At 38.3% G+C, this 144,179-nt stretch overlaps 2 protein-coding genes across 5 annotated transcripts; one reads left to right on the top strand and one right to left on the bottom strand.

Moving 5' to 3' along the window:
• Positions 1-23,726: 23,726 nt before the first annotated feature.
• Positions 23,727-69,198, top strand: LONP2 (lon peptidase 2, peroxisomal). 2 transcript variants are annotated; one of them, XM_082320445.1, is made up of 15 exons: positions 23,727-23,998; positions 25,053-25,287; positions 26,079-26,210; positions 27,537-27,659; positions 28,558-28,721; positions 29,366-29,460; positions 31,470-31,728; positions 39,736-39,877; positions 45,892-46,042; positions 46,516-46,642; positions 47,735-47,868; positions 56,131-56,273; positions 63,981-64,188; positions 65,528-65,718; positions 67,600-69,198. In XM_082320445.1, the coding sequence occupies exons 1-15, from the start codon at positions 23,766-23,768 to the stop codon at positions 67,819-67,821; spliced, it is 2,559 nt and encodes an 852-aa protein (XP_082176571.1). In that variant the 5' UTR covers positions 23,727-23,765; the 3' UTR covers positions 67,822-69,198. The 2 variants fall into 2 exon arrangements, with proteins under 2 accessions (XP_082176571.1, XP_082176572.1); XM_082320446.1 differs by having other exon boundaries at positions 23,916-23,998; positions 25,130-25,287.
• Positions 69,199-69,969: 771 nt separating this feature from the next.
• SIAH1 (siah E3 ubiquitin protein ligase 1) lies at positions 69,970-92,767 on the bottom strand. Of its 3 annotated transcripts, none has more exons than XM_082320233.1 (2): positions 92,576-92,767; positions 69,970-74,020 (listed from the first exon to the last, which is right to left on the bottom strand). In XM_082320233.1, the coding sequence occupies exon 2, from the start codon at positions 74,016-74,018 to the stop codon at positions 73,170-73,172; it is 849 nt and encodes a 282-aa protein (XP_082176359.1). In that variant the 5' UTR covers positions 74,019-74,020; positions 92,576-92,767; the 3' UTR covers positions 69,970-73,169. The 3 variants fall into 3 exon arrangements, with proteins under 3 accessions (XP_082176359.1, XP_082176360.1, XP_082176358.1); XM_082320234.1 differs by lacking the exon at positions 92,576-92,767 and adding an exon at positions 91,841-91,975; XM_082320232.1 differs by lacking the exon at positions 92,576-92,767 and adding an exon at positions 77,238-77,416.
• Between the last annotated feature and the right edge of the window lie 51,412 nt (positions 92,768-144,179).

Below are 144,179 nucleotides of genomic sequence, written 5' to 3'. Positions count from 1 at the left end.
AGAATACCATCATTCTCCTGAGTCTGCTAACAAGAGTTTCTTGTTGTAAAGACACTCAGTGAACCTCTCCATATTTCATTGTTTTACCATCTTGATTTCTTAATCTAATAGGATGTGATGTAACTTTGTTGACAAGAGTATAAGAAAAATATTAAAAACTGGTAAAACTTGTAGCTTTTTATATGCAGTATTACCCCCAAAAGGCATAGATACTGAATAGTTTATTTGAGGTTCTTAGAGGCAAACCCACCAATATATGGAAAATATATCACAAAGATGATGTGCTCTTAGGAGAAGACATGCACACACACAAGGCGTGTTGAATCCTAAGGCCTACTAACATGGCAAGACGTCTGACAAGCTAGAGTCAGTTACGTCTGAAATAGACTTTGGTGCAATTGAACATGTGCTGCTGTGCAGAAGTTTTGAGAAACTTAAGTGTATAAAAGAAATTCTGGGATACAAAGTGAGTGACTATGTTTAAAGCCTTTTCTTCTGGGTAACAGTTCTTAGGGTTAATTGTATTAATAAACTTGGTATAGCAAGATTGCTCCCACAATACAGTTTTGGGTTTTCTTTACTTAAAAAATAATAAGCATTTAAAAACCTAATTTTCTCCTTTATTCTTTCTCCTTTTTTCTTAAATGGCAGTATAATTGCTTACATTTTAGTATGAATTGTAATACTTACTTCAGTCATATCTCCATGAGGAAGAATTTCCATACCTGACTCCAGGCTGCATACATTGACTGCATAATTGTATCTGAAAGTAAGAGTTCAGCATTTCTTATTTTTCACCATCTGAATAAAATCTCATGCATTTTTATTAATTGTGGCACCTGTGCTCCAAAACAGTGCTTTGAACAGTACAGATATATGACTAAAATCCGGTCCGTCATCTAGCTCTCATGTTTTCTCTCTGTAAAATTGCAGGTGTTTCATGCTGTGAGACCTGTGGCATACTCTTTAATTCTTATATGGTTTTTTTTTTAATGAGAAGAAATAAATTGTTGCACTTTCTAGCTTACATTTTAGACAAGCACTGGATTTATTTGAAATCTTGAGCACTTACATACCAACAAGTTATGGACTTGACATAAGATTTTATTGAGGATATACAAAGCACAGGATTTTCTCCTGTAATAGGCCAGTTTGCCTTAACAGTCAGGGTACAAATTTACCAGGTTGATTATTTGCCTGTTCCATTGCATTTTCACAGGGACTGTTACCTTTGCTAGTTATCTTAAGCCAATATGGGTACGGTAGCCCATTCTACAAATTCCCCTTTATTTTGTTGTGTATGGCATGCTCAATTTTTATTCCAAGGTGAATCCTTCTGCACTACTTTCTGTCATATTTTTAACTTTCTAAGTAGATGTATATGAATAGTCTGTTCTCTCTGTGTATATACTAGTTCTGCTTTATGACCGAGTAACTTAAAAATGAGAAAAGTGTTAATACCATCCTTTCCTGCATATTCCCCATTATATACCGTTCTTTATCATTCCACTGAGTGTTTGGCATTCCGTCTCATTTCAGTGTAAGTGTTCACATTCAAAAGTGAATACAAATTAATACAGACTATCTTGTGACCAAAATTTTGAGGCATTGTATTTACTCCTTAAGAACCATACATTCAGTACTTGCTATCTTCCTATCATTTATGAGAAGTCATTTCCAACAAGACTGAGTTGCTCCTTCTCTATCAGCATTTCAAGATTAATGCTTATTAGGGAAATTGGAGTGAGTTTAGAAAACTGCATGAAAAGTTATTTGGAGAGTAAGGGAATAATTTATGAGAAAAGATTAAGTGAGTTAAATATGCATGCCTTAGTTAAAGAAACACCCATGTTGTTCATAAAGGTCTACAGATATTCAACTGATATAAACAGCAAGGAGAGTGTGAGTGGAATTATTAAGGGACTGTCAGTCATCTGGCTAGAATAAGGAAATGAAGTAATTTTTTTCCAAATGTCATCTGAAAATCAGAGGAAAATTAATGATATAAAAAACTTAAATCTTTGGGCCAGCATATGTAACCTTTAGCATGCTCTGAGATCAGGGTCACAAAATGAAAATAAGTCTCTGAAGAATCATGGCAGTTTGAGGCTGTTATCACATTCCATTGTCTGTCATGGTTTTTGAGACAGAGTTTTGATTTCAAAATGGTTGGAATTACGAGTATAATTAGTTTAAGTGCTTGGAACATTTGAATTGGATGTGAATCAAGTACTAGATAACATGTTAGGAAAAAGCATGGATTGGGAAATCATTAGCATAAATGAGTTTTGTGTTTTGGGGGATTTTTTGGGGTTTGGGGGGGTGGGAGGTTTTTGTTGGTTTTTTTGTTTGCTGTGTTTTTTTGTTTTTTGTTTGTTTTTTACTATAGGAGTAAAATTGTAAAAAGTCTGCAGTGATTTAGAAAACTAAATTCAGAGGAATGGAACTGTGAAGAGAAATCTGTAGTATCTGAATCTCCAGATCTGTTACTATTGGCTTTTCACATAGTAGGAGATTCTTTCCTACTGATGCAGAGGACTTCTGTTCCTTTGGGACAGAGCAAAAAACCACTACCCTCTTGAGATAATTTTTGATATTTTGTTCTCTTTGCCTCTAATTAGGAGAGAGAACTCAGAAGAGGAACATATAAAGATCCTTCCAGATAAAATGTTTCAGAAACTACAATAATGCATATTGTTTCTGTGAACTCCTGATGTTGGAAAGAAAACCACAATTACAGTTGTGTCTGCTACTTTGAAATCGCAATTTTCTATACCTTAGGTGGTTGTTGCAAAAGCTATTTCCCGATAATACACTATAGTCAATTTAGTGCATGTTGAAATCTCTTTCTTTATTTGCATACACTTACCAGTTACTGAAATTGCTGCTTGTTGAAATTCAGTTGTGAATTTAGCCATCTTCATGTGTAATCAAGCTGTAAAAATCTTGTTAAAACATTTCCTTAATACTAAGATATCTGACAAAAAATTAACATAAGCAGAGATAATTCAACATGAGTGTTATAAAGTAGAAATGTTACAAACCATGTGCCACACTTTTTAAAGTCATATTTGTTATCTCTTCTTATGTTTGTTTTTTGAAGCATATATGCTTTCATATTCCTACTGAATATTCATTTATTCCTGTGACTTCTATTACATTTTATTTCTTACTATACTATTCTGTTGCTCACTAAGAACATTAGTCAGGGGTCCCTTTTTATACTCATTTCTGTATGCTAGCAAATGAACATAGAAAAAAAGCTTTAAAAAAAAAAGCTTCTTTAATGAAAGAGCTCCATGTTAATAACTGCTTGATTAGGAATATATATACGATATATTAGATATATATAGAGAGATATGATATATTAGAGAGATATATATGCTTTACAAACATATATATGCTTTACAACTTCTGAAATATGAAGTGATTCTTTGCACATGAAGTTCTTCTGTTCCAGAAATTTCTTAGGATTTTACCCTGCATCTTAGTTTTAACTGACAGAACTGTCTAGATAATTGTTGTAACTGGCTACAATGGCTTTTATGACCCAGATGACTTTGTTGTCCAGAACCTCATTGACATCATCTTTGTTGTTGCCCTAAGAACAGCTGACATGGGATTAATTGGTTAGACAGACATGTGGGCATTTTATAATTAGTCTGGCAAATAACTGTATTCAAATCATACGAGACAGCCTGTCTTCTAATACTGTGCAAAGTTTTGAGTCATGGAATAGGATTCGAGCAAAAGAATGTTTGATTAACAAAACATGTTGATGCCTCATTTCTTAGAAAAAAAAAAAATAAAGGAGATATATTAAATAACAGAGAAGTTCCATTCTACTGCAAGAAGCTTTATAAACTATTAATAAATAAAATGTGTTCTTTAAATGAAAATATGTAAGCATTGAAGTATACCTTAATATCTTAAGAATTTTTTTTGCTCCTACATAAAACTTTTGCCGTGATGCGAAGCTGAAGAATTATTTTCCTCTGAGCATTGTACCCGAGATCTGGCCTGCATCTTTTCTTCAAATGATCCACTCTGAAGTGGATGTGAATAAGTGGATTTAAGTGGAAATCTGTTGGTTTACTCCTTACAGAACTGTCCTTAGTTGCAGTAACTGAGTATTAAACATTGTTCACTTTAGTATGGAAAGGCCATTTATTTCTTGGAAAGGCATTTTTATTTAGATTCTTTCAGATGTTATAGGGAGGAATAGGTCCATGAAAGGACTGGGAAGGAGAGCAATCATTGAACTCTGGGAAATGCAGATACTGAAATTTTGTTCCTGGTGATGCAGAGGAGACATGCCATGACTTTGCCTTTTCTTGCTCATTAATCGGTGACACTGGCTGATGGTATCAAGGAACAAAGTCATGTTTGATGCACACTTTCTCTTGCCAAGACAACACCAGGCAGTTATCCCTATGGACGATACATATATTTTTCTGTGGTGTTTTTACCTGCTTGTAAGCTGGTGCTAAGCACAGTCATTCTTCTAAAACCTGTAATGTCCACTCATTAGGATCAAATTTACTATTCTTGTTGAAATAGGTGTAGACTAAAGCATTAATTTTTGAGTAGAAATACTGGAGTAAAGTTTAGAGAAGTGTTCCTGTGGCACCATGAGCAAATAGTTGCATAGGAATTATTCCTGGTTTAATTATTATTACTATGCATACAGAATGTTTGAGAGTAGCTTGAATAAAAATATTAAATGTCTTTTATAAAAGAATCACAGGAAAACATATAATACAATAAATATTCAATAAGTTTTATTTTTAATATATTCAGAAAAAAGTTTTTAGAAGTTATATGTAGTAGAATGTTTTACTGATCTTTTATTTTCTAGCTTTTTGAGTTATATTTCCTTGAACTTGAGCACTTTTCAAATCAGTATTAACTCATCAAAGAAATAGAATGTAAACCCTGTGCTTAGTTGCCTACTGCTACTGATTTCTATAGCACATAATGCTTGAGTGCCTTTGAAGAGCTGAACATCAGATACTGTAGCAATATGAGAAGAACTCAGACCCTTTTTAGAATAACGAAAAAGTACTGCTAGAGTCTTTGTGAAAACTGTGCTTTAACATTAAAAATTACTTTTAATTCCCACTGTTTGGTCACACATAGAATACAGAGATTCTGGATGACTGAAGTTCTTGCTGGTCTTCAATCACACTATTAAAAACTCATATTCTGTGTTGTAAGCAATCTTCCTTAGATTTGGACTAAAACACCAGCTTCCATTCCTGGCTTCCATATCATAAGATAAAAAATGACTTCTGTAATTTACAGTGAGATGTCACTTTATGGAAAATGTGGAGAAATAGATTTGTTTTGCTAAGGGCAACCCCAGGCTGCTCTCTTTATGTACAATAAAGATGAGGGAGAATAGCCTTTAAGCCTTTTTAAATTTTTTAAAAGTTCTTCAGTTAGTATGGAGCAAAAGTAATCTGGGGTTTTTTACTTTTTTTTATTCAAAAGATATAGTTAATTTCATCATACTGAAATTATTCCATTGTGGCAGCAAAACCTGCTCTTCTCTTGATCATGGCAGCTTTCAGTGGAACCGGCTGTGGGCAAAGAAGAGAGAATGCGGGAACAGCATATCCCTGCTTTTGAAGATCAGATCTGTGTACTAACGTACCTGCAAACTATAAGATGCAAATGGGGAATGATGCTTTTAAAAATGAAAGATGAGGAAAAAAGGTCTGCTAATGGTACTCTTTGCCATCTTCTCCCATTACAGAAGCAGAGTGTCAAAACAGAGATGATGTAGAGACAAAGATACTCTCAGCATCCATTTTCCACCATTTGATGTAGGTTAAGGAAACGCTGAGGTTAAGTGAGTTAGAGAATCAACAGTAGGGCATTTGCATCAATTTAAATACATCGGGGTTTTTTTATATCTCTTCAGTTACGGTGGTATGATGTGGTGTAAAGCAGGCAGGCTGAGAGATGCACCGTTTCTTTGTGGAGCACAAGTATTTTGTGTTCATATAGTTGAGGAAATTGTGTATACTCCAATCTTCTGTTCACGCGTGAGAGGAGATGGACATATGGATAAGAGAAACTTCCGTAGAGCAGGTAGTGTTGTATTTAGTGATTTGAGGTTATGTTAATTGGTCAGATTCTAAGAGCATGAAAATACAGAAAATTAACTCAGTTTTCATGTGAGGTTCATGGATTCCTATAACAATTATGCAAGTACATCTGTAGAAAAATGAGGGCAAATGATTAAAAAATGAACAGACACTGGAGAACATTTTGGGACATTTCCCATTGTGCTGTTTCTTATTCATCACAGGTGTGATATATTCATCTCCTGTGTTGTTCGTCTCACTATTGCATAAGCAAACCCTGAATTGTAGCTGAGGATAACATTCATCTACACACAAAAAAGGATTGATAATATATTAATATTCATTCCTAGACCATATGGTTTACCTTTCCAAAAACAGACTGTATTTTAAATGTTTAAAATATTTTCATTTTAAGTATTTATGTGGTAATAAAGTATAATAAGAATATTAGTAAAATCATTCACAAATATGAAGTAGAACATACAGATATTAAAGCAGCAAATATAATGCTAACTAAATGTGCTATGATATCCACCAAAAGTGTTGTTCTTTGGAATTTCCATACTGCTTTGCCCAAGGAAGCCTTTTTCAGGCCCAACACTTGCAAGCTGTACTATGCAAAGGTGTTGAAATCTGTAAATAAATAAGTAATTTTCCCTCATTTAAAAAGTGAAATATTTGATGAAATTTTTTCTAATCCCAAACATTTGTAAGACAGTTGTGTAGGAAACTGCTTCAGTAATAAAATTAATCTTCTTGCTCTGTCAATCAGTTTATTTGAAGACATCTTTAGAAGTAACATACAGAGCACATTTCCACAGAGCAACATCTCATGAAACAAATTTATTATGTAAAATGACTCCTCTAGGAAATTATTAAAATGAAGCATTAATTGAGAATTTGTTTCATGAGGACAGACAGTTAATTTTTGAGCTAAATGTGGACCACAGGGGAACAGGATGAAATCATTGGGTTTTTCCAACCCTGGGAGTGAAGTCAGAGTGCAAATGTTAAGTTGAAGTGAATGTCAGCTTCTAGCACTAGAAACTGAAGTTTCATGGGGTTGTTAATACCAAGTGTAAAACTCACTCCTTTCTTTTCACAATGCTTTGGACTTGATACTCTAAAATTCTGAGCGTTCTGACCCCACCCCATGGTGCTATGAACATGAATTTAAGGTTATAAATAAATATTCTTAAGTATTCGTGCCAATCGTGAGCAGGACATTTGGATCAGATTCAACTTACACAAAAACCATTCGCAGCTTCTGCTGGTTTTTGGCTAGGACCATATGCTAATTTGGCTGGAGAGACATGCAGCTTGATGAGTTTTGAGAATTATTCTTCACAGCCTTTTTCATTTTATGGGTAGAGACTAGGTCTTCTTGCATAATGTTTAAGGAGGGACGCAGCAAACCTTTTTTATTTTTGTTTTTATGTTTGTTTCTCTGTTTTTTTTCTGTATACTACACACAACTCCTACTTGTCCTTTTCTTTCATATGTTAAATATGTTATGTTCCTTCTTCCTCCCACCTTTTTTATTTTATTATTTTCTGAGAATTGTGTACTAAGTTAAACAATGGGAACAGCACAGAACTTTTTGCAGCTAAGACCTATGTCTGTATCCTTTCATCATTAAGGGCGAAAGCCAAGAATATGTAGCAGATGAGAACAGTCTTGCATCATCCATTGGATTAACAGCCAACCCAAGGGAAAACAGAAGATATTATTAGGTATTCACCAAATTCATTTTATAGTTGTTGGATTGACCGTACAAATGTTAACTGTAGAAAATTATGTGTTCTGAAGCATATAAAGATCTTTTGACACTTCTAGACAGAGATTACCATGCATTTTTTAGGAGCATGAAAGACAACCTGAATACACCACTTACTAATTAATGAAAAGGTAAGAGCACGTTCATGGGCTAAGAACAAAGCCCTTCTTTCCAATGCCTGCTGTCTGCTCGGTTTCTGAGCCAAAGGAGACACCCTTTCTTGAAGAAAACTGGCATTTGCTACACGTAACCAGTATCCTCCTCATGCTGCTACAGGGCATGCACAGAGTATTAGGGCATATGTTCACGTCACCTTTCAACAATGCTGAAATGCCATATTCTGTGAGTTTAACTCAGCTCAGGTTGGGGCTAAAGATTATCTTGACAACATATTGACCCAGTTAAGAAAACAAGCTAAGACACTATTTCATAATAATGCAGCTAATGAAATTTCAACTGTCCTGTATGTTTCTAGATTTCATTTTTCAGTTACAAACAGATGTGACTTATTTTGCTTTGATGTGGGTAGGAATCATTGTTTTTAAACTGGATTCATATTTCTGAAGAATAGAGCTTTTATTTACTTGTCCATCTGCCTCATGTGGTGCTGATTAGTCATTATGCCAGTATTCCACTTCTAGAGTTTCTTACTCGTGTTCAGATTTTTCTTTGGAGCAAAAATTTGAAAAGTTTATAATTAACGTTGACAATTTTTAAGTAACTATTTAAATCTGGTGGCAAACTCCCTGGGGTTTTTCCAGTCATGACAGAGTGTTATCCTTGGAGATAAACATGGAAAGTGTTCCCACTGAATATATGCATGTGTGTGTATGTATGTTATATCTGTGTATGTTTGTGTGTATTGGGGAACTAGAAATCGCAGTGATGGGAACATTTTTAGAGGACCAATAAATAAGGCCAGCTTCAAAGCAACATTTTATTAGATTGATATTCAGTAACAATACACATTGCCAATGGTTAGTTCTTAATCACTGTCAATCATTATTGACAGAAGGGTTGGAAGGAGAATCCGGGGAACTACAGGCCTGTCAGCCTGACCTCGGTGCTGGGAAAGGTCATGGAGCAGATCATCTTGAGTGCCATTACGCGGCACGTGTGGGACAACTGGGGGATCAGGCTCAGCCAGCATGGGTTTATGAAAGGGAGGTCCTGCTTCACTAACCTGGTCTCCTTCTATGGCAAGGTGACCTGCTTAGTGGATGAGGGGAAGGCTGTGGATGTTGTCTACTTGGACTTCAGTAAGGCCTTTGAGACTGTCTCCCGCAGCATTCTCCTGGAGAAGCTGGCTGCTCATGGCTTGGATAAGTGCACGCTGCGCTGCGCTGCTACACCCACATCGTGCCCAAAAACATCACCTCAGTGTCTGAATTGTGTAGACTTTAATTGGAATCAGTGGGATTTTCTTCCAGTAGTGCTTTAGAATTAAGCCCCCAGTCTTTTTATTTGGGTTACATTATCTCATTTATTTATGCAGATTTCTTCATGCGATTTTTCTGCTCAAGTCTTCAAACTGTAACTAGAGTCATCTTGTGCCAAAGATGTATTTTAACAGCTAAAGTGTGTATGCATATAGGTATTTGGGTGTGTACATATGTGTATATATATGCACACAGAGAGTTCATATTTTTATAATATATATCTGCATGTACACACACATATATTTACAAACACTGCAGAAATCCTACTGTTTCCTGCTTGGTTCCTAGTGTTTCTCTGTCACTATAGTTCTGTTGTATCAAGTGCCGTATCTTTTTCCTCTACAGAGTTTTAGATCACCTGCATATTTGATCAAGGCACAATACAGCTCTTTCCAATTGCCATAAATATTAATTACGTTAATTAAATATTAAATCAAATAGTAAATCATAATTAAAATTAGAATATTAAGTATTTATTGAGAGAGATCTAGTGTTGGTGACTCTGAGAGCAGATATCCAGAAATTATCTCCTAGTTAATGTTGTGCCATTTATAATTGTTATGATAATGGTCCAGCAGCCAATGACGTATTTCAGACTGCTATGTTCGTGTTCAAGTCACATCATTCTTTCTCCTTGAAGTGGATTTGTTGAGCTATATTGAAACCACTGATCAAATTTTAGCAGTAAATTTCCAGTCTAGGGAAGATGATTATAGTACAAGACCTGAGAAGTATGCTGGTCAAAGTTGACACTTGCTCCCCAGTTCGAAGGCTGCTGGCCTTGGAACTTGACCTTTGAGTAGTTTAGAACATAGTGAAGGAATGCTATACTTTAAACCTAATCATCACTGGGAGGAAATAAAAAAGTATTACGTCTCTACACTTCTTCCTGATTGTGCTTTCTACTCTTGGAATTCTCACAATAGAAAAGCCAATTTGTGCTGAACATCTGTCATTTCATTTGACTAGTGAATATTATGTTTTTAGCATATCTGAGCTTACAACTCTTACTCTAACCTGTATTTAGTGCTGTAAAAAGAACTACTGGTCTTTCTCTGTTTTCTACTGAAAAATTCCTGAAGGTGTACCACCTAGTCTTGTATATTCCATTAAATTGCCAGTATCTTGACAGTTCTGTTATCTTACTAAATCATCATTAAAGCTAAACTTGTAGAATGTATTAACATGAATTTAAAATACAACTTCACAGGTTAAAAAAAAAAAAAAAATAGTGATATGCTACAGCTAGGTTCCTTGTGTTTGCTGCATGTTTTCTGTAACAGTATTTTCTGTATCTTTTCTGTGAAAGGTTGATTACTGGGGGAATTTGAGCTGTAAAGCAATGGGCGCAGAAGAAATCTCTGTTTCCAAGTTGTTTCCAGGTTCCAGCCTCCCACCCTGTCATAACTGTCAATCTGTTTTTTCTGTGGGGATCTCTCCTTCGTCATTTCAGTAAGGAAAAATAGCTGCTAACTGGGAGAAGGGAGAGCATTCAATACTCCAAAGATTTTAATGTTCCTCACCTCAATTTCATACTATAGCAAGGTTGCGTGAGGAAGACTGGCCTCCAACAGGAAGAGAGTTGCTATCGGATCAAGGGAGGTGATCCTTCCCCTCTAGTCAGCACTGGTGAGAGCACATCTGGAGTTCTGTGTCCTAGTTCCGGGATCATCAGTGCAAGACAGACATGGACATACTGGATTGAGTTTAGCAAATGGACACAAAGGTTATTAAGAGTTTGGAGCATCTGACATACAAGGAGAGGTGCTGACATTGTTCAGCCTGGAGGAGAGAAGGCTTAGGGGGGATGTTAGCAATATGTATAAATACTTCATGGGAGGATGGAAAGATGGGGCCAGACTCTTCATGGTGATACCATGTGAAAGAAGAGACAGTGAGCAAAACTGAAATAACAGAGATTCTATTTAAGCAGAAGGAAAACAGGAAAAAAAAAAAATACTGTAATGTTGACCAAGCACTGGAACAGGTTGCATAGAGAGGTTGCAGAGTCTCCATCCTTGGAGGTATTCAAAACCCAAATGGACATTGGAACCTGCTCTAGCTGACCCTGCTTTGAGCTGGAGGTTTGGACTAGATGGTCTCCAGGGAGCCCTTCCAACCTCAACTATTCTGTGATTATATGTTTCGTACCACGTATGTCACAGGATTTTTAGTATTTTTAATGCAAAATTGACACTAATTAACTAGAACATGTAAATGATGATAGCATGGAAAAAGTCAGGTTACTAATGCCTATCCTATTCACTTTCTCCTCTGTTTATGCTGCTTAATGTCATTTGAACTGTTTATAATTTTCACATATTTAACCGATTTTCAAATATTTAAGAAACCTGTCTTAGATTATTTTCACTAAACCAGCACTCGGAGGAAAAGTATAAAGAACTGGCATAGCTCCTGGAAGCATTAGAAGCATAGCGTCTGATACAAAATTCTGCCTCTTACCATTTTCTTCCAAGTTTAAAGTGATAAAGTGTACCTGAAGCCTAGAAATCCAGCATGTCTGAAACCATTTATTTTTCATGGAACAGACTAGATGTCACAGACAAATTTGAACAAAGCACTTGATGAAACAGGCTGAATACTAAATATGCAATAAATAAATGTGAGCTCTTTTTTGGTGAACCAGGTCTGAGACTTTCAAATATCAAAGGAGATTTGAGTATCCTATCCTGAGTCCTCAATATCCAGAATAAAGCATATCTTAAAAGAAATAGGGAAAATCTGCTTTTTTTTTTTTTTTTTTTTCTATATTAGTGTTCATAGGGCCTGGTTTTATTAGCTTTCATTTCTGTTCCTGTTTCTGTTATTTTGTTCCCATATGAAAATTCTATTCCACTTGAAATTGTGGAGGCTGAGATGATAATTATCAGCCTAGCACAGCTACCTATTTGAAATAGCTGCTCTAACAAAAAATGAGGCTAAAAGGAATGGGAACATGTAAGTTTCTGTTAATTTTTAAATGGTGCTTTTGTAATTTATCTGCTGTCACCATGTTTTGTCAGTTAATCTCCTATAGCCTAATATTTCCTGAAAAGCTAGCTTGCTGTTTCTTCCCTTCTTTTTTAATGTAGCAATTAAGAATTAAAAATAATTATCCCTTTAAATTATGTCACGATATTTGCTTTTCAACAATTGTACTGTGAATGGTTTTAAATCTACTATGGAATTAAATCAGAAAGAAAGATGGTGAAATGCTTACACTGCAAATAATACATGCGCCACCTACTGTTGGACATTTTGATTGACATTAAAACTTTATTAAATGACATTGTAGAGACTCAACCTTTATTAATTTAGTGTAGGTATTATTTATAAATATTTATGTTGAAACAGATGAGGCTAAAGGAGAATACTCCCTGCATATGGAATAAAGCAGTTAGGCTTTCCATCTGTTTCTACATGGAAACTAATTTTAAAAAATTCAAATATAAATTGTACACGATTTGTGAAAAAACAACAGGCAGTAAAAAGAGATCTTAACTAGTGTCTAAATTAAAAGAAAGATAAGCAGAAGTCTGTTATTATACATTTTGTTTAGCAACAGACTCCTGGCCAATTAGTTTGCATACAGGTGCAGACCGAGCAAAGCGCTCAGTGAGACTGTTCCCCTCCCTGGGCTACCTCTTAGACCTATGCTCACAGATTACTCCAGAATGTGCAAGTGCACAGCAATTTAATATTCCCTAGATTTAATTGATGGATAAGGCCAAAAACATCACCGTCATTAATACTTGCATGCCAGAATCGAACCTAATGAGCTTTCCCTAATGCAGTTGACAGGAAAATATGGTCCTCCCTTCCTAAACAGCATATAAATTAACACTGAAAAAAACCAGCTTCTTTCTTCTCCTGTTATACACTTCCATAATTTAGGAGAAAATAGCTTATGTAAAAGGGATCTACATTACCTGTTTTTACTATATCAACTCTAATGTTTTCCAGAGATGACTAGATACATCAATAGAGATTGTTTGCCTCTCTGGTAAAAGAGGGCATAGAAGTAAAGGAATGTGAGGAGAATGAAGTGGAGTAAAATTTCAAGATTTATGCAGAGGTGCATGGGAAATCAAGCTTGCTTTTGCTTCTATTAATTTGTAGTCCATTTTGGCATTGGTTCAGGATTGTGTTATTTCTTCCTAGCCTGAAGAATTAATCCCAAAATGGGTGATTGAATTATAGATAGAAGTCATTTTGGTAACATGACTTGCTGTCTTGGATGTCATTAGAGAAGCTGCTAACTAAATGGAAGACTCTTTACTCAGCACAGTTCTGGTAAGCATACTGTACCTTTCATGTTTAATCATGAAGCTGAATAGCATGCAATGTATGTCCAACTTAAATCACAGTGCCTTGGTTAATTTCACATTTGTAAATCACAGAAAATTCTCAGCTATTTAATGTATACTTTATGATGTCTAATGGTACTCTCTTTTCTACATGTCCTTATTTATGGCAGTTTTTTGCAAGACTCCCAGGAATTTTTGAACACTGATAAACATTTTCAATTTTTATAATAGATACTGAAAAAAAAGTTTGTGCACACAGAAGTTTTACAAAGAGGCAATAGGTAAAAATAAATGTACCTCTATCTGCCATGTTTTGTATATTCTTTATCATAATATTCTACCAGAGGGCCAACTGGATAAAAATGTTAAAATGTAGATGCTGTTGTGCTTAGCTAATACAACCATTTCAATGAAAAACAAGGTGGTTTTAACTTAATTTATGTACATTAGAGAAGTCAGCATGAAGTAGCAGTGTTGTTGCCGTGTACATGTGATATGTTTCTGCTATGGACATTTCAGAATTTCAGACAACGAGGTCAGTGGCTACCTGACCTGAATTTAGACAACCATATTAGAGAGGAAATTGGTTCTAGTATATAATTTCCTGAAACATCCTCAGGGAGTACACAGTCATGATTACTTAGTGGCTTTAAATCAATGCAGCTGGAACAATATTTGGAATATTTGGCAGCTTAAAAATATTTTTAAACATGAAATTATGCATAACGTTTTGGCTAATGATTCCATTCAGTTTGTATCGTGATCAAAACCAGTAATGAAGAGCTGCATGTTTATGTAGCACAGATTCTGCCAAATGGCAGTGTGCAGGTACAATAACAAAGAGTGGCCAGTGTGAAAAGGATTATTTCCCTAATTCAGAGATAGGTAGCTGTTTCTGTTCAACTTTATTTTTGAAGGGTTTTGCCTCTGGAAAATTGAATAATGTAGATAAAATTTGGTTGAATAACTGAAAGCAGAGTAGGTCACACTTCATGTAGGGAATCATTATCCTGCAGATTTGAAAAGGATCAGGTAGGGAAACATTCTTGAGTTGATTGACCTACAGTGTGCAGTTAATATGCTAGCAAACTGTTGAAAACAGAGAAGAGTGACTAAATCCAGACCAGGCACTCTATTCAGAGTTCTTGTCTGAATGGATATGATAGAAAGTACATGTTGCAAAACAAAGAGAAGCAAATACAGGAGGAGAAAGAGCATAAATACAATGTGAGCCAAAGAGAAAAGGGAAGTAAATCAAGGCAAAATACAAGGAAGGACTGGACAAGTCTTAAATAAAGATTGCTAAACATCGTCCTTGGAAGTTGTAGGTGTTCAGCAGTACCTCTGCAACCAAATGATTAGGGTAAAAGAAAATCTAGGCAATAAATGTGAGTGGAGTAATATTTGAATAAAAATACTGCAAGAGAGGCTTAAGGATTAATAATAACTAAAGTTAAAGGAGATTTTATACTGAAATAAAGTTGCAAGTCAAGAAAATACTAGTAGTTTATCACAGTGAATTTTATGTAAACACCAAGTTAACATTGCTTTAGTATTGATGCAACCCCTGTGATACCACACTGAATTAATTAAGTTAATAAAATGGACTATGTACAACCAATAGCAATCAAAAATGTTTTTGTTATGTGACTTGAATTTGAAAATGTGATTAGATTGTGAACTTGGAAGCATTAGTAAAACAAGGACAGGCTAGCAGAGCATGTAAAGTCAAGGCTGCTTTACTCTGTGCTGCTGCCATGAAGAGCCAAACCTAGTTGTCCATCAGTAGCATAGAGGCTGTGCATTACTTCCCTGCTTCCTATGAAAAACGAAATGTCCCCTAGTGCATAGATAATCCCAGATTGTTAGAATGGTGCTTTGTGATTATAACTAGTAGATAATAATAATGTTACAATTAGGAGAACTGTAATCTCATTTTTTCTCATGTTCTTTAAAAGGAACATGATTCCAAGGATCTCTAGGAGCCTACCCCACAACCAATGGGGCCTGCTTTAAATTTATCATTAAATGAAACTAGAGAAATGGAGCATTAATGGTTTCTTTTTATTCTAGCATCTTGCTTTAATCACAGTCTTTTTACTCTCTTTTTGGTATCATCAAAATTAGAAGTTGCACATCTCTTTTTTTTTTTTTTTTAATTAAAAATCAGTTAAAGTGTTTTTAGATTAATGTTAAGTCAGTTAAAAGAGAACATTTCTGTTCTCATTATAGACTTGTAAAAATATAATATTCAGGCTTCAGAATTGCTGAATACCCCCAGTCTGAGACAGTGGAATAAGCAGGTGCTCAGAAAACAGCAGCAGAATTTGACAGTCTGTAAGAGGTGCAACACAAGGCACTTCTGTTTCCTATCTGTTCTTTCTCCTCTAATATTGTCTTTTCAACCTTGACTTAATATTCACTCTGTCTCTCTGCTTATTTCTCCTGATGATCATTTCCCTTATTGCCTGCCACTTTCCATTCTTTGTGCTTTTTTGCTGTGGATTATACTGTCCTCTTGCTCTCCAGCAGCCTACTCAACTGCCACTTTCAACTTGCAAGGCACTTGCAACGGTGTCCCCTTCTATCCTGTTAAAGAAGCACTATCCCAATTACTGGAAGCAAAAGCCAGAGAGAACTTGATTTTTATGCTGAAAAAGCAAATTAGCTACATGACACAGCCAAACACCCTCTTCTGTGGTAGAACACATCAATTTGGGAAGATACAGTTCCTCAATCTATGCTGAACTCCTCCAGAGACAACAGATGCAAAAATACAGAAAGATGACTTTGTTAGTAGCATCCTATATCAATAATATCAATAACATGAGATTGATTCCTTGTATCTTATAAGAGAAGGTAGCAAACCGAGCCTGAGAGCGTGTATTTTAGCCGCTGCTCTGGGACCCAGGGAGATGTTCAGGTCTTCTTCCATCGTAGAGTATTAAGTAGTTGCTAAGAAGCAAAGGCAAAACTCACATTCAACCCAAAGTTTAACTGCAGTTTTGTCTACGTAATACTTTTGAAAACAGGCCTGAGGACTCTGTCCCACAGACTATGTGGACTTTCTTTAACGTCAAGCCCCAGAATTACTCCATGACATTAGCATACCACTTTTAGGTTGCAGTCAGCAAATTTCATTTGAACTATGGAAAAGAACATGCTCCCTCTGGTAAGATGAACGTAAAAATGTGATTCTGCAGCTCCTTCAAACTGTTGCTTCATTAAAATATGGGCTACAAATTTAATTGAGTTTGACTCAGGAGAGTATTTACTTCAATAAGCTGTGGCAATAACTCCATTATTTTCCACGTGTTTCTCTTCTTTGGTGGCTACGTTCTTGGTTTCAGGAGAAAATTGACTCCTTTTAGTTACAAGCCCATTTTTTTCCCCTTTATGAGGTTAAAAAAAAAGGCAAAGCTTGCAAACCCATACCAAAGATACATGAGCCTCGAACCTGGCCCATTCAGGTCTTTCATTCAGTTACATTATACTAAGGAAATGTATTTTTATCTCTTACTAGTAGCTCCCATAAAAAGGCTGATTTGGCAGTATGCAGATTAAAGAGAAGAAAAAAAAAAAAACAAAACCCCAACAATATTCCAGGTAGTATGACATTGTGTGCAGCAAAACTAAGTTTGAGTGAGATTCTCTTTCAGTTCCTTACAGCTGTATCCTCATCTGAGCATTAATCAGCACAGCTCTACTGATGGCATTTCTTTTCTTTAATTTCCCATGGATATTTCCTGTCCTTCAGAAGTTCCTCTGAATCCTTGTTATTTTTGTAGTGTGCATCTGGTGTGAAAATCCTGTCTGGCTAGGCAAGACAGGCAACAACTCTCTCTGGCCCATGCTATTCTAGCTCAAGTTTCAAATTTGAACAGTAAGTTTGAATTTCTTTTTCTGTGTACCTCCCCCCCCCCCCTTTTTTTTTTGAGCTCTCTCCCACTTTTGAATAAAAGATGAAGTCTTTAAGTTCAGTTGTTCTTGCGAGGTCTGTTAGCACTTACTCCTAAAATGCATTTTACAATTGCCATGAAAGAATCCTACACACAGCTTTAGAAATTTCTGAAAGGTCTCGCACTCTTTTAGTCAGCAATGTGCTGCCAGCAATTCTTGGCGTGGATTCCATGTGCTGCGCTTACATAACCAACTGGTAGCTTTTTAATCAAGCTGGGTGTGAAAAAACACAGATTCTTTTGTGTCAAGAAAGAATGATTGGGGATATGTAATACAAAGCCTACACTAAAGAACAGATTTTAAAATTTCCACTGCAACCTTACAGAGAGTAGAAAAATTAGACATTAAAACAAACAAACGTTAAAATGCAGTTCAGTTATATTGTGACATCCTTTGAATAGCTTTACGTAAGTTTCTTCCTAGTTATGGTATTGTAAAGATTTTCAAGGTGTTTGTGATGCATGCCAAGATGGTAGGAAACAGCAGAGTTTATTCAGTGCTTGGGGAAGAGGAAGTTTTATTGAGGAACATAATCCAATGAACAAACAATTTATGTAGTCCATCTTGTGCACAGGGGATTGACTGCGTCTCCATATAATCTTCCACCTGGGAAGACTGCAAAATGTACATTGTATCATCACATGTATTGCAAAATCCTGACAGTAAGTCCTTTATACTACACCAGTCTTGCATATTCTTTATTGGATGTCTCACATTAACTGATGTATAGAAATACAGCTTGAATCAATTCAAAGCATCTTGTCGTAGCATCTTTAAGCATAAGTGCTTTCTTGGTTTTGGAACCAGTCTATGCGCTTAAGAGAGGCCCTTAAATTTTTACAAAGTAGAGAGAGAATTTGAAAAGAAAATGGGAAAACTTCTTTTTTTCTTTCATTTACAGACATAGCAGTTGAGACTGGAGAGAAATAGTTCCTAAAGAACACCATTGCATCAAACAATCTGTAAGTATAAAATAGAACGAGTATAAGAAGGGGAAAGTCTGATGACAGATTGAGTGTCTTGTCTTATAAAATAGCTGCAGAAGGTGGAGTGAGGGCTTGAGAACTCTAGGGTGTGCCAGCGAGGGGACAGAAGAGAAGTCTTAGGAGAAAAGAACTGAGTTTAGAGAGGCAGAGGAAACATTAGTAGGCTAGGAGTTTATATTCAATGGAAACTTAACACAATGTTCTTGGTTTAGAACAGTGTTTTTAATATTCAAAATATCCCGCTCGGTAGGCACTATGAAGCTGTACCATTTTACAACTCAGTTTTGTGAACAAGTTCAAATGGGTGTTGGCATTAAGAACTATGTAGTTCTTAATAGATAAGATACAATAGATAAGATATAATAACTATAGAACTTTTTACAGGTTTGAAACTTCTACCACAACGCCCCAAGAAAGAAATGTATCTTCAGTATATGTAGATTGGCTGTTGCAAAAATTACTTGAATCTCTTTTACTAACTTTAAAAAAGACAGGATCACTTCAGTCTGCTCTCAGACCATGAGCTTCTGGGAAAGGCTAATTCCATGTAAATAAAGACTTCATTTTTTTATGTAGCCAGAGTCAAAGCATTTGTATTAGGGGAACTTCAAGGTCATAAAACTATGATCTGTAATAGAAAGACTAAAAAAAATTAGCAATTATTGATGTCTTGTGGGTAAAAAATAAATCTATCACATTGGTATTAATGAGAGCTAGTTAAGGATCTAGCAACTCTAAAACCTGTAGCACATCAAAGATGCACAGTCTTAGTTAAACCAATCAAAATGCAAAATGGTTTAAAATTCCTGTGCATCTGTAAGAATAATATTTGCTATAATTGTATTTTCTGTCTTTGTGTTAAATTGCTTCCACTTTAAAGTAATGATGATAATATTTCCAAACAGTAACAGTGGGTGCAAAATAATAGGAATGTACTTCAAATGAAAATAGGTAGATGTACACATGATCTGTTTCAATGGAAAGTTTTTAGTACTTTAGAATGCAAATTTCCAGAAGTATAAAGTAGGTTAATAAGAAGAAAGAAGCTATTAGTTTTTTTTTTTTTAAAAGAAGACTAGTTAGCATATATTACATTAGCTGTCAAATCTTCCCAACCCTCATGTCCTCATAAATTTTGAAGCTCTTCTAAAACATTTAACCAGGTTGAAGATTTCAAAGACATTACACTGATATGAGTATGGGCAGAAGCAGTGGCCAGACAGCAGAGAGGGATCCTATTGATCTCCTACTGGGGAAAAAGTAGGGAGAACTCAGCCCTTATGGGTTGCATTTGACATCAACCAGCTACTGAATTGGCCTGCTTGGCGCTCCAGCCAAGCTGCTCTCTCTTGTGCTGTTTATTGCTTGGCTGTCTGGTGTCAAACAACCTAGATAAGGACTGAGAGAGGAATCCCAGGAGTACTTGGTAGGTGGGCATAGGCATCTATACCTGCTTATTGAAACTCAAAGAATGATCATCCTAGAGAAACGAAGCTGAATTTTGATATCACTGTTTCCATTTTGAATTTTCATTTTGGATTTTCTGTAGAGTATATTTATTTCAAAATAGTCAATATTTCAATTTAAATATGTTTTCATTTATAGTACAAATCGTGATTATACGGTGTGAAACTTGAAATGCCATGTGAGTTTCAAGTAGTTAACTTACTCTATTAAAATATTTTTTCCATTGGCCATAAATCTTGAGGCAAATGCTTTTATATACAATTGTACTGCAGTAATTTCTTTCTGTCATTAGTTTAAAGGTTAGGTCGAGTTAGGTTAATTTAAACAATCATTTTATGCAATTCCCAGCTACAGCATTAATGGGCACGAAAATGTCTTCATTTATATGAACGTCAGTCTAGTGTTTGTGAAAGTTAACAGCACAAATTGTGAGAGGTTAAAATTTCTGTTTATCCATCATCTTGTTCTTCAGTACAAAAATCACTATGGTGTGGATTCCTAAGGCGTGCAATTGGGAACACTATATAGAGTGAGGTGTATATATGATGCAAGGGAAATAATTAGATGTATTCAAAAGTAGAGAATTCTGGATGAAGAATCCTGAGTTCTTTTCAGTCTGTTCTGGTACACTATAGGCTTGGGGTACAGTTCTTCAGCAACTCACATTAGTCTCAAGTCTTCATTGTGAGGTACCTTGGTCTTGTTTATGGGAGGTACTGAATTCTCTCGTGTTCGTGTAAATGGAAGAAATAGGACAGAGGTGGGGAAGACAGGAAAAAGTTATGTGAGTTTTCCAGGTATAAAATAAACACATCTGTGAATTGCTTTATTTTTTGAAGAAGTATGTCTTGCAGAAGATCATTATTGCAAAATGGTTAGTATGATCTCATCAACAAGCTCAGGAAGAGCATTGCTATCCTTTCACTCTTTGAAGGATATGGAATGAATGGGACTACTTACATGCTTAATGTGAAGGAGGTGGTTTTGTACCTTGCTGTACTGGGACCTAAAGCAGTGCCCATCTGTTTTAGTCAATGAAAATTCTGTGAGGTCCAGTTGTTGTGTCAGTCCAGCTTGAGAGAGTGGAAGCAGGAGGCTCTGCAGGGCACGGGTTTATTAGGTGGGAATCTCAGGTGCACTATACCACCTGGTATATATTCACCGTCTTGTGCCGTACCACATTGTTACCCATCTCCATCAGTAGAGTTTGTGCTGCATCCGTACCAAAGTATTAGTACTTTAGCTGTGCAAAGTGGTGCTATACCCACGACTACAAACTTCAGGCTTGATTTCATGAGAAGGGAATGGAAACACAAAAGAGAGTATTACCCCCTTTATATGGCATTTGCAAGACCAGTATTGGAATACTAGTTATAGGCTACCCACATTTTAAGGAGGATGAGATTTTATTAAAAAATGAGAAATATGGCTAATAGAGAAGCTCAAAGTAAAGCAGTGACTTGATCATGGAGCATTGGTCGTGTTCACAGAGGAAAGATTTTTCTCATAGTAGGCAACTCTTTAATCTGATAGGACAGAAGTCAGTCTGTGGAAACTGAGATTACAGGCAAGGTGCAAATTTTAACAACATAATCAACTGTTGAAAAACACACCTGTAGAGGTGGTAGGTTCTCTGTTACAGTCAGTCTTTAAATGGAGGCTGAATGCCTTTAGGAGATACAGTGTAACTCAGATACTGTGGACTTGACAGAAGTTGCTGGTGAGTCAGAGGAGGTCAGACCATGTGGCAATTGTCCCTTCTGATCTTAAATCCTCTGAGGCGGAGGCACAGAATTTTCTTAGTACTAAATGCTAGACTGCTTCTCCATGTATCAAGAAATGTTCAGCTAGTCCCCAAAAAAGTTCCAAAAGGCTGCTGCTCAAATATGATCTGGTTGTATTTAAGCAAAAAACAATTGGGGGGATCAAGTACTATCTTGACATCCTAATCAGGATGTGGCCCTATTGTATTGCACACTTAGTACATGCAGTAAAATATAGGCCTGGCTATTAAGAGTTATTCAGTAGAAATTGAAAGGATTTTTAAAAGCATTCATTGAGATTTTTTGATACAGCTCCAGAATGAATTAAGAAACTATTTTTAATGACCACAGGGACTAGTCATCTCTGAAGAAGAGAAAAAAACGGTAGCCTGTAGAATAAACATTATGAGATTGGTAGATTTTTTTTGATGGAAAGACTCAGACTGAGAAAATTCATCACTAAATGTGCCGAGCAAATGTTTAACCTTTAGGTTTGGTTTGTGTTCACATTGCAAACTAATATAGTTAGAGATGCCTAAACATTTGTGAGTGTTGAACATATGTTTACAGAGTAATTATATTTAACATCAGGAAGTTCACAAAACACTTTCCATATTCCTGTGTTATGTGCCCTTTTGTATTAATGTTTTCTAAATGTCATGTTGAATAGTATATTAAATTCCAGCTTCTTTCTAAGGTACCTGAGGTGTCTGCTTTAGAAGATATTTTTCTCAGCTGTAATAACTTCTTGCATTTAAAGATATTGTTAGTATTTCCATATATCCTTGACATTTTCCTGTAGGCCAATAGATTAAGATATTAATAAACTGCATGATGAAGCAAGTTTTTTACTGCAGCTATACTTGTGCATTTCAAATTGTCAGTTTGTTGCGACTGAGATTTCCCCTCTGTACAGGATTACCTTTGTTCAAACTGTATTATGCAAGTCAGTGATTAACAAGGGATTAGCTAATGTAGTTTGTTACATTATGCAATTTTGATTTGCACCTGTTTTCACGGGGGGGGAAGGAAAGTTTCTAAAACTTGCTTGTTTATCTGAACTCTCCGTAGGGCCCTTTCACCTGAGCAGGCTTGTGCAGGACTGGGCAAAGGAGCGTCACTGCTGACAGTGAGCTCTGCCCTTGGCTGATGCCTCCAGCTCTGCAGAAAATAACCGTACTGCAGTACAACTCCCGCAGCACTGGCGAGGTCCCAGGGCCTGCCCTCACAGGTAGCCGGCCGGGCTGGGGCAGGGGCTGGGGAGCGCCAGCGGGGGCTCCGCCCTGCCCGGCTCCCAGCCCCGGGGAGGCTCAGCCTTCGGGCCCGCGCCCTGCGGAAGGGAGGTGGTGCGCGCCGCCTTCCCTCCGGAGCGCTCGGAAGAGCACCTGCGCTAACCTGGGCTTGAAGAAACAGGGTCCTGAGCCCTTTGGCCACGAGCACGGCTGCAGACGAGCAGATTTTTGTAAAAACACCCAAAAAATGGATTTCACTCAGTAACCATCCCATTTAACAACTGATTAATTTGTTGCACGCTCCCTCTCCTAGGTCAGAGTCCATAGCAAGTCTTCTTTACAGATCAATTAAAGCCTGCAGAACCTGTCGGTGCCAGCCTGACACCTGCTGGCTGGGGCAGCCACAGCGGCGTGCGGGGGGACCGCGGCCCAGCGCGCTCCTCGGGCCGTGACCCGCTCCCGCCTGTCTCTTTTAAAAGAGGGGGAAAAAAAACCCCAACAACAACAACAGAAAACAACAAACCACAAAAAAACGGAGAGCGAAGGATGACAAGTAAGCCAGCAGTGTCGTTACTGCGCAAGGGCCGGTGAGGCCGGAGGGCCCGGGGCGGCCGGGCGGCGGGCGGGGCGGAGGCGGGCCGCAGCGCGGGCTGTCCCTTCCGCGCGCCCGTAGCGGGGCGGAGCCGCGCGCCGGGGCTGCCCGGTGGCGCCGGTGTGCGGGCGGGGGGCGGAGCGGGCGGCCATGGCGGCGGGCAGCGCCATCCAGATCCCCAGCCGGCTCCCGCTGCTGCTCACCCATGAGGGCGTCCTGCTGCCCGGCTCGACCATGCGGACGAGCGTGGACTCGCCGCGCAACATGCAGCTGGTGCGCAGCCGGCTCCTGAAGGGCACCTCGCTGAGGAGCACCATCATCGGCGTCATCCCCAACACCAGCGACCCCACCTCCGACTGCGACGACCTGCCCTCCCTCCACAGGTGCCGCCCGGCCCGGCCCGGCCCGGCCCGGCCCGGGGCGCCGCGCTTGGCCGAGCTGCCGCCGTGCCGCGGCGCGCTGACCCCGACCCCGCCTCCTCGGCCGGGACGGTGCTGCCCCGCGGCGGGCTCGCCATGTTGTCACCTCCGCGGGGGCGCCGGGCTCGCCGGCCTGGGCCTGGCCGCGGGGGCGAGGCTTTCCTGCTCCGCCGGCGTGGGCCTGGCCGCGGGGGCGAGGCTTTCCTGCTCCGCCGGCGTGTGCGAGACGCTTCTCCCTTCGGAGAAACTTTTCTGGCCGCCCCGGACGAGCGTCCGTTGCGGGGTGCGCGGGGTCGGGGGCTGTCTGACTGGCACCTGGGAGAAAAGTGTGCAAAAGAGACCACGGTGGAAGAGGAAAATACGATCAAAGAACGTAGGCCAGGAGCATTAAGGCTGCCGCAGCTGTGAACGATAACCTTTTTCACCTAATAAGTAGCATGAGCAGTGACCTAGTTCACATAAAATTAAAACGAATTGTATTTCTGTGGGATAAAGCATGGGTAAAACTAACATGCTGTAACCTTACCCGCAAAACTCTATCACATCAGTGGACTTAGTACGGTTTTGCAAGAAAATAACTTCTGTTTTAAACCTCCTTAAACAGGTACCTGTGATCTAAAACGATTGTTCAGAACGAGGCCAGCAATTCCACTGAAGAACTGTAAATTGCAAACACTCAATTTTCCAATGCGTATAGTTTAAGCAGAAATGTCAGCATTCCTGTCTGCAGCAAGATCCATTAAATTATTTATGAAAAAATTACATGTGTTTCTAAATTGGGTGACTGTATTGTATTATCCTAGTTAGTTTTTCAGTTAGCTCGTTCATTTTCAGGTTTTAGGGTTTAGTTTTGTAATCTGTGTTACAAAGGAAATTGTGTAATTTGGTTGTCTTTCACGATAAAGTACTATGACCCAGGAGGTTCTTGCAACCTATAGCTTGATTGCTTCTTGATAAGAGGTACACAATATGTTCTGTGGAAGGTGACAAGTAATACAAAGATTTGATCTGTTTTTAGGATCGGCACTGCTGCCTTGGCAGTTCAGGTTGTTGGTAGCAACTGGCCCAAGCCACATTATACGTTGCTGGTTACAGGCCTCTGCCGATTCCAGATCCTGCAGTTGCTGAAAGAGAAGCCGTATCCTGTTGCTGAAGTTGAACAGTTAGATCGACTTGAGCAGTTTACTAATGAGCATAAATCTGAGGAGGAGCTTGGAGAGTTGTCAGAACAGTTCTACAAGTATGCAGTGCAGGTAAATTGTTTTAATCCTATGTATGATATATCAATATATGTATATTTGGATTTTTTCTGTTTGTTTTCTATGTGCCTTTCTCTCTCTCTAGTTCTTATATTTTTCAGTGACTAGTAGAGTTTCAGTACCTCTGCTACAAAATGAATATTTTTATTATAGCTTAAGGTTTCTCTGTGGAGTTCCAGGGTGTCTATACAGCTCACTGCAGGATGAGTCTGTGTATGTTAGTGCTATGATAAGTTGCTATTATTTCATATATAGCAATGCTATCAATACACTCTAGTAAAAGGAACACTTTTGAATATTTTTTTTCCAGAATTCATGATATACATAATGGATGGATTTTTTTTGTGAGGGTTATTTTTTAAAACTACTAAAGGGAAAAAAAAATCCTTCTAAAGCCTTGATTATAAACAGATGTCCCCAGGTATAAGGAATTTGAGTTTAAAGGATGTATAGAAGAAGAGTCATTGTAGTGTTAACATAACTGGGAAAGTTTTTCATCAGGGTGTGTGGGGGGAATAAGATACGTAGGTATTGAAAAAAGTGCTGCAAACAACAATGGTGTTTTTGAACTTCTCGAACAAGCAGAAAGCCCGGTCTTGATTGCCCCATGCTGAGTTAGTGCCTCTTCTATGAACTTTTTTTTATTTATTTAAGTAGTTTTTTGGCAAGTACCTAGGTACATTTAATACTGAAAGATGCATTCCTTTTTAAGTCAGGTGCTCACTTAAATAACTTAAAAAGAAACATAGCAAGCATGAATATTGTTCATTGTGTGTTCCTTACAGTTGGTTGAGATGCTGGATATGTCCGTTCCTGCAGTCGCAAAGCTGAGACGTCTTTTGGACAATCTGCCTAGAGAAGCTTTGCCAGATATACTGACTTCTATCATCCGTACATCCAACCAAGAGAAGCTTCAGGTATTATGTTCCTAAACTTTTTTAAGGGGAGTTAGGTATTTGCTATTTTTTTTACGGTTAATCACTTTTAGATAATTTTGAAATTGCTTACACTTGAGACTGTACAGTAATAATATTGTGCTAGAAGGTATTTGTGTTTACAACTGAGCATGAATACTTGTAAAAAGTTTTAATGTTGCTGTTTGAAGTGTTTATGTATGTATATGTCAGAACTCACCTAATAGGTAAATGAATCTAGGTAGCATTGGAAACCGTTCATTTTATTAAACAATAAGAAATACAATGTGGACTTCCCCTTCCTGTGGTAAAGACTATAAATCTTTCTTCGAATTGTGTTGAAATCTTGCTTACTTGTCGCAGTTGACAGATCATTATACAGCTCTTAATACCAACAGCTTCAGAATCTTTTTTTTTTTATCTTTTTAAAAACGTCTTGAAGTGTGGGGTTTTTTAAACACTGAGACACTGGTTAAATTTGCATCGTATGTCAAAATAAGTTATGCAGAAATGATGCTATGGCTTGATGCCTACTAGTCTGATTTCTATATTTGCTTGCTGCGTTCAGAAGTTTTGTTATTTCTTTTCTTTTCTCACTACCAGTCCCACACATTGAACCCTGAATTGAAAGCGTAAGTTAGGTTCTTTCTAAGCTGTTCTTTCAAACAACAAATAGAAATTAATGCAGTAATTTGAAGTGAAGGTGTGTACTGCAGCTGAATATCCTGCTGGAGGAAGGTACATTAGTCATTAAATTGATCATGTTCTTTCTTTTATGAGAAGTGATAAAGAAGAGAGCAGCTAGTGGAAGCTGTGGAAATACAGAAGAGCCAAATTCTACCTATTTCCACATATAAACATGAAAATGAAATAGTGTATAAAGTTTGAAAAAGAAAAACAAAAGAAACAAAAAACCTCAAACCAAAAAAAACCTTAAGGCATAAGGTGATTTTTTTTCTAGGTTAACCAAGGAGATCATGCTGTAACTTTCTTAGAGAGCTAGCTCTTTTCTGAGGCTCAGTAATTGAACAATAGAATGCTGATAGGTGTTTGCCACAGAAAATGTGACTGAAATAGTAAGATGCTTTAAAAACAGACAGGATAAAAGACTTTTTTTCTGTTTGGAGTGCTTTGTAGTTTTGGCATCCAGACCCTTGAGGCTAGGTTTTGTGTTCTGTATTCTCATTGCTTTTCTTGCTACCTTTTTTCCTAAACCATCTAGTCTATAAATCTGGTCAAAAGACAGTAACAGTACCCTCTGTGTTCCCCTCCCTCAAACTGATGATCCATCAGCATGAACTTGCTGGCTACTTAACTCCTTGCTCTTAGATTTTAGATGCTGTTAGGCTGGAAGAACGGTTCAAGATGACTATACCATTGCTTGTTAGACAGATTGAAGGCCTGAAGCTGCTTCAGAAAACAAGAAAGCCCAAACAAGATGATGATAAAAGGGTAAGGATTTTGAAATGTGGGATGCTTAAGCATCCTAAATAAGTATAAAGGTGCACTTTTAAACAGGCTAATGAACATGCTGGATTTTCACCTGTGCAAAGTTTTAATCCATAGCCGTAATATTTCATGGTGAGTCTGGAGCTGCAGAGAACACCCAGCTGGCAACTTCGGCTGTTCAGATACCTAAAAAAGAAAATGTTCTTTTAAAACTGCCTAAGCTTTTTTTTTTTTTTTTTTTTTTTTTAATATGTGTGAGCACTTTCTGACATTGAATAAATTCTCAGGTTCCTTTAAAGAGTCATTTGATGCCCAGTTTACTTGCATGGTATGCACACGCTGAGTTTTGGCCTGTGCAGTGAAAGGTGTACTTTTTACCAGTGGCATGGCAGGTGAATGATGGCTTTTGAAATACACCTTGTGTGTTGTGGAACATAGTTTGCTAAAGTAGGGCAGCTCAGACTTCTGCTGCGTCTAACTATACTTACGCAATTAGTAAACAGGAAGTAATTGAGAAACGAAAAAAGGTAAAGAGAAGTCTTACCTGTTTTGTAAACATTAGGCTTATTCTGCTTAATATGCCCTGGCTGCAATGACCAAAAAATCACAAATAACTCTCTTCAGTTTTGTTCTTGTCTTCTGTTGTCTGCTAGTTAAGGGTAGATGATAAATGCACTTAGGAAATAAGTACAGTAAAATAAGAACTGTAACTTTTTAAAGTAGAACCAGTAACACTGTGAAGCTATTTATTGGATGAAAATCTTCTGAATTTTTCTATGAAGGAGGCTCTCCCAGCACCTTGCATATTTTTCTCATGGTTTCCATTCAAAGCCAAAGTACACACCTTATTTAAAAACCAAAAGCTGATGCTATTCTCTGGCTCTTTTTTTTTATTTCACAGGTTGTAGCTATTCGTCCTAATAGAAGAATCAATCACATTCCAAGCATTACAGAAGATGAGGAGGAAGAAGATGATCATGATGATGTTGTCATGCTGGAAAAAAAGATTAGAACATCCAGTATGTCAGAACAAGCTCTTAAAGTTTGTCTTAAGGAAATAAAGAGGTAGGAGACTTTCAAATGATAGTTTCTTCTCTTATTTTATTTTTTAAAACAAATCTTGCATTACCCTTTTCTTATTTGATGATATGTTTGTGTTGGTTGTTTTGGAAATGATTTTTAAAAATTTAGTAGAGTGCTGTTTTTTGCTTGTAAATTTCATCATTTCATCTTTTTGGAACATCAGAGGTGATGACAGAGAGATATGAAGTTTTCTAGATATGGTTTATACATTAATACAGCATTAAAATGTAAGCTCTAAGCCTCTATGTTAGGAAGTGAAGATCTCAGGGGGAAAAAAAAACCCTAACACCGCAGTTGTTAATAATTAATGAATAAACTGACCCAGTTTTGAGTCTTTTTTCCCCTCTGTTTTTCTCTGGTGAGGGGATAACTGCGCTATCCATGGTGATATGATGGTTAACAACCTCATCTTCAGTGAGGATGCATATACAGTGGTGTATGCATGGTGTATGCAATCTCCTAATTGATGGAATAGTGACTTGCTTTTTTAGTATTATGGTTTTCAGAAAGTAAGAGGGTATGCTGATGACCTCAAGTTTGCTAAACATCTATCTTGTGGTGCAGGAGAGTCTTACTTCACAATTAATTCCTGGTTAGCATTATGAATTCTGTGCATGTATTTCCAGATTAAAGAAGATGCCTCAGTCAATGCCAGAATATGCTTTGACCAGAAATTACTTGGAACTGATGGTAGAATTGCCATGGAACAAGAGTACAAAAGGTAAACCCTTCTATTATTGTTGATTGTCTCTTGCACAGACATTTTAGGACAAGTAGCTGTCATGTAAACACTCCATACTTAGTTCCGTCTTGCAAATGTTTGTCTCATTGTCTGATCATAAAAATGTCATTAATACGTTACTGAAGTCTTACGGTCTGCCTGGCTTAAAGTAATATCTGTATACTGAACAGCCTGTGTAGCTCAGTTGTACATCTAATAATGTGAATTTAAAATCATTAGGAATATCTACACAGAAAAAGGAAGGTGTTATTACTTACAATCTGTGCTAGCATGTATCTAAAATAATGAAAAAAAGAGCAGCTAATTACTTTTTATATGTCAGACGAAAAAGGTTTTGTACATTTCTGTAGCATTGGTCTTCCTGAAGAAGGTTCTGGTATGTCTTAGTTAATCAAGTTTGGTAAGGAACAAAAAGAGGAAAAAGCACAATTGTCATTAATTTTAATAATTACAACTTCAGGTACAGTAGAAAACCTCAGTATCATGTCAGCTTTGTACCACAGTTTTCAAAAGTTGTGAGCAGAGAGTGATACAATTAATATGGGAACAGTATGCAAAAATGGAGAGCAAGGAAAGAGTAGAAAATCAAATGTGACTTTTCCTACTGACCCACACAAGTAAATTAAGTGGGCAAAATGACTTTCCAGAAGGTGTACTGCTGGAGAAAAGGATTTTAATTCCTTCTAGCAGCTACTGAAGAATGAACCTTTTGAATGGCATTTAAAACAATCTAATTTTAAAAAGAAATTTAACATACCACACCAGCAGAAACATTTGTCTATCTTTTGCCTGCTTAGTACGTGTGGTGATGAATTTTGGCCGTTTTAGACTAGAGCCTTGACTGTTCATAAATCTTCTTGTTAATATTTTCTTTAATCATTAAGCTGTAAAAAGATCTTTGCAGTTCTGTATATCATTATTCAAAGAATCCCAAAATGAATAAAGTATTTGTTGACACTCATGTCCTAGCAGAATGGTTCTTTGGTGAAAGTTGTTCTTTAATCTTGCAAAATTATGCCATATCACATGTAGTTTGAAGTTTTTACTTTAAGCAAAGTTGCAAAGTTTGTATTCACATTCATGCAAGTGATGCTTTGGACTCCATAGCTACAATGAATAAAAATATACATGAATATAAAAATAGAGGATCCAATAGAACGTTAATGATCATTAGTGAATTTTTTGTTCAATGGTTCATTACAAAAATTTACATGGTTGATGATGAGAATTTAATCACAGTTGTCTGTATGTGAAATATGCACACTTACTGGTATGAGAGGTCTGCATCTGGAATGCACAGAAGTTGAAGGGCGAGTGTGTGCAGAGTTGATAGACTTTACTGCTTCTTGCCTACTCTCTTTATGTTGTAGAGTGAGGGAGAAGACAGCTGCTTTGTGCTAGAAATTCCTGCTCTGTGTAAGGCATTAGTTAATGTCCACCGCTAAGGCCTGACCATTGGGTATTTTTTTACAGTGCCAAATCACTTTAAGTGTTGCATAGCGAGCAAAGCCTGCCCTTCAAGCCAATAGGATCTTGCGCTGTTTGTGAGATAGTTATAGACTCTTATCAAAAGTAGATGATGAAGACATAGGGAAGAATTTATCTTTTGAGAAGACCTTACAGGATCGGACTTATTTCTGTGAGAAAGCAAATGCTGAAAAATTTGCCTATCATTGAATTGCTGTTCTAGAATAGGTACTAAGTTCATTGGAACCAGATTTCAATCTGTGACACAGTAAAAAGGTGGTTTTTTTAAAATTTTATTATCAGTACTATGATCTGTCTAGCTTATGTCTAATTTCCTTATTAAAGGAGAATTACAATACCTTTGTTTTAGGAAAACATTGTCTGAAATGTGTGTGTGTCAGGGGGATTGCACTGATGGACATGTTTGAGAATGTGTTTGTTTCTATTGTATTGTAGAATGAATTGTTTCCATTTTTAAAGGTAAATGTGCTGATATCTTTTCTGTTGTCAATGATTGACAGATCGCCTTGAAATTCGTGCAGCTCGAATTCTTTTGGATAATGATCATTATGCTATGGAGAAGTTGAAGAAGAGAGTTTTGGAGTACTTAGCTGTCCGACAGCTTAAAAACAACCTCAAGGGACCCATTCTTTGCTTTGTGGGGCCCCCAGGAGTTGGTAAAACTAGTGTTGGAAGATCAATTGCAAAGACTTTGGGTCGAGAATTTCACAGAATTGCTTTAGGAGGAGTCTGTGATCAGTCTGATATTCGAGGCCACAGGTAACTACTTCTTCCTTTTGTAATTGCAAGCTTTTCTTTTGTTTGTTACAGGATATATTGATTATTTTCATTGTTTAGCTAATACAGAGAAATTTTGCTTATTTTAAACAATGGTAGTTATTCATTGATTTTTCGTGGTATTCAATAGTATTATTCAGGAGAGAATTTCAGTAATGGGAATGGATGTTTAGTGTTGAGATACAGCCTTTATTCTTTCCTTCTGCTGCTGCCCTTTATTGTCACAGTGGAGAATGGGATTTCATCTTCAGTCATTTTGGCACTTTGAAGTAAAATTCAGTAGAAAGTCTAATGCAAACTCTTAAAAAGTAGAAAAATCAAATCCAACATTTAAGAGGGATGTGAAGATTTAGTTATACAAAATAGCCTATGAATAGCAATGCATTACTTTATAACCATGCTTGTTGCTAAAACAGGAGTAAAAACTGGGAGTGATGCTTAAAAGTTGCTAGAGGATAGCAGCTGAGTTAGCATCTCAAACTTGTTAGTGTACTATTTTCCCATTTCAAAAGAAAGTTTATACAAGGACACTTAAGCTGGAAGATTTTTTTGGGTGACTTTCATCGGGACTTTTTTTTTTGATCATGCATCTCTTTACGTATCTACTTCTTAGTCTTTTAAACCATTTGTTTTTATTAGTCCGTTCCCCATTCCTTGCAACTGGAAGCATAATGAATGGGTAATGTAGGTAAGTAACTGCCAAACATCAGTGCGGCATTTTTGGTTCCATTAAACATATTTTATGCTTATTGCATGCAGTGTAGGAAATTTAGAATAATGAATTTGTTAGTGTTCTAAAGATCTGTAAAACCATGTGGTTTTCTTTTTCTAAAAGTCACATTATTGAATAAAATTGCTTATAAGAATAGGTAAATTATTATGAATTAAAGCTATCAGTTATTTCTTTGGTGCCATGTAGCAGTTAATTCTGCCCAATAGCTATGGTGTTTCTTTCAGTCATCAGAATACACTATCATTCTTGCTTCAATTCTAGGTTATTCTGTAATTTCTTTTTGTTTTCAAGGCATAAAAAGGACCCTGGTATTCTTATCTCTTCCCTATGTAATTTTAATGAGGACTTAGAAGAAATGCCCTAATAAAAGTTCATTTTGTGGTATCAGACTTCAGAGTTCTGACTGTGTAAGCTAGTTGCATGTGTGAATACATTAGAGTTGTGAAATCTCTCAGTCCCAACTGGAAGGAATGCGGGAGACTCACTGGGAAATCTTGTGCTGAACATATGCATAAACTTCTAGGAATCTGGAATATAACATATTTCTAGGAATCTAGAGTATAATATACTATTGATCACTTATTACACAAGAACATGAGAGATGAAAAAGCGACAAAATGGTGATTTTGTACTTGACGACAACTTGAAAATTCAGAGTTGTTTTGTAAACCTTTAGTTCAGTACCCTTGATAAAATGAGCAACACGCGTTTTTTCCTGTGCACGTTCTTCTGCGGCAAATTTGCAGTTTTGTTTTCCAGAGTGTTTGACACTTACCTAGAGTTTGTAGCTTGCAAGAATCATCTGTAAGTTTTTTCTTAGTGTAGTTTTGGTCTACCCAGCAGCCACTGGGGGTTTGTAGATACACTTGTTTTAACCCGTAGCGTTTTACTGCATAGCAGCACGTGTGCGTGCACGTGTATGTGATTGTTTTGCAAACCGTTGCAATAGCTGGCCTTTTTACCAATTTACTTCCACACTAATGGAAAAAGAAGCGAAATTCTGTCCCCCTCCTTCACTGTGTGTTATTCCTGTAATTCATAAACTGTGTTGTTAATCACTGTTTAAAAGTAAGAATTCTGATGTTTCAGGATGGATCCTAAAACCAATTTAAAATGTGATTCAACACGTTGCTATTCGAACTGAAACCACTAGAGGCTGTTGAATGCTAAGCATTAGAGACTTTTCCAGGGCAGAGCAGTACTGCAGCCTTTGCAACAGGGAAACCACATCTGTGCAACTGACATGATGAGTAAAAGTAAAACTGTCATCAGCTCTTACTCAGTTGCCAGTAATTCCTTACTGTTTTCCTTTTTTTGTTTGGCTTTCTATCTTGTGCTTAGACCTAATAAAGAATAAAGACAGCTAGAGTCATGTGATAATAAGGCTTTTAAAAACTTCTAAATTCATGTGTTTATGGTTGTCATTGTAGTGTTTTTGAGGGCATTGTTAAATTATTAATGCATGCTAGAAGCTAACCCCTATAAATTTCATATTAAAAAATTTACTTGAAATTAGCTGATGGGAGGTATTTGATAAGACAGTTTATTTTTCATCAGCAAAGGAGAACACTATTTAGAATTAGCAAGAGTATCATGTGGTTACTCTTCAACATGCAAGTGTATAGTTCAAAAACAAACTTTAGAGGAGTTAGTATGAGGAATCCCATGTAACCGATTGCTTTTGCAAGTTTTTTGTAGGTAAAATCAAAACGAACTGTTGCATACTGTTTTTTTTTAATCTGCTTCATTTTTTTTTCTGCTTTTCTGCTTCTCAGAATAAGATTTAAAAAAATTAAAACTACAACTTTTCTGTAGACCTCTCTCTGTAATGTCCTTTTGCATGAATAAATCCTTCCGGTTATTCCTAGTCGAGTGAATCCGTATTATGCATCTGGTGGCAGTCACAGAGAGGAATTACAGAAGTGGTCTAAAAGTGGAGGAAACACAGGCTGCTGTTCCTTGAGTTTTACTGTTAATTAGGCTGATTTTCTAATATTACATGTCAGGAGCCATCCTTTTTCTCCTAAAAGCTCTTTATTAGGCTTTAAGGCTTAAGTTAAGGATTCCATTAACATTGCAGAAGCATGATAGTATATGTACCTACTGATGTACTAAACATTTAAAAAAATGTACTAAATGTACTAGAAGATTAAAAAAACCCCTGTGGTTCAGTTTTACTTGCAAGCAGATATTGCCTGAAATGGCATTCACTTTGGCTGCTTGTTACTGTTGTAAGTTAGATTCAGCAAGCAAGATAAAATATATTAGATGGCAGGAGGGTGGGGAGTGGTGTTTCAGTAAGTGTACTGTTCCACCTGACGTGTAACTCGAGCAATTGGAAACACCCAGTTTTTGCCATTTCAGTGTGGATCATGTGCCTGCAGCTGGAGTTTTTGAATCCTTTTTTGATTGGGTAAAGAGTAGCTACTACTGTTCTGCATTCCCAAAATGAAATCATCATCTTGGTACAAAAACAGAATTGCTTTATCGGACATCCTCCAGCTGTTGTTTGCATTTACCACTCATCCATACCATATGTAAAAGTTTGCTGGTTTACATTTGTTGTTAACTTGTATTAAAAAAAACAACAACAACAACAAAAAAATAAACAACAAAACAAAACCAAAACCAAACAAACCACCCTGAAGGATGACTTAGGACTTTTTTCCAAGAAGCTCACTGCATTTAAGATCTCCTCAGTACTGATATTTTGTTTTATACAGGAACTATATGATCTTCTCTGTTGCATGTGTGTGTGGCTTTCTATTTTTAAAAAGGAAAGATGTAATTGCACCATTTATTTATAGTGGTGCTGGCGAGATCACTGTGAAGCTCTTTTCTCTCTCTCTCTCACCTCTATGTGAAGCACTCTTTCTTGTATTACTGTCACTTTTCAGTTTCTAGAAGTTTGGATAGTTTAATTCTGGCTTAGGCCTGTGCTGAAGACTTGTTCAAGTGCTGCATCTGTGTGAGAAAAGGTGTGATTCCTCACCAGTACAGCTATGCTAGCAGAAGTTCACAGCACAGGCCTTGTTGCACTAGAAAAAAACAAACCTCAAACAGTTTCACCTGTGAGCGGAATAGCTTTGTTATACAAGTATAAAGCATAGATACATTTGTAAAGCGCTTGCGTAGACACAACCTCTGGCCTTGCACAAAAATAAGCCGTGACCTTGTGCAAGTAAGTTCAGGAATAGTTTCTTTGGTGGCATTAACTTTGTTGTCTTTTCCTACCTGTGCAGTTTGAAAACCACTGTAGTTAAAATCAATTTAAAACTTTTTGTCTTTAGAACAGTATGAAGAAAGTGGGTCATGTTTTCATCAATAATACTAGTACTGCTGTAAGGGTTTCGATTCATACACATTCGCAGTTTACATCAGGAGAGCTGACAAGGTTAGATTTCCCAGCTGTCTGTCTGACATTTTCTAGGATACGTAGCTCCTAATGACATGCTGTACAACTCTGTTTTTTTTAAAGGTACCTTTTCACTGATTTAAAAATAAATAATAAGGTTACTAAATTACAGACCTTCTGTGGCCTGAGCTCTTAAGGGTTTTGTTTAATTGTTGCTACACAAGTGAGATAACCAGGAATCTGGATCGGTACTTCCTGTTTTGAATGGAAAGCAGCTGACTCTCTTTCTAGGTTTAATGCATGGAGAGAAACAGCGCATCAAAAAATGAGTAAAGCCACGTTATATCATCAAAAATGCTAACGCAGAATATTGTTTTTCCTCCTTTTAACCTTAGCTAACATACTGAAAATAAAGAATAACATCACATTCAGTGGCTACTGTTCACAAACAGCAATACGCAGTTTCACAAGTTGCAAGGCAAAGGTTAATGTCCAGATGGATAAATGGCCATATCTGCTTGTAATTTTAATGTGTTATAGTGGGTTTATATGTAAATATCTGCAGGGCCTGTCTTACTGAGGACTTTTGGGTTGAGATGTGTTCCATAATAACCATTTAGAAATGGAAGCAGGCTACCTGTGTTTGTATTTCCAAGGTAAAATACTATGTTATTGTTCTTTGTCATCCTACATATGACACTTGCATTAGCATTTTTTACTTGCCTTGGAGACCTTGAGTCTTTGATTAATAGTATAATAAAATAGGTATTGGTCCATCTCTAATAAATGAAGATGTATCACAGATTTAAACTGTTACATATGGGAAGAATCAATTGATACCTAGGTATTTGTTATCCTAAAATTTATAGTCCGAGTTTCTATTTTGTGATACCTGATCAAATTACGTAAATTAATTTAAGCGTGCTTTTATTTGAAATTTATTGTATCAATTAAACATTTATATTGGAGTTAGATCTTTAGGTTGACCATGCCTAGAGATGACTGAAAACACAAATGAGAAGAAGAAAGTATGAGAGAGAGGAAGTGTGGGAACAGTCAATTGTCAGGTAGTGAAAGGAAGAGCAGAACGTTTCTAGCCACTGTGTGCTTTTCTCATCTGTTAACCCTAATTCTGTGGAGGCTGAGTATTTTGCAGAACTGCTCCATATTTCCAACAATAGTTCTTTTAATTTTGACCTCTGAGTTTCTTGAAGAACTCTTGGGTTGTATAGGGAACCATTTCATCCTTTTCATAACATTGGATCCATTTCAGTTGGACTGTGATTTCTATTGAAGTTTTTTATATGCTAGCTCATGACCCAAGACCTCCTTTGGAGAGGGTGCATAAAAAAAATTAAATTAGTGATCTTCTGTCACTGTTAGAATGTTTTTCTTATTGCTTGCTTTAGAAGTCACTCAATTTTTATACTCTTAAAATTCTATTTCTCCAAGATATTGATCTCACTTGACTTGTCATAAGTTGTCTCGGGTATATTTGCTTTTTTCTGCTTTTTCTGCACCGCAGATATTGATACATTGTGTTTCAGCCTACCTAGTGTGTGGTTTATTTTAAAATGTTAAGAAACTTGGTTGTGTACAACAGTTAAGTCTTACTGAAAGATGCTGTATCTGTGAGAATCTTCCACAAGTGTAAATATATCATTAAATACCCAAATCTACTTGAATCTAAAATAACTGTGACTTGAAGTCTATTTTCAGGGTTGTTTGAGGGGAAAAAGAAGTATTTCAATCTATTAATAACAACAGGTTTTTTTGTGTCTCAAGAAAGAAAAATCTCTTCCTGTTTGTTTTTTTTTTAAGTGCTTCTATTTGGAAAAACTCCAAAAAAGTTTTTAAAAGTGGTGTGTGTGCGCACATGCATGGGTATAAACAAACAGATTTATTATTCAGAAAACCTTTTGGTACCTAGCACTTATTATCCTTTGACCTGTGTTGTTGCAATTGGATGGTGAAGGGAGAGAAAGAGTGATTATTCACAATGCTTTCCCTTGACTAGAGAAACTCAGTTTAACTTTGTTTAGTTTATAAACAACAGCTGTTTCTCAAAACTAGATGGAACATAGATATCTCAAAATTTTACAGAATTTAAAAGGATCAGATAAAACTTTGTGTATATAAAACCACAAACGTGTTAAAAAAAGTGTAATGTCTTTAAGCATTGAATTCAAGAAGTACTTGAATAATGTACCAAGCAAGAAAGAAGAATCTTTAATGTTTACCTAATTATGTTCTCCTATTACTGGTATAAATAGAATATTAAAAACAGGCTTCGTTGTCTCTGAAGCATATAAAATTATTTACTAGTGCGGTAAGCACCTTTTGTTAAAAAAAAAAAAAACAAACACAACAACAACAAAAAAACACACCCCCCCACCAAACAAACAAAACTCAAAACCACAAACAAAAAACCCCCAAAGAAACCAAACCCCCCCCAAAATTGCTACAATGATTAATTTGGTTGCACTGGTAAATGATTCACTTCTGTGAACTTTAGTTCTGCTTCAGTCTTGTAATTTTCTGATTGCATTTTATAGGATCCTTTCATTCTTTTGGCAAGGTTGACTGTGTGCAGATGGAGAGTGAAGTGGCATGCTAGTATAATAGCTCCCCCATGCAGATTCTTGATCTGTAATAAATGTTACATAGTGCGATCCTGAGCGGAGAGGAATCCAGTCACTCACTGCAGAGTAAGACTCTACACAAAAGCGGTGAGGTGATAAACTATTGTATGCTGGCTGCTCCAGTCTTTAGCAGCTGTCTCATGAAGGTGGCAGTAGGCAAACTGAAAGTCTGTTGCATTTCTGGCTATTTAAAAGATCTTTAAAACTTTTATTTTTGCTCAGATCTAGAATTAAATACAGTAACTGCAATTTATTCCCTCAGTGGTTAAATATTACATGGAACTAACATCATTGCTGTGTGGTTTGAGCTGGTTTTTCTTTTTTATATTTAAAGTCTTCTCTAGTATCTTTTGAAATTACTCCCATGGTATTTTTAGTTTTGTCTTTCTAAATGTCATCCTGTTTATTTTGGACTGTTTTAAAACAGATCATATGGCAAAGCAGGCCTGTTCTGCGTATCTGCTTTGTGAGGGTCATGAGATAGGTACTGTAACTCAGCACTTCATGTATCTCTTTCTTCTCGAGTGACCGGCATTTCATACTCTTAATTATAGTATTTTGTTTAGTTATGGCACAAGCAGAAAAGACTATGATAAATGCAGCAAATAAGGGACATACATGCATGTAAAATGTTGCTCTGTGCATTATGAAAAAAAGTTTTTACCACCTTTGCTGAATAAATTCAGACTCATAACTTTTTTGTTCCATTGCACTATTCTAGTTTTTTTTATTTCATGTTGAAATGATGTAGTAAATATGATTATTTTTTTGTGAGTGTTAATTAAAGCATGCTGTATATACAGGGGACGTTGACAGTTCAACATGTTTGGAATTTTGCCCTGATTTGTAACATGCTGTATGAACTCCGTTGTGATGACAAAAATCCAGTATCATCATCATTAAAATGTTAGTATTAATGAGGTTCCCAAGTCTGCTTCCCCTTGTTCATACAATACAAGGGTGCTTGTACTGAATCATGTAAAATGCCTGCAAGCCATAAAGTTTGGATGTACTTTAATGCACATGTTTATCTTTCCAAACCAACTAGTGCACCATGGAACCGGAATTTTCATCTGCCAGTATAATTGCTTATATTAGTTCAGATGCATGTTCCGTATTTTTATCAACTAGTTCCAAAAAGTTTTGCAAAGAAGCCAGAGTGGTTAGAGTAATACTTATATTTTCCTTTATTTTTGATGTTTCTACTCCTGTTACATGCGTCTGTCCCCTCTTTCCCCATATACATTTATTTCTCACAGGCGCACCTACGTTGGCAGTATGCCTGGCAGAATAATCAATGGACTGAAGACTGTTGGGGTTAACAATCCAGTATTCCTGTTAGATGAGGTTGATAAACTAGGGAAGAGCTTGCAGGGGGATCCTGCAGCAGCCTTGCTTGAGGTAAGAGATGTTAAATTACAAGCATTTTTTCATTTGTAATTAAAAAGAGTTAAAATACTGGAGTCAGAAAGAAAGATTCACTGGATGAAAGATAGCATGACAGTGTCAGCTTTTTTATTCAAATACCAGCTACTGTTTTGATGTTGGATTTCTGTCAATTACTTGTGCACAATGCAAATGCTGTTATATAGTATGCTAAGTAAAATATCTTTAATCTCAGTGATCTGTATTTAAACACAAGGATGTATTTTGTGCTAAGTGTTTTGTATATTTAAAGACTGTTCAAGCCTTAAACATTACTTATTTGGGGGACTTTAAGACATTGATTTTTTTAATGACCGAATGCTGTTAGCTGTAAGAAAGAACTGTAGAGCAGCCAGACGGTAGCTGGACTTGTTTCAGGTTTTCCCTTTCTTTCTTGGAACAATTTTTTTTTAAGCTTTTGATGGTGCAAGCTTATATTGGAGCTAAGCATTTTACCTAGCATGTAATATGGACTAGTTGCATCTTCTTTTAGCAGCATTTCTTTAATTAGTGTTGTAATTAACTTTCTGAACTTAAGTTTTTCATTGAAGTCACAGATCCCCACTCCTCGACTGATAAAGACGTGGTGAGTGTTTGCTTTCCATGAGAGTCAGCTATTAAGTGTGTGTTTTCTGAAATTCTGGGAGTCAGACCAAGGTATAAATTAATCTAATTTTGGAGTAAGCGGTGTAGTTATTTTATCACAAAGAGTTTAGAGGTGTTAAAGTTGACTTGCTTAAGGGCACAAGTAAAATCTAGGAGATACAAGTAAGGACTTTGGTGAACAAGATACTGTTGGAATATTTTGTAAATGCATCAACTGTTGAGATGTTATTAATTAGGTTAGTTGTTGGGATTTCAGGAGGCTAAAACTTGGGTGATGATGAAGAACATGAATTGAGACCTATGCCTTGCAGGCTTCATGTATTGGAGTCTGTAGCAGAGAGCAGTAATGAGTTGCCAGAACCTTCTTTCTGCCTTCTTTTTCCCTGGAGTGTGATACATGATGATATTCCAGTACAATTCCTTCTTCCGCTGACTTGCATATTCAGCGGTTTTGTTCTAGCAGTTTGCTGGAGAGAGGAAGGAGAGTCTCCTCAGGTATGGGGAAGAGACAAAGAGCACTGCCCTCCCCCAGCATCTTAGTGCAGAAGGCTGTGCACATCTTCCTGTGCTGGCACTGATGAGGAGGACAGGAGGGAATGAGGAAGGTAATGGCACAGCAAGGCTGGGCTAGGCTGAAACACTTGAGGCTGTCCAGTGCAGATATAGCACTAGTGCACTTAATGGTTTTGGTATTGTGTACATTTAGTTTTTCCTTATACTGCTATATTTTTATACTGTCTACCTTTCTTTTATGTTCTCTCTGGCTGGAGCAGCTACTATCCTATCACTGTTTCAGCTGAACTGCTTCTGTGATTGTTCTTTACCTGTTTCAGTCGAAAGGAGTTGGATTAGTAAAAGATATTTATCCACATTTTTTGAGCTAGCCTGGCTCACTTTCACTGAAATGATTCAGGTGGCGTAATTCTAGAAGCATCTCAATTGTCAGACTTAAGGTGTGGTAACTTCTGTGGCTGGGTCGTTGTAGGTGGGTATGAATGTGGTTCTGGTAATATTTGCCTACAGAGTCATTCTAATGACTTTTTGACTGACAGTGCTTAATACAGTGATTTGAATATGAAAAATGCTACTTAAAGTGTCATGAGCTCCTCTGTATGCCGTATGACTTTCTGCAAATGAAATGTCAATTGACATTCTACGGATGTCATTATTTTCTTCCTGGTAGATAGCATAAAATTACTGTTTTGGCAAGGCCAACTAGTTCTTTGAAAATCAGCGTATGAACAGGTTATGGTTTGAGAGCTCTGTTTTGATCTTTGCATGTTAACATGAACTAGTAATAATTTAAATGTGCTAGAAGATACTATGGCTTCACTTTTTTAGCTTTTAAAAATGACAGTTATGGTCCTTTACCTGTGTATTCCTCAGGTGTGTGGTACACATTTCTAGGGTGCATGAAAAGCCTCTAAGTGCAACGAAAACAAGCAAGGGCGTGTAACAAATATTCAAATGCATTTTCTTTGTACTTTTCGTTTGCGGGGTTTTATTTACTCTTTGCTGTTAATAGTAATGAGCTCTGTTCCTGAGTTTGCTGACATTTTTTTTGTCGTTTCTCCTTTAGATACTGAACTAAGCTGGCCTAAATCTAGTCAATGTATGGATAAAAAAATACCTGAAAATCAAATTTTGTTAGCTAGCTGACTGTTCTTTGCCAGGCAGTCAAAATCAGTAATGAACCAATGATTTTGCATTTCTTGGAAAGAGAATAACTTTTTCTGGAAGTGTTCCAACCATGAATCCAGATCTGTACATTAATATTGTTCATTTTATTCAACCTTTGCTGTTTCTTTTAATTTATGTTTAATTCCCTGTCTTGCAGCAGAGAATTAGTATTTCTGTTCTTCTTCTATCCTGTCAAATGTGTGAGGGCAGATGAAATTAATTTAGTTTTTAATTCTTTGTATTTGAATTTTTGATACTTTGTTGCTGTTTTCCATATTTTAAAACCATATTCTCAGTGATACTCATCTCAGCTCCTGCCATGGTTTATTCCAGCTGAGGCTCGTCAGGTTAGCTTCCAACTGTCTGCTTGGGCTGCAGTCTTTATGTAAGTCATTACTAATTGACCATTAGTTGCATCTGGAGAAGTAATTGCTCTATTAACTGTGTCTGGGCTGCTCCCATGTGAGATCTGTATGTGCCTCTACTGCTGTCTAAACATCCTGAAGCAGGTGCTTTACCTCTTCTAATGGAGAACTCATGCCTGGACATAACAGCTTAATTCTCATCTGCTTTTTGTGGTTTACATTGTTGGAAAGTCTATCTGGAATGAGCAAAGGTGGCTATTATGTAGGAGAACAAACAATAGTAAGTGGTCACCTAACTGGCACATTTGTTTTTCAGACTGCTGCTTCTTGTTTGGTAAGTGCCATCATTAAGTATAAAAGGCACATCCTTTTTTCCTTAATGTGTAGGTGTGTTAAATTCTCACTGACTGTCTACAAAGGGGTATATTCAAGAAGAAAATTGCCATACTCTGTAAGCTTGGAAGCAAAGCTTGATGTTTTATAATTGCCGGATATGTGTTTAGTTCCAGTGCTTCTGCAGAGTTGTTGCTTAAGCAAGACAGAATGTCTTCCTATTTCCAGTTACTGTTCATCAACAAGGGAATGTTTTAGTCTAAATTTAGATGACCTCTGTTTAAAACAGAAGAAAACAGAAATGGATCCAAGTGCCTGATAGTGAGTATTTGTATGCAGGGAAATTAGACCAGGAGCATAGCCAGGCAATTAAATGCTCATGGAACTTATTCTGGATTTTGTGGTAATAAAATGCTGGTACAGAGAAGCCTTTGTATGCATGTGAGCTGTTGGCCATAAATTAACCAAGATGTTTTGTTCACTGAATGTTCTTTTTGTAGTTAATATTTTTGTATTAGTTGAATATCTTTGAAAACTTTTGAACTTGAACTTTAGCACTGATAACCTAGCTGAAGAACAGTTCTATTTGCTTTGGAAAATCTGTTTTAAATGTAGAGGCCTGGTGTTGTTTTATGTCTTATTCTAAGAAATAGTTACCGTGACAAAGAATTACTAGTCCAGAGAAACTCTAGCCCTCGTAGAAAATCTCAGATTATTCACATTTTTAGTTATAATCCGAGTTAATTTTGATTACAGGTTCCTTTATTGAATAGTATTGTGTGTGCATGAGTACAGCATTGATATTTTGTATATCTTTGTAAATAATATTATAAGCACCAGCTTAGCACTTAGTAGGATTTTTGAGAATTTCTACTTGCAGACTAGAAGGAGAAAGATATAAACGTGTGTAGATAAATGTTATAAAAAAACAACTTGGTCTGTCAGAATATGTTGTTTTTCAACATAGTTGGAAGTGGTTGCAAATGCTTCAGCTAATAGACTGGAATTTTGTGGAAATACTGTGTTACCAGTGTAAAAAAAAAAAAAAAAGGATAAGTTGAATTAGGATTTGCTGTTTAAATCAGTTTTGAAAAATTTGCAAGAGTAGACTTTGAATGGGAGACTAATATTTGGTATAGATCTACTTTCTTTGAAGACAGTTGGTAGATGCTGTGCTTGGATACGCTGCCTATTGTGTCCCCTCAGATTTTAGGACTAGATTGTAGGACCAGTTGAGGTAAGAGACATCTGTAACTCTGATTGAATTATGCACTTGGCTAGTCAGGATGCTTCAAGGCCTTTTCCTTCACCAGTAAAGAAGGGAGTAAATGATAGCAGCTGCCTGCTGAAGAGGATAAGAAAAGAAGCTTTTGAATAGCTTATAGCCAATGAACAATAACATTCACTGAGTTCCAACCTTAGTTTTAGAATTTAGGCATATGCTTCAGTATGTTTTAAGATTTCACTGTTAAGGGGAACGTATAACTTGTATTTTTTTACAGTTGCAATACATTTCCAAATATTAAGTCTTAAATCTGTGCAGTCTTCCAAATAAAATCGGAAATTGTTCTGTGTTTCTGCATTCTGTAAAAAAAGCATTTTGCTAGTTTGTTCTGATCATAAAACATTTATGTTCTAAAGATTTTTAACTTTACAAAGACTGAACAGAATTTCAGAGTAATGAGACTTCAGAGTTATTTCTTTCATAACTAGCTAAGAAGTGCTCAATTTCAGTTTTTTAGAATTATCAACACTGTTCTTGGCTATAATTCAAGTTGCTAAGACAAGGAGTGCATTCATTTGGGTATAGGCAGATAAATTATTTTGACAGCAGTGTGCTATTTCTCAGGAGATGCCTCGGTCCCATTATTTGTAACATGAGAATTATTCATGTCAGCGTAGCATTGATAATTCATCATTTGGGAAGGAAAAGTGTGGCAGTACTTTAAGGGGGGGTGGAATGAAGGTGGTTCATAGGTGGTGATATAGAAGCCAAGTGTAGATTGCTATATACAATGAACTTACAATTTTCAGCACTGTTAAAAAAACCTAGAAGACAGCACCTTAGTACGCTCGTGATCCACATATATAGAGGATTCATCACCTAATGCACAAAAACAGCCTATTCAAATAATAGCTTAAATGTATGCAAGTGTAGCATTAGTACACATAAGTAGTACTAAAAGCAACAGGAAGACAACGCTGTTATTTAAGCCATGGTTCTACTTGTGCAGTAAATTTTTGAGGTTGGTCAGACTGTGCGTTGTTGTTATTTGGTGCTTGTTTAATTTTGTCTCTGTTTTTTTTATCACAAAATTTGGGAAAAAAAAAAATTGCAAAGATTGTGTTAGGAAAGCCAGAGCTCACCTAGAGTCAAGGCTAGTATGGGATGTCGTGGGCAATAAGAAGAGCTTGTACTACTACATTAGTAGTAAAAGGCTGGACAAAGCTGAATGAATGGGGCAGGTGATTTAGTGACAGCAGATAAGGCTGAGATAATCTGTATTCTTCCCCTTGGTCTTCACAGTGAGATCTCTCAGGTTGGTGTGCTTAGAGAAAGAAGAGCTACCAGCAGCAGATGAGGTTTGGAGTCAGGGATTACTTGAGAGAATTGTACTCATACAAGGCCATGGGACTGCATGGACTGCTTTTCCAACGGTGCTGAGCGTCCTTGAAAGGCGGCTCTCTACCATCTGTGAAAGGTCACGGAGATAGATTGCAGGGGGTACTTGGTGATTGGAGAAATGCTGCAACCATCTTTAGAAAAGGGTAAAAAGAACTAATGGGGAAGCGACTTTTTTTTTTTTTTTATGTGGTGTGGAATGTAGTTACAGAGTAATCAGAGCAAGGCAGGATATTGAGGGTCAGGCTTTAGCAGCAGTCATAATGTGTTTTCTGACTCTAAAGTCAGATTTGGCAGATCCAAGTGGAATATAATAAAAATGTGCATATTTTATTTACTTCTAATTGAGCAGCTGCATCAATTTTGTGTTCACTCTTTTTAAGGTCTTGGATCCAGAACAAAATCACAGTTTCACTGATCACTACTTAAATGTAGCCTTTGATCTGTCCCAAGTCCTTTTTATAGCTACAGCCAACACTACAGCTACTATCCCACCTGCTCTGCTGGACAGAATGGAAATTATTCAAGTTCCAGGTAACACTACAATGTTTTCATTGAAGTAGCTATTGCAAGTCCTTAAACAATGTTGGGGTGCTTTTCCTGAAAGGAAAAGCAGTTCCTTAAGGTAAGCCTGCCAGGAACCTAGACTGAATGGCCAGAACCGTTAAACAAGACTAGTCAGCGTGCTTCCATTATGGCCTCTGTCATGAGAATGAAATTTGGCATTGCACTTAGGAAAATTCAGCTCCAGGTATATGGAGATATATTGATACATTCTGTAACAATATTTTCACTAATTGATGTGTTTGTTTTCTAACTGGCTGTTGGCTGATGCATCTTTTTCCCATGAAGTTACGAATAACCACAAAGTATCATACCAACAGCCTTTTAAATTATAGCTGGGGTTTTTTTGTTTAATTCAATTACAGTTATAAATGGTAAGAAATTTTATTATATTATAGTGTGTAAACAAAAAGACTAGTAAACATATGCTTTTTCTTTCCAAGGATACACACAAGAAGAAAAAATTGAAATTGCACATAGACACTTGATTCCTAAGCAGCTTGAACAACATGGCCTGACTCCACAACAAATACAGATTCCACAAGTAACCACTTTGGACATAATTACCAGGTAAATCTGTTATTCATTGCTTTAAGTTTAAATAACTTCTTTTTCTGGTAACTAGTAAATAATTTATAAAGTGATAACACAAAACATTTCTTAAGATCTGTTGTCCTTAATAGCTTCAGAAGTTCAACAGTTGGTAATTTATGGAATTGCTCTTTCCTGAGCTCTGTCTGGTTCTGCGGTCTAAACCAAATCAGCCTTCCTTCTCTAGAGAATTCCTTGGTCTGGTTCTCAGAGTGTGCGCACAGTCAGTTGTGCTGGCACAATTGGTAAGGCACTATGAATAAACAGAAGCACTTGAAGCTGGTATTGCTGCAGTCTTCAGTGTGTGAAGCAGTGGTCTTGGCAGCAGACAACCTTTATTTTAAAGAAGTTTTACATCTGTCATTTTCATAGAAAAATGGAAATTACCATTTTGTTTCTTGTGACTTGATGGGCCACATTTGTCTAAAAATTGGAATTATGTTAAAAAAATTAAAATGTGGTGTTTTAAATAGCTTGTATTAATTAGAACTACTTCTCTGCTGGATGTGAGAGCAAAGATATTGATCAGAACATCTTTTGGACTTGAAACTAGCTCATTTCCAATGGAGAAAGCGTATCAGTGTTCAATGAATTGAAGTATTTTATGACCAGGAACAGCATTTCGGCATTTTAGTGAGGGTTATTGTCTGGTGTTTCTTTTTAATTCATTGAGTAAAAGAAAATATTCTTTTACAGTCAGTTCCTCAACTTCCAGTGAACTGTATTTTGAATTTTAAAATAGTTCTTCATTTTAATTTTTATGCATCTTAGAAGAGCTTAGTGCTATTGGAGCATTGTTTAGCATTTCACTAAGGTTTGACACCAGGTGTTAGTCATGTCTTCTTACCACTCAGTAATTTGTCTTTCTTTACAATTTTATCAGCAAACCACAATTATGTTGATAAAAGCATGTGACATTTTTTCCTGTTTATTAGAGTAACCCAAGGTCTCACTGCCTTTCACATCTCATTTTATTTGGATGTATTTTTTAACCAGAAAGTTATGTTTACATTCAAAAGAGATCTCTTGTACAAAGAATATCAACCAGTAAAACAATTGTCTCTATGCTAGATACACTAGAGAGGCAGGAGTCCGCTCTCTGGATCGGAAGCTGGGCGCTATTTGCAGAGCAGTGGCAGTGAAAGTGGCAGAAGGACAGCACAAAGAAACAAAGCCAGATCGTGCTGAAGTGGGTGAAGGAGAAGGTGTGTATCTTTTGCATATTTTATTAAGAAGGAAACTTCTAACGTAGTCAACTAGGAAGCTGATTTATCAACCTTGTCTCCTTTTTTATGCTTCTTTAAGGGCTCTGTTTTGAAAAGCTTTGCAAATAGCATGATATTCTTATTATGTGTGGTTCAAGTAGTGCTGAATTATGGCTTGGGACATAAGTAGAGTAATTTCAGCCTGCCAGCTTGGTAATTGAGAAGTACAATGAATCTGTTTCATATCTTAGGTATGCAATTATGATTTGTGTATGTTTTTATGTCTTCGTAGGCTTTTTTACACAAATCTTTCACTTTTTTTTTCTTTAATAAAAGACTAAGCATGGCTTTAGTTATTTTATTTAAAGAGGTTCTTGAACTGGGCTGTGCATGCTCCACCAGGTCAGAACTCAATCGGATTATTTCGTTGTACTCTAAAATAAATGTCTGCTTGAAGAGCTTTGAAATTAGAAAGGTTTAGGGACTCCTTTTATGTGCCTTTTAAGACTGCACTTATTCTAAGTCTCTTGGAGCTTTGGTAACTTGTCAACTTCAGTAAGTCTGTTCTCATTTCCCATGTGTACAGACAATGGTGATTTATCATTCCCAGTCACCCAACAGACTGAAAACTAAGCATAAAATTCTCCAACAGCAAAAAGACTCAGGTAACTGCTTCACCGGTAAAGGTAGACCTCTTTCTAGTCTTGAAATAGAAGGGGGAAGGAAGAAGTCAGGCCCATAATTCAGTTCATGTTGAGTTTTCCAAGATCATCATAATGTCTGTAGAAACTGTAATATCAGAAGATTGAATGTGGTCTACAAATCAGTGTTTGCTTAAGTGGATTCAGCTCAGTTTTCTCTGAATGTTTGGCTTAAAGAAAATGAACTCTCACAGTAGCAGTGGCTGTGCATGCGTGAATGACTATGCAGTTTGAATTGTCCCATCTCCATTAAAAGGAAGAGCTTCTAAGACGTATTTATTAATGCTTTCCATTTATATTATGTGCATCTTTTCTACCTTCTCTCCTCTGCTGAATTTTTCTGAAGTCAAACACTGAGTTTGTCAATACTTCTGTGATACCTGAACTTGCTCTTGAACCAGAACGCTGGGCCTTTGGGCTGTGGTGGCCAGGCTTACTAGCAATATCGGTTGTCTTTGCTACTGTCACTTTTTTGATAGTAATTTTGACAAGTCATATTTTTAAAGTATTTCTTTGCACTGAAGGGGAGCTGTGTCTAAATGCGCTTAAAAGGTCTAATGCAATTGCTGAATAAAAGAAGTGTCATTCTGCTCTTCAAAAGCGTTCTGATAAAATAAATGAAAAGTGGGTTGCAAGCACAACTCCTGATACTGTGAGAAGAAACATTTTACTACTAAAGCAAAGAACAAAAAGGAACTGTATTAGACATCTCAATCCAGTGAGAGAGGTATTTACAAAGTTAAAATTAGCACTGGACTTGCAACTTAGGTATTTACACTGTTAAAATTACACACTGTTAAAATTAGTACTGAACTTGCACCTTACCAAAGCTAAGTGAAAACAGCAAGCTAAGTGCTTCAAAAGAGGGCAAAATGCTAGCGTTTTTGGTTGACACACAATTTGAAGTAAGCCCAGAAGAAATGAGCTGTGAAGAGTTGCCTTTGTACTTCTGGAATTGCAACTGTCCATAAGAAAAAGCTGTACTAATAAAAGGGAGTCGAAGGGACAGGTGGCTTTATAGTTAAACTTTGATATTATGAAGAACTGTATAGAATGATGCAGTCTGCAAAATGTGTTTTATTTTGTACTAATAATGTGCTTATACCCTGCTGTATTTTTAGCAGAATATGTCACTTGTTGGGAATGTATGAGGGTAGGACACCTCTAAAAAATATTTTTGTTTAGTTTTCATTCAGTCTGTTGGAAACAACCAAATATTTAAAACAAAACTTGGAAATATCCCCAAATACTTGCAAGTTGATGCAAATAATGGGATTTGTAGCCTAAATTTATTTCTTTGGAATTTTTTTTTTTTCCTGTTGATTAGTGGACATTTGTGCAGTTGTGCATAGTGATGATGAATTTTTATTTCATATAACGAATGACTCTGGAAGAATAGTTAATGAAGTTATTGTCTGTTAATAGTTTCATTTAGAATAATTTCTTGATTTTTTTTTTCTTTATCTGTATGAAAAGACCTATAATTCATTTTCGCTTTGCACATTTGTCAGTTACTGATGTGGGATTGAGACTCTACAGTTAGTGCATTCATTTGTCATGAACTGTGACTACGAGAGAGCAAGCTACAGGCTTGCCTTGTAGATTTTAACTTGCTAAAGCATAATTTGTATATGATTTGTAGCGTATCAGAATAGTAACGCGGTGCCTATTGTGTTTATTCAGCTGAGTGCCTTCTGCCTTGTGGGTTTGTAATAAAAGTTGAAAGACATTAGGTGGTAGAACCACAACATTTCCATCATTATATTGATTAAATCAGATTATTAACTCAAAGTGGAGCATCTGTTTTCAAGGCTTTGTAAACATCAGGCTTTTGACGCTGTTTGATAGTCGGCTTTAAAAATGGAGGATACCTGCCATAGCAGAACTGATGCTAGGAGATATGCTGTCAAGCCATGTTTAGCGCTTTCCAAAAATGCATGACTGAAATACACTGGCAGCTTTGTGTTGCCTTCCTCGCTCCTTTGACTCCTGAGCTTTATGATGAAGTTGGCAAGTGGAGGAGTGTTAGTTTGCGTCAGTCGTTGAATTTGTACGGTGAACTTCAGCAAAAGCAAATGGAGTCATTTTTCAGACTTCTCCAGGGAGTCATCCTTGTGTACAGTAACACTATCTGACATTTTACTGAAACACTATCTAAGATTTATGAGACATTCATCTAGTCTTTGACACTAGAAGAAATTCTAGGAGTCACAAAAATATGTGAAACTCTCCTTCCTATTTTAGTGCAACTGCCTTGAGAATACAATGCAGCAACTGTGCACTAAGGCATCGTATCATGATACAACAGTTGAAACCCAGAGTGAAAAATGATTTGTCTAATTCAGACTTGAAAGGAGGTTTAAGGCAGGTGATATTTAATAGCTAAAAGTGATTATATGAGGATTCTATCAATATTGAAACCAAGGCTTTGAAAATACTTGAATATTTCCATAACCCAATAATAGAATACAGTGTGTTCTACTCCTTGTGGATGAAACAACACTTGGTTTTGAGTTTAAATGCAAATTTGACTGAAGTGGTCAGCGTGAACTGAAACACGTAGTCTTTGCTCTCTCTCCCTCAATTTGGGCATAATGCATTTTCTTCACAACACATTATTATGCACAACCGTGGGGGGGTGTTCTTGGTTTTAGTATGTATAAGGGCCTTAATTCAGCTGGGCTAACATCACTGCTCTTGCAAAAAGTGACCTGTTCTATGTTCTAGCCTAAACTCAGCACTTCAGCAGCACAGGATCTCCCATACCACTGGGAAATGAGTTTATGAAATCCGATAAGCATAAATCCCACGGTGGTATAACTGTAGGCACTCAAGTTTGAGCTCAGCTGTGCCGGCGTTAGTATACTTGTGAGCTCTGCAGACTGTGATATGTGGTTGTTTCTAAAAATTGCTTGGAATGTCTTTTCTGTTTTAGGCCAAAGAGGCATAAATGTTATGAAAAGTTGGGTTTATATACAAACTATTTTTTTGCCATGTTAATTTACCTAAATATTCCTGCATGAAAACCTCAAATTCAAGTGCTTCAATTACACATTGTAATAGTAGATAAGAATTGATGGAATGTAATTATTTTGTGAAAAGAAAAATTTTCTGATCCGGTGAGGAAAAATGCATGTAGCATTAAATTTAAGTATACAAGTAAGTGTTAGTAGGATTGGGGTCCCAGGAAGGAGTGCCTTTCCAAAAGGAAATCTTTTGGAAGTAACACTTCCCAAGTATGTAGCACGTAAGATTTAAGCTGGACAATGGAAAGTTGCTTTGAAGATGTAGTTTCATGTTATGCCTGGCTGGGAATGTGGACCGTTGTCAACAAAGGCAATCCCATCCTTTCCCACCTAAATGTAGCTTTGTGGAGTTTGCTAGTTAGTTTGGAGGAGCTAAAAGAATTCTGGGTCTGTCTGTCATGTGCTGAAGCATCTGCTAGTCAGTCAGCTGAGAAAAAACAAGATGCTGTTTTCCCTTTAATTGCCCACAAATTTGAAACCCTTTCTTTCATGCTTATGTTCTTTCTTATACCTCTTCATAGCAATTCAGCAAATCAGAATGTCGTATGTTAAAAGCTGTTTAAAAGTTTTAGGTTTCTATTGTATTCTATGTTGGCCAGTAAGTATGGCTAGAAATCTTTGTGTTTAAGAATTATGTGTTACTAGTTCGTAATTTAAATATGTTTTATGAAGAGCTGAGAAGTTGCTCCATGTTGAGGAAGTTTTTGGCTCTTCTATTCACTCTTTTCCATTATATCTCTACAAGAGAGTAGCAGTCAAATTCTTCAATCTTTGTGCCATGGAATTCCTTTTTAGATTAAATCCTGAATTATATATAGTACATCATTGTCAGTTTGTTTTCTTAGGAGTCCATTTTCTTACAGATCCAGTGTTTACATGCAAGGTTTTCTCTTGTTTTGGGAACTTGCAAAGGCAGATTCCTGAGGAACGTTGTCCTGATCTTTGCTGAGTAGCTGCAGACTCTGCTCTGAAAATTTTACAAATGTAATCTTTTTTTGGTTGGCTGGTTGTTTTTTGGATTTGTTTGGGGGGGGAGAAGAGGTGTTTGTTGGTTTATTGTTGTTCAGGTTTTTTGTTTTGTTTGTTTTTTTGTTTTTGTTTTTTTTTTACTTTTTCCAATTTTTAAATGTTAAAACAACTCAGTACCATGCTGCTTTTGTTTAAGCAGTAATGTAATAGTCAATCAGCAGGTGGTTCCTCCGGTGCAGTGTGGAGCTCTGTTAAGGGCACTTCTTTGACTTTTTCGCTTATTTCTCCAGCTTAACTCAAAATGTGAGATGATTAAGCTGTTATCCTAACCAAAAGTTCTCTTTCTGGAAATTTGAATTTAACTGTCTTGTTTTAGATAAATGTGTCTTTTAACTTGTACTATGGTTTACGGCTATTCATCTGGGATAAGTAGGGAACATGTATTTGTCATCATTAATGGAAATCTTAATTACTTGCATTTTTATAGATTCTTCGTGGTCAGCACTATAGATACAGTGCTTTCTATAAAGTGATGAAAGAAGATGTTTTTTTCAAAGAAAAAGTTAGTGTTTGTAATTATATTTTGGAACATCACTGTATGCTTTTATAGAAAACGTAGAGGTCTACTAATTAGATTATATAAACTCAGAGAAAGAGTTTCCAATTCTTTTAATGGGGCAGGCGGCCTCAAAAGTCACCTACTGATTTGTTTACAAGAAGTCTTGTCTCCTTCAGCTGTATATGTAGAACTAGGTGAAATAAGAGCAAGCAGAAATGGAAAATTGTGTTTGTTAGGCGGTAAAATCTTGGTATAGAACAAAAGCAGTTGTTTTTAAACTCGGTTTTGTTTTAAAATATGAATTGTCAAATATCAAATTACTCAAGTTTTGAAGATCCGTAGTGTTGAAATTGCAGCCTGAGTTGCAAGAATAGCATGCAGGGTTATGTTTCCTAGACTTGCTAGTATTTATGTATTTGAATTTATTATGTACAGAAATAGTAGTTCAACAAAAATACAGAGACGTGCTGGAACAACAGGAGGGCCATCTGACTACGGCAGTGTTTACAGGAAAGGAATGGGATTTATGCATGGAGCAATGAGTTGTACAATGGAAAGATTAGCGGCTGTTGGATAATAACTGTTAGATTTGAGTCCTGAATGAAAGCTGAGTTGGTGTTATTACAGCAAGAGTGATGCAGAACATTCTCCTTGATGCTGTACAAAGGCATTAGTGAGAATTGCACTGCAACAAAATTAACTGTAAAAAGGCCTTTATATATCAGGATTGATAAAAGGATAGTTTGTGTCTTGTGAAAGGAGACATTCTCTCTTCATCCATTCTCAGAATGACTTTTGCAGCACAGAACACCTCTTAATGTTATATTAAATAGATTAGATCCGTGATTTGTGTTTTCCTAGAATTGTTTAAATTCCTGGATCTTCAATTATTGTGCATGCATTAATATGCAAAGGAAAACAGTTCCTTCGTTGAAAGTAAAAAAGAATTCGAAGAAAGGAAGCAACAGCGGGTAATTTCCCAAAATATGGCACAGAAGTCTTGAAGTTCAGTATGCATTCCCGTGTAATATAGGCTATGGCTTTAAATGTATCTTAGGCTTGTGTGTTCGGGGTGGGAAGAAGTATCTTCACTATATGTATGTGTACAATGCTTTTCTTAATGGCAGCCTCAGGGTAGGGAAGCAGTGCCATAAAACTGCCACAGAACCTTAGAACCATCTGGATTGTTCAAGTATTTTTCATTTCTCTGATATACATTTCACTAAAATACTGCTTAGGGCTCAGGAGGAAAATGGTAATGAGCCTTTTGCATCTGGATCAAATTCTGTGGGGAAATGACTCCCTGCTTACATTCTCCTTCTGTATACAGTCGCTTAATTAAATGTGCAGTGTAGGCCTAGTACAAATGATGTTTAAGTTCTTGAGCTTATTCATGCAAACAACTGGCTGTGTAGTCTGGTTTAAAGCAATTTTGAGGCTTTGATATTTATATGGTCCCCATTACAGTTCACTTTTGTATAGAAAACACATTTGTAGGGAAAACAGAAATTTTAAGGAAATTCTGCTAAGGAAACAATTGCCTAAGTAAGAAATACAATCATACTATAAATGGAGGGAGGAAAGAGCACACTTTTGAATCCTATTGCTTTAACTATATGGCCCCTTCTTGATGACACTTGAGTATATTGCATCCAGAAGTGTCAGGCTAATTGGGTTTTATAGCCCTTCCTGAAGAGTGTATCACACCTGTAGGTATTTCTGATAATGCCTAATAATTTGATCTTTGAGGAATTTTTTGCTGCTAGTCGTTATTGGTCAAGACATCTTAGAAATACCTTATCCAACAAAGAAAAGAGCAGAGCCCTGCGTAAGTATAATATTTCAAGACAAAGGCCGCAGGTGAAGTAGGTTGAGGTTTTTCCACTGAGCGAGGACTGTATATGCTGCGTTCTGAACTGGCTGTTGAACAAATGAGGGACGTCAATTTTGTGAATTAAACCACCTGATCCAGTGGAAGCTGTCCCTGCCTATGGCAGGGGGGTTGGACTAGATGACCTTTAAAGGCCGCTTCCAACCCAAACCATTCTATGATTCTATGATTGAGTAAAGCCATAGGAGTCATAAGAGACAAAGTAAAAAGTGTAATGTCGGAATATGTGCTGCATAGGCTGCAGTGAAGGTGATCCGTGCTGTGTTGGGGTAGCGGTTCCATCTGACGGCCTGGCAGGAGGCGGCGTGCTGGGGCTGGATGCGTTAGGCTTCCAGCGGAGCTGGGTTCCGCGCGATCTCCACGTAGCAGCTTCTCCTGCGCCCTGTCAGCTGGTGTTGAGGGTATGTGTGCGAGGGCTGGGGCGTGGAGAAAGGAAAGCAGGGTGACAGAGCAGTAAGTTACACCCTCCTTATGGGATACTTTGAAATGAGATGTTATTGAACGTACTGCAGGCTAGCTATAAGTAATGCAGCCATGTGGCAAAGCAATGTATGTAAATCTGGCCCAAATGCTCCTACTTTATTTGACAAAACTTAATTCTTAGTGTCAGAAGTTAAGCATTTAAATCCTTGCAGAAAGAGACCACAGAGAGCACAGTGGTAAATGTACGTAAAAAGAACAGTAGTTACTGAACTTTCAGTATTTCCACATTCAGCTCCATATTCTATATTACACTACATTAAACATGATCATCTCCTACAAATACTGGTTTAATGCACAAATCTGATGGAAAATGCAAAGTCCTAAGTGAACTTAATGTGTTTTACTATTTGACCTAGTTTAAAATGCATTTAAGCAGGTGACTTGCATCTCTGTCAGTGCTCTAGATTTAATATTATCTTTGCTGAACAGTTAGAACATGTTTAAGCTTAATGATTAAATTTGATGCCATATTATCTTTAATTTGACAAGATTTTTGTGAAAGATGGTTTAAGCACACTTTCATGAACTTTCTGAGCATTTCTTTGCATATTTTATTTTTCTCTGTCATGATTTTATAAATTCCTGTCTCAAGAAAGACTGCTACAAATCCTAAATTAGATGTTCTTCTCTTAGATTGCAAAGAGCATGTCGCAGAAGATGCAAAACCAGAATCCATCAGTGACACAGCTGACCTGGCTCTGCCACCTGAAATGCCGATTTTAATTGATTTTCATGCTTTAAAAGATATCCTGGGGCCACCCATGTATGAAACAGAGGTAACATCCTCATTTGTTTCTGCTTGACTGCTGTTTTCGTCTGGTCTGACTAGTTGTCTATTTTATAGCTATTGACTGAGTTTATACAATATTAACTTTTTAAAAAATGTATTAATAACAGAACTGTGTTTCTTTGTGTTCCACCAAGTTGTTTTTCCACCTGAAGAATTCTTTATTTTATTTTATTTTGTTTTAATTCAGGGTACGTAAATAACATAATGGCATGACTTTCTGTTAGCAAAGATGCCTGCAGCAGCGCTTAAGAATGTGGTGGTGTTTTTTCAGTTTATAACAACTTTGCTTTTGTTTGGGGGATGTTTGGTGGTCTTGGGAAAGACGCCAAAAGTAGAATCTACCCAGGAATCCCGTCTCTGAGGCAGCTGTGTTAAGGACTGTCCCACATACCTCCTTAAAGCCAGTCAGCATTTTTGGGTATTAAAACCACTTCAGTTTGCACCAGAAGTTCTCAGACATTCTTTAGATTATTGTGACTCTTAGCTATTAAAAATGTTTTATGATCAGTCAGGCACCTCCAGCTTCCTAGTACCAGCTCTGTTCCTCGGTAGGCATATTCCAGAATTTTTTCTTTCCCCCATCTGTATTTTGCTACATCCTATGAAAACGCCATCAATTAAAGTAGTTTGTTAGTTTGGGATTCTCTTTTCACCATTTACATTGCAGTTATTCTCTGCTTTACTTCAGGTCCAGGTGAACTGACCGAGCGTAAGTAGTATATATAACACTATGACAGGAAACCCGTTGCTGATGGAACACTAAATTTTTCTATCTTTATCCTGGAGAAAAGATCAGTAAACCAGTAAGTTATGGAGAAAATAGAAATGAAGGGAAAACTTCCAGAAGGGACAAAATTCAAACTTTTAAGAACTTTCCTGTGATAATTCTTCTCTCCTAGATGAGAGAACCAGACTCCAGAGGGAATTGGAGGATAAAAAGGGGACAAGATACGCAGGGGAAGCAGGAGAAAATGAATGAGTGTTAAGGAATCAGTCAGTTGTTAGACCTGAACTGGGGGGGTTGGATTTGAAGATCTTATCATGGAAGAGATTCTTAACAAAGAGACAGAAATGAGGAAACAAGTTGAAAGAAGACAGCTCTGTTGATTGCGTTAGAGGATGATGATGGTAGCAGGGGAAGCTGGGGGGAATGGGAGGCAAGGAAGATCAGGTGATCAAGAGACCAGTACCTTATGACTCCCTTGGCTGAGGTTTTTCACATTGGTCATTTGTGTTCTGGTTTATTTCTTTTTACTTTCAGAAATTAGAAGAGATTGCTCTTTAGGCAAATGACTTCGTTGTAAGCAACTTACATTCTTTCTTTTGACCCCTCAGAAGTCGCTATGCCCGATAATAAAATCACACAAAACAGTTTAAGGCCATTTTAATTAAGAAGGTAGTGTAGATATACTGTAGCTTGATTTCGAATGACTGCAGCCATCAGACCATTTGTAATACTCCTGTGGAAATTTTTACTAGTCTGTCTATCTTCTTCTCGCTACCTGACTTCTAGAAACAGTTACTGAAGAATAGCATGTGTTTTTTTTTCAGAGGAATAACATTTTATCTGAATTTTCATTTTGAAGTATGTTATATAGTTCAGAGATCTGGTCTTGGGAGCTAAAGCACTGCAGGATCATTTGGCTTTTTAGTGCTTGAATTGCATCTGCACGTAAAGCCATTGTAGTAAGTTGAACTTAATATTCAAGCCAGTACTCTGATTTCTACAAATGGTGTTTATTCATTTCATAAAGGTGCTAAAAAATAAAAAAACTGAATTTTGTAAATTTGTACAAAGGTTCTGGTCACTTGCAACTGTACTCCCAGTTCCCAGTCAAGAGTAGAATTAATTCAAAGAAATATGAACTTATCACACTTCTTAAAAAGTAGATTGTAGGCCAAGAAATATGCTAATATGTGACTTTCCTTAGATGTTCTGCCTAGTTTTGAACTTTTTCTGGAGTTGATTATTCATTTAAATTTGGTAGTGTGGCTGTGTTGGCAAATAATTTCTGCTATTTTGTCCTTTTTCTACAGGAGTAAGCAGTGCAAGTAGAATTTTTAAAGTGTGGTTCTTAATTCCAAATACACAAATACATGAGTGCTGGGTTGGGTGGTTTGGTTTTTTGGTTGTTTGGTTTGGGGTTTTTTTTGTTGTTTTTGTTTTTGTTTTTTTTTTTTTTGGTTTTTTTTTTTTTTTTTTTTTTTGCATGAAGCGTTGCCCTGACTATGCATGTAAGCATTTCATGGATCTGCTGGCCTGGATAAGCTGAAATAAGACTGACTGAAGCTTTTGACCTGTGTATCAAAGGTTTTTTAAACGTTTCCATATTTAGCAGGCAAATTAAGTAGTGCATAAATAGAACTAGAGATGTATCCACACAGCATCAATTCCCTGAGCAGCTCAGGATTTACTTTCATGTACTATTTGCTGTATTTATTAATGAGCAAATATTTTTCAGTACACACTTCATGATTTTTTCAATGTCAATTGCTCAGCCACGTAACTCCTGTTTTAATGAATTTTCCCAACTAACCTATTATTCCTTTGGATTTTCCCAAGTGCCCCCAAGATTCTCTCAAATGAAGAGTATAGCTCCTCTCTCAGTGGCAGGCGTTCCAGGCTGGCTACTGGTGTGTTTTCTGCTGTTGTAGCCTGCAGCGTGTCTCTCTCCTTTCTGTATCTAGCCTTTAAAGCTTCACCCTCGACCTGCATTTTGCCGTTTGCAGTTAGTTGAAATAAAGATACAATGGAGGCAGCCGCTATGTCAGTGCGTGGATGAGACTGAGCAAATAGAACTGAAAACGCGACATTGATCTGTTGTCCTCCGGGGAGTACCTTAAAATCAATGATTCATCTTTCACCGTTTCAGTGCATGGCCTGTGTGTTTTCTGCAGCGGTCTCCCAGCAGAAAGGCGTGACAGAATACTCAGCTCATACTTGTAGGATTAATTCATTCATCACAAATAAATAATCTTATGTGTCACCCTACAGAACAAATGTTGGAATAAATCACGTAGTAAGGCTTTGGAAGAATAATCTTGACCGTAGCTTAAAGTGTAAAGGATGTAATGAAATGTTTCAGCACAGCACGCTTTTGGGGGAAAGGGTCTATAACATATCCAGAGTGTTTATAATGAAGTATTTCTCTTGTCACTTGGATTTCAGCTTTTTTTTTTTTCTTTCTTTCAACCCATAATTCTGCCCAGTTAACAAAACGTTATTGGCACCACAGGAAGGCCCGTCAGAACTAGTCTGTGTTCTCATAATGTGAGTGAAGTTGGAGCGACAGAAGCTCTAGGTCAGTGAAATTACCAATTCTAGGAAATGAAAGTGCGGATGCCGTAAAAGAATGGCTCTATTTCATGGGACATACCCAGCTCTAACTAAGGAACAAATTAGGTTATCTTTTAGAAGCAAAACCTGTACAAAGCACAGGTTTAGATAGGCATTTTTATCTAAGAAATATCAGTCTTGTGGTGATGTTTCTGGGAAATCCTCCTCCCTTGAAGGCAAGCTGCTGTTACGTGTTTTGCCTGCAGTGGTTTGCCAGGGAATGAATCAGAAGGGTAGACTAGAAAAAAGGTCTGTGCAGTCAGGCTGGGAGAACCTGTGGAAGGATAACAAAGATGCTAAAGGCCGGCGAGTAACTTAGGACTAGTTCTCACCTTCCCATTATGAATCAGTGACTTAATAGCTTTTTGTCAGTTCTGCTGACTTACAAAGTAACTCCAAAACTGCAGATTTGCAGATGATGTCTCTTTTCTTTTGTCTTGGAATAACCTTAAATATTTTAAAATAAATGACTGCACTAAATGTTAAGACTTTAATTTTGCAATGTCCAGGCAGCTAAAATGTATCTGACAATATGTTCATCTACTCGGATTACAGTTAAATCATAGCTGGGTTGGTCTCGGCTACAAAAAATTTCAAAAACCAAGACTGTTTATGTAGGTCAGCGACCTCTCCTTCCATCATCTGACAGACATGGCCAGTCATCAGCTGATTCTAATGGTCATTTTTAATTGAAGTTGTTTAAAAAGTCTAAGTAAGGAGTTTTTCTAATTTAAATTCCGCTGACTTTTTGTGAGAAGAAATTGTTCAGAGGTGCCAGGAGTGACTGAGTCTTGTGGAGCTCCCTGTAACGCTTCATGGCTGGGTTTCATGTAATGGAACGCACTTCCCCTAAGCACTGTATGGGTGTATGGCGTTTTGTGTGCCTGTGCTTTTAGGGATTTTCAAGAGTCTTTTCTGAAGACAGTTATCAAAGCTGCCAGGGCATTTTCTGTACGTATGCCTGCCAACACGCGTCAGTTAACCTTCAGGTGAGGAGGCTGCAGTAGAGGTAGTACAGTCTCTAGTAGTACAGCAGGAGAAGTTGCTGGCCTCTTAGTCTGCCGGTTAGTGTGCAGAATGGTGGTTGAAAGGTGATTAACACTTACTACACACCTAGTTTCTCTTACCGGATCTCAACTTACTTGTGAAAGTAGGAGGTACCGACATAGTCTGAGGATAGAGGAAGGAGTTTGGACTGAGGTGATAGAAACGATGAGTCTTTAGAACCATTTGGGTTTTGATCTTTACTCATGTTTGCTGTTTTCTGCCCCTGAGCTCTCAAGCAGTGGAATTAGTCTGTAATCTGTTTAGAATTGATCTGTAGTTAGAGCCAGGGCTAACATCCAGTCCAAAAAAAAGGAAAAGAAAACAAAACCCCTCAAACCAACAAACCTTGTTGATGGCTGCTGTGGGATGGGAGAGGGTATGGACAGTTACTTTTGTTCATGATACCCGAAATGTTTGAAACCATGACAGGTTGCCAAAATACATGGCTGTCTCAAGCGTAAAGGAAAATGCTTCAGTGTTGTTGGATATCAGTGTAACCAGGATGAATTGATTTTGTTAACCTGAGTTACTAAGCAATTACTAAGTAATCAGAGTAAGTCACTAACTAATAAAATACAGGGAATGGATATAGAAACTTCGGTTAACAAAAATGAAAGTGCTTGATAAGCTGAGGTATTTTGATACCATAGAAGTGAAACGCTCTATTATGTACAACTTTCTTAAATGCTAGATAAAGAAGCAGCCATTCTAGCTAAATTATTTCTAGCTAAAGCAAATGGCACAATGTCATTCAAAATACGTAGATAACCGAGAGCCACAAGAGAACCAAGGAGAGGGGCTGCGTGGCTCCCTTTGCTTTAGTGTGAGCCAAGTATAGTTGCTAACTTCCCTGCTCGTCAGCTGGATCCCGGAGTGTCCCACCAGCCCCACCGGCCTCCGCTGCTTGTCCCTCCTGGCAGCTGGAGTCGTTTGCGCCAGCAGCTCCCGTATCAGCACAGCTTTGCTACAGGCGGAGCTGGCACTACGCGCGCCGTGCCTCTGCGGCGTGCTGCTTTCCCTCGAGCCAGGGAACAGGGATCCTGAGCGAGGGCCACGTTTCAAATCTTAGTCATCACACTTAGAAGGCAGCGCTTGATGGTTCAGTATAGCATTTGGCAAAGCATGTAATCCGAGATCGGAAATTACAACAAGAAGCATGTATGTTTAATTTCATTTTGTAGGGCTTTAAATGCTTTTTTTTTTTGTCTTCACCAATTCTCTTGCATGAGCAAGTTGTTCCTGTCATGTGTCTGAGTTGTCTACAGCTACAAGTAGCACAACTTGTGTGTTTGTAAATGAGCTTATTTTTTTTAAATGGGCCTCGGCTTTGGCCAGTAACCAGAGGTACCAGCTGTAGAGCGAATAGTTGTTCACTCTTATTGCATAAAGGAAGCCGTTTTCTATTTGTGAAACAGGAAAGAGAAACTGAGCATTAAGAATTTTATGGTCCAGATTTTGATTTTATTTTTGTGATGGGGATGGATTTCAGCCCAATACTGAAATGTTAACATTTGGCTCCTATTCAGAACGAGAGTCCTTGTTCTGATAACCCTGTGGAAGGCGACATTGTTCTGCTTAGGTAACCCACTGCTGCTGCTTGACTTGCAAAACTTCAGGCCCGTGTACTACTTGGGGACTTGCAGCAGCAGCATTTCTAGTGGGCTTAGAGAGAGGCATTTTGGTAAGCGACTAAAGTACTTCATAACTTACTGTCTTTGGAGCTCACAAATTGAAGTATTTCTATCACAGCCAGCTCGCAGCAGAGCCGTACAAGTATTTTTGCCTCTGGCCCTAAGGTACACGGCTGTACAGGCTTCTGTACGGATCTCTCTGATCTCGCAGCTGGGCGGATGGTTCAAAGCAAGTCAGCCCTGTGTGTACAGAGCTTTGCCTCCTCGGTGTCTATACAAAGTCTGATGAGTTTGCTTCCCTGCTGCCTCTTGGAAGGGAGCAAAACAAAAGCATGAAGATTATGGTGAGTTGTGCAGTGCAGAATTAATTGATGCTAGAGGGAGAAAAAGGGGTCTGTTGCTCTGGATTTGCAAGTAGTATAAAATGGAATGTTAAAGGTGCTTAGAAGGGACAGAAATAGTTTGAGAAATTTAAACGTAACTAGAAATGCAGATTTCAGAATTGGAATTCTTTTACTGTGGTTCTGTTGTGAGGCTCCTTTGGCTTGTTTTCTATCCAACAAGTGAAACATTTCTTTAAATTCTCCAAACAGTTTAATGAAGAATTCATCCCTTTCAGGAGTGAAGCGAATTAACTTTCAATTCTGCATTTCTGTAAGAGACAAAAATTATTTTAAAATGGGCCTATCGCTTTCTTGTACAAAGGAGTATTTGTCTTTTGCTCTAGTCACTGCCTGGCACAGTAAAAATTCATCCAGTTTCTTTTCTGCCTTGTAATAAATACATAACTTACTAGTTCAGAACATGCTGAATAGCTGTATGATCTTCCATCAGGGTTTCTTCATCTCCTTGAAGCTCAGGAAAACAAAAGGACTTTCTGTATATTCTAAAAGAATCTCTCAGACAGAGAAAAAAGAAAAAACAAAACCTGGAAGTTTCACGGAAAACATCCTGCCTCTCTTTCCTTCTCGTAACGCAGGAGACTGGGATTCAGAGACCTCCGTTACTCTCCTCAGTAACTGGGCATAGGCAGACTTTTACATAAGGAGCTCATAGTCTTGCGTGGGGTAGAGCTTGCTTAAACTACTTGTAATCACTAATGGGAGTCAGGCAGATTTCCCACCCTCTTGCATATCTAGCCTGCTAGCAGACGTGTTTTCATTATTCAAAATTATTTATAAACGTTTGCAATGAACAAAATCAGTGTGTTGTCTGACAGTAGTTTGGGCGATGCAACCACCTTTAAAAGGGCTCTTGGGTAACATTCAGGAGCAAAACTGGCTTTTTCGTGTAAGTAACAAACAGAGTCAGGGCGAATACACCTCTAGCGGATGGATTAAGTCATGGAAGCATTCAGTCAGGATCGACCAAATACTTGAAGTCCTTTGAAGAGAAAGATTCTCATTGAACTTCGGGGGGTGGGGAAGGTTTCAAGAATGATATACCCAGATGTTTGCCATCGCCTTAAGCTAAGCAGCCACCTACAGCTCCTGTTCCGTAATTAATGTTTACACATAAGGCAGAATTAAAAAAAAAAAAAAAAAACCAGCAGCGATCAGACACTTGGGCTTAACTTTTGTGTTTTAATGGGTACAGTTGTTTTGAACTATCAGGTTGTTTTTGCAATAGTTTCGTTAGGACTGTTTCCTAAACTCTTTCCTGTGTTGTTTTCCTTCAGGTGTCTGAACGCTTAAGCCAGCCGGGAGTAGCCATAGGCTTGGCTTGGACTCCCTTAGGGGGAGAGATCATGTTTGTCGAAGCTAGTCGCATGGATGGAGAAGGTCAGCTGACTTTGACTGGGCAGCTCGGGGACGTTATGAAGGAGTCGGCGCATCTTGCCATTAGCTGGTTGCGCAGCAATGCCAAGAGATACCAGCTAACCAACGGTAGGTTGGGAAAAAATGACAAGCAGCGCACGGCTGCATTGCATCACAGGGACGGTACGCAGCCATCGGCCTCTTATTGCAGGCATGCACAGAAAGGAAGCATTAACCTTGCATGGAAATTAAATGTCCTAGAACTTGATATTTTTCAATAATTGAGCAGATTGTAGCAGTGGAAGTTACTTGTACTCATTGTGGAAATGTATTAAGCGTTGCCTTAACAAGAGAAAGGGCTTTCCAGCAATCGGTGCTACACCAAAGATGAAATTAGCTCGAGAGTTCCTTTTTGTAGTTCTTTTCCCGACTGCTGCCAAGCTGAGGTGTTCGTGGCCTGGCAAACAGGTCAGTCTTCTGGGCAGAACATGAGCCGCCACTGCGGATTCTCCCACCCTGGCCAGTCCCTCCCTGCAGCACCCTGGCAGGCTGCGGCCAAGGGTGCTTCTGCGCCAAGGTGCTTCTCCTTAGTTGTGGCAGACGCTGCCTCATCGTCATTTTTACATTCAAGCTTTCCAGCAGTACTTCATGATGTAGATTTAGATACGCAAGGCTGTAGTTTTCCTCTAAAATTAAGACGCGGTTTCTGTTAAAAGTAGGCTTTTGTAGTCTAAGTTGTAATATTTTGAGAATGAGTTGGGTTTGTGTGGCAGCTGTTGAGCTGCAGCGCAATAGGACTTCAGCCCAGAAGCTTTTAACTCTTTTGGTTTTTGTTTGAACCTCCCAGGAGTTCTAGAAATGTGCTTTCTGGTTGGATCATCTGCTGAAGAGTTGAGTAATTGTCCAGTATCTGTCATTACTTATGGAAGTTTAGGTAGTTAAAAAACTAAAATGAATCAATGTACGAAACACTGCTGGCATTAACTGTATACGCACTTACATCTCTAGTTTACACTGTTGTGTCCTACAGATTAAGTAAGGTGAAAAGATGTAGATGAGAGATTTACTTTGTGATACTGGCTGATACTGGGTCTCTGTGGAGTGCTGATTGTGTGGTATGGTCTCTGAAAATTGACATTTATGGTTTGGGACATAAAAACCCCTAAAAATTCTATGTAGGAATTCCTTGGTTTCTACATTAATCCCTATTCTGAATTTCCCAACACATGGAAATGCTGAGCTTATTGGTTAACTTGTTACGGTTTTGTCTAGGAATCTGGATGTAGGAAAGCTTGCATTTTCTTTTTGTTTGTTTTTCTAGGGCCTCTGCAACATAGTGTTGTTTTTTCAGCCTACTGTTAAAAAATAGTGCTAAGACTTTCAGTTCTCTGGTGGGCTTTTAGAATAAAGACCAGGAACAAAACGGGTTTAGATTTTTCACATTCAAACCATTCTTTTTTTCCTTAAGCTTCTGGAAGTTTTGATCTCCTTGACAACACTGACATCCATCTGCACTTCCCAGCTGGAGCTGTCACAAAAGATGGACCATCTGCTGGAGTTACCATAGTAACCTGTCTTGCTTCACTCTTCAGTGGGCGGCTGGTGTGTTCAGATGTAGCCATGACAGGAGAAATTACACTAAGAGGCCTTGTTCTTCCAGTAAGCATCATCTGAGAAAAGAGCTGAGTTGTATTAATTCTCCATATTCTGGATATGAAATCTGTTCATAGCCGTTCACAAAAGCAAAGTCTTGCTGGGTCATTCCCCAGCAGCACCCAGCCCCTCCTGGTGCAGCTGTGCGAGGCTGATGGAAGCCAGCCTGCCGTAGCACCGTACCACTCCTCTGTCTGCTTTGCGCTTAATGTTAAAGCTAGCCTTGGTGCTGTTTTCAGGGAAAGCACGTTAAAATGTCTAGTTAGAAAGGAAACGTAGAAATCTTAACATTCCAGACGGTTCCAAAATATGTACTGCAATTTCTCAACATGCTTCCTCAAACTATGACTACCGAAGTATCTCCAGTTTCTTTAAAGAGTTGGTTCTTAAAGCTCTTACAGTAACTGCGTATAGGTTACTCTTGAAACCGTTTCCATACATGTGTTTTTAGATTCTTCTTGAATTCTGTTCCTTGTATGTAGTTCAGCTGAATGGCGTTCCCAGAAAGCTTTTTCAAAGCATGAGGGCAAAGGCAAGTTTTCAAACGAATACAGTGTAAGTACCAAACGGAGGCTGGCGTAAGTGATGGCGCAGATGTGGGAGCTGCCGCCTCATACCAAATGATGGACAAAGGAAGGATGACGCTGGAAAACAGTACTTTGTTTCATGCAGTAGGGAGTAACCCAGAGGGAACGTGGTAAGGTGGCAGACCAGACGGATCTCTGAAATAGCACTCTGGTGGCAGGCAGACTGACGCGAGTGCCGGTCCAAGGCTCCAGTGAAAAATAAACACCGCGGTACCTCTGCCCTGGTGCAAGTTTGCTTAGCTTTTCCAATAAATTGCCTTTACTGCACCAGGGACCAAATTCTGCCTATTGTTTAAAGTGGGTGCAAAAATTAGGTATCTGTAAATACTAAAGCAGGCTGACCTTCTTTCTGAATGCTGTCTAGTATCTCACTGTTATTAGTAACTTCATTCATATGAGCATGCCATTAGCTGCATCTGCTGCCCGAACGCAAGCAACGGGGTAAGTACGTAGCACTGTCCGGAGCGGACCCGTCACCACGAGGACCTAGGGTTCGCTGCTGCCTTGTTTTATAGCAGCCTGGGTTGTGCCCTTTGTGCTGCAATACAAGGCTTTCCTTTCCGCTAACGCGTTGTCAAATTTCAAGTTTCTTCTGTAAGATGGTCTTTAAATAGGATTCGAAAAGAAGAGTTCAAGGGGCAGAAGCTACAGCTGCGACTGAAAGAAAAACAAATTTAAAACCCCTCTTTAGATCTCATTACAAACGCAACCAGGTGGCTTATTGAAGTGATGCCTGTGTTTCTAGAACAAAGCCATCTTTGCAGTTTTGGAGCACAGGTTTGCTTTTCTGTGCGTTTTCTGTTGGACAACTCAAGTCATTTATCGTGTGGCGTTGCATCCTTAAGGCTCTTTTCCCCCTGAACCTAACACTGCCTTTATCTCCAAAATCTTCTGTTCTAATGAAAATCTAATGTTCTAAGGTAGGTGCAGGATTTCAGCACGCCATCCGAAAAAACTGAGTTAAGGCCATCTTGCTTAGAAAAAAAAAATTCCTGAAAAGTAATGACTTTTCTGCTATTGATATTCTTGTACCCGCATTCCTAGATTAATGTTTAATTTTTAAATTTTTTTCCTCTCATTATTAACTGTTACAGAAAGGGTACTGTAGCATATTAGCATATTCCCCTCATTAAGCATATAATGAGCTAAAACTACTGCTGCATTTTTAATTGCTTTCCTAAATGATTGGGGGAGGGAGAACCTTTCATTAAAAATTTAACTCCTGATGTGTTTTGTTACAATAATTACCTTATTAGATTAGTGTCATGGATTTTTTATATCTATTTCTTCTCCTGATTAGGTTGGGGGAATTAAAGACAAAGTCCTGGCAGCACACCGAGCTGGACTGAAGAGAGTCATCATTCCTCGAAGAAACGAAAAAGATCTCGAAGAAATTGCAGTGAATGTACGGCAAGATTTGACTTTTGTTATGGCAAGCTGTCTAGATGAAGTTCTTAACGCAGCTTTTGATGGAGGATTTGCAGTTAAGCCCAGAGCTGAGCGTTTGAACAGTAAACTTTAAGCAGACAGGCTGAGATATTACTTCGGTGTCAAATTTAGAGATCAGTAACTATCAGCTATGTATGTATCAGGTGTAACTATGAGCTAAACTTGATTGGTTAAATGTGGGTGTAAATGCGATCAAAATAAAAATATTACTTCAGCAGTTAACAACCTGAAACCACATTTTACGGGCATTCGCTGCTTTTTACTATCAATCGTCAGCAAAGAACCTCGAAAAAAATACTGATTTCCTGCTAGATTGAAGCACGAGAAAGCTGGAGCTGGTGAGACCGAACTCCTTAGCTTATCTGGCCTGTAGGTATATGAATGTCAGCAGCTGATGACGTCTTTGAAGAGGACACAGCCACAACCAGGGAATAACGAGCAATTCTGCCAGCTACGTTCAGAGAACGCAACTTGCAGCAAGTGCAGCACAGCAAGAGGGTCTGCAGGTGGGGTTGTTACTGAAAAGCAAACTGATTTAGAGCAAGAGTTTACTTATGTAGGCAGTAATGTTCAATATGCTACGGAGCAGTAGCATCACGGGAAAAATAAGGGTTTTGAAATCTAAAAAATACACTTAAGGGATTTGAACAGAAGCAAGATGGTCTAAATTAAGTTAGTAAGTCCTCCCAGCTCTCAGTTCTAGTTTGTAGCAAGGTCAATACAGACATCATTTTTCAAACCTAAACAGAGGAAGCAACGCCAGAAGAACTGAACTGTGCTAATTTTTGTGTAGGAAGGGAGATGACGCACTGAAGTTCACATACGCACAGTTGTACTTAGAGCACCAGAAGCAGGTGGAGCGTACTTGGCAGACTTTATGAGAAAGCCTGGTAACATTTTGGAGGGACAAAGTACATGTCCTTCATTCTTACCTGATACAAATCAACTTGATTCTGGGATGCCTACGCTCGGAGTTTAGCCTACAAAAATTAAATCCATTTAAACAATGCCAAGAAAATACTGGATGATTAAATTGCATTAGGCACAGCATACTGTGAGCAAGTGAAGTTTTAAGAAAGTCTGTCAGTATCCCATCTCAGTTAATCGCTTTGTCTCCATCTTCCCTTGAATGTTAGTGAAGATAAAAATTTAAACTTATGTAAGATCTTTGAGTGTTACATTGTTTTACACTAGGGTCAACCACAAGAGAAAACCCAGTCCATTAACATTCTCTTCTTGCTCACTAATTCTGAAACAAACTCCAGTGTGCTTCTGCAATGCAAATTGTATCAATGACTAAAGCCTGTTACAGAGGCAGCCTGTAAATCAAAAGTAAGTTTGGTTTGCTTTCATTTCCATAGACAGAAAGCTGATTTACCTGGAACATAATAGCACTGATGGTAATAAATCCAGTGGGTATTTCTGCACCTGATTTACAAACGATTTTACAACTTTCACAGAAGATGTCATCTAATAAAATGATAAAAATAAAAACCCCTTTTGTTTCACTGTTTTCAGAATTCTGTTCGTCATGCACTAGCTAAGTTCCAAGGGTAAGAGGTAACAGAGTCTCAGAATACTTTCTTACTTGAACACAAAAAGTGCGAAGAAACTAGACAATCTGTAAAACACCAGAGAGGTATGATAACTAACGTGCTGCTTTGCCTTTAATCAAAACCAGGAGGGGAAAAAAAAATAAATTCTTTACCAAACTTAATGCAGCTCAAATAACAATCCTGCACTAGTGAGAAAACACACGCATGGAATTCCAGAGCAGTCTGTTTACACACGTAACACAAAACCTGCATTTTTTAGGAAGATAGTAAGTACTGTAAAAAAAGTTTCCACGGCAATTTCACTTCAGAAGAACAGGGAGTTGCTCCCAAGAAAAGTTCAGCAATGACCTTCTGTCTGCCACACCGCTCCCATGTGCAAGTCTCGTCCGCACGGACTGCAGCTGAAAGGTGAGGGTTTTAATGCCACTCTGAAGATATTAATAGGCATTTACTTACAGCGTTTCGTGTTCCCGCTTGCAGGGCTGACTCGGTTACGTTACTTTGTTGAGATTTTTTAAATAAAACTTAAGCATCGCCTATTGTACCAGATACTACAGACACACTTCAGTGCCTTTTCTTTTGCTTTCACTGAACACTGTGGAGAAGAATAACAATCTGCAGCAGCAAGCCAGAATAGTAAAGTTTTAAACTAATTTCAATACACTGGGGATTATTCTCCTTTGCTTCTGACAGGTAAATGGACCTGATACTAAACGTGTCCCTCAGAATAAACTGTGAGATAGCTAAAGCTTACCAAAGGTAAAAAGCAAGCTGTGGCAGCTCCTTTCCTCTATCCACACTATAAATTGCTAGATAATAACTATTCCACTAGTACAACTCATGCTTTCATCATAGTAGCTTTGAAAAGAGACCGGATAATACAACAGTATAGGCAGCAAGACAAAAACAGTTCACCTGCTTTAATTTTAAAGCACTGCTGCAAACAAGAACTAGCAAGAAATGTCAAAACAGAACCCAAATATTAACATCCACATTTGTCAAACAATTTCCTTTTAAGGCTTTTTTTTTTAAAGGGCAATGAAAAACAATGGAGGTAGTGCTAGTGGACATACACAAGATCATCTGCATTTCATCTATAAAAGACAAGTTTAAATACTCTTTCCCAATACAGCAAAGTAAAATAGTACTTTCTAAAATAAGTAGCTAATGTTAAGACAACGCCAGGCTTTAATACACCATTTATTTTAGTTAAGGTAGTACACTGTACAGATTGCTAGTACGTTTTCTTTTTTCATATGTAACAGAGCGTAGTTGACTTACCAGATCCTCAAACTCTTTGGAGGAGATCCACTGAATTAGGCTTCTAAGACTTTTGAGGATCGGGGCCTAAGGATAATTTGTTTAATCATTCCAACTGACGATGGACATCAAATGTTTTATACAGATTTCTTTTTTTTTTTTAAACACCAAATGGAGCAATACTAGTTGACGTTACAGTAAGTCAGCATACGTTAGTTACGCTATAGCATTTGTCATCTGTAAAACGTGAAGAACTGTCTGACCATACCAGTTAGCTTCTAAAGTTCATCACAAATGCCATTTTTAAAGTCCCCTTCAAAAGTACAGTCTTGATCTTCAGCCCATTCTAGCCTAAATAAAATCACTGCAGATCAGCACAGCAAGGTTTTAAGCTCCACCGTTCTTTTGGGGACACAAGTCGAACCGTTCCAAGCACAAGCAGCAGCAGAGAACAGTCTTGTACAAGTTGTCTGCTTACGCAGCCCCGTTACTCTCTACCCCTGAGTATCGGGCTGCTGAGGGTCCTTACAGCTGCTGAGCTACACTTTCTTAACAAAACTGCGGAGAGCTGAGAACCGGGTAACCTTGGCAGGCAAACTTCAGTCCAAGCCAGCCTCTCATGGGCGAGCAAGTCAGACGGTGAGTCAGTGTATTCCTCTAAAAATATCTGAAGTGCTTAGCCAAGTTTCTGTCAAAGACCAGAAGACAAACCTGAGGTAAACGTAGACAAGCTTAATTAGGTGAGAATAATCACTGAAGTTAGAAGACTGACTGCAAACAATCGGCTGTATAGTCACACGGAAAAAAATGCTAGATTGCAGGATTTTTTGAAGCGTTTCTCTACTGTCACAAGGTACATCTTTGAAATGAAATCTGTGCACAGTTCAAACAGCCTAAATATCAAATTTTAAGAAGTGAAACTTTTTTACTACATGAAGCCAACTATTTCTGTAGTATTTTATTAATCCAACCTGATGGATTTTATGTTCCTTACCTGTAGAACTACTTACCTCATCATGCATCAAAATAATAACAAGAGTTGTCTTAATAGATCAACTTCCGATAAGAAAGTTAAGACAGTGCACAGTAAATAAACTGTATTTTAATGGGTTACAAAAGCAGTTAATAGCCAGACCACCTTTCCCAACAGACACCCGCTACTACTAGGTTTGACAAAGATTTCTTTCAAATAGCTCGAGATGAAACAGCTTTTCACCCTACTCTTTTTTTCTGTCGCTACGGCTATGTTTCGCAACACAAACACCATACACATTCATGGTGGAATTTTTCACATGTAGGCAGTCTGCATAAAGCCCCATATCCTTCAGAAGCCTTTATGGCTGCTGAGTCACACCTGTAAGAGATCACGTGCCTTGTAACGTGTATCATGTCACTAAAATGATATACAAAAATCCGTTCAAAACAGCTACTTTAGTAACAACCAAAAGATGTGAAGACAAGAAACTGAGCAAGAGTATCAATGTGTCAAACTTTGAGCTAAAGCAAAAAGCAAAAGTTGGGGTTTTTTAATTTGCCAGGTATTCTTTTAATGACAAATATAAAAAGACTGAAAACATCTCATTCTGACTGCCTTTTTTTTTTTTTTTTTAAACAAATGGTCTGTTTTTATGATTACAAATACTGTGTAAGACAATACCTTCTTTGTACTGCAAAACCAACAAATACAAGGATGCAATCAAGTTTCTAAGCATCTCTAAATTTGAAACGTGAATTATTATTCTTTTAATTCGGAAAATTCTTAAGAATTGTTCATTTTTGTTAGAAGATAACTCAAAGTACAACAACATCTAGACCTGTTTTTAAAGGAGCTTTCTTTCCTGATACATCTTTGAACATAAGCACTCCTCTCGAGTTCGGTACATTCACAAAATAGCTCAATTAAGAACAGCATCACCAATGAATTGACTACTGGAAAGAGACAAAATTTACCAAACATACAGAAATATAAGTTTTACCATAGCAATTATGCATATCAAAAGATGACACCTGTAATTAACTTTAAAAAGATACAAAAAAGAGAAAAACCTGAATTACAGAAAAGAAAGTCATATTTATTTAATGAAAAACTAGAAGTTAATAAAAATTAGCAAATACACAAAAAATATACACAAACAGCAGCAATACTATGTAGTGACTTACAAAGGGGGGGGGCGGGGGGGAGGAGGGGAAGCAGCGGCCAGAGACCAGACCGCTCAACATGGCTTGTCAGTCAAAGGGGGGAGGAAAAAAACACAAACAAAAACACGAAACAGTATCCTTTTCAACAGTACAATCAATCTACAAACAAGTTTTTAGAATTATTTTACAACATTTCCTGTAGAGTCAATTCTTAATACAAAAGATGCCCATTTTGGGTGTATATATATTTTCAGTGGTTTACTGTTGACTTATTTTAAATATATTAGTGTTACTACATGCAACTGGTTCCTGTAATTTAACAGCCTTTCCTTTTATTTACCTTCATATACGTCTACCCTCCGCCTACCAAATAATTTGTCTGACAGTCAAAGATGGTTACCCCTACTTTCTGCTAAATTAAATGCAACGGTTTTAAACACTGGCCTGAAGAGGTTCGATTGCCGTTTCAACACATGGATATAGTTACATTGATGCCTAAGTTGCCATTTTCTGCAAAGAGCTGTGCAATGCTGGTGTCAAAGACTAGACAGTCACTATTCATAATGGCTGTTGCAATTCCCTCGTGAATAGATCGAGGAGTTGCTTCCCAAGTCAATCGCCGCCTATGACCATTTAACTCAAGTCGATAAGCAAAGTTTTCTGCTTGCTTGCGTGTTCCTATCAGCTGTACAATCGCAAAGAACTGCTGGTGACCATCATATTTTTCCTGTTTCTCCAATACTAACATGAAATGAAAGCCAAAACAAGACTGCATCATAACCCAGTCAACAGCACCAGGAAGATTAATGTCTGTAGCAAGGAACACTATATCTTCTCCCTGAAGTGTTGTAATTGACTTATGTTGATGCATCAGATGTGGCATCACAGCATCCAGAGAACCTTGCCATTTACATGAAGCACCGGGACATGGACAGGAATAAGGCCTAAACTCACACAGATCCTCATGGTCTGCTTTTTCTGTGTGTGGCAAAGTTATCTCACATCCGGAAGAGGCATATTTACATGGGAATAGTACAGAATTGGCAACTTTCTCCATAGCCAGGTTACGAATGGAGCCCAGCGGGCCTCGGCAAGTTGGACAGCACGTAAGTTTGGGGCGACAGTTGCTACAAACAAGATGGCCACTCTGACACTGAAGAATTGGTGGCAGCACATAGTCAAAACACACAGGACACTCAAAGAGACTAGCCAAGTCATTATTGGAAGCTGTAGTGCCAGTCAGGGCAGGCACCCTCTGGGATGGCGTACACTTGGAAGTACCTGTAGGTAGTGCTGTAGCAGTCTGACGGCTCATTTCTGTAACAGAAGAGAGAAAAAAAGAATGAGTATCTGAACGCATTTTATTTGCAAAGAAGCTTCAAAAGAAAATAGATACAAAAGAAAGCAAAAAAAAAAAACACGTAACGCGAACTGCAGATACGTTACGTGTAGAATATCAATTGTGCTGCATACAATACGGACACTTGTATGACATGCACATTTAACAATGAAGAAGTTCTGCTAATTATTCTGAAGTGGAATTTACCTATTGGAAGCTGCAAGGGAGATGAGGAAAGATAGGCTAAAAATGTAACTGAAATCCTCAAAGTAGTTTGTTGTTGTTGTTTTAATATTGCATTTACAAAATACTCCACCCAGATCACTTGCGTGTAGTAACTAGGAGCACTACGGAATAAGTCCAAGGCTGAATTTTAAGTTGCTGTGTATTTTGTGAGATGAGAAACTAGCCATTTTTAATGAAAAAAATGAACTTCCGGATATGACCTTCCCAGTAATCATGTTTACTGTGTAATTTTTTCTTTTCAATTGAAAAACAGTAGCAAGGAAAAACATAGCTAAGACGACTACTACACCGTTTCTTCCCAGGATAGGATAGTGACTCTCTATTTTCATTACTCTGTTACCAGGCCCATAGCTTGTAAAGCGCATCCATTGCTTCGCTTCCTGAACTAAATCATTTGTGAAGATACCAGAAAAGTAAAAACAGAGCCATTATTTTATTGAATTTCCCAAATAGACAAGAAATTCAAAAGATTAAATTTGAGAATTAATTTTAACATATAAGTACTCAAACACTTCCAGTAACTTAAAAAGGCACTGTTGATGGAGTTTTACGTTCGGAGGAGTTTACACTGAAGTTCTGTTCTTTCCAGTGTCCCCAGACAAAAGTTAACAGCTGTCTGACCAAACAGCTCGCTCAAGCACTCAACAGATGTGGTAAAAGGACCGTATTTCTTAACGTGTTACGGATGCTACACACTGTCGTGCACCCCCTAACTCTCCTCCTTCTTGTGCAAAAGGAATTACTAGTACTACCACAAAAAGGAAACGCTCTATTTTGAAAAAATAAACCTTACCTTCATAGGTTTAGGCAAGTTAAGTTAAATGCTATCCAAAATTGGCTTCCGTTACACAGTAAAATTCTCAACCACCTTAAGTGCTTCTCTGCAAGTACACCAGCTCTCTATCTGTCTGTATAAAGCTCTCAAAATAAACCTCATCTTTAATCTCCTTGCTATTTGACATGGGAATATTAGGCAATAGGCAAGCTTCCCATATTTAGCATCATTTCACCCACAAACTTACTCATACTTGGACTAGATACCTCAGAGCAGCATACTGTGCATGCTTTTGCAAGACGTGCACTGTTCGGGGTACAAAGCGAAGGAACTAAGAGATTACAACACGCAAAACAACTTATCCCTTGGCATCCAAAAAAGTAATCATAGACGGGCAATTTCAAACTCTTCTACAGAAGCACCTCTCCCCAGTCCAGAACTAGAAAAACATGAGTGTCTAAGATTTGGTATTCGGCCATGGATTTTAGGAGTCTCACATGCTCACAACAGCAGCATCATCTCACCCCTCCAAAGTCTACTCCTTCATCTCAGGCTTGTTGGACTAGAAATACTCAGTTCCTATCTTCGGGGGAAAAACAAACAAACAAACAACATACAGTGGTTTTCGATGCTGGGCCTTAACTGATACTGTAGAGAGATGACAGTAATGTTTGTATCTTTTGGCCTTAATTTTCCTGCTGTAAGGCATTCCAGCCTACACGAAAAGTTTAAGGTATCTGTGACAAATCAAATATATGTTCTGGGGAAGTGATGCCGCACCAGCTTGTTGCAAGGAGATTCAAACGATAAGGCCTCTGTGACAACTGAGCACTGCTGCTATTTTTCCCCAGCGCCCGTAGGTGGGAGGCTCATGATGGCACACTGCAGTTCTACGCTCTAGAACAAATTATACACAGAGAATAACTGTACAGGGAGAACAAATTCTGATCACGCTGTTCACTTGGAAAGAGCTTAGAAATCACATGCATATTCATATGTAAAATTCTAAAAGTGTTTCCCTTCCAATATTGTAAACACACACATTTCAGAAAAGTTTGCATGTGCTTCATCTTACCTGAACCTAGATGTCCTGATCCAGGGATCCCCAGTAACCCTCAGATAACACTGGTGAAAACCACTGCGTTAGACCAGTTCCCTAGGCAGTCTGACGAGCTGGGTGAGCTCTGGTTTCTTTAATTACGCCTCTCAGAGCCCATCCAACAGTTAAATTAAGCAACCTACAAACTTTGCACAAGACCTTATGCACAGATGTGCTTCCCACTTAAGCTGTCTGAGCTACAGAAGTACTAGCGAAAAGAACCATACAGCTCTGTTTTATCACCGTTTCTGTATGCAACCAGCCTTCACACACACCTTCCACAACTGAGGACCATCCAAATGAGCGGGGAATGAAAATCAGCGGGAATCCGCGAACCAGACCATGGAGATTAGCACGCAAGGAAGAAACTGGATAAAGCTACAAACTGTAATTTAACCAAGCCTAGACCTGCCCAAAGCCTACATTTTCATCACTCTTGTTAACGCAAAGATGAATAATAAATACATCATGATGGAAAAGTCAGAGAAGTTCATTTTTTATAGCTATCTTAAAAATTACAAGCTAATCACAAGTAAAAGTGTTAACAGTGTAATACAGTTAACCCACCAAACTATCAAAAACATACAATTACAAACCAAGTGAAAACAACTACAGAACTGGAAATAAACTTTAAAAATATTTTTAGTTACAAAACCTTCACTACAGGTAAAAACCCCTGTAGGCAATATTTGTTACTATGTTATCTTTGTTCACACACACTGGGAATAAGTCTCTAAGCAACGGTGACAAACTAAAGTACAGTAGGTGTCATCTCCAAAGGTATTAGTTCCGACAACGCAAATTATTCAAGAGACTGTACAAATTTGAAAAAGTTTAACCAACAGAAAGAGTGAAAAGGGAAAAATGTATTTTAAGACTTCCTAGTTCTAGATCGAGAAAAACTTTGTCCTTGATGACATCAGAACGCATCGACCTGTTGATGAAACTATTCTCAACACCGTTCTGGAGAAGGGTGAAACGCACACGCTATCGAGATCTCCCGACGGACACGATTCCAGAGCTCCTACAAAAACAGCTTAAAATACCGGGCAGACCGCAATTTAGAAGTCCCTACCTTTCCCCTTGCCGGTTTTACCTCCCGGCAAGCAGGCACACAAGACCCCCTTCCACGAATGCAGGCGGCTGGAGGCAGATCTGCCCGTCATGGGGGGCGGAGGAGCTCATGGCGTTCCGGCGCGGAGGAGAGGGGCTGGGGGCAGCGGCCCCCCCCGGGCGCGGGCAGCCCGGAGGCCGCGGGGCGGCTGGGGGCCGCAGGCCGGGCGCTGCCCCCCGCGATCCCCGGCGGGACCCCGCGCCGCTCCGCGCCTTGCTGCTACCGCTTCGGGCCCGACCCCCCCCCATCTACGGCCGCGCACGCTCCGCATCCACCGGCTGCATCCGCGCTGCGGCCCGGCGCCCCAAAATGGTTCCCCAAACTTCCCCCGCCGCGCCGCGCCGGGCCGGGCTGGGCCGGGCTGGCTCCTCCCCGCCGGCGCTGCCCCGCGCCCGGCTGCCGGCCAGCGGCTGAGGCGGCCCGGCCCGGCCCGGCCCGGCCCTGCGCGGCGCGGCCGAGCCACTGGCGGCCCCGGGCTGGGCCCCGCTCCCGCCCGGCGCAGGCCCCGCCCCGCCGCTGCCCGGGGGCCGCGGGGGCGCGCAGGGGAGGGCGCGGCGGCCCCGCTCGGGCGCCCGCTGCCGGGGGAGGGCCGGGCCCGGCCCGGCCCGGCCCGGCCCGGGGGAGCTGCTCGCTGCCGGCCGCCTCTCCCGGGCCAGCCGCCCCCAAGAGCGCGTCCCGGCCCCAGAAGGCCACGCCGCCTCCATTTCTCGCACGCTCCTCGGGAAGGCTGCGTACCCGCACGGAGCTCCCTTTGCCGGTCACCTCCGAGCCAGGCGGAACAACAACAGTGCGCGCTTTACACGTGTCACAGCTAGCTCCTTTTCAGAGACTGACCGATCTGGTCACCTTCCCTAAATAACCGTTTTTAAAAGCCATAGATTCCATTCAAAACCCCTCTCATACACGAATTTCATTTCCTGTCCCTGCCATTTCAAGGATACTGCTCAAATTAGCATTTTCCACTGTCGACCTACAAAGTACCCGTTCAAGAGGAGTTCTCTCCATTTGTATAAAGATTATTAAATTCAGCAAAAGCATAACAATCTCAAGGAAAAGACCAACAGATTTGGAACAATGTGGCATATTTGAATATCCACACGGACTATTAAAAACATTAGAACAGATTAAGGATAAAGGAGTTTGAAACCAAGTCAACATGCTTGCATGATGCACACGCTGGGCTCAAAAAAACTTAGGCATTATGGAATATAGACGTTAATGACGATAAGATGATGGAAGTACAAGTTTCAGTGGAGGCAAGAGAAGAACACACTGCAATAAATTGTTTTGGTTGCATAAAAAGTAAGGCTACAGTATCCGAGTAAAGAAAATTACCTGTAAAAATGCTTTCCTACTATGTGAAATTCAAGTCCTGCTCAAGGAAGACTGTGGAAGCTTGTACCAGCGCCATAACACGTGCAAATAATGCCCAACTGCTATTAACAAAAACTACTAACTCGGTACAAGGTATGCTTTCAGCTTCACCCCCAAATGTGCAATATACAACGTCCCCACCAGATGAGTCAAGAAAGTTCCCAAGCAAAACAGAAAAGCTGAAGGAAACCAGCACAGAAACGGCTTTCGAGAAACTAAGGGCGTGTTCCGAAGTGTCTGAAACACGCCCGAGGCCTTCTCTCGGGCAGCAGAGCAGATGTCCCCAAAACAAAGCCAGGAGCCCTTCGCCAGGTTAGCTAATGCCCTATGCTCTTTGCTACCCTGTGATACAACGTACAATGCCTGAAGAGAGAAAGGCTTCGAAATCCCAGATGGGTAAAAAAAATTACAGTGAGAATGGGAAGAGGCAATCAATTCACTGTTTAAAAAGCTCAGCAGAGGTGCAGACATAAGGAAAGCGGTTTCAAGAGAAGTTCAAAAACATGACGTACCTCACATGCCATGGAATTAACAACAGTATATATACTGGAATAGACTGATACCCTTTCAGCTTCTCATCTTTTAAAGGTGTTAGCTTCAGACACCATCCTAGAAATCACATCTCCTGCATTTCACTGAAATACAGGACACCTTCGACAAATTCAAGTTAACACCATCCACTTCTCCAAAATCTTCAGTCATATCAAATAGACTAGACTTGGATTTAACAGTTTTATTTACTTTCAAGAGGGTACCTGAATATTAGTTTGGGAAAAAAATCCCACAAAACTTCCGTACCGTCATCTTAATGGCTGGAAGGGGAAAAAAATCTCATTAAAGAATGCTGAAGAGTGATGCAAGGACAGAAAGAAATGCCTTATCACAAATGTCTATATGTGATGCAATACAATCTTTTTGCAATCACATTTCAGAACTAATTGAATTCAGAGATTTCCATTCAAAATGCATTCTTAATGCATTCCAGCCATCAACAAAGTAATACAAAATCTTTCAACTTTTTCAACTGTACAATCTTATTTGAAAATTAGACTTTTTAAAAAACTATACCCTGCTACAGAGCACTGGAAATGAGAACATTTCATGACAGTGTGCGAAGTTGTAAAAAACACTTACAGGTTACTTTTTTCAAAATGTGATATAAGCCAAAGAATGTCAAAACCCAAAAGCTAAATGAACTGTTGAAAATGCTCATTAAACAGCTGCAAATAAGAACTGAAGATACAGAAAGATTAGCCAATATCATCAGATATTTGTACAATTCAATATTGATAACTTCTGTAAGTATTATAAACAATAAATATTTTGTAAAATATTATAAACAATAAATTGAAAAGATTAAAGAGTCACCAATATTTCTTTGGTGGCAGAAGGAAGGTTTCATGAATGCAACAGAAAAAAGCAGTGTGTGTATATTTAGAAACAAGGGAGGTAGGGGGGTGGTGTCCCTACACATACACAAGTACACACAAAGTACATACCTCATGCCCAAGAAACCACAAGTGTTACTGATACAGAAGTCCCAAGTGAATATTATCTTGAGAATGAAGGTAACTAAAAAGCACGCTTTGCTCTGATTAGAAAGGGGCACCAGTGTATTTTAAGTAGGGAACTTTCTCGCAATTTTTAAAGTAGCATTAGGTTAATTTTATATTAAAAATTCTTAGGATACCATATTTTTGTACCATAGCTGCTCAATTATGAAAAGTCCTAAACTGCTGAAGACAACATCTATAGCATTACGGAAAAGTCAACTTTTCAACTACATGTACTTACTATTTCTGAAAATAATTCTCCAAGGAATATACCTTTTCTCTGTCCCCTCTTGCACTCATAGTCATCAATGTACAGTAAAACAGAAGGCAAAAAGGTCTTAGCAAGCTCTAGTGAAAATATAATATGTTGCCCTCACCACCACCAAAACCACACTTCAGCAATCAAGCACATATAACATTAAATGTATTATGCCCAAGTGTCTCAGAGAATAGCTTGTGAATATTTTTTAAATTAATATTTTTAATTTCTATTTAAATTTTAAAAGGCATTTTAGGGCCCAAGGTTTTTCCATTTTGAATCCTATTGATTTATCTCTCTCAGCTCTTGGGAGGTGTTAGATCACAAAGGCCTGGCACGGTTAATATCAAATGCATGCCTGTTCCTGCAAATCTGACAACATTGGACACAGAAACGTACATCCCAGCTTACACACAGCCTTTGTACCTACTGGCCTACTTCAAAACTTTTAGAAGACAGTTCATGACATAAATTATTAATCAACTACATAACACAATTTACTCTCTATACACTCTGTTTTTGATTCATGAATTATGAATTTTTTCAAGCCTTCCAGACGCTGTTTTCTTTAGTGCCCTTAACTATATGCTATTTGTTATGTCAGACACCTCAGGGCTTCTCTTTTCCTGCATAATAACCAAAAGCCAGAGCAATCCAATATAACAGAATATTATAAAACAAGACAAAAGAATTTTACAAAATTGAGTCAAGTCTCATGATGATTTCCTTTTCCAAAATGTCATCTGTCCAGTTCATCTCCTTTTCATACAAAATTACAACAATTTCCAGTACTTTGTAGCGACCCAGCCTGCCTGAAATTGCAGGTAGTTTTTTTTCTTGCACCTCAAGACACTCCAAACCAACCCCTCTTTCCAATTATCAGGAAAGGAAATCCCAATGGATTTAAATAATCATGGAATCAGTCAACCTCTTTGTGGCTACCTCTGCAGCAAACCACCAGACCTTAACACTCAATGTTTCTGATGCTATCATATATGTTCTCTTGTACACAATGTGATCACCAATTGAGTCATTTGCTAGTCAGCAATCCAGATCTTCTCCAAATTCAATGCATACTATGTGGCAGATGCAGGTATGAACAGCACTATGTAAGCACATTGTTATGCCCATCAAATAGTGACCTGCTTCTAATCCAATACAAACACTTGAGCCTTGGCTAGCGCTGTTTGACTTCTGCTTCATCACTATCATTAACTATTTCTCCTGCCTATCTATGCCGGAATATTAAACATCAGCCCAGAAGGTGTTTTTTTCTAACTATTAAAGATTTTCTTTCCAACAACTTTATAATGTAAAATTAAGAAGGAACACTGTCCTATAGAAGACATACAACCACCACATAAAAATCTTACTAGCAAGCAACTACCACCATGACTATAGCATTCATTTTTAAATGCAACAAAGGACTTAATCAATTTTAAAAAGTGAATAACCCATACTCTAGCCAACCAGAATTCTCCATATTCTAGAGAATCAAGATCCAAGTTAGCATGGAATATCGGAGACTAAACTGCTATAACACTCCAGTCTTACAAAGAAAGACAAGCTGAGGAACAAAGTTCAGAGAAAAAATGACTAACTGAAAAAACCCCAAATTTCATTCTAGAATGAAAACTCGAAGTGTCTGATCAACAGCAAAAACCTGAGTTTGGACCACTCACTCTGTACTGTACAATCAGAGAACATCCCAGCTTTCACATATCTTGTAATTATACGTAGCAGTAAATAAGAAAACAAGTTTCTTTGTAAATTCAGACCATCAACAAATTACAAAGCAGAATAGGATGTTTATCTCCCCCATCTTTCGAGCTTGGAAGGAGAAGTAGGACAGAAAGCAAAAGCTGGGGGAACTATAAAGGAAATTCCTGAAAATTCAAGCTATACTAAAAACAATTTATCAAATGCCACCTCTAGAAAGAGAAAATGCAGCAATACATTGAATAAACATGGTATAAGCAACAATAGCAAAAATTATTGATATTTCGTAATCTATTGTAATAAAAGAAAGTTAAGCTGCAAACTAGCTAGTGAATCAACCTTTTCCATTATATATAGTTAAACAAAAATACAGAGAAAAAGAATAATTCTTTAAATACAAATAAAAAACAAACACTTGCATTAAAAAGATCATGGACCACTTCCAAATTGGACTTTACCATATTTTTCCTTTTTAAAAACACTCAAATAACTTATCTCGCTGACACTGCCAAATCCTACCTACTACAGCGGCTGAAGATGGTGATACAGAAACACTGCTCAGAGCTGTGTCCTGCACACGCTTGCACTGTACCTGAAGTGCTGCTCTGTGACAAAAGCCTTCTCTTTTCTCCGTTCACCAGCTCTGTATTCTCAGTGCCAATATCGCTGGTGAGTCAATGGCCAGAGCCTTCCTTGACATAGGACACCTGAACCTCTGGCATGCCCACACACAGAACCTGTAGCATGATAAAACTATGCTATGAACTCAAAACAGCAGCTGTCCCACACTAGCCTTCTCTGATACCAAACTGAACTTGCCTTTCTGCAGCCTGTCGTAGTTTGAGCACTGTAAAGCTAATTGAGATAAAGCACAAGTACAGGTTTCAAAATAAGGATGGCAGAAACCACAGAATCTAACAGAATAAAGAACAACTCTATGCAAACAATAAATAACAGGGAAAATAGTTTTTGTTTTATTATCTAATTTCCTTTCACTGGGCACAGAGCATGCTGAACTGAGCTGCATCAGGATCATCTTCCAACAATAATTCAGCCCAATGATTTCTATAAATACAGGTGGACAGTTACGTCTGAAAAAGTTCCAGACATAGCATGTTGCAACAAAAAGTAAGGCAAGCATACAGGAGGATCAGCTACAAAGAGAATTAGTAACAGCACCAGAAAAAAAAGCAAGTTATTTTTCATGCTGTAGCATATGCTACCATTCAGAAGTATCTAAAGCAGGAAGCACTTAATTCTGTTCTACAAGATATCATAGACGGGCTCTGTGTACAATTACACTCTATTAGTAAAAAAAAAAAAAGGGGGGGGGGGGAAGCCCTCTGTAAATGTTAATGGCAAATCCTACCGAGTGACAATTCGGGGGCTGTGTTTCTTTCCTCAGTCTGATTTTGCAAAACCTATATTCTTCACTGCATACTGTAATTGCCACGCAATATTGCATCACCATTCCTGTGTTTGTGGCAGACACAGGGAAGAGGGTGTGGCATGGAAGTGCCTACCTTAATTCAGTAAGGGTAAACTGAAAGAAGTACCTGTGCTTTGATGTGTCTTCACAGGCAAAGTCTTTCTGCGATAACTATTCCAATTCAAATTCAAGACCTATTTTATGCTCAATATTTTTCCTGCATAACTGAATAGTACTAGGGAGCAGACCGTCAAAATAACCAGACCTGATCAAGGAGCACCTGGCCTATAAAAGAGACTGATCATCACATAGAAAGCTGCTCTGTAGGAGGAGTCAGGACAGGATTACGTACGTCGACTATTTTTACAAATATCCATCTTGTGCATTCCTTAGGTTCATACATATTTCCATCTTAAATAATCATTTATTCTTCAATCCTTAATATGTTCTGGCCTGATGACAGTGGAGCCCTGTGGAGAACGGCAATCTGACCTCTGGAGGGCGAACCTAGGGGAGGGCTTGGAGAACCGCGATACTGATTCCAGAGTACAGATCTTGGTGCCCTAAGGTATCTCAAACATGAAACCTACACATGAGTACATCCAGCATCACAGAGCACAGAGCAGTGACACTGGAAGCCTAACTTTTAACTCATCAGGAATTACTAATTTTTCAGAACTTCTAGTACTAACCTACACAAAATTTCTAGTTATTTTGAGGGAGAGTTTTTACAAGTTGGGTTTTTTTTTTTTAAATCCAGATATTTAATCTTCAGAAGCAAGAACATTTAGAAGAATGTCAGATAAAGACAATGTCTTTATTATATCACACACACAACCCAAAGAGAATAAAATGCACAATATTTTAAATGTAAAGGATCAAGTCCATATTTTTAAAATGGTCATTTCTGCATTTTGGAAGTAAGATTTTCCTACTATGGATAATTAATTCAAAAGCAAAGCTATGGAAATCTAAGATGGGGCACAGGCTTTTGTATTTTGTTGATATACTGCGGGTAGAAAATAAAGAGCACTGAAATTATTTACGTTGTAACAAATAGAAGACCTTTGTAAAAGAAGTGCAAAACCACAGTGGCACCTTCACATTTCTGATGGTTCCAAACTTTTCAGTACTTCATTTCTTTTAACTCCCATCTTCTACATGTCTTGTGTTTCTAGCATCGATTCTTTGAAGTACACGTGCCACCACTAAAACCGACACGGTTTACTTAAGTGACTTAAGTTTTCCCTGCTCATCAGTTCTGAATCAACTGTTTCTGTAGTATTGTTACACAAGGATTCAACTGCCACCATTAAAAATCTTTAAAATCATAATCGCAATGTTACTCAAATTCTCAAACTTGGCTACTGACAAGTCTACCATGGTCACACTCCCACACAGAGCAATAGCACTACTGCTTTTCATGAAAGCGTCAGTTTTAGAATGTGGCTTTATCTCACAAATAAGAGCACTCTTCCAGCAAGTATTATCAACCTGAGGCATAGCAAACAGAAATGGGTTGAACTGCTGACTCCACAGACCACCATGTGACATGAAAAGACTGAGCATTCCTTGAAACCTTAAAAAAAAAAAAAAAAAAAAAAAGATTAGTGGTACTAAAGCAGTAGTCTGTGGCATGGGAGACCTGGGTTTAGTTCCTGTGCTGTCACAAGTTTCTGAGTCACCACAGGCAAGTACTTCCCTGCCTTTTACAGGTTTTAAAATACTATAAGTAGCTGTGAGACTCAGACATTAATGCAAAAGGGAATTAATTAACTTGATAAGGATACTAAATTAACCCTGCAGACCCTATTCAAATTTACTTCAGGTAAATAACTAAATATCATTATACACTAAAGGACACTATTTTAAATAATTTAAAATCTCAGTTTTTACAGTCAGCGAGAGCCAAACTTCAATCACTGGTTACCTTCCAACTCCTGCTCACATATGGATGACTGTCCTCTATTCATTCCAATATTTTGTTCATCAAAGAGACAAATTAGGGAGACATTGGCAACACCCTTCTCACTAATTCTATTGTATCTAATCCAAAGGCCTCCTCCTGAGACATCAACTCCATACTGACATTTTATGGAAAGCAAATTAAGTAACATTTCTTTAGAGGGACCCTTGTATTACCAAACAAATTCCCTCAGCTTTCTTTGTGAAGATCCAACTACCCGGCTTTTGAAGCAAGTGATTCAAATTCAGCAGAAAGAGAGCTCTCGTGCAGGAGAATTATATGTTCTTTTATTGCCATTAAATTCTGATCAAGTATATCTCAAATGCTAAGTAAAACACACTCACTATTTCACTCATTTGTATTGCTTGGGAAATGCTTCATGGCATACGAAATTAAAATTCAACCATAATCACTCTGAAGTCAGGCCCAAATCTGCATAAGAAAATAAAACACAAGATATGATAAATGGTTTGGAAACAACAGGATTAGATGTATCTTTCTGCTACTTCATGCTCTCTTTATCAGCACTTTCTAAATTCAATACCTATCACTACATCCTCCTCTGCAAAATATTGTCCTCTCTTCTGTTATGTAGTTAAATCAAAACTTGGGTCTATGTGGCAGTGCTGAATCTCAAACATCAAATCCTAACAACTCCTCACTATCTGGAACGTAACTGTAGAATTCAGTACTTTTTAGCCTTTTTCTTTTACAGGAGTGTTACAAAAATATATTAGGTTGAAAGATCAAGAATTCAAAAATTAGGAAATAAAAAATTTAAAGTTTCACAGGCAACCCTAACTCTACTTCCTCATATGCATATTAAGGAACAGCCTTCATGAAATAATCTTCGTCCCCACACTCAACTCCTTTAGTAGATGAACACCTGTATATCCACGGAAGAATTATGATTGTACAAGGAACAACAACTTTTCCTTAAATGGAACACCTGATTTTAAAATAAAGCTGTTTAGGGAAGCAGCTAGTTTTAATATGCATAAAAGTGCTCTTAAAATTACTGCTTTACAGGTGCTGTTTTAGAAGAACATCCATCTCAACTTCTATTATAGAATGCATACTTCTTATTTGTAAAATTTCCTTTCTAATGCTTATACTTGACCTAGCACAAAGCCAGACTAAAATTTTATAGCACACCATCGACATCTGCCAGCCAAATTATTCCCTAGTCACACCTGTGCAACCAGTCTTCAAATTACATCCTTAACATACTTGCGTAATCACACAGATATTGGCCATGTAGAGATGAACCCTACACAAATTAACTCTCAACCGCATTGACACCTTCATGCACAAAAAAGGGGAAAAAATTCCTGCGAATAAAAGTAGTTTTGTTACTCTAATGATTTTGTGTATATATATAAACCACATATATACGTGCATATATATTTCAAAATAAAGTCATTCAGAAATCAAAAGATTAGTAGAGCAGAGCATTTTCACAGCTTTTACAAGAAGACAACTGCACATGCACATAAGCAGAAGGAAAGGAACAAGACTTAAGGCTCATATACAGGCAAAAATAAACAAGTTTACATGAATTTAAAAACTAGCTTCAGTTAAACATGAGAAGTTTATCTTGTACACCTTAAAGTGGGGTTATATATGTGTCAACACACAAATGCACATTGAGGCATGTTTCAAATGTGATTTTCAAAACAACATTAGGTAATTTAAGAAGATTAAAATATCTGATCATAAGACTGTAGCAAATTCTGAGTCCTATATCTGATCAAAAAAATGACAGGAGGCAGTGAGGTTTCAAAAAAAAAAAAAGAGTCCATTTTCACAGATCTGCGGACAGGATTAAGGTCTTGGTTCTAAGTTGATGCACAGAGTTATAGTCATTATCTTTCAAAGAGAAAGTAGCAACATTACATGTTTTAAAGGTTCTTAAATATTTTAGAACTGCTCAGTTACAGTATTTCTTAAGAGCTTTCAGATACCATTACAAACAACTGAAGACAATAGTTCATCTACAGCACAGAGAACAAGCCACCAGATACAGGCTCCCCGACTCCAGGCACGCACACACAGTATGTCACAGTGCAATTCCACCATTTCTACAACAAACAAAAGCAAGCTGCCACCAAAATGAATGGTTGCGCTGCCTGCCTTTTACCCATTAGTTTTCTTTCTCCTTAAGGTAAGGTATTCAGCAAGATCAGTCTTGCACAACTACACGAGTGCTTACCCTGGCACACCAGGAAGACACCAAAAACAAGTTGGCAATGGAGGGTGAGACCATTCTTTCTTAGCTGTAAGCCTGGACTTACACTGATCCCGAGCGCACCCACAATGACAGAGGATGACATCTCTTGCAGCAGCGCTGGCTCTTACGTTACCATGCAGCAAGCTGCTCTGGGAAGTGAACCAGGTAGTAGTTACCCATTCTTCACAGGTGATTAGTTTTCAACTAAACTCGCGACTAAAACTGGCCCATTTCACATCCACATTGGTGACGGCAACGCTGCAAGTTATCGCTGGCAGCCTGAATCAAAACTGTCTTTAGCTACTTCAGAACTGGACCCTGGATGTGCTACAGCTTGTGCAGTGCTACATCTCCTATTATTTCTTCTTTCCTAACACTGATGTGTTAACAGCAACTAACCACATATTTTAGAAATAATGCTGACTTTTAGAAAAATCATAGGAAAAACTAACTTTTAAAACCCACTTCAAACTAGTACCTACATCACGTTTCAGCATCAAGCAACGTGCACTAAGATTTACAAAACAGAACTTAAAAACCTCATATTTCAGTTGTCATCCCCTCGCAAAATACAGAAGACACAGAACCCTCCCTTATGAAAAGTCTGTAATAGATAGTAAACAGAAGCAACAAAGATAAGCCTTTTAATACACCTACATTTCTAAGCAAGACACCAGCTCTAGCAATTTTTACGTAAAGGAATATATTTTCAAGATTTCCCTACTCTAATTTAACACTAAATTGTTTTAAAATACTCCTACTCCAGTTACAACCTTTTCAACCTTTTGACAATCTGTACATTAGCAAAATTTAACATAGCATTTTCCTTCATATATAGTTTTCCTTTGACATATTTCATCCGAACATGTATTTGAAAAATAACTCTTAAAAAGTGTGCCATTCTAAGTGCTCCTCCTTGTACAGCATTCAAAAAAAACAAATACAAACACTGAAAAGCCACTGTGGTCTTTCATCAAAGACTAAATGAATTTTTGCTCCATTTAGTACTATACGCAGGAACTGTAGGAGAGAACTTTACAATATTAACTTAAAGACTTCATGCCACACAAACCAAAGTTCAAAGAACTGCTGTTTCACTTTAAAGGAGCTGATGACTAATTCTTTAAGCAGCAGAAGTTATCACTACATGCTTGTGTTTTTCTTCATGTCTCAGCAAGGTCATCAATTGTTACAAGAAAAGATACAAACCTGTTTCTAGATAAGGCAAACAAAAAAGGAAATGGTCAACAACAACTGTCTGTAGATGAATTTGCTTCTCTTTTTATATCAATTTCCCTGTAGGAATATATCCACAGTATTTTTTTAAAATGCATTTCCAGATGCAAAAGGACAAATACAGTCTTCACCATTCAAATAATATTTTACTGAAAACACAGCCAACCTCAGCTTCCATATTCAGCTGCTACAAAGAGAAACAAGTCAAAATCAGAAGTGCACCATTTGGTTAACTGTAATTATCTAGCACTTGATCTGATTAAAGTACTGTGGAATTAGTAACCAAATCTCTCATTATTCCTGATTCACCATTTTATAGATTAACTCAGACAGACATATTTAAAATAGCTATCCTGGGCATTACAGAAACATAGTACATAGTCTGGATTAGAACTAGAAAAGATACACATATTTGAAATGTGGCATAAAACTTAAGAGTATTAATGGGGCATTAATGCTAGGTTTTGTCTTCTTTCTGTACCTAGTATAGTTAACAGCTAAACACACTATAGCACGGTATAAAACAACCCCAAATCAATGACTTGGGAATATTTTTGTTACTTAAACACTAATAGGAAAAACTCAGGTAAACCTGCAGTAACATCTCACGGTAACGACACGGTATTTACGCATCTCTCTCCATTTCTAGTCCATGATGTGATACTGTACGCAGAAGACATACACCAAAATTGCATTTTTATCATGACATTGTACATTTAAGACATGAACAGTACGTACACTTTGAAAAAGAGTAAATTGCTTACAATGAATTTTCTTATTAATGAAACAAAACATTTTATCAAGGTAACAATGTCTCTACCTGTCATGTATTTCTGTTAGAGTCAAAAGGGATATTGCTTACTATTCTTTTTTAATCACAATTAGTTTTAACTTTTCTTAATACTGATTTTCCTTCAAAAACCAAAGCAACAAAAAAGAAAAAAAAAATCTAGTAAAAACGATCTCCTGCATCTACGATGTTCACAATGTTTAAGACTACAAACTTCAGAGAAGAGATCCTAAGCTTTAGGCCCTCAGCGATGGTTGGGATGAACTAGAGTTTGCCAGTGTCCTTCACTGCTACTGCTCCCTGCAGCAGGTAGCACTTAACAGCACCAACCAGGGATTCAGGTAACCACAGTCAACAGCTGGAAACACAATTTTCACTTTGGCTTTCTGCAGACTAGGTACATGCATCACAACTGCAGAACCGAGTTCCTTAGATGTATCCAGAATTTCAGATGCCACTGATTTACCTTGTCTGTTGTGGTTCAGCTTAGCTCCTGAAAATGAGACAACCGTTAAAGCAAAACACACGCTGATAATCTACTTGGCAAAACTCAGTCCAACTTTTAAAGCTGACAGTTACAAGACTACAAATGCTACTACAAGCAGAAAAATAAAGAAAAGAGATTCTAACGTAAAATAAAGAACATTGTGTTTCTCATAGGAGTTGCATGTATAGCCACCTAGAATGTTTCACGTGAAGACCAGAGTTCATGAAACTGTCCTACTTGATTCTTGGAGTTTTCAGACCAAAAAGAGTTGTTTCTTATGTGAACACGCTCATGCTCCCCTCTCTTCTGCATTAGAGGCAGGTGTCTTTGACATCTGAGCAGTACCTCTTTCTCAAGTCACACTAAGCAGACAGCAGCAACTATACTCAAACCTAAGTACGGAAAATACTTGTATTATTTAAAATATTTACTTTCCTTAGTTCACACCTACTCAGCTGGAGCCACCGAATTTCTGAGCTAACTCCTCTGGTACAGTCTAATTAGACTATAGCATTAAAACCTTACCAACAGGAATGATAGATTAATGGACAAGATACTTTGTCATGACATGTACTTTCAGGACCAAAATGCCGATCATTTCATGAGTTTCAGAATTCTTGGGTCACAACAGATTTCTAAAACTATACTACTGATGGATAACTCTTATCCTTGTGCTTTCCTGTATAATTTTTCACTGCTGTGAAAAGTGCTGAAGCTATCTAAGAACATTAGTTTCCATTGAAGTTAACGCAATTATAATTTCTAGCACTCAATTTTTACATCAATGTTACAGCATAGATCAAATGACAAAAGTAGAACTAATCAATTTGTTGTTTAGGTATACTCCCAAAAGTTGTTTTCTGCAACAGATCACTAGTCCAAAGATCCAAGTTTTATCCTAAAAGCCTCTGCATTAGTCTACCTGTATTCCAATACCTCAAATCTTCTTCAAGAGCAGCTTGAATAACTCAGGGTTGAGAAGAGTCCCTTCTATTTTTCCTCCCCCTCTGGAATGCACTGTGCTAGCCTCAAAGTTTAGAACGGAGATAAACAAACAATTAAAACTATGTCCCGCGTGTGGAATATCCCATGTCCTTCATGACCTGGTCCAATTAGCTATGAGCTTCCTAACATCCACTCATCTGCCACGTTAAACAAATTAAGTCACTTTATCTATTTATTTAGCATATGAGTAAACTGCTTATTACAGAAGAAAGGTAGTATTCACCGAGACTGGTTGAAATAGAGACTGAAGAGAGAATACTGGAGAAATACTGTATGTTTACAGTTACAAATGAAACGTGAGCTTATAATAGAAGTGCCACCAGTCCACCTCTGGAAAAGAAACTTGGTTCTTCTCCTGAAGAAATACTTGGGATGCTTTGCCTTTCGCTACAAATGCTATTGTTTCCTGTGCTTTTAAAACTGCGGAGAACGGGAAAGAACGAAGGTCTCCAGCCTTTTAATTTCGCAGAGGAACCCGTGGGATGAGCAAGAATCTCCCCCGCTCTTTGCTCTCACCGGATTAGAGAAGAAGGAGACAGCAGCCTTCCCAGGAAATGTCACAGAGGGGCACGCAGCGGCCCATTTGCTCCGGCAACCTGTTTCCCGCGGCGGCTGGGCCCGCGGGGACGCACGCAGAGAGGGGCGCCGCCGGGGCCCGGAGCGCCAGGCCGCCCCCGCCCCCCCGGCCCCGCTGACCTTCGCCGCGCCGGCAGCCGGCGCCGGGCCCCGCTCCGCTCCCGCCAGCACAAAGCGCCCGGCGCGGCGAGGCCGAGGCCGAGCCCACAAAGGGGCAGCCCCGCGGCCGAGGCGGCGCAGGCCCGCGCGCGGCAGGCTCTCCGCAGCGGCCGGGCCGGGCCGGGCCGCCGCCTCAGCCTGGCGCACAATAGCCCGGCGGAAGGGCTCGGAGCCGCCCGCCGCCGCCTCCCTCCTCCCCTCGGGACCCGCAGGCCCGGCCGGGGAGGAGAAGGGCCCGCCGCGCCTCGCTCCCTCGGGCCGGGCTGCCTCGGCCCCCGTCGCGGGCGGCGGCGCGGGGCCCGCCGGCCAGCAGGAAACCGGACGCCCGGGCTGCGCTTAGGCCGCGGCGGGGCCTTGTCCCGACTCTCCTCTGCGGCCGCCGCGCCGCCCTCGCGGCCGCGCCGGGGCCTTCCGCGGGCGGCCGCCCAGCGCAGAGGCCGGGCGGGCAGCGGGCCCCGCCGCGCCAGCCGCGCTCGCCCCTCCGCGTCCCTCGGCCTCCCTCCGCGGCGCGCTCACCTGTGGGCGCTGGGCTGGGCGGGACCCCGCTGAGGCGGCCTGGCTCCCCCGATCGTGCGGGCTGCGGGGCGACTGGCTGCGCCGCTCTCGCCGAGACGCTCGGTGCCCGGCCCGACCGCCCGAACCGACCGCGCGCTCCCTGCCTCTCGCTGCCGGCCGAGGAGACACCGCCACGGGGGCGCGCCAGCTGCGGCGGAGCGATCCTGCCTGCCGGGCGCGCTCCCGAGGCGGGCGGGCGGCAGCGCGCGGCCGGCAGCGCGCACGCGCACCCGGCAGCGGCGCGCGGGCCGGGCTGCCCCGCTCCCGGGGCGGCGCGGGCCGGCGGCGCTGGGGAACAAAGGCCGCTCCGCTCCGCTCCTCTCCGCGGGGAACCGGCGCGGCTGGCGCCCGGCCGCCAGCGGCCTTCGGGCCCCTCCGTGCAAAGGGCCCTCCCTGCTTTCGCCCCTTTCCCGGGTCCGGGGAGAGGCCGCCTCTTACCTGTGCCGCCGCCGAGCCCCGGCAGCCTCCCCCGGCTCCCCTGTGGCCCCGAGAGCGAGCGAGCCCGGGGCGGCGCCGCGTCCTGGGGCAGGGAAGAGGCCCCCGGCCCGGCCCTCACCCTCCTGCACCCGGTGCGTGGCGGCGGCCCCTTCCAGGTCAGCGGGAGCACTCCTGCGTTGAAAGCGAGTTTTTTGGCACGCCAGCATCTGCGGGGCCAAGGCCCCAAAGGCCCAACTGGGGCCTACCACGAGGGCTGTTAATGCTATTTTAAAAAACGAAAAAGCCCTCAAAAGTGGCCTTTCTTCCAGAGGCCGGTAACGTCCAGCACAGGAGCATTCCGGTGATTTTAAGGGTCTAACAGCAAACCCCTCCTCCAGTCTCCTCCGAGACTGTGCATAATTCAGGTTAGGCCCCAGTCCAGCAATGGCCTAAATACGTACGTAACTTCCAGCACATCAACTGGATGAAATTAATGTAATTACTGGTGTGCTTGTGGATGCTTTGTTGGATTAGGACCCTGTTCGTCTACTGAGGCTATCCAGAGTTTTGCCAGAGGAGAGCCGCTGTATTTTGAAATATTTTACTGAAAATAAAATAATGTATTTGCTATCTTATTTCAGTTTTTGAATGACTGAAGCATTTTCTTGGCTAGTTTAGTTGGTTATCCAGATGGTTCTCAATATCCTCCTCATTCCTTCTGATGACCAGAAAGCACTTCTTTTTGTAAAACACTCATATGTTGAATCTGCCAAGTCTGCTCTTATTCAGAGATTTTTGGGATTAGTTTTAAGGCAGCTTCTCAAAAATACATCACTGTAGTGATACAGTACAATACCATTATGTAAGAATCTTCCCAAGTATAGATAATATCAATTATTTACTGTCAGAGGATTACAACTACAGGCGTGTAACTTCTTTGCACATAATTTTTCCCTGCACACCTTGTAGCTATGCAGTGGTTACTGAGCATTTTCCTTTAAGTATTCGTGAGGAGGGATACACATGGCAACGATTGCCAACCCATAGTTGGGTTGACTTACTGAATACTTAAGAAAATAGGTGATGATTAAGTAGTATTTTTGTCCTGGATAGGAAGGACACAATCCTGAAGCAACATGTTATCAATATTAGAGGTTTTTTTCCACCTGTGGTTTTAGTACAGAGTAGGGCCAATCATTTGATGTATTTTTAAACATATGGAAGTCTATTCAGTAGTGGAAACTTCAAAAAAGGTAGTCTCCTACAGACAACAAGGAAAAAAAGCTTCTCTAATAGTCGCAGTTAGTATTTTTAGATATAAGAACCAGAAGGCTTATCGGTTCCAGTAGTCTGTGTGGTTTCTTACAAAGTATCTCTGTGGTTAAGGCTTTGATCCTGCAAACACACACTAACTTTTTGCTAAAAAAAGACAAGTTGACAGAGTCTCACAGTGCTATATCAGATGAATGCATTGCTAGTTGGTCAGTATTACTAAGCATTTGCCTTTCACTGAATAGAAACTAGTTCCTTGAGCAATGAAAGTAATTAAGCCTAGTTTCTAATGGATTTTTCTCCTCTGCCTCTCCTCACCACAGGAACCTCCCACTTCACTCCCATGTTCCTGCTAACCTCACCTCTGAAATGTCTCCAGCTTGCCCACGTGCCTTAATCCTGTGTAGCACCCCAGCACGCTCATGCCTGTAACCAAGAGCTGCCCCAGAGGGAGCACCCAATGCAGCTGCTTCCCGGCTGCGTGCATACACCCGCTGCTCCATCCCCCAGTTCACATCTTCAAGCTCTCCAGCTGGCAGACCAATGAGTCCACATTTCCCTCCTTCCCTCAATAGGACCACTTACCTGTTTTCCCTCCACTTTTCAAGAAAGTTACAGGAACTTCAGTGTCTTTGAGACATTCCTCCCTCAAACCGGGGTGAAATTAGCCCACAGGTTCAAAAGTCAGTAGAGAGCGCTGACTGGAATAGACCCCATAGCATGATCGCACAAGCTTCATTACTGTGGGAAATGAGGGTCAAAAGGTCTCAAAAGACATGTTAAGAGGTCATCTAATCAATTTTCCTGCTCCAAGGTAGAATCAGCTATGCCTTCATTATGCCTGACAGATGTTTGTCTAAACAGCTCATAAAAATCCTCCTGCAGTAGAAATTTTTAAACCATCCTCTGAAACCTATTCTAGTGTTTGCCTGTCCTCTCCATTACATTGTTTCTCCCCATGATATATAACCTAAATCTCCCACTATAATTTTAGCCCATTCTTGAAACACTTCAGTGAATACAGAAACATTTTTTCCCTTCTCTGTTTTTGAAGACTTTAATCATCAGTAAATTACATCAGTTCCTTTCCATCTGTAGGACACCACTGCAAGGCCTCTGATCTTTCTTGTCTTTTCTCTCTGCATACTCTGCAACTGCTCCTTTTATTCTTTTTTGACTATAGTTCTGGGAACTGGACACAGCGCTCCAACTGAGGCCCTTTTAAATGCTGAGTAATAAAGGCTGACTCTATGGGGATGCCATTAAATTAGCAGCATCAGTCAGTATAATAATTGCAAACTGAAGTTGGTCTTTTGAACATCAAGTTTTACTAATTATTAATTTATTGACATTACTCTTGTATGCGTTGTTTAGTAGGGAAAGTACCTACTGTCACTATGGAAGTGTATAATACCACCGTGGTTGATAAAGTTACATGTGTATGTAGGCCTGTAGTTTAATGGGATTACTGTGTTTCCTTACTAGACAATAATGTCTGGAAGTCTTCAGTTTCATGTTAAGGAGTAATAAAATACTTTTTTCTCCTCTAAACTTTAGATAGTATTCTCGTTCTTAAAAGTACTGTTATTTCATATTCATTTAGTAAAAGGGATAAACTTGTTCGCACTATTTATGTGAGCTGCTGTAATATTTTACAAAGTTCATATATATTATTATAGTATACATGAGGTTTTAAGTGAAAAGTCATTAGTGATATTTTATATGTTTCTGTAAAACACATTCTTTGTTTCAAGAATGAAGAGAGTATTAGCAACACATGGCAGCATTCTCTTGAGATGTACAAATATGATTACCAATGGATAAACTGGATACTGAAATGTTGTGGCTGGATCTGGTTTCTTGGGCAGAAACACTGCTTCTGATCATTCCTAGTAACCCTTGATCTTGGTAGCCAAGTGCCTACATCCTAAGCAAAGCACCCAAACACAAACTCATTTCTAAGCTTGTCTGTAACAACACTGAACACTGAAGCTAGCAAAAATACAAATGCTTAAGAGAATTTTCTACTTACAGCATCTTAAAGTCTCTAAAAATAAGGAAGAACTCATTTTTACCCAGTTTTGAGTATCCAACTACTTTTTTGTATTGAAATGAGAACATTAAGCCCGTAAGAAAAATGAGTACAGCGTCCAACAAAACACACTTATTTTGAGACTTGTGTAAACAAAGTACCTGAAGATAACACAGTACACGAATTGCAAATTAGTGATTACACAAATTACAAAAGGACATCTGAGATAATCATTCCTCAAAGTACTAAATACAGTATGACTTTACAAGAAAAAGGCTATTCTTCATATGGAAAATGATACATTCTATTTACAAAAATACAAATAAAATTGTATTTAACCTTATTTTTTCTAGCCAGTTAATATTTTACCCATACATATTAGCACTTTGGATACATTACTAATGATTTTTGCTGTCCGCAATTTCCCAGTATCACAGAAAGGAAGATGACAAACTTTCAAAGTTTGTCTCAAACATCCAGGAGGGCTCTTAAAGACAATAATATTGATTAAGACAGAAGATCAGTTGCTGATCTCTACTGATCTCTTCATCCTGCAGTAGGATGAGTTTCTTTTTTTTTATTTATATTCTTCACTGCCTAGGCTGCTAAACATCTCTATTCCCAGTTTATTTATGACATTCTGACGGCAAGAAAGTGAAAGACTAGCACAACTACTTAAAGCAGTTCATTAAAAAATAATCTTACTTTTTCAGGTAAACATCGATAGCCATTTCATATGTTTGGACCACACATTTTGTATAGTAACAAAATTCTTAGCTAACGAGAACTCCACAAGAAAGCAATTTTGGGATACACTGAAGACCTTCTTATATAAACTGTTGAACTAAACCTAGTTTGTAAGAAAGTAATGAGATTCTCTGAAACGTGTGTGATATCCCACTCTCAACCTGCAAAGCCTCATACATATACAGGATTGCTGACTCCAGTAATTTTATTGATAATTACTTTACATGACAAAAAGCTTGGGGATTTTTTCTTGCAATGCTACCTCTAATGTCTGCAGCATTCAAGTGATTCCCTCAAATTTGGTTTCCACTAAAAAAAAGTGAACAAAAAAACCCTTCAAAAGTAAAAGCTAAAGTTCCAGAAGGCAACTAAATAGAACCCAAACCTTAATGTTTAAAATAATAAATATTTCATTTTGAAGGTAATGTTATGTTAGACTGGTTGGATTTGATGGTCCTGATGTACCAGTTGACTTCACTGGATATACTCATAGAAACTATATGTTACAGTTTATTATTAATTACTGATCTACTTAATTAATTGTCCACTGATTATTATCCACTGCTGTTGTTTTACATGGGCACCAATGATACAGCCGGGAGCAGTCTGAGGAGTATCAAGGATTACAGAGCCCTGGGAGTGGCGGTAAGGGACTCTGGAACGCAGGTGGTTTTTTTATCAGTCCTCCCGGTCAAAGGGAAGGGGGTTGAAAGGGCCAGTCGAATCTGGCGAATCAACAAGTGGTTACAAGACTGGTGCCACAGCCAGGGGTTCAGCTACTTAGACCACGGGACTTGCTTTGAGAAACCTGGTCTACTGCAGGCTGATGGGCCCATCTGTCAGAGAAGGGGAAGAGCATTTTCGGTCATAGGCTTGCCAAACTGGTGAAGAGGGCTTTAAATTAAAGTTGCTGGGGGAGGGGAACCTCAATCCATCACACTCCTACCAGTTGGATGCCAGTGCCAGCAATAGATGCCCAGAGCCTGGAGAAGGATCACAGGTCAGCAGGAGTGCACCTGAAGAGCAGCACAAAGGAATTTCAGCCAGTAAGTCAGCTTCATCAGGGGCCCAACTTAAATGCCTCTATGCAAATGCAGGCAGCACGGGGAATAAACAAGAGGAGTTAGAAATGTGTGCACACCTGCAGGTCTATGATCTGATCGGCATCACAGAGACATGGTGTGATGGCTCCTATGACTGGAGCGTTGGAATAGAAGGGTACAGGCTCTTTAGGAAGGACATGCAGGGGAGACAAGGAGGGGGTGTCACCCTCTATGTCACTGACCAGCTGGAGTGCATTGAGCTCCGCCTGGGGATGGATGAGGAGCTGACTGAGAGCTTATGGGTCAGGATTAAAGGGAGGGCAGGGACAGGTGATGTTATAGAGGGGGTCTGCTACAGGCTACCCGACCAGGAAGACCGTGCAGATGAGGCCCTCTATAAACAGACAGAAGCAGCCTCACATTCATGAGCCCTGGTCCTCATGCGGGACTTCAACCACCCTGACATCTGTTGGAGGGACAACACAGCAGGGCATAAGCAATCCAGGAGGTTCCTGGAATGCGTTAATGATAACTTCCTTCTCTATGTGATAGAGGAGCCAACGAGGAGAGGTGCTGTGCTGGGCCTTGTTCTCACCAGCAAGGAGGGGCTGGTGGGGAAGGTGAAGCTCAAGGGCAGCCTTGGCTGCAGTGACCATGAGATGGTGGAGTTCAAGATCCTTAGGGCACTGAGGAGGGCACACAGCAAGCTCACTGCCCTGGACTTCAGGAGAGCAGACTTTGGCCTCTTCAGGGATCTGCTCAGTGGAGTACCATGGGATAAAGCCCTGGAGGGAAGAGGGGCCCAAGAAAGCTGGTTAATATTCAAGGATCACCTCCTCCAAGCTCAGGAGTGATGCATCCCAACAAAGAAGTCAGGCAAAAACGCCAGGAGGCCTGCATGGATGGACAAGGAGCTCCTGGACAAACTCAAACTCAAAAATGAAGCCTACAGAGGGTGGAAGCAAGGACAGGTAAACCTGGGAGGAATACAGAGAAATTGTCCAAGCAGCCAGGGATCAGGTTAGGAAAGCTAAAGCCCTGATACAATTAAATCTGGCCAGGGATATCAAGGGCAACAAGAAAAGCTTCTATAAGTACTTCAGCGATAAAAGGAAGACTAGAGAAAATGTGGGTCCTCTACAGAAGGAAACGGGAGACCTTGTTGCCCAAGATATGGAAAAGACTGAGGTGCTCCATGACTTTTTTGCCTCAATCTTCACCAGCAAGTGCTCTAGCCACACCATCCAAGTCACAGAATGTAAAGGCAGGGACTCGGAGAGTAAAGAACCGCCCACTGTAGGAGAAGATCAGGTTCGAGACCATCTAAGGAGTCTGAAGGTGCACAAGTCCGTGGGACCTGATGAGATGCATCCATGGGTCCTGAGGGAACTGGTGGATGAAGTTGCTAAGCCACTGTCCATCATATATGAGAAGTCATGGCAGTCCAGTGAAGTTCCTGCTGACTGGAAAAGGGGAAACATAACGCCCTTTTTTAAAAAAGGAAAAAAGAAAGACCCAGGGAACTACAGGCCAGTCAGCCTCACCTCTGTTCCCAGCATGACCATAGAGCAGATCCTCCTGGAAACTATGCTAAGGCACAAGGAAAATAAGGAGGTGATTGGTGACAGCCAACATGGCTTCAGTAAGGGCAAATCATGCCTGACAAGTTTGGTGGCCTTCTACGATGGGGTTACAAAGTTGGCGGATAAAGGAAGAGCAATAGATGTCACCTACCTGGACTTGTGCAAAGCGTTTGACGCTGTCCCGCACAGCATCCTTGTCTCTAAATTGGAGAGATGTGGATTTGACAGATGGACCACTCAGTGGATAAGGAATTGGCTGAATGGCTGCACTCAAAGAGTTGCAGTCAACAGCTTGATGTCTAAGTGGAGAGCAGTGATGAGTGGCATTCCTCAGGGGTTGGTATTGGGACCGGCACTGTTTAACCTTTGTCGGCAGCATGGACAGTGGGATTGAGTGCACCCTCAGCAAGTTTGCTGATGACACCAAGCTGTGTGGTGTGGCAAACATGCTGGAGGGAAGGGATGCCATCCAGAGGGACCTTGACAGGCTGGAGAGGTGGGCCCATGAAGTTCAACAAGGCCAAGTGCAAGGTCCTGCACATGGATCGGGGCGGTCCCAAGCACAAATACAGGCTGGGTGGAGAATGGAGAGAGAGCAGCTCTGAGGAGAAGGACTTGGGGATATTGGTTGATCAGAAGCTCAACATGACCCGGCAATGTGTGCCAGCAGCCCAGAAAGCCAACTGTATCCTGGGCTGCATCAAAAGAAGCGTGACCAGCAGGTCGAGGGAGGTGATTCTCCCCTTCTACTCTGCTCTCGTGAGGCCCTACCTGGAGTACTGCGTTCAGCTCTGGGGCCTCCGATATAAGACAGACATGGACCTGTTGGAGCGAGTCCAGAGGAGGGCCACGAAGATGGTCAGTGGGCTGGAGCACCTCTCCTATGAGGACAGGCTGAGAGAGTTGGGGTTGTTCAGCCTGGAAAAAAGAAGGCTCCGAGAAGACTTATAGCAGCCTTCCAGTACTTGAAGGAGGCCTACAAGAAAGCTGGAGAGGGACTTTTTACAGGGCAGCATAGTGATAAGACAAGGGGTAATGGATACAAACTGAAAGAGGGTAGATTTAGATTAGATATAAGGAAGAAATTCTTCACTGTGAGGGTGGTGAGGCACTGGAAAGGTTGCCCAGAGAAGTTGTGGATGCCCCCTCCCTGGAAGTGTTCAAGGCCAGGCTGGATGGGGCTTTGAGCAACCTGATCTGGTGGAAGGTGTCCCTGCCCATGGCAGGGGGTTGGAAAGTAGATGATCTTTAAGGTCCCTTGCAACCCAAACCATTCTACGATTCTATGATTCTATAATTACAGTGCAGCTATGTAACTAAGTCTTCAAACACTTAAAAGACAGACAGCATTGAAAAAATATTAGACTGATATTCTGTATTTAGTAATTATCATAATTGACTAATTTAACTGATCTCAGTTATTTCATAAAGAAACATTTTCCTTTTTTTTTTTTGTTTGAACTTCATGCATTTGATTTATTTACCACTTATGTCCTTTTTCGGGATTTAAAAGAAGCTGAAATTGAAAGAGGAGGAGGAAGACGACAGGTTTTATAGAAAGATTAGGAAGACAGAAGGATTTTTAGTTTAACAATGGACACAGTGTTGGGGAGACAAACAAAAAGAATCTTTTTAAAGTGAAAAAGATACTAAATTATTTATAAAAAGTTATTCTGGGTGGGAAAAGGTGCCTTGTTACCCTTTAAATCATATAAACATATTAAAGTATATTACAGAAGCATTTTCAGAACTGGAGATTTTAGGCAATACCAAATCTACTAACTCTTCAGAAGCACTATGTAAGTTAATATAAGACTTGCCTTCTTCCCCAGATTCATCCCTCCTGATAACGGCCAGCATCTTGACATTTTGTAGATATCCTAGCATACAGGAATCATAGGATTAGGTGGCACATATTTTTTCTTTATGTAGCAATTATTTAGAAAATATATTTTAATAATCTATCAACCAATTGTAGGCTATCTAGCAATTCTGAAAGGTCATAGAGCTCCACAGAAATATTTATGATCAGCACATTTCTAGACAATTATTACTTTGCAGTTTTAGGAGGGAAGCAAGTGGCTGTCTGCCACTGTGGGTGAAATAATTAATATAAATTCTGGTTTAGGACAACAAGCTCTGATTTTCGAAACAGAAGTAGTATACTATTAGCAACAGAAAAAGCCAGCACAAGCACTGTCCTCCTGAGGATCAGTATGAATCCAAGAAGAGGCTTAAGACCATCAAGTTATTTTGCAAGAATCCATAACTAGCCATTACACAAAATACAATTCCAGTTAGCCCTGACCTGTTTCAGATTCCAACTAACTAAATTTAAAAACCTTTAAAACCAATTAAAGTCTCCTGAATCATCCAGTTCTACTATGTAAATATGCAGTCTTCATTTAACTCCTTCTGAGTAAAAAATGAAATGTGTATTTAAAATGGTATAACATTGGAAAAATTCTGTGGACATTTAGCACATGATACTACAGAGAAATAAATTCATAACTACTTGGCAATTCAGTTAGTCAATTACAGGATGAAAACCTGATTTAAAAATAGTGTCAAACATGCGTAATAACTTTTCCAGTTTTGAAATTTGCATGTCTGTAAGGTTGAACAAGATAAGGTGTTTTTGAGGGTTTTCTTTTGGCAAGGTTATGCCTGGGTGAAAGAAATTATTCTTACACCATGCCCTGAAGCAAAACATAACTGGCCAGTGATAGGTAATTAGAAACATTATCAAGTTATATGTCATCCATTAAACAGGTTTTTTCTTTTTTTTTTTTTATTTGAAAGTCAGAGACTATTACCAGATCTGAATTAGCTTGACAGATAATCTGTATACACAAATAATCAGGTGCCAGCCAAAGCCTAAACATTATATGAAAAGTTCTGAACCCAACTCAACACATCTTTAGTTTAATACAGAAACAAACAGCGAACAGTGTATGCAAACACCTATAGCTGGCACAAAGAAGTTAGTTTTCCAAGAGGTATAGAACATAGTCCCATACCAAGCGCATTATAGGTAGTTCCTATCTAAATTCTTAGTTTGTTTTATTATATTGTTACTCATGGTTCAGGCAAACAGCCAACATTTTGAGCCTTCCTAAAATGTTTCACTCAGGAGGAGACCCATGTAGGACTTAGGTATGTCTTTGGCATAAGCCTATTTATTTATGAAGTAGTTGCCTTGAAAATATTGGAGGGAAAAGGAGAGTGGCAACATTTTCCTTGCTTACAAATTCCTTTTTTGTTTTTGTGAAGTACCTCTGACAGAGGCTCATGGCTGCTCTTCAAGTTTTCTGATGAGAAAACACATACTAATCCCCATTTCTATCCTTGCAACCAATCTCCTGAGGCACATGATTAACACCTTGCTCAGATCCTGCCACGTCTACCAGTTCCTACTGTTCTAGCTCTCTCAGTACACATGAATGTTTCATTGTTCCCCTGTTCAGCCTTTACTTATTGACTGTACTCGGGCCCGTGACTGAGTACAGTCACAAACATTCGCCAGAAAAAGAGCATTTTGAGAACACCTCCAAAGAAAATGGTCATGCTTCCACCCTTTTTTCCCCTCTCTTCTTCCTCTATCCATACAAACAGGGACAAAGTATCTCCTAGTTTTCATTTTCTGCATGAATCAGCAAGAATGAGAGCACTACTGTGGAGAAGCTTGGACAAAGAAGCAAGGTTTGCATTCAGCTTTAAATGAAGGGAAACTGGGGAGTCTTGATTTTTCCTCTTGTTAGTAATTTTTCAGCAGAGTTCTGGTGGTCACTGAGACATAAATGCAGCAGATCATACAGTACAGTAAGGGTCCACTTTAATCACATTCCTATTTATGTTTAAAATGCATTTAAAAATCATTATAATTCTCAACAAGGTCTTGTCAACAGAAATATATTTAGCCAGTATGTCATTTGCTGATGTAACACCTTACATTTGGTGTTCTGGAAACAGTACAAAGTAGGGATATTTATTATCAGGTATCCTTTGTGATGCAACATTCCTGTTAATTTTACTGGGAGTTAGTCTGAGCAGACACCACAGAGCGTAATAAGGATTATAAAATCTGAGAGGGCACCTCACCGAAGAAGCTGTTGGCCACAAAGAAATCTGATTACATGCATTATCCCTGACACTTCTGATTTACCAGAGAAGAGGAAAAATAACAAAAGACAGCATTCTGTTTTTCACACCTGAGTACAGAGAAAGCTTGAGGCATTATAATGTTCTTTGACACGAATGCGTATTTCATACCGCACATGTCTTTTTTGCTTCCTACTGTAATATCATTTACCATTGTAGCACCTCTTGTTTCCAGCCCTCCCCCTAGATTGCTGGTGCTGCACAGGAAAGCTTTTGAGTCACAGGCTTCCTTTTATTCAGTGAGGTCATTATAACAGTGTTATCCCTGGTCTCAAGGGAAAAAAAAATATAAAACACAGCCTGGTTTGCAACAGGATAATTCAAAGAATGTAATATGACAAGAATAGGTTGGCCATTCCAGTTAGCATGGTGACACTCACCATCAATAACGTCACCATAATTTTCCCTACTAAAGACGTTGGGGTTTTAAGTCCCGTTATTGTTTCTTGGTTTGTTTTTTGGGGTTGGGTTTTTTTTTTCTTTTGCATTTCTCTCAGTTGTGTGGAGAGGACAGCTGCCTGGCTAAGATGAAAGACACTTTTTAAAAAATTATTAGACTGGATTCATTAAAGATTAAGCACATACACCAAACTAAGCCCAAAATTAAATGTAAAATCTCTTAGGTAGTTATAAATAAATCCATACTTGTTTTGATTATTTTGCACATTTGCTGAAAATGAAAAGCTCTTGGGAAGATCACACATTTACAGAGCTGCCTGAGAGAAAATTTATAGCTTGTCAGCTGCATAAAGATATCATCTTCCAAAGTATTTTTGGGTGACATGGTAACAACATTCAATAAGACGTTAAACAGAAACCCTTTGCAAGCTGTCCCTGTGTTCACTGTGATACTGCTAAAAAGTTTATTTCTCTCTAAATGAAAGAAAGCAAGCACATCATTTGAACATCTGCACAATGAAATACACATCTTTTCTCATAATCACGGAGCAAATCCTGCCCTGGCTGGCCCAGCGGGGATAAGGAGAAGCATTGCATAGTGCATCCATTACCACAGGGATCCTGCAGGCTAGGATTGGATTCCAACAGGCACACCCCAGGGAGGCACTTCAAGACATGATAAAATACTGTAACCCTGTCTGCCTGCATGGCCTTATATACAGTATTAGGATAGTATTAACCTACAATATCACCATCTTCTTATTTTAAATAATATGCAATTGAAGGTATATCATATCAAGCAGAGGCCTGCCACAGTCTCAATCTTGCTATTTCTCAATGTATTATTGTTACACATGCTTCCTTAAAAATTTATGAAAAGAGTGGTAATGGAAAAAATCCCTAGTTTGTTCAGAAGAACATAAGCTCTAGAACATGGGAATTTCTTGCTGCAGAACTATTCTTGCTGGTGGGCATTATACACATTTAGAAAGTTTAGATGGGTGGTAGGGAAAGCTACTGCCGTAGCAATAAAATCAATCACCTCTGTATGTATCCTAAATGACACTGTTTGGGGACCAGTTTCAAATAAATTTACTCCAATAGTTTCAACAAATGTCTGTCCCTTAATCATCACATTGCAGACAATTTTCACAATCAATAAATTTCGTCTATGAACTTCCCATTGTAATACGCTTCTAAGGACTGTTTATTGGAAGCCCTGGAATGTGACCTATCCTGGTAACTAACCAAAGCAGAATCTTTCCCAGCTGCACATCAAAGCAGTTGTAAAACTGTTTTTAGCAAGGAATTAGTTGGATTTTTTTGAATGAACTCCAATTTACCCTATCAAAATTCTCCTCATTGTTGACTGTAGAGTTCCTATAGTGCTGCATCCCAAGTTTTGGGTTTTTGTTGTGGAGGTTTTTTTGTGGCATAGATAAATTTCAGCATATTCCTGGAAAGTAGGAAAGAACTTCCTGATTCCAACTGCTAAATCTGCCACCTCTCCTCATTTCCAATTTCATTTTGACAATTTAGCTTCCTTTTACAATGACTGCTCTCTCTTGAAAAGTTTTATTCCACAATTTGAAAAGTTGAACCTGAATAGTGCATTGTGTTTTTCAGGGTTGTCTATCTTCCTTTTTCTCCTTAGTTAGGAAGTCCGTTAAGAAACTACTTTAAGCCATGGCCACTTTAACTTTTTCCTCCTTTTTTAACTAGTGTTTACCATAAGCTCCCGATTTTATTGTCATCTTCCTGATTGCTGTCTAACAATTAGACACTGAAAAGCAAAAGGGTATCTGGAGTTTCTATCAAGGAGAAAGTACCCCTCGGGAATGAAAAACAACCCATGGCTGCTGCATCTGCTGAATTCTAATGGAAATGAATTTAATCTAGTTAGGGGATAGACACTGGGGCTTATTAGTGCCAGAGGCCTTCTGAAGTGTGTACATGCGTATCATAAATCCTCACAAACTATTTTAAATTTCATTTATCTTTGTAGCTTTCTAGTTTTGTAACTTTGTTATAACATGGTGCTTAATGAACCCATAATAAAATCCTTTTACTATGCAAAGCTTTTTTCAATATGATTTTATACAGTACAAACTGACAACCAACACAAATAAGAACTGGGGCGTGGGGGGACACCTGTTTATGTCAGTACTGCTAAATACATGGTCTCAGCAGCCTAAGCTTGCATGTGCCAAACCTGTAACCATAGTTAAAATACTATCCCCAAAACCTGCTTACCCTAAAGAGAATGGTGAAAAGACAGTATCCTAGAAAAGGAGATCAATCTCTACAGATTATCAATACAAATTAAGCAGGGAGGTTATAAATTGCAATCTCTCATGCTGATGGAGGAAAAAAGCAAGCAAAAAGTTAGTCTTGCCCCTAAAATTCTTGGTCTGAGTGAGGCACTTTTCTAAGCCGTTCAGAGTTTATCATGTTTTTACCTTGAGTTTTGAACTGCAATTGCAATGACACCAATATGTAAATATTGTGATCTGACGTAAGAGTGTTAAAACACTATACAACTAACTAATTTCAGCTAGTAGGCTATGAAATACTGGTTTCTCTGCCTTTCAGATCAGTTGCTGTATACATTTTTTTATTTGTGCACCAGCAGAGATTAGCTTAGGCCAAGTGCTATAACTACCTACTATTACCTGTACAGACAAGTTACAAGGCTAATGGAAAAATATCATTTACTCTTTTGGAGATCCGACAGATGTTATTTCCTATATCAAAAGGATTCTATTATCTACAAGATAAACTATGAGTAATGTATGCATTATACTGTGTTAGTAATCTACCAAGATGCACTTAGACAAGCATAATCTGGGAATAGCCTTTCTAATGTCTCCTTTTGTACATATTTAATACAAACAGTATCAATCCTCCATGTTCTAGGATAGCCTGAATTCAGACAATTAACAAGAAAAGCAGAATAGGACCTGAAATCCTGTGTCTCTGTTCCTAAGAGCAGATTCTGTGTCTCCTGGGGGAAGATGGAATAGGTCACTGCACTTCTCCAATTGCAATTGTTCCTTGTCTGCACGTGTGCATAAAAAGACTGATATGTTTGATTCACTACCCTTGCAATACCTACAAGAGGACTAGGAAAAATCCAACTTTTCCTGACTGTAATTCATGGAGTAACCCTCCTGAACAGCCAGGCCATTAGAATGCTGAATGGACAACTTCTCATCCTTTTGATGTCACATCTGAGACTATGACAGGGAAAGGCAGTGAAGTTACCTACGAGCAAGCCCCCTGGCTAAGGTGTACATACGCAGCCCACACACAGTTGGCTCAGTTTCTGTGACGGAAGACCAAATTTAATTCTTTCTTCTATGCAAAATGCAACTGACCACCTCTTCAAATTACAAGACACTAAAGTGTATTAGGTAAAAACATGTCAACTGGATTTTCAGAGATCTTTGTTTGATCATAGATCCCTTTACATAGCCTTAATAGTGTCAAGTCCAGTTTCACACCAGGCTAAGTTACACAGGTAATGCTTCTTTTATTAAATGCACCCATGCCTACAAATCGTAATCATATGCCAGGGCTTCAGTATGCCAATTGTTCAATGAACATAAAGTTAGAAGGACACTTCCTGCCGCACAGAGACTTTTGTATAAAACGAGAGAGAGAAAAGAGAATACAGACAAAAGAAAGTGGCAAGACAATAAAAGCTAGCAATATAGGAAGTAGTTACAGTATGTTGACATCCTGATATTTATACTCTGTTTTGTAGGCATGACCAAAAAAAAAAAAAAAAAAAAAAGGGACCAAAAGGTTTACTGGGATTTGAATGAAAATAACAGAGTTTTACAGGTGCGCAAAACCCTCTTCTGAAGCGTGAGGAGTGGCATAAAAAATGTGAATATTTTAATTGAGGCAGTTAACTAAAAAGGCATGGATCCTACAGTGTTGATGTTATTGGAGGAAGGATTTAACCATTCAGTACCATTCAGAGGTGACAGACAGTAACAGAGAGGCTGTGAATGGATCTAAGAAGGAGGATAGTTTGTTTGCTTGATGCAATGTGCAAACCAGAAGCATATGACCCCAGAACAGGATCATAGTCTCAAAGTTGCTGTCTAGTAAAAAAAAAATGTTTTAGCAAGATAGACATCAGCAGAGAGAAGTACCAGAACACGTTCATTTACTATGAAGCACAGATACAGAATCTTAGAAATATAGCTTTTTTTTTGTGTGTGTGTGTGTGTGTGTGTGTGGCTGACATACTGTATTTGTTAAGAAGTAGTGAATTACAGTACTGAGAATCAGGCCTCACAATGTGGTTTTGGAAAGCATTTCACATTCGCCAGCTACACGTTTAAACAGAAGAATCCCCTGGCATCACCACTGGTTTACACAGATTCACTTATACACACTCCATTTTTCATGAGGTGCCCACATCAGCCATGTAACATTACTTACAGAGAAGCCTTACTGATTTTTCTCCACTGTTTTTCAGTAAGACAAGGTTTCTCTTTCCTCTGGGTCCTACCATTTCCTCTTCTTTACTTTATATCCTGAGGCATGGAAGAGCATCTGCTGCCTTTCACTGTATTCCTCTGCTGGCTGTAAGGAGTAACTTTCATGCTCAGTGTGTATAAGACCTTCATTAGGAGAGATCCATTTTAGCCAGAAGACCCCTCTCTGGTTTGGGAAAAGATTAGGTTATTTCTTCTGCTATATCTCTGTCCTCATGAAGAAACTGTGTTAGGACTTCCCTGTTTCCTTAAAGTCTAGCCAGAGTTTCATCTTCCCAAGAAGCAGATCTTCATATGCTTATGTATAAACAGAGTTACGTATATGAGTGTACACAGGACTGATTCCAGCTTATAAAAGGCCTTGGAATTCCCACAATATTAGGATTGTGTGAATGGCAGGAAACATTCGTACCCCATTTGTGCTGTGGGAGCACAGCCCTTTACTGTCTACACAGCAGACACGCAGAAAGATTTGGGGGCCACGCATGAATAGCTGAGCTATAACCAAATGGATCTCCCAGGCTAACTCATACATTGCATTTAAAATTAATATTTCTGTCCCTCTGATGATGGTGCAGTGGTGAGAGAATGGAAACTGCTGTCATAATTCTTCTGTACATATCTGCCAACATTCTGAGCTATAATTCATGGAAAATCTCCCACAGGTTTCAATAGTTGGTAGAGAAGGGCTGAAAGTGTTAAGCTATTTTACAATTTTCATCAGTAGTTTTGGGCATTAATCCTGTTTGATCTCCATCAACACAGATGCAATTTGTCAGGCATCAGATCTTCAGGGAGCTCCTCTGGTACTTGCTGATAGTCCTCAGGAAAAGTTCTGTTTTATTATATTCCTTTACTGAAACATGGGCAAGAGAACTGCTTTAAGCCTTTTCCACTTTCAGGAGAATTTCTAACAAAACCTGTGTTAGAATCTCCATAGCTTTAGTGATTTGAGCCTAACAGGCAAACTAATTGCTCAAGTCTTTGAATCTCTCAACTGGAAAAAGATTGCTACCTGTAATTCAATTTATTAACTGTGCACATACCCTTAATTCTCTACAGAAATTAAGTAAAGGATAAGAAGGGGAATAATATATCTTAAAGCCATACATTTAAGTGGCTATGAATTAACTCCCTCAGTTACTGCATAATCCATCATATTTTGCTTCTCTTATCCTCTACATATTACTGAAAAGTCTGACTAGGTAAAAGGAAAACAAGGAGAACTTGTGAAGAACTACAAAGGACCACTGACATGTATATCTGGATATGCACAGCAGGAAATTAAAATCATCGTCAACATACAGGTTTTCACTTTACCCTACCAAACCCTTATAAGGGGATTTTGCAGGCAAGTTCCAGTTTGGAGAATAGCATGTGAGAGTCTACACAGTGAGAAGTGACTTTCTAAGTTAGAGCAAAACATTTTAGAGGATAGACCATAGATGCTCTCTCTATATTCTAAGACCTCTGGTTCAAGGTGGTACAAATCTGCATTAGGTTCATCACTTGAGAAACAGAGAACAGTGGTAGGATCTGCTCCTCTGCCTACAGCATAATTTAAATAGGAAAGTAATATTCTTTTTAAAAAGAACACAATTGAAGAACTTACAAATGATTAAATAATAAGGTTTTGGACTTCATATAACCTGAATGTGGTCTCCTTTCCAGTGACCACAATCTAATTTCATCCACAGTAAGACCTGAAATAATTTCATTACTAGAGAGGTAAAATATACTGCACATCTGTAAATTAATCATGAGGGATGGAGGGAATGTTTTCATATAGCTCACACAGGAAGATGAGATTATGATAAATGTAATCACTTCCCACTCTATCGAATACTGTTCTCCAGTATAACAGATCCAGAGTTTTCTGGCTACATTGCGCTTACAGCCCCTACAAATGGAACAGCTCACAAATAGAATACTAATACAAATTAGGAACTTCGTGGGTAACAGACCAGTGATGTTTCAAAGAACCTGTTTGTCATACTAACAAATTCCTCCCACACATGATGGCCATAACGTAAATCTTCAAACGTAAGTCAGAGTTTGAATGTACAAGAACAAAAGGCATATCCTCTTAAGGTTTCAAGGGAACGTGGAAGCAGTGTCCATCAAGACAAAGACTTTGTGAGCATTATATTACTTGCTCTCATCTTATTTTAAGTCTCTGTATTGATTTGTTATAATCATCATCCTTCTTTAACTCCATGTCATCAATTGAGTTACAAGTGAACATGCTCACATCCTGTAATTAATATATCGCTCTATAGTGGAAATTTATGAGATTGCCAATGTTTGTATTGCAATTTATAGTGCAAGAAAATACCTACAAGTGAACTTTATCTGCCCACCTGTCATCAAAATCTCTGAATCACATCTCATAATTCTGATTTTCCCCCAAAATACAACTTGTATTTCTTCTGTATTTTTCTAGCACTCTTTTTACAAGGGGAAGGGGATGTCAAGGGTTCAAAACGTAAGCCAGGATAGATTCAAGTATGCCATGCAAGAACACCTAATCTCTCAGCATCATACAAAGCAGAAATATTCAACTGTGTTATGATACAGATAACCTTTCCCATTATTTCCCAGAGAAAGTACAAGTGTTTGTTTAAACTAAATATAACCATATCAAATGCATGTTTCTTCATTTCATATATGTCAGATTGAAGAATATTTAAAGCATTTTTTTTATTGTTATTATTAAGATAAAAGGCATTTTCCTTTTAACGTGCATTTCATGTACTTTGACACGATCTGGGAAACTAACCAGAATAAAACAACTAAATAGATTTATTTACACAGTGATATGCTGCCAACAAGTGTTGGATATGAAGGCCAGAAGTCAAGTTCCAGTCTTCTGAGTCAAATCCACAATAGAAAACAATGTCACCACCTCACATTTTCTGGAAACATTTTCTGTCTTTTTTGCTACCCATTTGTCAGCACTCCATCAAGCTTCTGCCACACCATAATGAACTGTTAGCTACCTCAGACTATTCACTATTATTAATGTAAGATCTTGCACTATTTGGCTAGATATTTTTGAAGCCTCATTAGCAAAGGTTACGTCATTAGTGAAGATTTAGTCCTGGCAAGGCTTGGTCCGTTAGAAAGAAAGGCTGAGCTGTTGTACCATATAGTAATTTTGCAAGTTATATTGGCTATACTTCCACACTTAGTACAACTGTGTTTATACTAGGTATTTTGTTGGTATGAGAAGAAAACATAATTACCAACAAACATTCACTCTGCGAGCAGTGAAACCAATGAAGTCCAGGCTCCTGTCTGGAATTTGAGCACTTGTGGCATCTGATCACTTACTGTCAGAAATACAGTAGAAAAAAACCCTACCTTCATTACTTTGGTAGAAACTGGACAGTGGTGTGAAAGCTAACAACTTGAAAAGCAGCTGAAAGAGGGCAAAATCTCATAAAACTCATTTAACTGGGAAGCCAAGCAGAGTAAATATCAGGTCCTAATCTAGATTATTACACCATCAAGATACTGCAGTGTGAATCAGGATTTAAGAAGAGCAATGATGTTTAGAAATCTGCATATTAAGTTAGTATTAAATGCTTTCTAGCAAGTATGAAAACAATATAATTTAAGAGTTAGTGATGAGATAGAATATGCTAACATAAAATGCTTCTTAAGAAAATATACTCAATATATTCTGCTCATGTCACCAACTGCAGACAGCTGTATAATGTGATACACACAGGATAAAAATGAGAGAACCATGAAAATGCCTGCTATCTTTAACACATTACGCTTTACAGTCCACTGCAGAGAAAGCTTAAAGCCTAGAGTTTACTTAGATTTATTTTTCAGAGATTCTAGGAGCTCTTAAGAGGACCTTCAGATACTGTCAGAACACCTTTAATTTATCTTGAAATGTGTAAACCAACTGTTCTTCAATCACTGCTAAATGTTTTCCACCATTCTTCCCCTGCTGGCATTACACTCCCTTTGCAGAACCTGAGCTTAGCATTCTGCAGCTATTAAACTTATCTTGACCCATACAAGGGGCCAGAAGAACTGAACACACAGGCTATTTTAATTTCTTTATGGTCAGCTTGTGAAAAAGGTCAGTATGCAGAGTATGGGTGGGTCAAAGCCCATTGACATAGACGGCAATGTTACACAGGGGCACCAGGATGGAAGCTTGCACAGGAAGTTGCAATTCCAGTTTATGTATCAGAGAAAGGTCACACAGCAGAAGTCCCTGCCATTGGTTTGGTTGAGCCTAAGAAATAAACTGATTAGAAGATGGTGGAACCATATGTACTTTCTTCCTCCACTCTGCTTTCAAGAGCAACATAGTGTAGTAACAGAGATAATCTGGGCATTGGGATCACCCTTACGTGAGCACAGCCACATACCCCAAGCTGCATCCTGCTTTAAGCTAAATTCTTTCCCAAGTCACAGCAAAAGCTCTGTCCATCCCACTTACTGTCTTGTATGAATAGATCCTACTCTATACATTTTACCTTCAGAACCTTAAAATTTTTATTTCAGCCACATCCTTTCTCCTCAGCATATGTTCCAAGGAATATCAGTAAAGTTTCCTTAAAAGAAGCATCATTTATATGATGCCTAATAAGTGGTATACAATATAGCAGAGAGTTATATACTACCTCTGTAGTAGCATATGCTTTCTAAAGCACATATATGTAATTTTGACAAGGTAGCTGGAATTAATCTTTGTATCCTGGTATGTGCAGAAATAAAAACATCAAAAGTGAAGTCTCCCAAGACATGTTTTCTCACCAACTGAGAGATCTCCCTTTATTTCTGATTTTGCAGAACAGCAGAGTATGCCCTACCCTCTCTAGTACATGCATTTATTAATGTTTCCTCTTGAACTCCCATACTCAGGAGGGAGTTTCCCAAAGGCAGGCCTTCCAAATAGTGTCCCATGTCAACTTATGACCCTGAAGCAAACTAGCTGGCATGCCAGTATCTTCCAAGGGTGACATATCTGTTCCCCTGATATATGAGCACCTTGAACTCAATGTTATGTAGTCCAAATTGCAGGGATGACTACATCATGATGCAATTCTGCTGATTTAGCGGGATTGCATAGAGGTATATTAGGTTTGTGGAACTCAGCAATGTTTTCATCTCTGTTTTGAAAGCGTACTGGAGAAAGACAAAATCCCCCAGACTGCCTTATTAGCTCCGTTTCTTTTTTCCCCCACTGCTAGTACTCTGAGAGATGTTAGTTTTAAAAAAAACAAAAAAACTGCAGCATACCATGTAGATACTATTCCTTCGAAGGCAGGCATCATACGCTGTTTCTTGCAGTCTCATTTTTTATACTATTGCCATGTTCTAAATGCCTGCTATACTCTGAAACGATGGCCCTTTCCCCCTCCTTCTGTTTCTACCCCCATATTGACTTCCTAACTTTCACAGATAAGGACAGAGTATAATCACAGTACAGACGTTAGAATCTAACCTTTTATATATACAGCACTTGTGGATAACATCAATATAACAATAAAACAATCTCCTGAGAAATTCAGTAGTGCTCTTGCAGTCCCACCAAGGTCAGCGAACATGTAGGAGAACAGCATTTGTCCCATAATAAAAAAGTCCCCATTACACATAAACAAACTTTCTTCCAAGAGCCACTCAGTTTTCTTCAAATAAACTTTTTTTAAAAAGAGTGAAATTTAGCCTCCCAATTACTTAGTTCCTGTTTCCAGAATGAATAACCTGTGTTAGTGAAACAGTTTTGAAAATGTTATCCCAATCTAATACAAAAAATAAATAAAAAGAATTTTTGAGTTGAAAATTTCCCTCCTCAAATGTAGCACCAATACTTATTACAACGGTAGCTCCTTTTTTTTTTTATTTTTGGGCATTTTTAGATGCATGGCAATTATGTGTGTGTGTTTGTGGATGATCCTTAGAAGTTCATTGAACATTTTATACTTTCAGTTTCCAGTAAAAACATTTTTGTAGGATTTGCTGATTCTCCAGAAGTCTTGCAGATACTGTCCAAAACTTTCCCTACTACTGAGTGGTAGTGGTGAAGAAAACAATTATAGTGGAGAAGAGTTAAAAGGAGCGATTTATAGGAAGAAAGTAAGAGCCATTAATCTTTCATTTCAGGAAGCAATACCTATAATGCTATAGATTTTGCAAAACTTTTTCCCTCTAGCATGATTTGTAAACACACTAAGAACTGCAGCCAGTAGAGAAGACCTACCATTATCCCAGCTTTGCTTCTCACAGCAGTAATGGGGGGTAACTGGTTTTGACTGGACAGTGGATAAAACTAGGAGCACAGGGATCAGAATGTAGAATTTAATTTCCTTTGTATTCACTTTCATTTTTTGAATTAAGTCTCTGCTGCAGCAACAGCAGCTAAAAACACTGTTAAGATTAAATTTATGAAAAAAGTGTGTATGTGCATATTTATATTTGTGAGAGATTTTCATTGGGTAAATGAAACAGCTGAAAGTGGGAATTTATGTGTGAGGCACATGTTCCTATCATCAGTGGTTAGAAACTCAGATCTCATTGGGGTTTTCCTCTGCTGAATTCAAAACACTGCCATTGATGACCCCACTGTTCCTCACCATGGACCAAAAGTCACACACAAACAGGGTTTTAACATGCTCTGCTGGCCAGGTCAAACCCTTTGCAAAAGCATTATGGTATTAGCCTGTCATTTGTTCCTGTATTATTTGTCCAACTTCTAGTAATGCTGCATGAGTACAGAGAAGGTGGTAGAGGACAAGGAAGTGCGACCCATAGCTGGTACATCTGGAGTCCCCCATTTTCAGAGAAACTATAAAAATAATTAAGATTTTTTTAATGAAAGATATAGTGTCCTATTCTTGTGGCAAAACCAGCATCAAATGTAGTAGCTTTGCTCAGTCAGAAATACAGAACAACTTAGATCCAATCCCCTGCTCAAAGGAGGTGCAAGTAGATCTGGTGCAACAGGGCTTTGTCCTGTCCAGTTCTCCAAGGACGAAGATCCCATGACTTGTCTGGGCATCTGTTCCAGTGTTTGATCACTATCACAGTGAATACATTTCTCTTCCTATGTAATTGTCATTTCCTGTGTTCCAGTTTGCATCTATTGTCTCTCATGCTATAGCTGTACACCCCCTGGGAAGAGCCACCCTCTGTCTTTTCTATACCTTCCCATTAAACAGATGTAGAGAGCAATAAGGTTTCCCCTTCTTCAGGTTCAAATAACCCAGTTGTCTCAGCCTCTCCTTATGTATCATGTACTTCAACCCCCTGGTTATCTTAGTGGCCTTTTGCTGAATTAACTCTAATATGTCAATGTCTTTCTGGTACTAGAGAGCCATTAAGAGGTTTCTAGCGCTCATGTACCAGACAGATGCATCTCAGTTAACTGACTCTGAAAGGTTTGAAATTCTTTCAAAAGTAGCAGTAGAATATTTTACAAGTGGATCATAAATTGTCATACTTTTGCATTTTATCTCCTTCATCTTGCACAAAGCTTTTACACACTACAATATACATGATTTAATATATATCAATACAAGAAGCTGTCAAACTTCTGTTTTCTAAAGTTTTTCTGCTGGAATTAGGAACTGGAAACTAGGACACTTCCTGCGTAAGCTTTACCTTCACTCACAGTAAAAAGACATATTAACAAGGACATCAGGACTTTGAAAAGTGTCATAGCTTTGCTGTCCTAGATTTAAAAAAGGAAATAGCAATGCAGTGTCTGCTACATTGAGACTGACTCCTGGGAGCCAGAGGGAAAGCAGATGAAAAGCAACTTTTTTTTTTTTTTTAAATTTAGAAACCTATGCTGTCATTTAAGCCTCCAAATAGAGAGATCTTGCAAAGATCTTGAAATGATACCTTATCCCACTTTAAAAAAAAATAAAAATCATTGTTTCTAAGTGCTATTCATATATAGAAAAATAACAGCACAGGGATTACATCACCTCAAAAATACATAAAAGGATAATCAAGGATTTTGTGCTTGAAAAAGAGCGGTGGTGCGAACACCAGCCTTCTCTTGGTTAATATTGACAAAAGCCAAACGAAACAAACTTTCTCTTGCTCGCACTGTACCTCACAAAGACATGGTTCCAACGGGGAGGGAGCTGAGGCAAACCAACGACCTCACGTGGGCTAGCGTATGGGAACAAACACTGCTTCCTTCTAAGAAAACACTGCAGAGATCCCTGCATAATACTGCACCTGCACCTAATACTAGCAGAATGCCTCACATTTTCTCCAGTTGGTTTCCTGAAGCACTCAGAGGATCTCCATAGCTCCAAAAGACAGCCAGGTCACATACAATAAATAAATCAGGAGCCTGCTAAAATGTGCACTCAGCCAATAACATAGCTTTCAGTGTTGCTTTTATTTAAACGGATGGACACCTGGAGGCAAAAATAGGGATTCAAGACCCCTAAACCCCATATTAAATTGCTGACTAGATTACTCAGATACATTAGCCTGTGTTGTAGGCAGAAAATCTTTGACCTCATTTAAGCTACTGCAAAAACAGAGACACAAAGATGGCAGTGAAAAACATATTTAAAATTAGACACTGAGATATTCAGACAGCATGTGCTAAATGCTGTTTTATTCACTGTCAGGGAGGGAGTGCTGGAATCAGGAAGTTCCATAAAAACTGAAAATGACAGTGGCTTGTGTAGCGAGAAGGAAGTGAGAACTAATCTAGCTAGCTCCTCTGTCTGTCTATAGGCAACAAAATTCTTTACGTTTGTTTTGTATGATTTTCCAAAGAGTTTAACCCCAAATGGGTAAGATCTTCAGCCCCTGGCAGATAGCCAAGGCTACTAGTTAACAGTGACAAGAGTTAGAGACCTCCCGAAACTCCTTGCATAAAAAGCTACAACTTGCATGGAAGCATCTGACCTTTGTTGAAAGTCATACCAGTGTAAACAGAAGTGTTGTCTTTCCATAACAAGTACTTGCATAACTAGGGCAATCCCCTGAACAGATGAATTCAAGTACCTTTAGAAAATACATGGAAGCAAGACTATAGCTGGAAATGACCTGACTCGCAAAGAATCTCTGTCCATTTGTTCTGCTTTCATTTATACTTAAGGAAATAATCAGAAAGGTTGGCACTTCCACTGTTATGGGTAGTGGTTCAAGAACATCAACCAGTCCTCCTGATTTTCTTTCTCACCAAAAGAGGATTTTTTTTTTATTATTTATTTTTTTTTACTGTGGTATTGCCAGTCTTACCCTGTGACGTTCAAATCTCACTTATTGTAGCAGTTGGTGTTGTTTTCTTCAGCTCATATTTGATGCTTGTTTACAGTCTCATTTTCTACCCTTAACTTTTGAGAAATAAGGTGTTAGTGGTATGTCTAGTATTTTAGACTTTTGCTATGGATGCTGATTGATACAATTGGTAGACCTCTTATATAATCATGGGAAAATTATTGAAAAAAGGGCTTTCATCTGAAACACTTTAAGATACCCTGGGGGAAATAAAAAAAATAATCTCTGCAATACAATAAGAGAAAAAAAAATTACAACCTATGCATAAAACTTGAAAATAAACTGCTTTTATCTCTGAAATACTGCCAGTGCCAATATTATTAATAGTTTTCTGAAGGACAACATAAAACCTGAAACTTCATAATCACCCAACTAGTAAAAACAATCACAATGAGAGCACAGAAAGGGGATTTTTTTGGTTTTGTTGGGGTTTTTTTTGTTTGGTTTTTTTTTTTTTTTTTTTTTTTAAGAGGTACTAATGGAGAAAAAAGTGAACTGTTTTGAACTGTCCTGTTCTTACTTTTTTAACTAAATATGCGAGTGGCACACAGCTATCAGCCTTCTTGACATGATACAGTTAAAATGGATCTCTGGTCTCACCACACCACTTTGGAACCTTAGGCCATTATACCTCTGAATAACCTGAAAAAGGCTTAGAAATAAAAATATTGAAATGAATTCAAAGGAGTCATAGGAGGAAATGGGCAGGGAAGAATCTGTTCCTTTTCAATACAACATTTAGGAAGAGACAAAGTAAATACAGCACAATCTCCATCATTTAGATGCCAAGAAAAAGGATCAACTATGTTTGAAACAAGTGATTTATTATGGTTTATATAGTCCATGTATCCACCCACAGCCCCCTTCAGGGATCTGGATACCAATGTCACATGGACCTTCACCTACTACAAACTGGGAAGGAGGCCAAGAACAACCTTTCCACTGGCCTTTGATGGCTATGTTTTCTATCAAGCCAAGGAAAATTGCAGAGGGACACTCAAAAAGTGAATGTATTTCTATGCTCAAAAATCTGGACTGATCATTTTTGTAAACAAAATCTCAAATTAAAACCCTCATAAGATCCATGACAAGCAATATTCACATAGTTGATGCACACAGAATGGATCCTGTATCCATGTTCTGCACACCCATATTACTATACCATACAATTTTTAAAGATATTGTAAAAAACCTAATATGGAGCCCTTTACATTAATATTTACTGTTTGATTTCTGAGCATTATTATTTTTATATTTTCTCTTTCCTGCCAGGTAGTAAATATTTCTACAGTTTTCTCTAACATTGGAACTTTTTAAGTGAAAGTGAGACAGCATATCTGAGCAAATATATCAGAGGTTGGCCTGATTCACCAGCTAGCTCTGAAGAATCCCTCTGACCTTCTGGGACAGTTAGGGTGTAGGGTCTTAGGATCACACCTATAACATTTAATATTTAGAATGATTGTGAAACATATATTGCTTTAATTATTTTAAAAATGTATTTAAATATAACAGAGAACATAAATGATATCTGGTCCCTTATGAATAGGCAGCCAGAGTAGAAGTGAAATATCTTAGATCATCACGATGGCCATGGACATTCATGTTTTGGCAACTGATTCATGCCCCAACAATGAAGTCCCAAAACTTAGGGGAATTAGGACGAAGCATGCAGGATTTGTGCCCAGTCTGCTGTGTCTAAGTCTAAGCAGCTGCATAATACTAACTGCATACCTTATGAGAATGTAACAGTGCTTAATTAAACTTCAGGTAACACTTTCCACAATCAGAAAAATTTACAAAATAAATCTTTATCACCTGTAAGATATTGGCATATCATAATTTTACAAATTGAAATGCAATTATTTGACTTCCTTGACACAAAGGACTAAAAAATTGCAAGGAACCAGGATAGAAAATTGACTACAGTGGTTTATGCTCAAAGCCGGAGAAGCTTAATAAGGGCTGGAGTGCATATGTTCAGCTAGACCTCTCCCCATCTCCTTACTCCCCAAAAGGCTTTTATTACATATGGGAACAGCTTCCCATGTTGTTTATAAATTGCAAAACGAACATGACTTAACCATGCAACTTAAATTCAATCAAGAAGGCCCATCACTTTGAATTTATAACTACATTATAGTAGTAAGGAGTTAAATTTATTCACTAACTAATCAACAATATCAATGTCCTTCATGGTTACTAATGCTTATAGACAAAAACATAAATATTATGATCATCAAGGGATATTTTCTTCATGGACTCATGACAGTGTCGCTGTTTCATGTAGTATTCAGTACCTCAAAGGGAAATGCTTGGTACTACTCTGATTTGGTCATAAAGGTCCAAGTTTATTTACTCTTGGAGGAAATAAATTGCAAGTTTGCCAAAGGCTAGCAAAGCAGCTTGTCATATTTCTGCTATGACATCAAACGGCAAACAACAAAAATCAACTCAGAGTGAAAACTTCCACTACCCAGGATTAGAAATTATTTTACTGCTATATCTTTGCAAAGTGATTCCTGAAATGTTTTTGTACACATAATAATCCTATGATTATTACACTGCAGAAGCATTCTGCACATGAACTTGAATTTAATTTTCTATTTTTTCTTAAGATACTTAGTATTAAAGGGCACTTACTGGGTCTCAGTTAGTGGAATTGATGGTAAATTTTATCTCAGAAGAGTAATGCAAATGAAGTACTCAAACCTCCAGACACCTATTGCAGTGCATTGGAGAGAGGCCAGTTTTCGCTCACAATGTTCTTTGACTAAATTGAATCCAGATGTTTACATGGAATAAAATATTAACAAATGTCTCCCAAGGGCAGCCAATCATTATTGAGTGCTTTAATAACCTAAACCAAAAATTCTTTAAGGTGACAACTAGCCTTTAGTCAGAAAGATACTTTTGTTTATTTTACTTTATACTTTTAATAATGCAGGGTGTATTATCCTAATTTAATTCCAGCTTGTCATCAACAAAATACTTATCTGGGATAATTCTGAACAAGCTGTACAACAAACCATTTGTGAAAGCAGTAATAACTTAGTTCTAAACATATGGTTCCAATTTTGTTTTTCTTTTTTTTTTTCTATAAACATAAGTTACTTGTTGTAGTTTTATTTTTGTAACACAAATCAGATATCTTTGAGAGAGAGATTTAGACATAAAAGAAAATCTGTATTTACATTTTAAAACTGCTTCAATAGCCCACCATTTTGTCCCTATTACAATATAGTACTATTTAACAGTGTTCTAGTTCTTGAAGATTAAATTCATAGAGAGACTATTATTTAACAGGAATTTCCTGGAAAGACATTTCACCTTTACATTTCTTGGGAAAATTACTTGACACTGTCTAAACAAACATATCGTTTATTTGTGTCTGCAGCTTGTACACATACAAATCTAAATTCTAGATTTCATAAAAGTCAGTGTGAAGTTGACCTGTGAGGACTCAATAACATGTCAAGAAGCTAATATGCATTTTCAATATGCCCAAACATACAGCAAGGTAGTGCGAGATTCTCATTTACATTTCAACTTCCTTCTTGAGTAGTTTGGCCTAACTTGCTTTATTAGGAACTTGTAATATGCAAGAAGTAAAGTTATGGTCCATTTTAGTACTACAAAGTATTTTGATAATTAAAAATGTACACTAAATTTTCTTATGTTTTTTAAATGTGTTTTTCTTTCACTTTCTTAAATACGCTTACCAACTTGTATCCCCCATGGTCCAAATACAAGCCAGGTTCCTGTCCTTGAAGATTAAGGATGCCCATTCCTCTCATATGCAGAAGTCTTATCCTGAAGTGCCACTAAGTGTTTAGTCAGGAAAACTCCTTTGTTACTAAGACTCTCCAGGCACAAATTTCTTTCTTCCTCAAAACTGCTCTCTGACAAACTTGTCGCTCTTTCCTGTCCTAACTGTTGCAACCATTTTGCATGCAAGGAATCCCTAATCTCCTGATTTACCAGATGTATTTACATGTCTGTTAAAATGCAATATATGGATGGAAAAGCTGAAATTCTACGTAAGGCATAGACATTTCCAGAGCATCTTTATACATAAATGCTGTGAGGAATTACTACTAAGTTCAAAGAATGCTCAACATCAGATACACAGGAGAGTTTAACCATCCTATTTTATACTTCCCTAAAACAAGAGATGGAAATATGTTAAAAGCTTTCAGTGCATGTCATGCGAAGAGATAATGCAACATGCAAAAATGCATCAGCTAAGACTCCTAAGTACTATTCACAGAGAAATACTTGTGGGACTTATCCACTAGACATGCAAAGACCAAGCCAACACAAACACAGATGGTGAAGCCCTTTTCAGACCCTATCTGGTGTCAAAGGAGAAGGTATCAAATGAATTTTGCAACCTAAAAGTATGCGAGGAATCCAAATTCCTCAATCTGCTTTGCAACAACAGTTAAGCACACTAAAAGAGAGAAAGATGCAAGAAGTAGACTTTCTGGTCTTGCTTTTTGGTTTGCTACCAAGGACTTCTTTCAGAACTGTACCAGGGTAACAGGCTGACAAGCCTGCTTGCCCATAGATATATACATGGCTACTACCTTCTCTTCTACTTTACTTGAATTTCATATCAGTTACTGAAATAAGATACCAAGCATGTCAATGAAAAAAAAAAAAGTCCAGTGTTATACTGTCACATGGAAGAGAAATCAGAGTGGATTCTTCCCTCCTCTACATAGACTGGGTGGTGTCACTGAAAATATTCCATATTTATATCATTTGGAGAACAAGATTTAGGCCTACATTTTATTTTGAAGACAGACTGTTGATACTTACTGGTTGACAGAAAAGCAGTAGCTTCCAGGAATGTACTCAGACACTACAGAGATAACTGTAGTACACAAATCTATAAAAATTGGATTACCATTCACTCCTTCCAGGCCTCTCTCCTCCCTTGAGGATCCTAGCCTATTAGTTTAAGGGGGTTATGCACTCAGGTTCCCAATGTATTTCCATGGGAGCTTCTAGTTTTTCTAGACTTATTGCAAAACTGTAGTCAAAACCAGATAGTACCACTCCTTTTAAATTGCAGCTATTCTCATCTTCCCAATTATCAAATCTTGTTTCAAATGCCATATCTTAAATAAAGTATCGGGATTTGTCCTATCATTTTTTTCTTGATAGTTTCATATTGTAATGCAATCAAAAGAAGGGTGCTTAGAGAATGAGGTGCCTATGCCAAGCCTTGGTGTTTAATTAATCTTCATTCATATTTAGTTCCAGAAAATAATTTATAGCATCTCTGAAATGTTTCACTTTAGAACTTAGATAATGGGCCGAGAGTTGCAAAGAAGTAGGAAACTGACTATGTTTATGGTCTGCAAGTGCTACACAATAAAAGTAACAGGATTGTAGCATAAACATACGTGCACTTTCACATACGAAAAATTTCTACAGCTACTCAAAACTGAACTGAAGATATATAATAAATGAGAAGGGGAAAACAGGCAATTTCTGACTTTGCTAGTAATGGCACTCGTATCTGTACAAAAGACAAAAAGTAGTTGAAATTAAAATATTCACCGATGATATGACATCTGTGCTTTTTCTGTGTCACATTAAATAATATTTATACCTTCTGCTGATTCTGGATTTGTGTATATTTATGCAGGTGCTTTGGTAGGAAAAAGAGCTTAATCTTTTTGGGCCAAAATATCTTATCCTGACTGTTAGTTCATGGTGCCTTTAATCTTGAGGGAGCCAAGTAAAGAGACCTCATGATTTAGCTTTTCAGTATACGCAAGCACTCACAGTCCTTAAACAAAACAAGCACAACAAATAGTCAAGTCATTTTAAATTAATCTATTAGGAACAGACAGTAAACAAAATTCTCAACCACTTCAGAGGTTCTTTGTCCCTCTAAACAGAAAAAAAAAAGGAATCTAAAAGGTTTTCTTTGTTCATACCTTTCTTCTTTCTTTAGATTCTTTCTATTTCTCTTTTAGGATCTTCATAATCCTTTCTTCCCCTGTTGGGCTCTGTGACTACATACATACAAGTAAATAAGATTAGCCAGAACCTGGTCTCTGACCCTGAGAACAAGTGGTACACAGCCCAGCCGACATCTGGGAGTGCTGAACTCCCATCTTTCGCACCCTCACCGCCCCCCCCCCCCCCCCCCCCCAAGTCTAGCCCTGCCCTGTGCTACCCACCAGCCATGCCTTTACACTGCCTGGGGGAGTGCTCGCTGGCAGGCCAGAACTGCCTCAGGGAGCATGCTAATAATTAAACAGCACGGATGACTAAGGGCCAGCACGTGAATCTGTGCCCTAGTCCAGCTTAGTTTGCTAGTACAGACTGGAAAATAACTCTTTTTCTTTCCCCTTGTAGCCTATCTTTTCCTTTCCATATTTTAGGAAATTTGCAGTCAGACCAGGCATCCTGCTCCTGCCATGGAATTTTACTTCTGCGAAATGCATGGGAAAAGTCATAGCACCACTCAAAAAGCAACAGTTGGTAGCCTCCTACTTAGATTGTATTTGAAAACATGCTTGTAGCTGTAAAACTTCTACATTGCTTTTAGCTGGAGCTCTTTTGGGGTTATTGTTTTGCCTAGTACTTCTTGGAGAGCATATTTTCCAGCTGTCACTAAGGAAAAATATCTGGAGGTTAGGCCATCTAGCAGTGTTTTCATTACTACACAGAAACCAGGAAAGGAAAGCAAGGAAGTTATCAAAAAAGAGATGGCAGATTTGGGCATACACTTGCACACAAATTAAATACAAAATGCTGACACCACCAGAAAGTCAGCATTACCACTCAGAAGGACCCTTAGCCTTAGATGAAAATTAAGAATATCGGATTGATTCAGCTGTAAGACTCAAAGTTCTGATTTCCATAATGGTTTGCAATCTTTGCTGGGCCAGATCCTGAAATAACTGAACAGCCTATCTGCTTATGCTTTCACCTACCATTATAGTGTCTGAATACTTTGTATATACAAATTAGTAAAATCCAAAGTGTATTTCATAAAATCTTTGTCATGTCTCTTTCTTGTGCAATCAGATGTTTGAGACGCCTTTACTTAAAAAATGTAATTTCTTTTTTTGTCAAAATAATTATTTAGTGCTGCCTGGATTTTCTTGGGCTGAAGCTGGTATCCAGATTATGTATGCAATTCCAACAGCAAGAAGACTTTTTCCATGAAAAAGATTTTGCACGAGTTCCCAAAGATGTTCAGTGCCTGGGTTTAATCTGCCCTGGAAGTATGTTTCTAAGCCAGAACCACTTAAACGAAAGAACTTCATCCAGGACTTTGTGATCTACATTGTCCCACAGGATCGCAACTGTTGTCTTATCATTTCAGAGACTGAAATTCCATCTTCTGCATAGCTGTAGTTTGATCTATTAACTACTGTGTCTTGTCACCAAATTAATGAAAAAACTTTGGAAGACTATGTTATGTAAATTTCATCCGTGTAACAGCAGCATTATTTAGGCAAACATTACCACTGGAGAAATCCATATTTTACTAAGCGTGACCGCCACAATATACAGCGTTCTGAACTTTGTTTAGAAACAATCTGAACAGCCCCATCAGTTATACAAGACAAGAGTTAGAGACGTGATAATGAACAATTCAAGCACAGGACTGATGACAGGAGACATATCTAGAGAATACGTTTAGTGTGTACAGTCCTCTTGAGAAGGAAGTTATGCTGGTAAATAGGAACCACACGAGAGGCAAACTTCCTGTTCGCAATAGTATAGCTGTCACAAGGGAGGAATCAATGTCACAAGCAGTTTGAACTTAAAATAATAAAGTACGTTAAACAGAAGAGGAAACAACAAGTTTGGATGCAAATACCTCTACACAGTGCTTCACAGCCTAAACAAAGAATATTGCTTTAAGGTCGATACAAGTCTCTAAGCAAATCACTGGAACTTATCTGCAAAGTTATCCCAGATGGTCCTTCTTGGCTTGACACCACAGTAGCTGCCTCAATGACAGGAGCGATAAAACTCAGTCATTGTGTTAAGATAACTAGGCAGCTAAGGGAGTATATCACCATTTGGAAATTCCCTGGAGAATTTCAATGAGCCAGTTAAATGTCAGATATTATCAGTGTCTAAAAAAGATCAGCACACCCTCTTACAGATGTGCTGGGACAAGCGTAGGGGCTTCCTGGGAGACATAGGAAATGGAACTCCTCCCAGAACCCCAAATAAATGAGTAAGAGGTGGTTACAGAGAAAGCCTTATTTTCAGACTATGCGTCTTTATTAGTGGTCCTTTATAAACAAAGCCTCATAACCAGAAACAAAGACTCATTCAGCATGAGAATAGCTCGAGAAACGCACTCTAGAACTATTACATTCAGAGAGGAAGCAAAAATCTTCCTAAACTTTGACCAATAACACCATATTTGCCTAAACAAAGCACTTGAAATGGGTATAAAAAAGTTCCTTAGCATTAATTTTTAATTTCTGTGACCTCTGACTTTTCTCAGATCCTCCTCTTCTGCCTGTTACCATTTCTCATTGCATTAATTTCATGTTAACTCATAAGCTCCCTAAGGCATGTTCTGTTCCTATCACACACTATTTAGCTCCCAGTAGGATGCTATGGATAAATTCTGGCATACTCTAGAAACACACCAGAATCTCACTGCATAGTGATCACATGAGTATTCCCTAGTCATGAACAGACTGGTAATAAATATCAACTTTATACAACCATCTGGTAAGAATTTTAGAGCCAAATTCAAATGAATATTGGCCTTGACAAAATTTCATAGGGACAGAATTATGCAATTCTTATGTGTCATTCAAATGAGCTAGTGATTACTCAAATGACTACTGCTTAAAGAAAACAGTGTAAATGCATATTGAGGGAGAAGTAATATCTAATATCAAGATTATGTGGTAGAAGGAAAAACTCCAGAACTTTCATCTTTCAAAATAAAAATGTTTAGAAATAGCAGAATTATCATCTTATATTTGCTACCATCTCATCATTTAGTTGTCGTGGTTTGAATTTCAAAACTTAAAAAGCTAAACCAGAGCTACTTCATCATTAAAAACAAAACTGAATTCAACCAAGTGAAAGTTTTAAGATTTAATCTGTAAAGGACTGTCTTTATGTATGAAAAATGTTCCTCTGTGAAGAACAACTTATTTCGTAGCATAATGGAAAAAATTTTCCCAGTAAATTAAATACATCTTGAGAAAATTCTTTCAAAGGCTTCGTAACTGAACTTGCTTAGGCTCACAAGTATTTTTTTTAAATAGCATGTAAATATTTGAAAGCCAATAGGAACAAGGTATCTCTAAGTTTTACTTCTTAAGAATTAGCAACAAATACCTGTTGAAAAGACAGTTTGATTCTGATTTAGAAGTAGGGTTGTTTTTGGTTTTTTTTTTTTTAAATGGTACTCTTACAAAAGCAAACCAAAACAAAACTTAGTTTCTTGTTCAACCACTTTCAAAAAGTCTGCAAGGCCAACATAGAAAAGGTTCTAAGTATTAGAGAAGGTGTTTTTAATCCCTTTAATGAGGTAGCAGTAATTGCCTTTAGGGTTCTCTTCAAATCAGCAATGTGCTAACACGCTTGCTGCTCTGCCAGGTTGCTGTGAAGTGTACCCTTCCTTCTCCCAGGGCCTTAATTATTGCTTCCTCCAGTGGCCACAACAATCCATTCTGATTTTCATTAGAGACCATTGCCAAGTGGGATCCTCTTCTACAGACAGTGCCATATGGAACTCAAATGCTAACACAAGTTCTTTGGAGCCTTCAATGGGCACTTTAAAACATGTAAGATAGTAACTACTGCTACCCACAAAAGCTTAAACAATCACTTTTAAATTCAGCAACATTTTCACATACCCAGAACTAAACAATTCATAACTATCCAGAAAACAAATGTATTCAGAGCCTGTAAGTCCGTGCTAGAAGCATAAATTCCCCGATGTCTTCTATGCCCTGGCTCCACAATAACAGAATTAGAAAGACAGTAGGTCAGTTCTGGGCAAGTCAACTCTTGCTGCAGCTTTCTCTCACTCAAAACTAGGCCATCTACTTGCTCTGGATGAGAATATTTTAAATAAGCCAATTCCTGTGAAATTTATCCCAGATACTTCTGTTAAAGTCCTAAACATTTCTAAACAGTAACAAGTGCATGCCAAATCCTATTTCAAAATAAAGCAAATCAGTTTAAATACCTACACCAACAATGATATAGATAGTGCTAACTAGATCTGAACTTTCCTGGAACACAGAGATCTTTGAAATCAATTTTGGCATTTGTCTCAGAAATGAGAATATTTGCATGAACGATAGTTTTGGAGCCGCCACTGCAATGTATTAACTGGAGAAGCTACTCTTACCACATCCAGCTCTGCAACCCTACACACTGATCTTTCCAGTAAAGAAATAATACAGAAAGTATAAAAGCATACTGAACTAGCCAAGGATTGCACAGAAACATATTCAGAAACTCACAATTTTTATCATCTCTGACAACCAAGTACCATGCAAGTTACTTGACCAGATTCAAAACCCGATATACTTATGCAGTCTAGCCTTGTCAGGAAGTTTTCTCCTTTCTCATGCTAGGAATGTGACTTTAAACAAAACTACATAGCTGAGTTACACTCCCACATCATCGTTTAAAAATAAACTTAAATTGACTTTTTGTCAATTCATTTTAGAAACTTTTCTGTTGATTTGTATGTATTCTTAATCCCTCAGATAAGTACAATGCTCAGATTATAACCATTTACATAATTATTCATAATTAGCAGGGCTATCTGTGTACTACTTGTTATCTAGGACTTTCTGTTGATTACATGTATGCTACAAAGCAGATCTCAAAAATAGAAGCTTCCATTTAATCTCCCCTGCATTACACAGAAATATTTGGCACTTGTTCATAATACATTAGCTTCTAAGTAACATAATAATAGAGCTAGCTGTCTGACTCAGGGCTATTTCTGAAGCTGCTAATTTGATTTTTTTCCAATAAACAGAAAACTTTCCCCATTATATATACCATTATGCGGCTTTTCTGCTTGCAATGAATTATCCCAGATTGCTACATAACTAGATAATCTGATAAGACAAATTTTGTTTGTTTCAAATAACCTTCATTCAAAGCATCCACTACATACAATGATGAATGTGAAGTGAGGATATAATGATTTTTTAATAAACATACCTTATACTTTTGACTTATTTATATGACCGTAATATATCTTAGGTATCAAAAGAGGAGGTGTGTATGCTCAGGGAGCTACACTAACACAAATCTATAGCACAGACATGGCACATTGGTAGCTGGGCAGCTGAACGCTCAGGGACACATTGATGCAAGCTCATTGTGTGGCTGTAGTTGATCTAGATTAACATTACTTTTATAGATATATTTACTTGGTCTACATGAAGACTTTTTCCCCATATATAAGGAAAAAATAAAAAAAAGCCAGACTTTGCAGTCATCAATATTACAGTGTCCATAAAAACCTGCATGCCAGTAGAGCATATAAATATTCTTATATCAATAATGTGCTTCTAAGTTAAGTCACAACTTTAAGATAACCCTAGAGCTGTACACATTCTGTCCCATCCTGGACTTGTTCCTGAGCTCAATGGAACAATTTCAAGGAGAGATGGGGAGAAATTTTTTCATTTTATGCTTAAAGAGCTACCCAAACAGAACTGGGGGCTTTTAAAGGGGTAAAAGTCAGAGTTCTCTTGTCCAGTGAGTACATGGAAACTTATTTGGCAATTCAAAATTTCAGATTTCAGTTTTGGTTTCATTATTAGTCATTGCAGACTCTTTCAGAACATGAAGGACTGAATTTAAAATGGAATTCACATAACTTTACTTACAATTCTTTTTACTGTAAGAACTGGACTAGCAATCATATACAATTTAGTGAATGCATTACTATACAACAGACTTGACCCTACAGTTCTTTCGGTTAAGAACTCCGAAATTAATGTGGATCTTGCCAGTGAGGATGCAACTTTACCTCCCATCCCTGTCCCTGAACTGTCAAAGATCAAATAACCCTGGAGTTAGTAGTTCATTAAATAACATAGACTGCATAAACAGAATATTTGATTGGGTTCCAGTTTCTCATAGATGAAACACTAGGGCTGCTTCCTGGAGATTAGCCAGATTGTGTGCAATGATACATATTTTGCCTTTTAGGTAGCCACAAATCAAAGATGTGGAGTTTCTCATAAGAGGTTTAACTAAATATACCTCCTGATTTATATTCAGCTGATATTGAGAATGTATTTGCATTTCAGTAATAAAATCCAAAATAACCTGAGAATTTACTTCAATTTGCTGATCCCACATATCAGATTTTGTTTGCTACAACCAGACTATTGACTTTTCAAAATACGAACCTGAACAAGTCCTGCCAGAGGTTTAATTTTATATATATATATATATATATATATATATATATAAAAGAAAAAAAAATATATATATATATATTTGTCAGCCCCTTAGGGAGTTGCAAGAAGTTGATTCAGAAAGACAGTAATTTTCTGGTCATTCAAATCCAAACTGAACATCATCACTTAATGAATCTGAGACATAAATTATTATGATACTGTGTTTAATCCAATAATAATCATCTTGGGTGTCAGAGAATCCACTCAATAAAAAAAGCAGTCCCTCTGATTACCATCTCAAGATTTGGGCACAATCCAGGTAATGGGAAAGGAGTCAAAAAGTGATCCATAGTTGTGTAACGAAACAGCAGAGGTGATGCTAGTGGCAGCAGAGAAACAATGGAGAGAGTAAGACTTGAGAAGGAATTTTCCTATAGTGAGCACTTTCAGGTAGAAACCTTTCCTTGTAAATATTGCTGGCATAGAGTCCAATTCCTGAAGATAGTGGGTTAACAATGCATAAATATATGACAACTCATATCTGTGCAACATTTACGAAGCTTTCAGTAATGCTGTCCATACTGCACCTTTTGTGAATGAGAAGAGGACTTTGGCAATCACATTTAGAATTAGTCATATTCTCCAACAATTTTTAAAGAAGTAATATTTGAATAAATACATTTCTTTGTTTCACCTTTCATATCTGCCTTCATGAAAGGAAAGCAAGTAATGGCTGCTACAGACATCATAATAGCAGATTTCATGTGATCTCACATAAATCATTCTGATTGCTGCCTTCTGAAACAGTAGCGTCACCTCTTCACCACCAACATTCTTTTCAGAAAGACCAATCATCTGCAATTACAGCTGACAATGATGGGAGATGCATATGTAACTTTAGCTCTTTCCAAGTCATCAGCTCCTAACTGATGAGTACCCAGAGAAATGCCAAATTTGTAACAAGCTGTGAACTTTTTTCTTGCTGGGCATGAAGATTGAGTGGGGCAGTTCAGGGACAGAAGGGGAAAGAATATTAGATTGCCTACTTCCAACTCCCAAGGAGACTTCATCTACACATTTTTCCTACAGTTCTGTCTTTTGTTTTATCAACTGGAAGATAAAATAGTAATATAAACATTTATGCCACCTTATGCTGCACGAGTCCTCATATTGACCCTAAGGACCTGGATTGCAACCCACAAACACCACCCATCGGTTGCTCTAGAATTTTTGAGCAAGCTAACAAGGAAACGCATACATTTCCATAAGGACAGAAACATGCAGAGAGTAATCAAGCATCTGGAGATGGGTAGTGTATGTTATGAAGGGAGTTGAAGAATAATAGATGGAAGTTTCTTGTTAAAGCAAGAAGAATGCATGCCCCTAGGCTGCAATAAAGAACGAGACATCCCAATTCCCATTGTCCTTAAGTAACCACTGCAGCCATCTCCACAGACAACATCTTCGTGGCATTAATATCATGCTATTATTCAGGCCTTCCTCTCCCAAGTACACAGACTAAACCTTCTAGCTGCAAGTTTGGTCACCTATGCTTTTATACATAGGTCATATAAGAAAAATGAAACTCTCAGAAACCAGCTTATTTGTGTTAAAACCTCCAAGAAATGCTTAGTTGGTGTAATTCAATTTCTTTAGTGTTGTGTCAACAAGAATTCTGCTAATAAAAGACAAAGTTGCCTTCGTGGTATGAAAAAAAAAAATCATCTCATAAATGATTCATTATTTGGGGGGGGGGGGGGGGGGCGGTGGGGGGAAGAGGTGCCCCATATACAGAAAGATCAGGTCAAGAATCTCTTGTACAACTTTTTTAAAAAAAAAGTTAGGGTACCTTATTTCAGTAACTGTGTAGAAATCTGGAAGCAGTTTTTGTTACAGAAAATGCCTTATGAAAAAGGTCCTTTCAGGCTGGGAAGGGAGTGCTGGATTATAAACCATGTTATGCAAGCTTGCTGCTCCAGAAGCCAAAACCCTGCCCCATCAATTGCATAACCAGCTCCAAGGGAGATCTGAGCCCTGGTCCTTTACGAAGGAGCCTCGATAGAAATTCAGCAAGTTACCAGCCTTCCCCAGGCAATAAACAAGGCATTTACTGTCACTTGGTATTTACTGGAGCCAATTGTGTGCAATTTGATTTTTTCCCCCCCTTCTTATTTCACAGTGTAAACAAAGAAACAACTTACAAAAAAATGACACTAGGCAGACTGTCTCCTGTTGACACCATTCTGATCTGGGAATCATATCGCCCCTTTGAAATGCTGAACAAGCCTGTAGGCTGCTGGTACAATTCTGAAAGGAAGTGGGAGAGGCAAAAGCAAAACAAGATGCTCTGCAATGGAATGCACTAAAGAAAACCAAATATTTCCACCAATATTTAAATTCCTCAAGTGTCAGACAAGACTTACTGATCTCATCCTTAACAACTGAAACCACTACAAAAACCATAGGGCTGATTTATATAGACATTAAAAAAAAGGTCACGCTTCACTACGGATCAAGAGACACCTTAACCATTCAGTTACCATATTTTTGCTGTACTATTCTTTCTAGATTGTAGCTCTCAGTTCTGTTACAGGGCATGCCAAACTGTTTTGCCAGGTTTGTACAAGTAAAAAAGTTACAGAGAAACAGCTGAAAATAACAGCACAACTTTCATTTCCCATGGACATCTGCACTGAGTTTTGATCCGAATTAATATTATTCTTCCTCTATTGTTAGTACTGCATTACTAAAGTCTTCTGTATGCACATTGTTCTCATCTTCACTGGTCTATGAACTGATTTAACATGCAGGATGTCGCACTGTTGCTTTTCCGTTACAGTAAAAGGCAAAAGGAGAAAAGAAAGATACAAAGTCTATCCGAGTCTTGATAGCCCATTGGCTAAGTCTGGTCAAGGGATGTCATTTTCCATAGCTAAAACCACACGAAGGAGTCATATGAATATTGTAGTTTATAAGCACTTCCCCCCCAGCTCCTTATTTCTTCTTCCCTTGTCCTTCCAATTTCATTCAGCTTGGAAAGAATGACTAGAAGTTTCACTCAGACACCAGGCTGGAATTAAGAATGGCAAATGTTGGAACAGACAGGTAAAGTCTGTTTAGATTTAATTTCACATGTAATTTTGTTTCACCCTTGATTTTAAAAACAAAATTCTTATGGCTGGTGTTACATTTTTCTAAATACCATGTTTGTTGATTACTGGTTAGGGCAAAGAATTTTTGTAGAACAGCATGCAAATTTACATCTATTTCTCTACAGCAGCAGTTTTTCAAACAATATCTCCTGGAAAAAAAAAATCTTGTTTTTTATAAAATATATTTTGTCAATCATTTTCCTGAAAAGCATTCAGCAGAACTGAAAGACCTGAAAAAGACCTCAGTTACATCTCCTTCACAGATTTACAAAGAGACTGAAGTATAGCAAAAATACCACCCATGTTTGAAGAAAGCAGCTGCACAGTCACCCAAAAGAAAAATTTACTCACCATTCTTACACCATTATGTGTCACATTTGACTTGAAAAAATTAGCCACTGTGCTAAAAATCTAGCCCAAATATTTTTAAGTCTCTATAAGCAATTGACTGTAAAAGGCAAAGCAATGTTGTAGTTTGTAATATAGAACCCAGCAATTAAAGATCTGTGCACTAACAGGAAGGACTCAAAGAAAGGCCTTTTGAGTTTTCAGTTTCTAGGATTCCTTAGATATGATTCATAAGATAAAAACTGATGAAGTTCACAGTCAGCACAAATCCCCCTCTCTCCCTTTAATCAGATTGCACAATACAAGTGATTGAGCAACATATCCTAACTACCTTTAAGATACATTCAATTATCCTGGCCATGGCTCAGTGTGGACTTTATTATAAAAAAATAGATAACCAAATGCAAAGATAAAAATTATAGTACGAGATACATTAACAGGAGCATTATTCCACATGATTCTCAAGGCATGAACTAGTTGCAAGAACTATCAAATGTTATTACTGAGCATCTACATGCAAACCAGCTCTGAGTAGGTAACTTTTTCCCCCTTCACAATTAATTTTCCTATTAAATTAATAATCATTAATCAGAGCCTGATGATCTTACCACAGGCATGCAGAGGATTCCCTTTGCTTTGCTGCTTTATTAAGATGACTACTTTACTCTCATTGCTTCCCGATTGCTTAAAAATCCAGCAGCTTTGCTTTGAGACGTTAAAATCCCCCTGAAAGACTATTTTGGCCACACGTGTTCCTGTAGCATCCTAGAAGTCACTTTAAACACTGACAAAATTAAGTAATGCATGATTGATTGCACAGAGCTCAGCAAACAAAGGTCTTTTCAGCCATCACCTTAGCCCTCACATTGTTTTCTAATTACTGTGTTTGAATCTATGCCAAACAACACACACTTAGCTAAGCATCCATTAAAACTTTGATCAGTAAATTAGTCAAGTTGTGCAATCCCTTTTAACTCTGTCAAGCCAAATACATAAATAAATAAATATTGCCTTGACATTGTGGAGACACTGAGTAGCCAAAGCAAAATGTGTTCATAATATATAAACCTGAACTGTTTTCAATTAAAAAAAAAAAAAACAAAAAAACAAACCAAAAAACCAAAAAACCCAAAACCAAACAAAAAAACCTAAAAAACCAAACCCAACCAAAAAAAAAAAAAAATCAAAAAAACCCCCACCAAAAACCACTTTTAGCAGAAGGGTAGTGTTCCAAACACACTTATTTTCCCTTGAGATCAATGGGAAGGAGGAGCCAATTATGCAGTTCTGAAAATTCCATTAGGTGTATATCTGAATATCCAGTTACCAAAAATATCATTATAGCCAGAGTTTTCAATGAACTATAACGGTCTGGATAAGTTGCTTATTTACAATCCATTGTGGCAGCTTATAACATGTATTGTACTTTAAAAGAAGAGACATGCATCTTCTGAAGCAAAGGATATCCAAATGTATTCTCTGTACGATTTTAAAGAAGTCAATAGAGATTATATCATACTGTCACATATAAATTACTCACATTTTATATAATACAAAAGTATTATATAAGTCTATATAATACAAAGTATTATATTCCCGGAAAACAGAAAGACACTAGGGCATATATCTACAGGTACAGTACAGTTGGGCTATGTCATAAATAAGCAACCTGTGGACCTTATTTTCATCTGCAATATAATTCTCAACCTAATTGTCTCCACAAAATCACTTACATATGCCAAATTTAGTTTCCATGTAGGCACTTTCAATGAAACAAAAAAAGTTACAGATGCATCTACTTACAGACAGGATTTGCTTAATGGTTATAGTCCAGGTCAACTTCCCAAGATTTAGTTATTTTATTATTAAATATATTTTATTAAATGAGTTCAAATATAATTTTTTTAAGCTTAAGTATGTTGGTAATGAAGTGTTCTCTGGCAGCGATTAAGGAGCAGTTTGAATTAGGAGCTTCTAACTATGATTAATCTATAACCTAAGAGTATTTAAGAGGAAGAATTTGTGAGGGAGGGCATCCCATGTACTTCTCACCAACTACTACTTATTTTGTCACAAGGGTTGCTAGTCTTCACAAAACCCCAACAAAGCATCAGTTATCTATCCATCCAGTTGCATACAGAGTAGACCTTGACAAATAAGTCTGTGCAATTTATAGGGAAAAGATCAGCAGGTAAGGCAACTGTATTTTACCCTGTGTGTACCAGAGCATTTCATTTATTATCATATACAAATATATGTGTATATGAGATATATATATATACACGAGATGTGTATATGAGATATATATATAATATTCTATTTGTAACAGGGACAATACTAAAAAGACTAAAAGCAGGCTGACAATAGATCTCTAAACATGATTATCAACATTTGCAGGACTAGATGATCTATTCTTGGATCATGCCTTTATACTTGTATAGGCAATCTAGACAGTTGTGCGAAATCTTTACTGCCAAAGTCTTTATAGGATGGCAAGTAACATTAATGATGTTAAACACATTGTTTGGTGGTCATATTGAATATTAATATAATTGAGTGTATTGCAATATATCTAGGAAGGAAGAAGAAAGAACACAAAAATGTACGTTTGAGATGGAAGCCACCCTGAAAAGCAGCAATTCACAGGAAAACCTGAGAATCATTGTAACTAACACAATTCAGCTCTTTGTGCAACCTTGTAACAAAAAGGATCAGCAATACCTACGGTAATAATTTTATTACTTCAGTAGTTCTTTACAATGGATTTTTGCATATTTGTAAACAAGAATATCAAGAAGAAACGTAATACGTCGCATCTGTGCAAATCTTTGGAAAGACAGCTTCTCTTTAATTCTGATATCCATACTTCAAGAATGAAAATATTTTGGAAAGCTTAAAGCACAGAGACCCTAGCAGTGACACAGGGGACAGGAGGTTAACAAAGTTCAACTTTGACAAGGAAAATTTTGATAGGTGACAGTAACTAAGCATAAGTATTCACACATTAAAAACAAGCTTTTCAGTTTTGCTGATAAACAGAAATGGATGCGAGACAAAGTCAATGTTAATATTTCCTAATGGTGAAGTTCCACTATTTCTGATAAACATTTGTATTATGGTAGATGGCAGAAGAATCTCTCACCTAGCCATTTACATATCCATAGATGGGTCTTAATGGCATGCTCTCTCCTTATTCTCTGCTTGCAGCATTTAATTTTCCAGAATGCAAAAAGCTGGACCCTGGGACAACCATCCAAATTACTAGGTGAACTACAATTGCCTGTCAGGCTATATAATCTACTGGTTGTCCATGAAAGTACAATATAACTATCTTTAACTGTGTAACAGCATGCAGACTAATTATGAACACAGCAGAATGCTAGTGGCTTCTGGAGAACAAGACACAGCGATTCCTTGAATAGCAAACATTAAGTATTTAAAGAGCTATTACTTAATTACAATTAACTACACATAATGAAGAAGCCAGCCTTAAAAAGCAAGTCAGAAATTCACTTGGTATTAAATAACAATAATTAAGCTGTAACATCAATGTATCATTTTGCCCCAGGATGCGTGTCAAATGGTAGTACATATTCATACGTACAATAGCAATATGTACCCTAAACCAACTTACAACATATGGATCCAATGAACATGAATATTACATCCTTTTCTTCCCCATATTTGTTAAGAATGTAACAGTAAGCGCATGACTCTGTCAGGCAAAAATGTTCTGCATTTAGTGTATTGAATAAGGCCTAATAAATAGAACACCAATGTCTCTATTAACATGTTGAAATAGAATTCATCAACAAGTTGTGAAGTTAGCTATTAGCAGTTTCCTCTTTCACTTGCAGTCTCAAAGCTGCAAAATTCAAGCCCTTTCATGGTTTCAGTGGATTTCTTTACATTTCATAACATGATCTACAGAACAAGGCTAGTGGGATTAAGATTATTCTGTTAAACATAGCATTTTGCGTAGTGAAATGCATGGCATACCATTTCCTATAAACCTCAAATGTGGAGAACTCTAATTATAATAGGTTAAGATTTAGTGACATCACCAGCAAAATAAGGTTATTTCCAAGATATATTTGCCTTAAATTCTCTTTGTTACGACCAACAGTAGCACTTTCAGGCACAATTTTTTAATAAAGCAACTCATTATATTATTAAACTGCCAGACCAGACTTTCAGCAGATGGAGTTAATTAACAAATGTAGCATACCAGGCAGGCAAAGAACGTCTCAAAAAGTCAGAGTTAAAAGCAAAATGGTAATACATGGAACGTTGATCAATTCCATACCATTTGCTAATTGTGTTGCCATTAAGCAGATCTTGTCTTCCTCAGATTTACCTTCATGACTAAACAAGCATATAATCTGTGCAATTTATACTTACTGTGCTAAAAAACCCCAGTGGCTTTCTGTTGGAAACTTTTTCATGGGCTATTTCCTGTTGATTTGTTCTACTTAGGTATCTAGCTAGTTTTCATTGGCAGGATTTTCTGTTGCCAAAGGACTGGAATGTTGAGGCTTTTACATTGACATGCAGGTTTTCTGTGCGTGTGATCTCCCTGTTTACATGTCTTGGCCATTCTGAAAATGCCAAATCAAACTGAAATGCTGCAGATGAAGATTATTTCCTTTCCATAAAATATATGATAGATTTGTTGTGTCTGCCGACTAACGTACATACATAAAAACAACATGCAAAGATGATCCTACTACTAAAAGTGCTGTGTTTTAATTGTTTCTGGACAGAAACGTGTCATGCTTCTCAAATTAAGTTTTGCTCCACAAGAAACTTCCTTGAAGAGTTTCAGAAAACATTTCCACAATCACATCCAAACATACAGTTCCATAAACTAAAATCATAATGAGAAAGCTCTTCAATATTTTCAACTTCATTGTAAACTTAGCTTCAAAAATTTCAACTTGAACCCCTCCCAGATTTGCACCTTTGTTGGTGTCTCTAAATTGGGTGAAACCAGTCAACAGGCTTGAGGGCAAAACTCCCATCCAGAGACACTTAGGCTGAAGGGTTGGGTCAGCAGGAACCTTATGAAATTCAACAAGGACAAGTGCAAGGTCCTACATTTGGGATGGAACAACTCTGTACAAGAATACAAGCTGAGGACTGTCTGGCTGTGAGCAGCTGCGCTGAAAAGGAGCTGGGCATCCTGGTTAACGGCAAGCTGAACATCAGCCCACAGTGTGCTCTAGCAGCCAAGATGGCCAACAGCATCCTGAGCTGTATTAAAAGGAACACAGCCCATAGATTGAAGGAAGTGATTGTCCCCCTCTACTTGGCACTCATTAGGCTGCATCCAAAATACTGTGACCCATTTTGGGTTCCTCAATCAAGCAAGATATTGATAAAATGGAGAGAGAGTTCAGCGGAGGACCACCAAGAGAGCCAGGGCCTGGAGCACTTATCCTGTGAGGAAAGGCAGAGGAAAGAGCGCTGTATAGAGCCTGGAGAAGGGAAAGCTTTGGGGGAACGTGACAGCAGTTCCCCATTACCTACAAGGAGGTTATCAAGGAGACAGAAGCAGGCTCCTCACAGCAACATATAGTGGAAGGATGAAAGATAAAAGACAAATTGAATCAAGAGAGGGTCAGATGGATACAAGGGAAAAATCTTTCAAGCATGAGGACAGCCAAGCAGTGGAACAAGTTGCCTAGTCTCAGTTCTTGTTTTCAAGACCCAGCAGGATAAGGCCCTGGGCAGCCTGATCTTGTAGCTGACCCTGCTTTCAGTAAGAGGTTGTACTAGGTGATGTCCTGAGGTCCTTTCCAACCTGAATTAATCTATGATTATATTGACTTAGTAAGCAAAATTGGGCCCTATCTTGCACTAATTGTTAACCAAAATCAACAGCAGGGACAATAAAAGATAGCTAAAATCTTCCACCAAACATGCTTAGACTTCACAAAAGCATTCACTACAGAGAACATAAGGAACATGAGTACTGATAAAGCTAAAGTAAATGAAAAACAGCATTAATCTTTCATTAAAAAAAAAAAGGAGGAATAAGCATACTAGGTACTGGCTTTGCTACTCTCAAAAGAGGAGCTGTATAGACATGATATTGTGATATTCACAGAAACGAGAATTTCCATATCAAAATTCTTGTGTTTATACTGGAGGAATTATCTTTCTCCTATCCCCCTCATCAAAGGGAGGTTCTGGACAATCATCTTGGGGTCTGAAACACAACCTTGGAGCCTTATTTTTGTTTCAATAACAGTAAGATTTTGCAGTTACTGTGTTTATGAGGAATCTTGAATCCTAATTTGCATACATAGTTATAAAATCTACCAATACAGAAGGATCTTTAAAGCTACACTGTGTTTTATTTACTCAGATACATGAATATTCAAGGACTCTACATAAGTGTTTGAAGTTAAGCAGAAGTAAGTTACTATAGGCTGAAAAAAAAAAATCTAAAAGTAATTTTTTTCTTTTTATGCTTAGAACTTTTATAAGCAGTGAACAACCACGGATCTATAGATGGATGCCTTGATTCTAGAAATGAAATTCTGTTCTTTATCATCTAATTGAAGATCTTATGTTTTCCATTGAGTAGACAAACAGTGGGCCAAATAGAACCAATGTACACAATCATCACAAACATCATCAGCCTCTCCAATAATACATTTACTGGAAAAAGTTCAGTCACTGAGACAATTTTTTCCAAACTTAAAAAACACCCAAACAAGCATGTAGTCCTATTAAGGTCAGCTGAATAAGAGCTGCAGGACTGGGCAGCTGATCTATGACACTAAAGTCAAATTTTAGAGTATTTAATAGACATTGTTAATGAAACTCACAAGGCTATAAGCTTCCCAAATAGAAGTTTCACTGTCATGTGGATTATTTCCAAAGACTGCCTTTGTGGCCAAGGTTTGTCTTTAATTTCTGACCTATTTTTTGAGAGGAAACAGTTCCAGCAAATAGATTACACTGGGAGCTGAGCATCCTGACTCAAATAATGAAACCTTATACTGACTCCCCAGGTAGACATGCAGTCTTCCTCAGTGAACTCTTAAATTTACCCTATAGATAAACCAGCTGCGAAGGTTCTGCAGCACTACAATGAATGCCCTCTTCCAGACCATATGCTCCTTCCAAGACCATATGCCCTTTGTGACAGTCCCAGATTAACCCAGTTTGTGTGAACTCAAAACCCACACATGGCACCTTTATAGGCCACAGGAATAACTCACAGAACGCCCTTCTCTCTCTCAAAAAACCAAACCAAAACAAAAAACAACCCACCCCCCAAATGCACCTCCCACCAAAAAACAAGACACCTCTCCACCAAAGAACCCCACATCACACAAAACATTTTGTTTTCTTTTTTTAAAAAATATTACAGACTTTCATTATGTAGAGAAAGGAAGAGTTTGGGGGTTTGTTTTGTTTTGGGGTTTTTTTTGTTTTGTTTTTTTGGGTTTTTTTTTTGGTCCACATGAAGCAGAATCAAGGGTGAAAATGCTAAAAGGATTTGCTTCCTTAAACTAGTTAAAACATAAAAACCCCAATTAGGGCACTTCCAAATCAAACCCAAACTGCAGACGAGTTATTACGTCTCTAGAATTTAGAAGGACATGCTTGTCTGCAAGTCTTTTCTTCTTTAAATCCACGACCAATTTTATTTCATAAATGAAACAAGTGGTACGTTCAATATCCCATTTGCAAGTGCATTGGCTCTTGCAACTTAATTAAATGCCTCACTAACTTCACACAGCCAAGCATTTCTGCATGGTTGCTTCATATTAAACAATTCACAAGAAGCAGAAAATATCACAAAACACTTTTGTAATCAGATATGCCATTGTACTATAAATTATTATTTTTGTGTAATAGAAACTGTGCTAATAAATACAGAGGCAGCTGGTAGAGAAGCCTTTATGGTTAAACAGACCATCATCTTTTTATCATCAGTTAAGCAGAGGGGAATTCCTACAGTGACTAACACTTTTAAGAAGCTTACCTCCCAACTGACAGGCTAGGCAGATTAATGGCATTGTCACACCAAATCACCATGATTGTTACTTCACTTTTATGCAAGCATTCTGTTGCTTGCTAGTTTTGTATTTTAAAACCACAACAGCTTATTTTTTAAAAAATAAAAAAGCAGCTTGTGTACCAATGTTTCAAAGTAAACATTTATGCTTACTTTTGTATTGAACAGCAGTCGCAAAAGTAGTTATGGCAGAGGATGAACTAAGGGCCTGGAAACCACCAGCAAAACAAAAGCTCACGAGGGAGATGGGGAGTTTGTCAAGAAGCTCTTTCAGGCCAAGAGGGCTCCGATTTCATATTAACCTAAGATCAAAGTATCAGTACATTTAATGTGCCAAAGACATTCAGAATGGCTCTATGGCATACTTCACACTGGAAATGCTCTTTCTGCTTTGGAAAAGTATCATCTTGTGCCAGGTTTAGACAAAAACAGACACTCTAAAGCACACTGGAGCTTCTATGAAAGCATTTCAATGTTGGTCTCTGCAACAAGATACTGAACTCGCTACCTTTAATGCCAGCAAGTGACAACTGAGCCTGATGCTCAGTATTTTAGGACTCATAACTCAGAGTGGCTTTTGCAACCATCTGTAGCCACATTTGGGGCAGTTTATATAGAAATGCTGCACAGCCATGTGGCTGCAGTTGCTCCACATACTGCTCCAGATGGTGCTAATGACATGGGACCTAAAGTACATTTACCTCCCACTGTAAATCCACATCTTATCTTCCTTTCCTGAGGTAGTCACATTTTGGTGATACTATATGAATGCAAAATATGGGCTTTTCAAAAACGTAAGTGCTTAGGTGCTAAAGCCACACTTTCTAAAGTACCTGAAGCACTATGGTCTTTAGAGGTATTTATGTACCTATACACTTCTGAAAAATTCTGTAGAGCTCCTATCTGTATCTTTAGACCCCTAAGTGCCCTGTAAAGCTCCTGAATACCTTCTGGAACAAAACCTGCCCTGTTAAAAAACAAGAGAAGCTGAAACTCCTGGACCACTATCTAGTACAATTTGATGAGTTGGAGGTAAGGAATTATTTGTTTATATCTTCACGTTGTCCACAAAATTATTCTAGATTTAAAAAACAAACTGGAAAAAAACCAAAAAACCTGAGCAATAGCTAGATGAATATCATCCCTACTGAAAAGCAGAAAAGAGAAGGATAAGAAAATTGAGCTCAGCTGCTTTGACTTCCTCAAAGGCACATAATGTTCCTTCTTAAAATTATTAAACAGGTTTATTATATTAAACACCAGATCACATCAGGGGAAGAAAATGTGTAGTGTATTGCCATCACTTAAAAAATGTCTATTAACAGGCAACAGCTATATATAGAAATATATGTTATATATAGTGAAGCAAACATTATTTACTTTTTTTTTTTTTTTGCAAAGTTTTGGAAATATTGTGAAGATAACAGCCCCAACAGTACAAATTCTATTTTCTCTACAAGATTCTTTCCTATTATTTTCTTTATTACTATTCAAACTACAGGTTTTCCAAATTGCCTAAGCAGACTTCTTTCTGCAAAACCCTTGAGTTTTTTTGCACTTAATTTCTCTATCCATCAATGGACATAACAATATGTACTTCTTAGTAATAATTCTCTAGAGATTACAGGTGAAGAATCCCCTGTATATCCCAAGAATTATCATTAGTCTGTAAATATTTTGTTCTGCAGTACCTTTAAAGGAATTTCTGCCTACAAAGAGCTTTTGTAAATAGCTTAACAGTAACTCATCATGGCACCACATTTTGATACAGGAATAGTTTTAGGGCTCCTTGATTGTAGTCTGCTTAAGTCTTTGGGAAAAACATACACAGGCAAAAGTTCATTCAAGTAAGAACGCTAGTTTATATCACAGCTGATAGGCTATATCTAGCTTGGAGAGCAATATTACATCTACCTAGCTCAAGTGGTATTTAAGCACCTGAAGATACCAATGAGAATCATAGCAAGATTTTCAGTAGTTGTTTTTAGTTTTAAATTAATTCTATTCTGAAACAGAGTTCTCATGGGGAATCAAACCAACACAACAGAAAAATTGGTCTGTCCAACCACCTTCTAGCTTATTTATAAATAAACCATAAATATCTACACAATTTTTTTCACTAAAACATATATACCTCACTATTTAAGATGCAGCAAGATGACTAAAGCCAACATAAAAATGGACTTGCATA

Source organism: Platalea leucorodia (genome assembly GCF_965183815.1).
Source record: "Platalea leucorodia genome assembly, chromosome: 8".
In the NCBI taxonomy this organism is placed as follows: domain Eukaryota; kingdom Metazoa; phylum Chordata; class Aves; order Pelecaniformes; family Threskiornithidae; genus Platalea; species Platalea leucorodia.
The sequence above is the reverse complement of the archived record's forward strand: the minus strand, read 5'-3'. Positions and strand labels throughout refer to the sequence as shown.

Excerpts from the sequence above, each read along its gene's own strand:
- SIAH1 (XM_082320232.1), bottom strand. The coding sequence starts at position 77,328 with ATGACGGGCAGATCTGCCTCCAGCCGCCTGCATTCGTGGAAGGGGGTC. Across the intron at positions 74,021-77,237 it reads TAAAACCGGCAAGGGGAAAG|AAATGAGCCGTCAGACTGCT; the intron begins GTAGGGACTTCT and ends CTTCTGTTACAG.
- LONP2 (XM_082320445.1), top strand. The coding sequence starts at position 23,766 with ATGGCGGCGGGCAGCGCCATCCAGATCCCCAGCCGGCTCCCGCTGCTG. Across the intron at positions 31,729-39,735 it reads TCTGATATTCGAGGCCACAG|GCGCACCTACGTTGGCAGTA; the intron begins GTAACTACTTCT and ends TATTTCTCACAG. Across the intron at positions 65,719-67,599 it reads TAAGAGGCCTTGTTCTTCCA|GTTGGGGGAATTAAAGACAA; the intron begins GTAAGCATCATC and ends TCTCCTGATTAG.